General features: G+C 37.7%; 2 protein-coding genes across 5 annotated transcripts in view; both read left to right on the top strand.

Moving 5' to 3' along the window:
• The first annotated feature begins 35,508 nt into the window (after window positions 1-35,508).
• LOC114312456 (uncharacterized) lies at window positions 35,509-98,783 on the top strand. Of its 4 annotated transcripts, none has more exons than XM_082880384.1 (7): window positions 35,509-35,746; window positions 44,176-44,285; window positions 63,892-64,041; window positions 64,148-64,386; window positions 71,631-71,741; window positions 72,279-72,323; window positions 98,415-98,783. In XM_082880384.1, the coding sequence occupies exons 1-7, from the start codon at window positions 35,644-35,646 to the stop codon at window positions 98,524-98,526; spliced, it is 870 nt and encodes a 289-aa protein (XP_082736510.1). In that variant the 5' UTR covers window positions 35,509-35,643; the 3' UTR covers window positions 98,527-98,783. The 4 variants fall into 4 exon arrangements, with proteins under 4 accessions (XP_082736510.1, XP_082736509.1, XP_082736511.1 ...); XM_082880383.1 differs by having other exon boundaries at window positions 35,530-35,746; window positions 98,339-98,783; XM_082880385.1 differs by having other exon boundaries at window positions 35,562-35,746; window positions 98,392-98,783.
• A 2,436-nt stretch (window positions 98,784-101,219) lies between these two features.
• Window positions 101,220-102,627, top strand: part of LOC114312457 (protein FAR1-RELATED SEQUENCE 1) — a 10,385-nt gene continuing 8,977 nt past the window's right edge. Inside the window, exon 1 of the mRNA XM_028258686.2 lies at window positions 101,220-101,716. Within this exon, the coding sequence (XP_028114487.1) occupies window position 101,716 (1 nt within the window). The 5' untranslated portion in view covers window positions 101,220-101,715. The remainder of the gene's footprint in view (window positions 101,717-102,627) is intronic.

The raw sequence follows: 102,627 nt of genomic DNA, 5'->3' as shown, positions 1-102,627 counted from the left end.
AAGGTGACAAATAGACTATGCTACTGGGACTGCTACAATGAAGAAGGTCCATCCAGAATATAAGGAGACCAGGCTAATGTAGTCCATGTTGGGTTTTAAGGCCAACCCACCTGAACTATCAAAAATCAAACACACAATAATGGACACAAGATTTAAGTGGTTCAGCCTCAATGCCTATGTCCACGGAGAGAACTAGAGATTTCCACTAAAACAAATAGAGATTATACAAAGGAGGAGACACTCTCACTCAATTCACACACTCTCTATTGCCTTACACTCTTTGGTTTTTCTCTCACTCTCACAGAGATATAGACTCACTTATAAATCACTTGTGTTCTTCTTTTCTTGTACCTATTTCCTCTTGCAAGTTAACTCAAATATATGGAGGGAGTTAAAGACAACAACCCATACCTCCCCCATGTGAAGGTATGGCTTGACACCTCCCTATGACAACTTGTCTCCCTAGCTCCCCCCTCACCATTATCAACAATCGGTGGCTTCTCTACATTTATGCTAACCAATGTCAACAATGGTGGCTACCTCTATCCACATGGGTGAACTCAACAAATCACCCCATTCACCCATGTAGGGTGATCCATAATAACACGCCATGCCTGGAGTGCCCTGCACCCCTCACTGGGGTGTCATGTAAAGCTTACTTTGCAACTCTTTGTGATTGCATCTTTCTCTTCATGTAGTCTTGGAGAGATCGCAATATGTCTCTGATTTAGGAGCAAAAGAAACTCTTTCTCTTTGCTTTGAGCTTTCTTCAATATTGGTCGCAATGGCTCCGTTTTGTGCACCTTTAAACTGCCTCCATGCATTCCTGTACACTTTGGTTTCCATGCCTGCTGAGCCTTATGTCTTTTCGCCGCTTGTCTTGTACTTCTTGCTCGGTAAGTGACAATAACTCCTTCTGTCACAACCTCTTTAATAAGTCTGTACAGATTCCTCTCTAGTCGTCCATGCAGTATCACCATATCTCCATGGATAACTTTGATATTTCCTTTACTAGATGAGAAGTTGTAACCCTTCAAGTGCAGCATACGTAAGGAAATTAGATTCTTCTTCAGCCTTGGCGCGTATCGGACTCCATCCAACGTGAAAATTTTTTCATCTTCCATTCGAAGCCGTACTATTCCCATGCCAACAATCTTACTTATAGTGTTGTTAGCCACCCGAACAATACCTCCATCCTTCACTTGGTAGGTGGAAAAAAGTCTCTTATCCATGCATATATGGTATGTACTTCAGGAATCTAAAATCCAATCAGGTTTCGTCATACTTGACGAAACTGTAAATGCATACTCATCCTTAGCATTCACTGCAGCTACGACATTTAATGAGCTTGATTGTTCCTTGTTTTCCTTGTCCTCCTTAAGTTTTGCATAGTCTTTGATAAGGTAATCCTCCTGATCACAATAATAGCACTTTTTTGTATAGCCTGACCTTGATTGCAAACGCCCTCTTGATTTGGATCTACCCCGTCTCTTATTGGACCTACCTTTGCTTCGATCATTTTCTGATGCAACCATGGCATTTCCTTCTGGGTGTTTGTTGGTTTCCCTTTTCTTCATCGCTACATGAGAAATAAGTGTAGCAACTACCTCATCCAGTCCAAAAGTATCTTTCCCGTACATTGGAGTAGTCCTGAGATGCTCATATGATGGAGGTAAGGAGACCAGCAAGATAATAGCCTTATCTTCCTTCTCGGTCTTCACCCCAATAGTATCCAACTCTATTGTGAGCCTGTTGAACTCGTCCAAATGTTTTGTAAGGTTCGCTCCTTCTAACATTTGAAGCTTGTGCAACTGCTTCTTCAAAGATAACTTATTTGTCAAGGATTTTGACTTGTACCTCATTTCTAACTTTGCCCATAGCTCTGTTAGATCTTCTTCATTGATGACTCCTTGGAGTGTGTTGTTCCTAAGATATAACTGGATCGTGCTGTTCGTCAGTTCTCTCAACTCCTCCCATTTGTCATATTCCATGTCTGTCGGTTTATTAGACTTCTTGTTGAGAGCTTTCACCAAGCCCTCCCGTGTTAAAATGTTTTTCACCCTTTGCTGTCACAGGGTAAAGTCATTATTACCATTGAAAGGTCCTATCATGAAACTTGCACATTTTTTTGCCATTTTAATCTTCACAAAAAGAATCGTTCAGAATTTGACTATTCTAACCTCATGGTTGCAACGGGAACAACGTGCATGGCTAGGAACACACTTCCTTCCTCTTCAGGGGCCAAATTGAAAATAACCCCAAAAATCACCCGAGGCCAAACTGTAATTTCACAAATTACATGGACCAAAATGAAAATTTCCAAAAATTCAGTGACCAAATTGTAATTTCTAAAAACTTCAAAGACCAGATTACAATTTACCAAACTTCTAGGGGCCAATATGCAATTTCTAAAACTTTCTGCTAACGTAACAAATTCGCTGACGTGGCTGGGATACGTGGCGCTAACTGGCTGATGACAGCTATACCCAAAAAGAAATAAAATTCTTCAAATACTGGCTGTGGAACTTGAACTCCACACCAAGGAGTTAAGACCACAAGCCTTAACCACTAAACTAAACTCACCCTTCTGATATCATTTCCCTAGATAAATATTTAAAGTATTTGGATTGGCCACAAAATAGTCATCTTCAGTCTCTAGCCACGAGTGGGACTCTGGTTCAGAGTTGACTTTACGCGCCAAACTTTGACCGTCACGTGTGTGCCACCTCAACCTATGTTTTGCCTATTCTTTTTAGGTCTGGAATCCTCTCGTCGATACCTTCTTCCTGGTATGCTCAAAAGTGAATTTCGAATAACTTGATTTCTGGTAGTTTCGAAAAACCGAGTATCTGAGCCTTTGTTTTGCCTCTTTGCTCAACCTGTATCTGAGCCTTTGTTTTGCCTCTTTGCTCAACCTGAGCTCTGATACCAATTGTTGGGTTTTAAGGCCAATCCACCTGAACTATCAGAAATCAAAAACACAATAATGGACACAAGATTTACGTGGTTTGACCTCAATGCCTACGTCCATGGAGAGAACCGGAGATTTTCACTAAAACAAATTGAGATTACACAAAAGAGGAGACACTCTCACTCAACTCACACACACTCTACTGCCTTACACTCTCTGGTTTTTCTCTCTCTCAAAGAGATATACACTCTCTTGTAAATCACTTGTGTTCTTCCTTTCTTGTACCCATTTCCTATTGCAAGTTAACTCAAATATATAGAGGGAGTTGAAAACAACAGCCCATACCTCTCCCACGTGAAGGTATGTCTTGCCACCTCCCTATGACGGCTTGTCTTCCTAGCTCCTTTCTCACCATTATCAACAAACGGTAGCTTGTCTATATTTGTGTCAACTAGGGGTGCAACTTGGGTAGGCTCAACCCGAGCAACCCGAACCCAGCTTGAATTTTTTTAGAGCTTGGGCAAGATGTTTTCAAATTCGATACGGGCTTGGGCAAAAAATTCAGAAGCCTAAATTAAATTTGGACGAGCTTGGGCAAAAATGTCAAACAACCCGAACAACTCGAAACCCGAATTATACATATATAGATATATAAAAATATCAAATTTACATATAAATTATTAGTCATTACATGATATTAAAGTAATTTAGATTATTAAAGCATATTGAATATATATTATATATACAAATAACATAAAAAAAAAATTATTTTCACTCAAATTGTAAAAAAGACTACTATAACGGCATCTCTCTTACATTATATAAATTATTTGTTCTGATAGTATTAATGATTTTCTATATAAAAAAATATAAATAGAGTCAAATTTTAATAATTTAATAATGTAGCTAGAAAAAAAATTTGAAATTCATTTATAATTTGGACAACTTGGACAATTCGAGTTTAACTTGAATCGGGCTTTGACAGACAACCTCGGATTACTATTCAAGCCTGGGCAGGACTCAGCACAACTTGGGTTGGGCTTGGACAACCTCCCAACTCGACCGAACCCGCCCGAGTTACACCTCTAGTGCCAACCAATGTCAACAATGGTGGCTACCTCTATCCACATAGGTGAACTCAACAATCCACTTAACACCATCCATCCAAAGTATAAGGAGACCAGGCTATGGTTAACACCTTGAGGGTATGTTCCCTAGAAGGATGACTGTCCAGACTAGGTGACTTTTAGGCTTTTGCCTTGGAAATAGCATGAAGAGGATACAAAAGGATTACACGTCATCACAAGCCCCAGGTGTTGGATAAAATGAATAGGGAAGGATCTTGCATCACATGGTGGATGTGCCCAACAAATCAGTGGTCCCCTACTCAAGTATAATCATGTTCTGAGCATGAGGGCATGTGAGGTGGTTACTCCATGTGCACCTTGGATAGTAAGGCCTGCTAGCCTATAAAAAAGTAAGGGTTATATTAGGAATACCAATTTTCTACCAAATAAATGATCAAATGTCTCACATGAGGGTAAGGTCCACAAATAATGTAAATAAAGTTTTACTGCAAAGGAATCAAATTGTCCTCCAAAGAAAGACGAATGTTACTTTTTGAAAAATGTTATAGGCCCCAAATTTTCTACCAAATAAATGACAAAATGTTTCACATGGTCCAAAAAGTAACATTCGTCTTTCTTTGGAAGACAATTCGATCTCTCTACACTAAAACTTTCTTTACATTCTTTGCTCACTATTCCTTCTCGAATTCCTAACTTTAGCATTGGAGGGGCTTTTCTAACCAACCGCAATCAAGCAACACTTACGTTGGTCTTGCAAGTCCTAGTTCGTGGACAATCTCAATCATGGAGCTCCAATTCATACCCAGAACAAAATCCATCCTCTCACTTGATGAAATTGATGTGGGAATCATAGCTGATTTGTTGATTGAAATGGAATAGAATAAATGTAGAAAGGGATATTATTTTGGCATCCCCTCAAATGAAATATTGGTTCTACACAGCTATGCAACAGTTCATAATGGCTATTTTTAAATCCATTACAAAGTCATCTCTTGCCTAACAATCTACTTCTTCTGTCCGGCCTCCCTTGCATGAAGATGTAAAGTCATACATAACGAAAAACCTTTTTTTGTTGTTGTTGTTCTTGGAAATCCTTTTAAATATAGTGGAAAACAGTACAAACACACTCACTCACCACCACTTGTATTATTAAGGATGATCAAGTCAACACCACATGACTTTTGCCTATAAATTAGTACACATGTAAAATATAGTTTCCTTATTTTGTTGTATAGCTTGACTAAATGATATAATTGCAAGATCAGGTGGATCTGATGAGCATGATCATGGGGATATGATCAAGATTGCTTTGTATATATATTCGAGCATATGGGATGGAAATATTAATGAAGTCTTTTATGTCATCATTCTCATTTCTTTTCTTGGTATCAAAACAACAAAATTCTTAGTGACCAAAATTTGTCCATTCTAGCAAAACACACTTTCATGGCTCTTCCTTTGTTTGTTTCCATGGCAGACAAAGAAAGAAAACCTCCACCCAATTTTGAAATTCCCAACCACCATTTATATCTTCAGCATTCTGACCATCCAAGAGTGGTTTTAATATCTCAACCATTAATTGAAGACAATTACAGCACATGGAGTCGTGCTATGATAATGGCAATGACTCCAAAGAACAAAGTTAGTTTCATTAATGGTTCTATACCAAATTCGAGCAATTCCTCGGAGGTTGAATTGTAACAATGGAATCGTTGCAATGCTATGGTTAAGTCATGGATATTAAATTCCATCTCAAATGAGATATCTATAAGTGTGATTTATTGTGAGTTTGCTCAAGAAATTTGGAGCGAATTAAAGGAGCGTTTCTCTAAAGTGAGCAGCCCACATATATTTCAAATCGAGCGGGAAATTCACAATCTTGTTCAAGACACCATGTCTGTGGTAACATATTTTACTAAGCTGAAAGGATTTTGGGATGAATTATCAGCTCTTTGTCCTATACCTTCTTATTCTTGTGGTGCCATGAAGGAAGCTCTTCAATATCAACATAGACAGAGGGCTATGAAGTTCCTTATGGGTCTCAATGAATCGTATTCGGCAATTCATGGACAGATTCTATTAATGGATCCACTTCCCTTTGTTAAATAAGCATATTCATTGGTGCTTCAAAAGGAGCGTCAACGAAAAGTGTCTTCCTATAAATCTATTGGAAAAAATGGATTTTTGGTAACTTTAATGTGAAATTAAAGTAGGTCCTAACCATTGGTTAAGGTGGGATTAAATGAGTTTAGATTCTTTGTAACAAGGTCTTTATACCACAAAAAGAATGACCAAAAACCATTAAAAATTGAATGAGAAATTGTCTCATAAAGTTGACCTCATGAAGAGGTATTGGGAACTGTGTATAACTATCAATCCCACATTGATTATAGAGGAAGGTTTGACGGGTATTTAAATCTCAAGATTTTGATAAGGGCATGAACCCTTTGGGGCATCCAAATTTTTCGAAGGAAGGGAGTTATGGATGCTTCAAGGATGGGCTTGGGCCAAGACTATGGTCCGAGTTGGTTATGGAAAAACTGCAACATGCACGCGCCTGCTGGCCAGCCGCCGGAATCGAGCCGGGTCCAGGTCCGTAGAATGAGTTAGGTTTTGGGCTGGGCCAGATTGGTAGTCCACCAACCTAATCTTTTTGGGCCAGGTCTGCTGCAAATATGCAGATATATATATATATATATATATATATATATATATTATAGTGTGTGTAACTCACACATTAAATCCTCATCAATTGGTCCATTACTCAAGGAGTAATGAGCATTGATTGTTAGCCTTCATAGGCATTAGTTGACAGCCTTCATGGCTGGAAGGTTTCTTCTCTCTTCCTCATTGTATATAAAAGGAGACCTATCTCCTTGGGTTCAACACATAAATTTTTCTCTCAGATTATAGTCAAGTCAGTCTTCTTCTATAATTTTGTTCCTGTGTGTGAGAATGCTGGCATTATCAATTCGCCAAAGCTAACAGAAGGTGCTTTTGCGTTAGCCGGTCTAAACCGTCGTATCTTAGGAGACAGAAGTCAACGTACCCCCAGCACCCACGATGAGGTGGCTAATCTGTTTTAAGGATACTGTGGTATCACACAGGCTTCAATTTGTGTTTTCTTTGCCATGTTATTATATTATGTATTTCTGTGAAATATCATTGTAAATTCCAGCATGTTTTCTTAGTCTGTAATTCAATTTGATTAATCATGAATCTATTTATTTTAGTTAATTACATTAATTTGTACAACAATCTTAAAACAGATTATATATATTTTCTTGAAATTAACGAATAGATTCATGTGTAATAGCTACTACTAGGAGTCTTTGGGAAAAAATTATAGAACCTGGTTCATTATTGGAAAATTTGTAGCATACTTAAACCTGTTGTTTCCATGATTAGATGGCTTTTATCATATTTGATTTACTATTTTGTTTGATCCTCATAGAATAGAGCACTGTATTATATTAAATCAAATTGAAACTGTTTTCTAGACAAGAACAGTCCACTGTACAATTAAGGTATTTGCATGCTATGGTTTATAACTGCATATTCAATGACTTTATATGAATATGTTACTGGTTCAATTTATTTAAATTAATATATGCCTTATATACTTGCACATAGAAACATTTTCATATTTTCTTGCACAAGTTCATCCTTGTTAGTAAATTATCATATTTTGTGTGCCATCATAATAGTATCATAGCAATGTGTATTTTGTGTACAGAAAATGCATGCTTCTAGTTGTAGGATGTCACAATTATTTTATGCTATTTGTTTTAGTATAATTTTATTTTATGAGCTTGATTCATGATTTTTTACCATGCTTTGCATGTCTTATTATGTTATAATTTTATAATGTAATGTGCATGCTCATAAGTGTTTAAATTTATTTTCATGACATTCTAGTTTCTAATTTTCTAGTATATTTGCATGATTTTAATTGTTAGAATTATTTACATGTTTATTCTGAATTAAATTCTTATATAACTCATGGCAATTAATTTTAATTTAATTTGGAGTTATAAATTTTTTTTCTTTAACTTGGCTATATTTATTTACATGATTATTTTGTAACAATTTCCTATGACTCTTGTCAATTTATTTTTTAATTTAATTTTTAGAGTTATAAGTTTTGTAATTTATTTGGGAGTTGTAAGTTTAATTGTATAACTTGTCTAGCATTTTAATTTTACTGAATTTACTATTAAATTAATTTATTACTTTTACAGCTTCTTTCAACTAGTTATTTTGTATTATGTTGTGGTTTTCTACTAACTTTCTTTGTAGGAATACCTATGCGAAAGAGGATGGGAAAACATATACAAAACCAAATTAATAGAATTTGGAATTGGAAAAAATTTTGGACTACTAATCTTTTTTGTTGAACAGAAATGCCTAAGCATGGAAAGGATTTTTTTGGACGAAATAGAATCCTCAGTTGGATTGGTTTCATTTCTTATGATTTGAAGCAATTTTTTTGCTTTTGTTTAGTAGTGGTTAATTACCTAAGTTTTAAGCAAGTATGTTTGCTTGTAAGGTTGGAAACATTTTATATGCGTGTAATTGTTATAGCAATTTTTTTCATTGTTTGTAATTTGTTGCAATTTTTAATTGCTTGTGAAGTTTGGAACTTGGTTTGGTTTTCTATAATAGAAACTAAAGAGTTTAGCTTTGGCTAAAGAATATTTCTTATTTGTTCAGAAATGACAACTAAGACAGATTTGGTCTCAAACCTTTGGGGTTCGGGGAAGTCTTTGAATTTAATCATTTTATTACCAAAGTGTTGGAAAACCAAGTTTGGAGAAGATCTTTGGTTAAAATGTGATTATTTCCAAAGTGTTTTGGTTTTGAGAAAAAAAAAACCAAATTTTAGCATTAACTAAAATATTTTGCTGATTTTATTCAGAAATAATGGGCTCAGTTTCGAGAGTACCAGTTAACTTATATGAGTGGTGTAATTTTGATAGCAAATTTATTTTACTTGGGAATTGGTTTGTTTTAACCTGGTTTATCCCCTAGAAAATGTAATTCTAAATTTGTTTCTCATGGACTAAGAGTCAACATGCTCTTGAAAGTTTTGTCTAAGGTTTACTGGATCTTAAGTGGGACCAGTGTGACCCCTCTTGTTTTCTTGAAAACTTTCCTGACCATGTTCGATTCTAGGATAAGTAGTGAGATCAGTTTTGAATTAAATTTCAAATTTTGGATTTTCTAGGTGTCGTTTGGTAACACTTACATTTTCAGTTTTTAGTTTATATTTACAAAAATTTTAAAAACTCAAATAAAAACTTATTTGGTAAATTTTTGGTTATAAACCAGTGGTCTCAGTTTATAAATTTGGCCAAAAAATGTAAACTCAAAAAACGTGTTTCTGTTTTGAGTTTTGAATTTTTTTTTTTACCACCCAACACTAGCCACCACTCGCCACCATTTTCCACCACCGTCTTCCGCCACCACCACCCACCCCCCACAACCACCTGCCACCACCACTCACCACCCACCTGCCACCACCACCCACCTGCCACCCACTCGCCACCACCACCCACCCCCTGCCACCACCACTACCACCACCCGCCACCCACCTACCACCCACCCGCCACCACCTACCACCTGTCACTACCATCCATCCGCCCGCCACCACCACCCGTCACCTACCCGCCGCCACCACTCACCACTCACCTGCCACCACTACCCACCACCACCTACCAGCCACTTGCTACCCACCCGCCACCACTGCCCACCACCACCACCTACCACCTGCCACCCACCCGCCACCACCTATCACCAGCCACTACCATCCATCCGCCCGCCACCACCTACCCGCCACCTGCCACCAGCCACCACCATCCACGACCCACCACCACCAGCCACCACCATCACCACCCACCTGCCAACCACCCGCCACCACCATCCGCCATCCACCACCCACCTGCCACCACCATCCACCCACCCGTCACTGCTTTTCACTACCGTCTTCCGCCGTCACCACCCGCCACTTGCCACCACTTTCCACCACCGTCTTCTGCCACCATCACCCACCACCTGCTACCATTTTCTACCACCACCACCCGCCATCATTTTCCACCACCGACTTTTGCCGCCACCACTCGTCACCACCCACCACCCGCCTCTGCTTGCCATTTCTCACTCATTTTTGTATTTTTAAATTTTTTTAAACATTTTGTCTAAACCAAACGCGTTTGTAATTTATGTTCCTCTAAAAATAAACAAAAACTAGTTTATAAAATTTTTGTAAATATAAACTGAAAATGTAAACGTTACCAAACAGGCCCCTAGTGTTAAGTTCAGTGTTTAGAAAAACAGAATAGTGAAATTCTGTTGTGATTTTTAAGAAATGGCTTCAAGAGGTGACAATAAAAATGTTGTTCCACTTGCCAACCTTAAGCATTGCGAGGTTCTTAAAAGAAGATCTAGAAAGATCAAGTGTGATTAAAGGAAATCATAAGATTGCATGGTAATATCTCTAAATTAATCAGAGGCAATTAGTATGTTATTATTGTGTCAATTATAGCATATATGATTGCGATGTGACTTTGCTTAAAAGCAAAGATGAGACAACCCGTTAGGTTGAGTTAATATATTTTTGAATTTTTTAAATTTTGAATATATTCTTAAATTGGTGGCTTCTAGTGAGTACAAGATCATTGATCATAGAGATAGAAAATTGGTAGTTCCTAGGAGGTGTTAGACCATTGGCTACACAGTTATGAGATTGTGGTTCCTAGTAGTGAACAGATTACTGATCACATGTCAAGACATAATGGTTCCTAGTAGTGGAGCGGCTACTGATCATATGTCAAGACATGATGATTCCTAGTAATGAAAGAGTCTATTGATTCTATGTCAGGACGTTGTGATTTCTAGTAGTAAAGTGACTCCTGATCACAGGTTAAAACATTATGATTCCTAGTAGTAGAAAGTCTACTGACCACATGCTGAGAAATTAGTGATTCCTAGTGATAAGACTATTGGCCATGTTATAAATCTGAATAGTAGACTATTGAACACTGGATTTGTGTTTCCTAATAGTAAGACTATTGGCTTCAAAGTGATAGGTTGGACCAAATATATTTGGGTGCCTAATTCGGTTGATGACATTCTAGGAATGTATTTACGACGATATGATTTTGAGAGTTTCATAATCATTGTGACACAAGGAATTATTTAAAGACCCTAAATGAATTTTTGGAAAAGGCCAAAAGCCTTTGTATAAATTTTACAAATATGGGGGTGTCATGCAATAGGTGGTAATACCTAAACCCAGTAGGGTTAGGATAAGCCTAAAAACCCGTTGACTTTGTATTCAACGATTATGCACAATATAGCAGTGCATATTTATTTCTTATGTTTAAGTCTGCTATTCTAGATATACACAAGAATACTATCATGGAATCCAGAAATGCATCTTTCTTTAAAAATGTATTTCCTTGTCGTATCCAAGAAGGGGTTCCGAGTTCCATGAAAGAAATTGAAGATGACTATGATCACATAGATGATCACGTAGATGATCACACGGATGATTAAGCCGATGATCAAACTGAAGAAGTAAATAAGCCAATGAGGAGCAAGAGGGCTAGGACTTCAAAGTCCTTTGGTCCAGACTTCTTAACTTATATGTTAGAGGGAGAACCTCAAACTTTCCATGAAACTGTGACTACACCTGAAAGTCCTTTGTGGAAAGAAACAATTAAGAGTAAGATTGATTCCATGATACAAAACCATACTTGGGAGTTGGTTGATCTATCTCCAAGTGGTAAGGTCTTAGGGAGTAAGTGGATCTTTAGAAGAAAGGTGAGGACGGATGGAACAGTTGATAAGTATAAAGCTAGACTAGTTATCAAATGATACAAGTAGTGAGAAGACTTGGATTACTTTGATACGTATTCACCTGTGACAAGGATTACATCTATTCGCATGGTGATTGCGATAGCAGCTTTACGTGGTCTGGTGATATATCAGATGGAAGTAAAGACAGCTTTCTTAGATGGAAATTTAAGTTGAAGAAATCTACATAGAGTAACCCGATGGGTTTTCAGCTCTAGGACAATACAAAAAAGTTTGTAAACTTGTCAAATCATTGTATGGTTTGAAGCAAGCTCCTAAACAATGGCATGAGAAGTTTGACAAGGCTATATCGTCAAATGGGTTCAAAATCAATGAGTGTGACAAATACGTATATGTCAAAGACACTGAAAGAGGTTAGGTCATTTTGTGTCTATACGTTGATAACATACTCATTGTTGGTAGTAATGATGAGATAATTAGAACTACCAAGAGATTGTTAAACTCTAAGTTTGACATGAGAGATATGGGCCTTGTAGATGTCATTCTAGGTATTAAGATTACCAGAACATTTGGTGATATTGTACTTTCTCAGTCTCACTATGTTGAGAAGATACTTGAGAAATTTAAAAAATCAGATACAAGTATGTCTAAGACACCGGTAGACGTGAGTCTACACTTGACCAAGAATAATGGTGAGAATGCCTCTTAGCTAGAATATTCTCGGGTCATTGGAAGTTTGATGTATTTGATGAGTTGTACAGAGCCAGATATGGCCTACTCTGCTAGCAAGCTTAGTAGATACACGAGTAATCCAAATGTCACTCATTAGAGGGGCATTATGCGGGTGTTAGGTTATCTACGCTACACTTCGGATTATGGGCTGCATTATACCAGATACCTAGCATTACTAAAAAGATATAATGGCGCTAATTGGATATCTAATATAAAGGACTCCAAATCCACTAATGGTTATGTGTTTACTCTTAGAGGGGTAGCCATGTCATGGAAATCTTCCAAGCAAACATGTATATTGAGATCAATGATGGAATCTGAGTTCATTGCTTTAGATAAAGCAACTGAAGAAGATGAATGGCTTCGCCAGTTCATTGAGGATATTCCACGTTGGTCGAGGCCTGTGCTTGCTATCTGTATTCATTGTGATAGCCAATCGGCGATTGGATGGACACAGAATCATATGTATAATGGAAAGTCTAGACATATCCGTTGTAGACATAATTTCATACGACAACTACTCTCTAATGGAGTTATTTCTCTAGATTATGTAAAGTCTAAGGACAACATTGCGGATCCGCTAGCTAAAGGGTTAACTTGAGAGTTAATAGAAACGTCGTCAAGAGGAATAAGGTTAAAGCCTTTAGTAATGTTACCAAAACGGAAAACCCAACTTAGTTGACTGGAGATCCCAAGATCTAGGTTCAAAGGGACAACATAATTTCGTGTAACATGTGAGTCACTGAAGAGGTAAATCATCTTGCCCATTCCTTTGTACAGTGATACCCTGTAGGGGTGGTAGGTTAAGCTATTGCTTTTAATGACCTAAATGATATGAATGATCGACCGTGGTATAATGAGATACCTTATATAGGTCACCTATGTGAGTGCGAAGTTGTCACGACCCGAACCCACCCCCGTGGGTTAAGGACATAACCGACCAATAATCCTGAGATTACCTACGGCCTCAAATCAAATCAGACATAACGCATCAGAGTAAAGGGGCCAAACAGAAGCAAAATTTAAAACTTTGTCCATAGAGCTGTGATTACATGGCACGTCATAACAAACCATACATATACATGTTAATAACTCACATCAAAAAATACAGTAACATAAAGTTCTGTACAGATAGGATCATTCAAGTCTAGGTCAGCCAATCAAAACTATAAACAAACGTATCCAAAGTCCTCGCCAACATGACAAAATAAAACAGGATAGCAAAAGGGTGAAGACGAGTCTTGTGCGTGAGACTTAAGGGCTGACTCTTCAAAACCTTGGTTATTCTGCACAAACTTCACTGAGACTGGGTTTGGACCTCCCTTAGCTCACCTACAGACACATGAATAAGCGTAAGCGAAAGCCCAGCGAATAATATCAAATACGGAAAATACACGAACAGTATTCAGAACAATATACACCAAACAGCCTTGGGCCCAATTCATATTCCTATCAGGTATATATATATATGTATAGGTCAAGTGACTGCGAATCCAAACACATCAAACGGCCTTGGGCCCACTTCGTTCTTGTCCGACGGCCTTTGGCCCAATCATTTGTGTCATACGGCCTCTGGCCCATCCATTCATGTCATATGGCCTCTGGCCCATCCATTCTTTCACTCATGTCAAACTGGCCTTTGGCCCATTCATTCTTTCATTCGTGTCAAACTGGCCTTTGGCCCATTCATTCTATCATTCATGTCAAACTGGCCCTTGGCCCATTCATTCTTTTGGCATAGCAAACATTTGTCCACCATTCAAATTAACGAACTTATAAGACTTACATAGAAGTAAGCAATTGGACAAACAACAAACTTCAAATATCTCTATTAAGATATTACTCACAGTGATCGACTGGGTGATTTGCCCTAGAGCTTGACCCTACACATTACATAACACATATGGGTCACAAACGATTCAATCCGTTCCTTAATTCACATATTCCTCTTTAGGATTCTTTCTTATTCTTTTAATTCATTCATAATGCTCAATGCATGCCTAAGAGTACTTAGAAGTGAAAAAGAATGGAAAACGAGACACAAAACACATTTACAAAATTTCAGAAACAGGGGTCCCCCATTCAAGCGTGGACTTCCCCGCTTGAGCGAACCCATTAGTTCTGCAAAAGTACTGGTTGCCTCGTTTCTACACTCGAGTGTGAATTCGGGCGCCCGAGTTGAAGGTCATTCTACATGGCTCCCCGCTCGAGCGTAAACTTCCCCGCTCGAGCAGACATCTATGTCTGCAAAATATTCTGGGAGCTCGTATTTTACGCTTGAGCGGCGGTTCTCCCGCTCGAGCGGACGTCAAGAATTCTGGGTTTTCCAGAACTTGTTCTTGAGCTCAAACTTGCATTCAAATTAACATATCTTGCATATTATGGCTCAAACTTCACATATACATGTACTAACATGACCCAACACCAAATTCATTACATTATGAAGCTCAATTTCATGAATCAATTACATGCATGACTCAAATTATCCCAAACTCATCACCAATATACTAAATTCAAACATTCAAGACTCACACCTCCATGATTTGTACTTGCATGTGGGATATAGTCATTACTCTTAACTTAGTTGGTGAAGAGATGATCAAATACATGGACTTTAATCAAAATTCAACATGGATCACACTCATTATGCTCAAACATGGAAATTCATAGCAATATCTTTCATGCATGCATCTATTGACTTCAAATTCATCAAATACAACACAATCCTTGTTCTTAATCACCATTCAACTTTGAATTCACAAAATTACAATATTAAACTCATGAATTCATAATCAATTACTCACCTAGAAGCTCAATCTTCCTAATCTATAGCAAATTCTTGAGTAATCTTCAAAATTTCCAAGCCTCAAGATCAAACTTCAATTTTGAGCTCCTTCTTTCTCTATCCAGCCCTCACCCTCTCTTTCTAGAGTGATTTTCAGCTTTGAGTTCAAACAATCAAAATAAAAGTGTAGTGGAGTCCCTTATACAAGCCCTCTCTCAACACATTTTATTAATAATTAAATAATTGAGCACTAACCCATTAATTTAATCTAATTAATTTGATCCGAATCAATTTTCAATTAAATTTCACCGTAGGCTCTAAAAATTACGCCAATCACAGGGGCATAATCAATTTCGGGTTTTGTGGCCGATAAGGCCTTCAATTTAAATTCCAAAGCAGGTAATCAAACAAACATTCCTACGGTGAATAGATAGAAATTCAAAACCACATATTTTCACATAAATGGCACACAGAATCATATCAAACACATAATCATATTCATAATAAGGACCAATTAGCATAATACGGAACAGGGTTATCACAATCTTCCCCCCTTTAGGAAGTTTGGTCCTCCAAACTTAATTTACCTTCGTCGGGAAACAAATGTGGGTAGCGTAGTCGCATCTCATCCTCTTTTTCCCATGTGGCATCCGTCCCATAGTGTTCTTTCCATTCCACTTTCACCATTGGGATGGACTTGCTTCTCAATTGTTTTATTTGTTGGTCAACGATTCGTTCCGGCCATTCGGCGTACTCCATATTTTCGTCAAGAGCTACTCGGTGATAATCAATCACATGAAACAGGTCTCGAAGATAACCCCTCAGCATTGACACATGAAATACATTATGGATTTGTTCGAATCCCGGTGGCAAAGCGACTCGATAAGCAACTGGGCCAAGCTTTTCCAGAATCCGAAACGGCCTAATGTAACGGGGCGACAACTTACCCTTCTTTCCAAATCTGACTTGGCCTTTCATTGGAGTCACGCGAATAAACACATGGTCACCAACCTCATACTCAAGAGGTCTTCTTCGAACATCTGCATAATTCTTTTGTCGGTCCTGAGCCGTTTTGAGCCTCTGTTGAATGATTTTGATCTTCTCAGAAGTGTCTTGCACAATTTCAGGCCCAAGTAAAGCTCTATCCCCGACTCCTGTCCAACAAATCGGTGATCTGCACCTTCTACCATACAAAGCCTTGTATGGTGCCATACCGATGCTGGAGTGGAAGCTGTTATTGTATGCAAATTCTGCAAGTGGCAAATAGTCTTCCTAACTCCCCTGAAAATCCAAGGCACACATCCTTAGCATATCTTCTAACGTCTGTATGGTCCATTCTGATTGTCCATCTGTCTGCAGATGGAATGCAGTACTAAATCTCAGTTCTGTTCCCATGGCTTCCAGCAAACTCTTCCACAATCTAGATACAAATTTTGGATCTCTATCCGACACAATAAATACCGAAACTCTATGTAAACGGACAATCTCATCAACATATATTGTAGCCAGTCTATAAGCATTAAATGTAGTTCTAACTGGTAGAAAATGTGCAGTCTTAGTCAGTCTATCAACTACAACCCAAATAGAATCTATACCTCGAGGGGTCTGAGGTAGGCCAACAACAAAATCCATAGTCACATGCTCCCACTTCCATTCAGGAATAGGGTGAGGTTGAAGTAGACCGCCTAGTTTCTGATGTTCAGCTTTAACTTGCTGACATTAGAGACATTTGAACACATATTCTGCAATCTCTTTCTTCATTTTAGGCCACCAATAGCTTTGTTTCAGATCCTGATACATTTTATTGTTACCTGGATGCATAGCAAACACTGATTTGTGGGCTTTATCTAAAACCCTTTTCTTTAGTTCCGAAATATCTGGGATACACATTCGGTTTCAGAATCTCAACACGTCGCCTTCAATGCTGAATTCTGCTTTCGGACTTGTCTCAAATTCATCCTCTTTTTGTTTCTGTTTAATTTCATTAATGATTGCCGGTTCGGCTGAAATAACAGCTATCAATCCGCCATGTTCACGCATTACCACTTCAATTTCAGACTTCTCGAAATCTTGTAAGATCTCTTTTTGTTCAGTAAGCAAATAAGCCATACTCCCCGTTGATTTTCTGCTCAAGGCATTAGCAACTGTGTTAACTTTCCCGGAGTGATACTGAATCTCAAGATCATAGTCTTTTATCAGTTCGAGCCATCTCCTCTGTCACATGTTCAACTCCTTCTGTGTAAAGAAGTATTTCAGACTTTTGTGATCCATGTAGACTTCACACTTTGCCCCATACAGATAATGCCGCCAGATTTTCAAAGTAAAAACAACTACGGCCAATTCTAAATCATGTGTCAGGTAGTTTTTCTCATGTGGCCTCAACTGCTGAGAGGCATAAGCAATAACCTTTCCGTTCTACATTAATACACAACCCAAACCTTTATAAGATGCATCACTAAAAATTACAAAATTTTCCATACCTGTGGGCAATGTCAATACTGGCGCAGTGGTCAGTCTCGTTTTCAGTTCATGAAAGAAAGATTCTCTTTCGTCATTCCATTCAAACGGTTGCCCCTTGCATGTCAGTTGGGTAAGAGGTACAACTATCCTTGAAAAGTTTTTCACAAACCTCTTGTAATAACCGGCTAAGCCTATGAAGCTGCGGACTTCTGTCATATTCGTCGGTGTAGGCCAATTCACAATTGCCTCTATTTTCTGTGGGTCCACTGAAATTCCTTCCTTGTTGATCACATGCCCTAAGAAAACAACTTCATCCAACCAAAACTCACATTTCTTTAGTTTAGCAAATAATTTCCTTTCCCTAAGTATTTGCAGGACAGTTCTCAAATGATGTTCATGTTCAAGTCTATTCTTGGAGTCTATCAAAATGGCATCAATAAAAACCACAACAAATTCGTCAAGGTAGGTTTTGAAAATTCAGTTCATTAAGTCCATAAATGCTGCCAGAGCATTAGTCACTCCAAATGGCATAACAAGAAATTCAAAATGACCATATCTCGTCCTGAACGCTGTTTTCTCAACGTCCTCTGCCTTTACTTTCAACTGGTGGTACCCGGATCTCAAATCAATTTTGGAAAACACCTGTGATCCTTGCAACTAGTCAAATAAGTCATCAATATGGGGTAAAGGGTATTTATTCTTTATTGTCACCTTGTTTAGTTCTCGATAGTCAATACACAGGCGCAAGGTTCCATCTTTCTTTTTCACAAATAACACCGGTCCACCCTATGGTGAAGTACTAGGTCGGATAAACCCTTTGTGAAGTAGGTCTTGCAACTGCTCTTTCAGTTCTTTCATTTCAGCAGTAGCCATTCTTTAGGAAGTTTTGGAAATAGGCTGGATGCCTGGTATAATCTCAATTGTAAACTTTATCTCCCTGTCCACCAATTCCCCTGGTAATTCATTTGGAAACACATCTGGAAATTCTCTGACAATAGGGATATTATTTAATTCAATATCTACAGATTGTTCAGACAACACATAACACAAATAACCCTGGCACCCTTTCCTGACCAGTTTACATGCCTTCATTGTAGATATTAAATAAGGTGGAGGTACTATCCCGTTACCCAGAAACACAATTTCTTCCTGTTCTGGTGGTCTAAACACAACCCGTTTTGTCACATAATCAATGGTGGCACAATATTTAGTTAACCAATCCATGCCAAAAATTACATCAAAGTGCCTAAAGTTCAAGGGCAACAAATCCACATATAGAATGGCATTCCCAACACGCATGTCACAAAAACGATATACAGATTCACACAATACAGATTTCCCAGATGGAGCAGATACACATAGCAGATATGGCAGTAATTCTAGAGGTCTACTTAGTCTAGATGCAAATGCACATGTCACAAAAGAGTGTGTTGATCCGGAGTCAATTAACACAAAAGCATCCTGATTAAATATAGAAATAGTACCTGAGACAACTGCGTTGGCATTCCATGCATCGCCCGGAACAAGCGCAAAAAATCTCCCTTGTCTCACAGCATCCCCGGTAGTAGTAGATCTTATATTATTTCCCGGCTTCGGGATTGATGTAGTTGAGCTAGCAGCTAGCTTCCTACTGTTCTGATTACAATCTCGGGCCATGTACCCTTGTTTACTACATTTGAAACAGGCTCCTGACACACGGTAACAAACCTCACGATGCCTTTTACTACAAATATTGCACATAGGAGATGTATCTCGGGAAGAATTAGAAGTACTTGAGGAGCCCACATTTTGCTTTTTCAAAAATTTCTTCTTTGAAAAGAAGCCTTGCCTTTTGTTGCCTTTCCAGTCAGTTGTTGACTTAGCCTGTCTAGCTATGTTAGCTTCTGATATTATGGCCCGGTTTAGCACCCTAATATAGGTTTCTAGCTTCAAGACATTCACCCTCTCAAAAATATCGCTTCGAAGCCCACCTTCAAAATGCCTCGCTTTCTTATAATCAGTATCAATCACATGTGGTGCAAACCTGGCCAATTCAGTGAATTTGGCCTCATACTCAGCTACAATCATACTGTCTTGCCTAAGTTTCATGAACTCTGATACTTTCCTGTCCCGGACACATTGCGGGAAGTACTTATCATAGAAAATTTCCAGAAAGTTGGTCCAGTCAACATCCTTATGATTCTCACGCATTAACATCCACCATCTTCTTGCTTCGTCTTCTAGCATAAAGGTCACTAGAAGCACTTTCTGTGTCTCCGAATAAGGGAACACTTCATATAGCTTTTCAATGCCAAGAACCCATGCTTCGGCTTTCAACGAATTTAGTCCCCCATGGAACTGTGGTGGTTTCATTTTCTTAAACTTTTTGGTGAGAGCTATTATTCAATCATCATTCTGATTATCTGGCACGGGTGGTGCCGAAGGTGGAGGTGGAGGTGGAGGATGTGGTTGCTACCACTGTTGTTGCCACTCTTGTTGTTGCCTCAATGTTTCTGTCATTTCCTGAATCAATCTTTCCATCTTATCCATTCTGGCAGTAGAGGACTCCTCTATCTCATCACCTCTTGTTCTCACCATCTGATTAAACTTGCATTATACTTTATACAAAAGATTCACAAGTATGCATATACTAGAGAGCATACATATTCAAAAAGTTTACAATGCAAGCGAATCACAGACTTATAACACATAGTTGTTCATATCAAAACATTTAAGCATATTCTCGATGCTCCCAAATTCATACTTATCACATGAATTTATCCAAGATCGTTTCTACAGGCTCATTGCTCTTTTGGACAAGTGAGTGAGTTATTAACTCGTGCTCTGATACCACTCTGTCACTATCACGACCCAAACCCGCCCTTAAAAGTTTTGTCCATCACCAGCCTGTACATAGGCCTCAAAACAGAATTTAGAATAATATATAATTACATACGGGGCCTTAAGCGGAAACAATATCAATAAAAGACAACATCCATTAAGCTTGTGCATACATGATGGTTTAATTAGATTTAACAGTCACAGAATTTATATAGATCTCACACACACTTACAGAAGATTTAATAGTTTATAAGACTCCCAACACAAATTAAGGCCTCATCACAGAGGCGTACCCCAGGCGGCTCGGCAGACAGGTAGACCTCAATACAACTCTAGTGTTAATCTCCGATGGCTCACCTACATAAATATACACAAAACGGAGTGAGCAAGGCTCAGTGAATAATAGTACGTAAACAATTTAATGATTGACTTGCATTACAGTGTACATATATAAGTGTAGAGAACATATAGTTAACTTTATCTTGTAATTATTTCTAGAATGGCCGTAGGCCTAAACTTTAAACAGAGTGGCTTCAAGCCCTTGGGCAGAATGGCATTCAACCCTTATCAGAATGGCATTAAGCCCTTATCAGAACAGCATACAGCCCTTATCAGAACGGCATTAAGCCCTTATCAAAATGGCATTAAGCCCTTATTAGAACGGTATACAGCCCTTATCAGAATGGCATTAAGCCCTTATCAGAACGTATGAATTCAAAAGGTGTCTCGTACGGATTCTAGAGGTGACTCACACTGCAGCACTTAGTTCCGCACAGCACTTTGTTTCATACTAACAGATCATACAGAATGGCCATAGGCCCAGATGTCACAGATTGGCCATAGGCCTCATAGATATTACAAAACGGCTGTAAGCCTCATAACTTTCACAGATCAGCCATAGGCCTCATAACTTTCATAGAACGGCCATAGGCCTCATAATTTTCACATATGTATGGACTCAAGGGATGGCTTATACGGATTCTAGAGGTGGCTCGCAGTGCAGCACTTAGTTCCGTACAGCACTTTGTTCCATACTAGGAATCAATAGGTCTTAAAGAACGAACAATGCATATCATGTCATAACAGAAATAGAACGATTAAATAGAACAAAATAACTCCATGGGTTATTGCAGGTTAATCTAACTGGCTTACGTATAGCAGAACATTAATAATACTTACTGACGGAAAATACATATATCATTAGCCTCAGAGTGATACGGAGGCTTACAGATTCCTTTAATCATTCGCACGAGTTGAGTTAACATAGCTAGTTTGCATTTAACAGAGTGTTGATGATGACCATTAACAAATAGATACCGTAGTTTCATAATGTACACACATTCCATTATTCGTTATGAATCTGCCGGTGCAGAGTATCAATAATACTTATTTACGGGAGACGCATATATCATTACAATAGGGTCAATAGAGTCAGAATAGTTCATATCATAACGTGGGTCATATAACGATGGCAGAATTTTGTGTTTATATCATAGATTCTGAACGATCTCAGTTCATGTATAACACAACCGAATAATCTTAGATTCGCACAGACACCATCATTTTTGGATGAACATAAGTTCTATTTATTTATTAAGAAACGACGTAGTTTGCTTATAGATAACAGAAAGTTAATATTCACTATTGACAAAAAAAAATGGTTCCAAAGTCATACCCATGTATGCAAATCTTTCCACATTTACATAAGTTCATCATCTTTCCCAATCGACATAATGTTAGTGTAGTCACTTACAAGGAACAGAGCATTGGTATCCATAGTCATTAACGATAAGTAAAATGTACATTTACCATACTAATACTCACAGTGGTAGGTCTCTGATAGCGGTGAAATGATGTCCTCATCTTGACCTACAAACACAATGCACATAGTAGATTATGAGGATAAAATCAATCTCTTTCTTATTCCTTAATCAAAAGCCATTTTCGGATTGTCTAATTTTGCCCAGACCGCACGAGCGGCCATGGGCACCTCACGAGCAGCACATGAGAAAAACAGAGCATTGCATTCTTCTTAACCCACCACTTGAGCGGCCAAGTTCACCGCACGAGCGGCCAAAGTGGGCGCACGGGCGGCCACCCCTGTTTCAGCATGTACTAGGTAACTTTGAATAAGCACAACTTTTGCATCCGGACTTCGTTTTGAGTGATTCTTGAGCCTAAAATCAAGCCCCGGAAGTCTAGTTTCCATTGGTGTGGTCTCACTCCCAAATTCTAAATACAGAAATAGTTATGTCCAAATTAGTGACGACTGTTCACTTTCTGTCAACCAGTTTTGTACCATTTCTTCATCTGAACCATTTCCCTACCGATTCCTCTTATTTTCTGGGGCATGGATTATAACCTATGGAGGACTAATGAGTTTAGAACCACCATGGCTATTGATTAAGGAATAAGAAAGAGATTGATTTTATCCTCATAATCTGCTATGTGCATTGTGTTTGTAGGTCAAGACGAGGATATCGTTCCACCGCTATCAGAGACCTACCACTGTGAGTATTAGTATGGTAAATGTACATTTTACTTATCGTTAATGACTATGGATACCAATGCTCTGTTCCTTGTAAGTGACTACACTAACATTACGTCGATTGGGAAAGAGGATGAACTTATGTAAATGTGGAAAGATTTGCATACATGGGTATGACTTTGGAACCATTTTGTTCTGTTAATAGTAAATGTTAACTTTCTGTTATCTATAAGCAAACTATGTCGTTTCTTAATAAATAAATAGAACTTATGTTCATCTGAAAATGATGGTGTCTGTGCGAATCTAAGATTATTCGGTTGTGTTATACATGAACCTAAGATCGTTCAGAATCTATGATATGAACACAAAATTCTGCCATCGTTATATGACCCACGTTATGATATGAACTATTCTGACTCTATTGACCCTATTGTAATGATACATGTGTCTCCCGTTAATAAGTATTATTGATACTCTGCACCGACAGATTCATAACGAATAATGGAATGTGTGTACATTATGAAACTACGGTATCTATTTGTTAATGGTCATCATCAACACTCTGTTAAATGCAAACTAGCTATGTTAACTCAACTCGTGTGAATGATTAAAGGAATCTGTAAGCCTTCGTATCACTCTGAGGCTAATGATATATGTATTTTCCGTCAGTAAGTATTGTTAATGTTCTGCTATACGTAAGCCAGTTAGATCAACCTGCAATAACCCATGGAGTTATTATGTTCTGTCTAATCGTTCCATTTTTGTTATGACATGATATGCATTGTTCGGTCTTTAAGACTTATTGATTCCTAGTATGGAACAAAGTGCTGTACGGAACTAAGTGCTGCACTGCGAGCCACCTCTAGAATCTGTACGAGCCACCCCTTGAGTCCATACATATGTGAAAATTATGAGGCCTATGGCTGTTCTGTGAAAGTTATGAGGCCTATGGCCAATCTGTGAAAGTTATGAGGCTTATAGCCGTTCTGTAATATCTATGTGGCCTATGGCCAATCTGTGACATCTGGGCCTATGGCCATTCTGTATGATCTGTTAGTATGAAACAAAGTGCTGTGCAGAACTAAGTGCTGCAGTGCGAGTCACCTCTAGAATCCGTACGAGACACCTCTTGAATTCATACGTTCTGATAAGGGCTTAATGCCATTCTGATAAGGGCTGTATGCCGTTCTAATAAGGGCTTAATGCCATTTTGATAAGGGCTTAATGCCATTCTGATAAGGGCTATATGTTGTTTTGATAAGGGCTTAATGCCATTTTGATAAGGGCTTAATGTCGTTCTGATAAGGGCTGTATGCCGTTCTGATAAGGGCTTAATGCCATTCTGATAAGGGTTGAATGCCATTCTGTCCAAGAGCTTGAAGCCACTGTGTTTAAAGTTTAGGCCTAAGGCCATTCTGGAAATAATTACAAGATAAAGTTAACTATATGTTCTCTACACTTATATATGTACATTGTAATGCAAGTTAATCATTAAATATTTACGTACTATTATTCACTGAGCCTTGCTCACTCCGTTTTGTGTATATTTACGTAGGTGAGCCATCGGAGATTAACACTAGAGTGGTATTGAGGTCTACCTGTCTGCCGAGCCGCCTGGGGAACGCCTCTGTGATGAGGCCTTAATTTGTGTTGGGAGTCTTATAAACTATTAAATCTTCTGTAAGTGTATGTGAGATCTATATAAATTCTGTGACTGTATATGTATATTTGGAAATGTATTTTAACGCTTAAATCTAATTAAACCATCATGTATGCACAAGCTCAATGGATGTTGTCTTTTATTGATATTGTTTCCGCTTAAGGCCCCATATGTAATTATATATTATTCTAAATTCTGTTTTGAGGCCTATGTACAGGCCGGTCATGGACCAAACTTTTAGAGGCGGGTTTGGGTCGTGACAGTCACGACCCGCCCCCGCCCCCGTGGGTTAAGGACATAACCGGCCAATAATCTTGAGATTACCTACGGCGTCAAACCAAACCAGACATAACTCATCAGAGTAAAGGGGCCAAACGGAAGCAAAATTTAAAACTTTGTCCATAGAGCTGTGTTTACATGGCACGTCATAATTAATTTGATCCGAATCAATTTTCAATGAAATTTCACCGTAGGCTCTAAAAATTATGCTAATCACAAGGGCGTAATCAATTTCAGATTTTGTGGTCGATAAGGCCTTCAATTTAAATTCCAAAGCAGGTAATCAAACAGATATTCCTACGGTGAACAGATAGAAATTCAAAACCACATATTTTCACATAAATGACACACAGAATCATATCAAACACATAATCATATTCATAATAAGGACCAATTAACATAATACGGAACAGGGTTATCACAGAAGTGGGGCCACTTCTTTAAGAATTGATAAGGTCGAATTCTTTAAAAACACTCACTGCACGAGGCTAGTGTTCCAGGGCCATACCGGACACACCAGTGAGAACAAGAACAATGGTTGGACTAACTCTTGTGTGAAGTCTATTGTCTCGATTTACACAAATGACAGAACAGTTCAAGACATTACGTTCACTAGTCAGTTAGTAAATCCGATAGGCTTTCACTATGAAAGTTTCAAGGCCAACAGCTACCTTTTTTGGTGCATGGTTAGGATGTGTGCTCTCTCCTCGAGTCTTTGTTGTAAACGTTGTCCGTTTGCTTTATTCGGTCAATTTTATTCATGTGGGGGATTGTTGGGGAAAAAATGGGTTTTGGTAACTTTAATGTGAAATTAAAGTAGGTCTCAACCATTGGTTGAGGTGAGATTAAATGGGTTTAGATTCTTTGTAACAAGGGTTTTATACTACAAAAAAAATGATCAAAAACCATTAAGAATTGAATGAGAAATAGTCTCATAAAGTTAGCCTCATGAAGAGGTATTGAGGATTGTGTATAACTACCAATCCCACATTGATTGTAGAGGAAAGGTTTGATGGGTATTTAAACCTCAAAATTTTGATAAGGGCATGAGCCTTTTGGGGCATCCAAATTTTCTAAAGGAAAGGAGTTATGGATGCTTTAAGGATGGGCTTGGGCCATGACTATGGTCCAAGTTAGTTATGAAAAAATTGCCACATGCGCGCGCGCATGTCGCCTGCCAGCCCTTCCGAATAGGGCCGAGTCCAGGTCCGTGGTTCGTGATTCTTGGGTTGTGGATCGTAGATCTTAGGCTTGGGCTTGGGCTTGGGCTTGAGACTTGAGGGTTGAGGCTTGTTGGAATGAGTTAGGTTTGGGCTAAGTCGGATTAGTTGTCCACCAACCTACTCTTTTTGGGCTAGGTCTACTGCAGATATGCAGATATGTATATTATAGTGTGTACAACTCACACATTGAATCCCCATCAATTGGTCCATTACTCCAGGAGTAATGAGCATTGGTTGCTAGCCTTCATGGGCATTAGTTGTCTACCTTAATAGCTAGAAGGTTTCTTCTCTCTCTCCCATTGTATATAAAATGAGGCCTATCTCCCTTGGGTTCAACACAGAAATTTCACTCTCAGATTATAGTCAAGTCAGTCTTCTCTTATAATTTTCTTTCTGTGTGACAGAGTGCTACCATTATCGGTTCACCAAAGCTAACAGAAGGTGCTTCTGCATTAGCCGGTCTAAACCGTCGTATTCTAGAAGATAGAAGTCGACGTACCTCGAGCATCCACGATGAGGTGGCTAATATATTTTAAGGACACTGTGGTATCACACAGGCTTCGGTTTGTGTTTTCTTTACCATGTTATTATATTGTGTATTTCTGTGCAATATCATTATAAATTCCAACATATTTTCTTAGTCTGTAATTTTATTTGATTAATTATGAATCTATTTATTTTATTTAATTACATTAATATGTACAACAAAATCTCTAATCGTAGATGTTGCAGCCCTTTTGGTAAAAGGGAAGCCAAGTGCACAAGAACGGAAGGACAACAAAAACATAGGAAATAAGAAGGTTGGCCAAAACGAGCGCCCAAGATGCAATAATTGTGGCTAGGTAGGCCACATAATCGAGAATTGTTATCATATTATTGGTTTTCCTCCAAGCCATCGGTTTCATAAGGGAAATACCAATACAAATTCAAAGGCAAGGGCCAATCACATCACATTGCCTTCTATTGATAGCAAGGAATCATCAGATGGTATAAATATTACTCAAGAACAATGTCAACAACTCTTGACTCTCCTAAACAATGCTAGCAAGTCCCCTTCTATGGCACATCATGTAGGTAGTATATCTACAATGTCTCACTTGTCCGGTAAAGCACTTTGTCTCTCCTCTTCTCTTGAACATATTCCATTAGATAATGGAGCCACAGATCATATGGTTTGCTTGCCATCATACTTAACCACTTCAGTTCCAGTGCATGATCAAACTGTTAAATTGCCCAATGGCACATTAGCTCCCATTACACACATTGGTTCCACTAAATTGTCTTCTCATCTAATTTTGACCAATATTTTGTGTGTCCCTTCATTTCATTTCAATTTAATCTCAATCAGCAAACTTTCCAAAAATTCACATTGCTCAATAACATTTTTTTTTAATTCTTGTCTCATTCAGGACCAACACTCGAGGATGATGATGGTCTCTACTTTTTCTCTACATTAAAGGGAGTTAGTTGCCAATCTGTCACATCATATTCCTCACAACTTTGGCATCGTCGTTTAGGGCGTTTATCTAATAAACCTTTGCATCTACTTTCAAATAATGTTTTTGAAATTGAACCCTCAAATGGTGATATTTGTTTGATATGTCCTTTAGCAAAGCAAACAAGGCTTCAGTTTACTTTAAGTTCAACTTCATCTGTTACACCTTTTGAGTTAATACATGTTGACATTTGGGGTGGGTACCGTACACTTTCCATTTTTGGGGCTCGTTATTTCTTGACTATTGTGGATGACTACACTCATTGTACATGGGTTTATTTGATGCACCATAAGTTTGAAACACGCCATCACTTCATATCTTTTGTCCAACTAGTTGATACTCAATTTTCTTCAAAAGTCAAGACCATCCGTAGTGACAATGGCAAAGAATTTGACATGCCAATTTATTACTCAGAAAAGGGAATTGTCCACCAATCTAGTTGTCATTCCACTCCTCAACAAAATAGAGTCGCTGAGCGAAAACACCATTATCTTCTTAATGTAGCACGTGCCCTCCTCTTTCAAGCCCATTTACCTAAAAAGTTTTGGAGAGATGCCCTTCTAACGGCCACTTATTTAATCAATAGAACCCCTACACCCATTTTGTTTGGAAAATCACCATATGAAATGTTGTTTAAGGTCAAACCATCCTACACTCATTTGAGAGTCTTTGGATGCTTGTGTTTTGCATATACCCATGCACAAAAGCCATCCAAATTTGATGCCTGTGCCTTCTAGTGTATTTTTATTAGTTATCCTAATGGACAAAAAGGGTATCCCTTGTATGAACTTGGCAACCATAAATTTTTCACATCACGTGATGTACTTTTTCATGAAGATCACTTTCTTTTTTTAAGTTCTATTGAGCCTTGTAGCCACATGTCTTACCTTGTCCACTTGATGTCCTAGATGGGAATGTCTCACCCATTTCACCCCTCAATTCTCTTCCGGCTCAAACCCCTTCACACACCACACTTGATGCATCTAATGAACATGTCTCTTCTCCCTTAAATTCTCATGAATCCAACTCACCAATTGCATCACCACCAATCACCCATAAATCCACTCGACCTACCAAGCTTCTAAATTATTTGCGAGATTTTCATCTTGGATATGGCCTCCCATCTCGGTCTACTCAATCATCAGACTCAGCACTGGTAACTTCTTCTAGTACTCCCTATTCTTTGAGTAACCTCTTTCTTATGATCATTTGGCCACTTCTCATCATGCTTTCACGACCTCTATTTCTCTTGAAATAGAGCCAAATACTTTTTTGCAGGCCATTCAAGATCCTAAATGGAAAAATGCAATGCAAGCTGAGATCGCTACTCTTGAAGCCAATCAAACATTGACATTGGGGCCACTTCCACTTGGCAAGAAATCCATTGGTTGCAAATGGGTTTATAAAATCAAGTATAAACCAGATGGCTTAATGGAAAGATACAAAGCCTGCCTAGTTGCTAAAGGCTACAATCAAATCGAAGGTTTTGACTATAGAGAAACATTTGCCCCTATTGCCAAATTGGTGATCGTGCGTGTCTTGCTTGTACTTCCAGCCATTCAAGGATGGCACCTTTACCAACTTGATGTCAATAATGCATTTTTACATGGAGACCTTGAAGAGGAAGTTTACATGCATCTTCCTCCTACCTTCGGAGGAAAGGGGGAGACAAGAGTATGCACACTCAACAAATCAGTGTATGGTCTCAAACAAGCATCAACGTAGTGGTTCGTAAAGTTCTCAACAGTCATTCATGATGCGGGATACAATTAATGTAAGGCAGATTATTCATTATTTGTTCGCTTAAATGGAAGTAGTTTCACTGTTATTCTTGTCTATTATAGATGATGTCATCCTGATAGGAAATGATTTGGAGCAAATTCAAGAACTCAAGAAATTCTTAAATGATCGTTTCAAGCTGAAGGATCTTGGGAACTTGAAATATTTCTTGGGCATAGAGATTGCCCGTTCAACAAAAGGAATTTTCTTGTCACAAATGAAGTATGCATTTGAAATTCTCAAAGACACGAGATTTCTAAGTGCAAAACTATCTAAGTTTCCTATGGAACAAAATTTGACACTTAATGAGAATGACAGAGAGCTAATAACCAATCCTTCTTCATATCGCAGACTTGTTGGTCGTTAGATTTATTTGCCCATCACACGACCAAATCTAGTATATGCAGTACATATATTGAGTCAGTTCATGGACAAACCACGTGTACCTCATCTAGATGCAGCTCATCCAGTATTAAGATACATTAAGCAAATGCTAGGCCAAGGAATTCTCTTATCAGCCACTAGTTCAATTCAATTAGAGGCATTTTGTGATGCAGACTGGGCCCGGTGTAGAGATACTCAACGATCAATTACTGGATGTTGCATATTACTTAGTTAGTCACCTATATCTTGGAAAACAAAAAAAACAGACAACTGTTTCTCGCTCCTCAGCTAAAGCAGAATACAGCTCTATGGCTGCAACTTGTTGTGAGATAACTTGGTTGAAACAAGGGTTAGAAGATTTAAAGGTGAAACGCACAAACAACATAGAAATAAGTTGTTACTAGTTTGTGAAAAAGTCCAAGCTGGTGTTGTTCAAACAGCTCATGTGTCTACCACTCAACAACCAGCAGATCTCTTTACAAAGACTCTCAGTGCATCAAAGTTCCATTTTTTACTTGGCAAGTTGGGTGTCTTAAATATACACCACAACTTGAGGGGGGAGTATTAAGGACGATCAAGTCAACACCACATGATTTGTGCCTATAAATTAGTGCACATGTAAAATATAGTTTCCTTATTTTGTTGTACAACTTGACTAAATGATATAATTGCAAGATCAAGGGGATGTGATTAGCATGATCATGGAGATATGATCAAGATTGCTTTGTATATATATTCCAGCATATGGGATGAAAATATTAATAAAGTCTTTTATATCATCATTCTCATTTCTTTTCAATTACCAACGGTATAAATGCAACTTGCAAGCATATCAAACCTACATGTCTGCATTTATGAACCAAAATTAAGACGCATCAGATGATACATTTTCAAAATCAACACTCACTAATCTGAATGTAGAATCCAATAGCATATTCACATATATACCACCATTAACATATTAGCTAACTCAATGCATCAAATAATATTCTTGGAACTTGATGGTAGTTAAGATAAATGTACGTATGTCTCAAAAGGGAAGTTCATGTTGTGCAAAGATGAGGTTACCAAGGATCTCAAAATGATTTACCTGACTCCATCTACTCGTAATGGTCATGTAACACTTGGATGTTTTAATCTATTGGAAGGTGTATTTAATCCCTTTATTTTCTTTTATGAGTCTTTTAAGTTGTTGTATATTGGTTTTGGAAGAGTGTAATTCGATTTAAACTTGTTAGGGTTTGTTTGTTCGCACATGTTCTTGTCGAAAAGTTCGCTGGGAACTTAGAAATTCTGTTTTGGGGTTAACACTAGCCTTCCTAAGGGTCGACCCTTACCTGTTGTTGTGTTTTGGAAGAGTTATTGAAATTTAGTGTCGACACCAGCCTTAGTGGTGTCGACACTTGTCTATTATGGTTAGCCTCAGGGGTCGACACCAGTCTGGGAAGGGTCAACCCTTGTATACTGCAGAATTCGAGTATTAGTTGCTGAAATTTAGTGTCAACCGTTCTAGTTCAAGGGGTGACGCCTTGCCTGCTGCCAATATTGTCATTTCTTCCTGAAAGGTCGACACCACCACACTAGGGGTCGACCCCTGCGTGTTATTTCCAGAATTTTGGGCTCGTTTGGGTCCTACTTTTGGAGGGGTGTTGGACTTATTTTTTCAATGATCTTAGGGATACTTTTCTACTACTATAAATAAACCCAAACCACTTTTCTTTCATTATTTTCCTCTCCTTTTTCCTCTCAAACCGTGAGTCTCTCTTCTTTCACTCTAAGCTCAACTTTTCCTACTTGGATCTTTAGATCTACTCATTTAGAAACATCTTCTCACCTAGGTCCTTTGAGGAAGATTGTAGATCTTGTCAGGGGCTTTCTATTAATCCAGGAAGTTCATGGTTTCGTAGACTTTGGGTTTTTCGAGTTTTCCTCTTCACAACTTGAGGTAGGAGGACTTTTACCCTAGTATTTTTTTTTATTATTTTGAAGAGATTTCATGGTATTGTTGTGACTTATGAGCTAATTTGAGGATCTTGTTGGATTAAACTCATGTTTTACACAAATAAACCATTTTACTTGAAATTTCTTAATTCTTTTTTTAAAACACATGTATATAAATGTTGTTAAAACGTATATGTATGATGAAGGAGAAAAACTCCCAAATTTGGTAAAACCCTAAATTCTCAACTTGAGTAGAAAACACTAAATTGAATGGAATTTCCATTGATTCATGGAATATTGTGAATAATAAAGAGATAAAAGATGTAGATGTTGATATCGTAAAGAATTTGTGGCTTGGATGTTATTTTTCTTTGAATATTGTGTTGTATTCCGTTCCTTTGTAATGTGGATGCTTGTTGATGGAACAAAATGTGATTGAATTGTTTATTGTGCATGAGTCCAGGTAAGAGTTGGTTTTGAAAATGTGGTGTTGTGTCGGTACCCACGCGGGGAGTTTAAAAAGGTGCCCAAATTGCCTGTCTAGGCTTATTGCTGGATGAATGTGGGAAAAATATTTTTGGATGTCCACAAAGTCCTGTTGTATTGTAACCGGCAAAAGTGGAAAAACGGATGGTTTTCTTTAGGTGTCCACTTCCTGCCGTATAATAGCTGGCAAATGTGGAGACGGTTTTTAAAACAAAAGCAGAGGGTGTTTTGAATTGGACTCTTACAGATGGGCTCATGGCTTGCTTTCTATGATTGTGATTGTTTAATTACTGTGCTTAATGACATGAATTGTAGTTGTCACTGTTTGGTTATCATGAATCTATATGATTGATGAAGGTTACATGTGAAGACAAATTTCCTTGTAATGTTTTGCCACAAGGATACCATAATCTTATTCAAAGGATTAAATACTTAGTTAAATATATTCCTATTGGGCATATAGTTCAACCATATTTTATTTTTCAGAAGTTAATGAAATACCACCTCACTGATGGATTGAAACAAGCAATAGCTCCTTTTGGGAAAAGTTGACTCATGGGTGTTTTGTTATTTTGAATATGGGATTTTTGCAACAGGACTATCAAAAATTGAATTGTTTTGTTGTATTGTATGCCCTAAAGGCTTATATTTTGTAAGACTATCTAATTCATTGAACTGGGATACAAATCCCAAGTATTGTGGGAACATACATGGTGAATTGTAATCTCTTAACTCTTAGTTCAATGAGAAAGATGACTTTTTGGTTATATTATTGTGTCTGTCATGGCATGTTCTTGTGAGAAAATTGTAGGGTTTCATGGGTCATACCATATGGGCCTTACCTACACAATAGTCGTACCACACCATTTCCGAATATATAAATCAAATGAGGGATTTAGATATGCTGAAATCTTCGACAAGGCATTGCGAGACTATGAAATTTTGTGGCTTGGTGGCTAAAGACAAGAGCACTGCTCAATGTAACACCCCACAGGTGTCACCACCTTGGACTAGCTCTGATGTGTATGTATGTGTGAGATATATATATATATATATATATCACGCCATAGGACCTTCTGTACGACCTTGATAACAGTAGGTCCTAAAACATTGTAATTTTTCATGCCTCCACTACTCTTACTCCCTCTATTTCCCATTCCACTACCACTATCCTCTGTTGTAATGATGGAAAAGATGAAAGAAAAACAAGAAATGAGAGAGAAACAGACAATGAATGATATATGAAGTAGGTGGGTGAAAAGATAATGTGTGAGGTTAGAGATGAGATATGTTTGAAATTTGTCGATGTCACTTTTGGTACACAAGAAGACACATAATAAATATGTTGTCATCTCCATATTGATTGAACGCCTTTCAATTACTTCAACCATTTTTTCTCTAATCAACAGTAGTAACAAATAACTGTCATTGCTAAAATTTATTATTTATGGTAAAAATCTCTTTTACTAAGAGCATCTTAATAAACTCTTTAAATGAGACTTATTATAGCTATTATAGTTAGTATTATTGTATTTTAGTCACTCCAATGAACTAGCTATTAGAATAGCTATTTTAACACAATTCTTCAAGACTAGCTACATTTGAAGAGTCTTTTGAGACTCTTTAAACAATTTGTGTACATAAATAGGTAAAATAAAGAGTAGTTTTGGAGTACTATACGAGCACGAAATAATCCTTCTCGTATAATCTTGTTGATCAAGTTTACACTCATCTAAACGTCGTCATCTTATCACTTGAAAACACAAACGTGAGCTAGCTGGCTGGTGTATGCCGAAAACCCCTTTGATGCCTAAGTCAGCAAGTTGACAAAATACACTAAAGCTTTGTGAATTCGAGAATATGAATTGCCATACTTGGGAATAGGTTATGTTATGAGCTTTTATAGATTTCACGTGACACAATCCTAGTAGGACTCTAATTCTCCTTAGCAGAGTCCCATTCCTAAAGGATAATGCTTATCCCTGGAACACCCCCACTGCTAACCATGTAAGATGGACAAAACTCTTTGCTCGGCTATTGCTGCACTCAACCAAGCTATCTTGCTTTGTTCTACTTTCGAGCCGAGTAGTGTTAAATCTGAGCATAGAGTAGCGCTCTGTTGAGCTACAGCTAGCTCGGCCTTCTCCATTGAAGTTACCTCGGTCTACTTATTGACCGTGCATAAATAGTTAAGTCTATACCCTAACAACCATCTTTGACTCGTCTTTAACAGATTTAGCCCAATATTGGGCTATCTGAACCGTTATCACAGTTTGTTATTCGGTCTAACTCCCAAAAACCCTTTCACCTAGCTCGGTCCAATTTGTCTATACAAATTACCCTCTCAAGTACATAGTTAAAAAATGAATTAAGAAAAATAAAGAATTACATCTTTTTATATTTTAGCTTGTAAAAAATGAAGAGTATTGTTAAAGTTTCTCTTAACAATCTATGCAACTTTTAATTAGTTTTATAAGAATTTAATGCCCTTAAAGCAGATGTCAACATCTGATTAACCCTAGTTTCTCTTTAAATAGATAAGCATTATCCTTTTTGAAAACACGATCAACAATGCTTGATCTCACAAAACATATAATTATCTTGAATGCTTAAAAGCTATATTAATGAGTTGTCACTCTTAAACTTTATGAGACAGAATATTATTCATTATTCATTACCTTTCAAAAGCTCAATTTTGGTGAAAGAATCTATCTAGATTCTCGCTAAAGCTATTATCTTTTTCCATTACATATAGTGATCTATAGTAGAAACAGATATAACTTCTACCCAAACTTTTAGCTTATCATCTATCTTTGCTTGGCCTTTTTTGACCATTCCACTACTAAAATAGTATTACAGCTAAAAAAACACTAGTCATGCGTGAGATCATAATGTGAAAGAATTCTAAGCCTTTTTCAAGTCCAGAAGAGACTTCCAACTCAATCCGTAACATATCCTAAATATTCTTGATATATTTTGACATTTTAGGGCTACATTATGACCGACCTAAAATCATCTAAAACCACCGAGAAAGTTTAAGGCCCACTTTCCAAGCATATGATAGACTTGTCAACAACAAAATTAGATATAATAAAAAATTAAATTTTTTAAAAGGATTATAATGTAAAAAGTTAAATTTGTAGTGTAAAATAGATTGTGTAGAAGGGCATCTTTATAATAACAAGAAACCTAAGGGGTCCCCAAGTGTTTAAAACTTTTGCAAAATTGTACTACACCGAAAAAACAAAACAAATACGCGTAGTTGATGCCCATTTTTCTGGCGACTTTCATCTATGGAAACTGGAGAGTTGGAGGTGGCACTGAAGGTGCTCCAATCCTCTCTTTCTCGAGTCAAATGGCGACTTAAATCTAATTCAAGAAGTCGGATCCAGACAGGTTATTTCCTTTTACTTGACAATTTTTCTTAATATCCTGTTATCATCTTTCAGAAAATCTTTGCTTATCATTTGGGTTTTTGGACTTTTCTACTTATGGGGTTTTAATCGCTCTCTTTCTCATCCCATACATATATAACTGTGTTCATATATGCATATTAGTGGTCCACACTCGCGATGCCTAAAAAAATAATATCATATAAATCATAACAAGAAAAGTGCATATGCATATGTAGTATGTATGCAAGAGCTTCATTTATTAAACTCATGGTTATGGGTTCGAGGCTCTTTCCATAATTTTTACAAAAACACCAAATATAGGTGTATTTTGGAAAAACCTAAAATATGAGACGCGAAGCCTTTAGTAGACTATTTTAGTTTTTGATTATTTTAGTAGGCTAAAATATTTGTGTTTGAGAATATGATTGGATTTTTTTTTATAGTTGGATTAGATATTTGTGAGAAAAAGTGAAATGATTATGGGTTTGATATGATATTTTGTTTTATTGTTTATTTTAGCCTATTTTGTCTTTTTGTAGATTTTAGTCAAAAAAATCTCCCAAACCCAACTTGCCAAACACCGCCAAAATGTCAACACCACCAGGCCTGCTATTTATACCTACTTTATTTCTTTGGATCCTGTCTTTTATTTTTTTAAAATTATAATTTTGTCTCAAGATAAAATTTCATTTCTACACTCATCCCTAATCCTCTAACCATAATTTCCCACTTTCGACAACAACTAACTACCTTCCCTTTCACCCCCAACCACCGCCATCATCGCAGCCGCACCTATCTCTTCTTCTTCTGAAACCCTAACCCTAGCCACCCCCTTCCTCCTAACTATAATCTCCCTATCACCTCTCGCCGTCACGATCCAGCCATGTCGTCGCCCCTGCTCGCCTCTTGCCGTCACAACCCAACCATCTCGATCCAGATCTGGAGAGAAGAAAGGGACAGAGGAAATAGAAGAATCGGAGAGAGAAGCCATGGTTGTTCGTAGAGAAGTCCGCTGATGAGAAACATCGAGTACTCGCTTCGCCGATTGAGACTTGCAGTGGCAAAAAAATCTCCCAAACCCAACTTGCCAAACACCGCCAAAATGTCAACACCACCAGGCCTGCTATTTATACCTACTTTATTTCTAGGAAAAATTACCCATAAATCTTATATGGAGAAACATTGAACCATTTAGTCCTGGAAGTTTTTTTTGTACACCATTTAGTCCTAATTTTTTGGCAAGTTTTTTTTGTGTTGATTTGAATAGATTTGGTTTTACATCAATACCCTTTATGTGATTGATTCTCTAGATGATTGATTCCGTTTTTTATTGGATAAGGAAATGTTAACATGTGGGTTGGGATATTCATTGATTAACAGTGAACTCATTGTTTTGGGAGAGAGAATACGGGGATATTGCATGTGTTTGGTGACATTTTTTCCGGAGACCAACATTTGTCATCAGTCTACCTTTTGTGGTGTTGTTTTCTTGGGTTTGCACTGCTGTGGTTTACGCCATCGCAATAGGTCTCCGGTTGGCACATGCAAATACAACAGTGTCATAGCCACTCAAACCCACCAACGTCAATGTATTGCCAGAAGAGGGGTTGCGTAGATTTTAGGGTTTACAGGAAAAGAGAGTTGGTGTTGTACTCTCCCACTAACCAATAATTCCACGCTGCCAATTACGAGTCGTGATGTGCCCTACCCAACATTACGCCATTAACATCGGACAATACACACCTTTCCATCTACGTCTCTTCCATTTCGATCAGTTCGGAGGGAAAACAAAAACTAATACAGTAAGGGTTTGGGCATAGACGTAAATTCCACATTAGGAGGATTCCACATTTACCCTTACTACATGGTTCCACAAGTGGGGGAACATGGATTATTTGGTCATTAACACTCGATTGGGACCTATTGGATTATAAGATAAAAGTTAGGACTAACTGGATCATAAGATGGGAATTTGGGATTTATTGGTGCATCTCCCTTATTTCTTTTGATCCTGTCTTTTATTTTTTTTAAATTATAATTTTGTCTCAAGATAAAATTTCATTTATACACTCATCCCTAATCCTCTAACCATAATTTCCCAAACCCTAATTTCGCACTTTCAACAACGACTAACTACCTTCCCTTCACCCCCAACCACCGCCATCATCACAGTCGCACCTGTCTCTTCTTCTTCTTCTTTTGAAACCCTAACCCTAGCCACCCCCTTCCTCCTAACTATGATCTCCCTATCACCTCTCGCCATCACGATCCAGCCATGTCGTCGCCCCTGCTCGCCTCTTGCCGTCACGACCTAACCATCCCGATCCAAATCTGGAGAGAAGAAAGGGACAGAGGAAATAGAAGAATTGGAGAGAGAAGCCATGGTTGTTCGTAGAGAAGTCCGCTGATGAGAAACATCGGGTACTCGCTTCGCCGATAGAGACTTGCATTGGCAATCGCGATTGGACTTGAGAGGGATTAGGGCTTTCTTTTACCCTCACTACTTGTTCGATTTCAATCTGATTCACACCAATCAAATTGCTTTCGGGTTCAAATCCTTCTGCTTTGTTCATTGATTAGATTGTTGAGAAATGATACTCCATATTTGAATGAGATTTGGTGAATATAGGCCAACCTTGAATACATCGGTGTTGTCGGCTGTGATGGTAGCCGAAGTTGAGAGGAGTTAGGGCAATGGATTGGTCGTTGGAGATGGGAATGGTGAAGGAGGGTGTGGCCGGAGCTGGTAGTGGTTGTGTTGGAAGGGTGGATAGGGAGAGGGTATAGTTGGAATTAAGGTGGGGGTTTAAAGAAGTAGGGGGGCCCAAAGAAAAAAGGTAGGGGTAAATAACAACCCTCTTTTATATATTAGAATAGATAGATGTGCTTCGATATAATAAACCTGCTATGATGTTGTGAATGAGTATGTGTAATGATTGGACGCGTGTGTATTTTAATTTCAGTTCATTAATGCTGATGACATAGGAATTTTGGGTCTTAGTGATTTATCCTTCTCTCTTTTTTCTTTTCCTATGTGGCGGATGGGTGAGGTCCATTTGTGTGCCCCAATGGTAGGTCCCTTTCTATGGGTTAGGTTAAATCTGGTCAGTAACTGGTTACCCCTAGGCCAGGGCCCACAGATGCAATGATGTCCCCACGGGAGCGGCCTTTTTTATTAATCAAAAAAAAAAAAAAAAAAAAAGAAGTCATTACATCCTTTGGCCATACACAAAAGCCACATTACATACATGTATATAACATTGTCTCACAAGATATTACACTATATCTCATAATTAAACACACAATCTCCAAAAGGTATAGCACAACTTCATTCACATCTCTATATATATACATAAATGTACACAAAAGATGGAATCCACACCTCAAGCTTTGTCCTTTGAAATATGTAAATAAATGGGGTGTGCTACATCAGCTCAGTGAATAATAAGAATCTTGGAGCACACGTTACCATGAATACATTGTAATCAAAAGCATAAATGCTTAATTTAAATCAAAGGATAGTATAATTTTATATAACAAGAAACATAGCTCTTTGTCATAGTCATGTTGTACTCATCACGTTGGCCAACAAAATGGGCTAGCTCATCAAGATTCCCCATGTGGTGAAACGATAAGCTGATAACTTTTCAATCACATATAGCCAAGGCTCCCAAAATGCGTCTAGAACATAGCATTTGATATGAACAACAAGAATAATATTAGCATTGTACATAATAAAGCATTGAGTAAAAGTTGTATTAAAACCTTGCTCCGATAATTCCCATTACTCACCTCAGTTTCTTTGAAGTGTTCTTTGATGCTCTCAATTCAACAATCCTACATAACATATTGTGCACGTTGAAAAAAGGATACCTAATGTAACCTACTAATTTTCTTGTTTTCAACCTTCATGAGCCAATGACCAATGTAGGCCCATTCTATAGCTCTTAAATCCTCGTTAAAGTGTCCTTGGGCACTCTTAAGGTTGGTAATCGAATTGCACTTCAAAAATAGATCATTTTAGGCTAAACAGTGGTTGGGTGCTTGAGCCATATTAAATTCCAAAATTTCAAATTCTAGAGGCCAACGCTCGCTAAACGCCCAATAGGCTGTAGAGTGGCTGTGCCCAATTTCGAGTTTTTGGTTCTTTTCCAAGAGTTTAAGGTGCTTCACACTCCTACAAACCTTCTAAGGTCTGAAATTAAATATACAATGGTCTTGATAGGTGAGTGTTGCTGAGATGAGGATGCTAAGGTAGATGTGTGGCAAAACTAGATAAGACAGAATTAGGAAAGAGTGTATTCAGGAATAGGTAGGAGTAGCACTGATAGAAGATAAGTTGAGAGAAAATCGATTGAGATGGTTTGGTCATATTCAACGGAGACCAATAGAGGCAGTAGTGAAGAGATGCGATGCAGTAACGGTAGATGGAAGTGTTAGGGGACCGGGTAGGCCTAGATTAACGTTGCCTAACGTTGTAAATAGAGATATGAATCTACTTAATTTGACTAACGAAATGACCTTTGATAGAGCCGCGTGAAAGAGGATTCATGTAATTGACCCCATTTGATGGGACTTAAGGCTTGGTTTTATTTGGTTTAATGGTCTTGATCTTGAAGGTCTCAATTTGAAAGGGAGAATACCAAGTTCTTCTCTAATTCTTCATTCATGGTATCCAATCTATTTTCTTCTAACCTACACATGATAATCAAACTATTAACATATTAAAATGAAAGAAACAAATAGCAAATATGAATTCTTACTTTAATTAGCAAGCACAAGTAGAGTTTTGTTAATTTTCTCCCTTCTCCTTTCTTTTTCTTGATTTTTTCCCGTTATTGTCTTTCCTTTTCTCTTCTCTCAAACAAGACTACAACACAAGCTTTTCCCTAAGCTCTTCTCTTCCTTGTTTATTCAGCCATTATAGACATATGAAAGTGTATATGTATATATTAGCCACTTCTCCATCACCAAAAATAGGAAGAAATAATCAATTTGGAGGTGTCGTTCTCTCCTTAACCTGTCGTTCTCTCCTTAACCCATCAAATGAGCTATCCACTTAATTAATTAAGTTCATTAAAACTAATTAATCATGACTAGGGTAATTAATTACTCTTACTAAGGTTAATCATGCTTATGTTAATTAATTGGGACTACTCTAGTGATCCCGCTTATCCCTAATTAATCTTGATTAATTTTTATACAAAGCTCAAAAGATAGCAAAAATGAACATGAGACAATTGAGCATCTTGATTAAGAAATAAAAGATCATGAAGTCACTCAGATACACTCTACTTAGTGAAGCATGAGGAGAATTCTACTTTAATTTCATATTCTCGTAACATTGTCACAACTCTTTAAGAGTAATCCACAGGCATCTTCAAGATACTACCATAGCATGTTCAAGTCACTTAACACACAAGCATAGTATATGGCATTCTCACATAGGGAAAAATGATGGATGTGCGCATATGCCATGCAAAGATAAGAAGTATGGACACAGGCACGTGATACGACAACACGAACACGTTGGCACGTAAATTTTTAAAAAATGTAGGACATAACACATAGGAGATGTGCAAAATATATAAATTTATTATATGTCATAAATAAGGACTAGTGTATGCCCGTACCTGAAGGCACGGTGCAATTAATAATGAGATTAAAATATAAATCAAAATAAAATTATTAAAACATAATATTAAGATTTTCCTTTTCAATGGTGGTGGACAGTCACAGAGCGGAGGTGGCGATGAGTCCCTTAGTTCAACACCCATTTCAAAAACTTTTTCAAATTTTCTTAAGTTTTGTGAGAAAATTTTAATTTCTACTATAATGCTATTATATGTATTAAAAGTTCAGCTCATTAAATTTATTTAAATTTTTATTAAAAAATTATAAAATTAAATGTTAGTATTTTATGATGAAATGTTTTCAAATTATTCTAATATCAAAGTTAATATTTTTTATAAAAATTATTAATTTTATTGAATTTTTATTAAAAATAATACATGGTATAGCGGTTTGGTTTGATTTTATTTTTTAAATTATTTTTTGTTTTTTTTGAAAAAATAGAAATTAATTTGTATTTTACTTATTTTTTTTGTACTTTTTAAATGCACCTAATCTAAATATATATGAAAAGTAAAACAAATTTACTAAAATATTAAAAAATTCTAACAATAAAGAAAATTCAAACAAAAATCTGTGCATTTTTATTCGAATTTTTGTCTTTTTTAATGAATTTTTTTTCGTATTTTACTTTTTAAATGCATCTAATTTTGATATATCTAAAAAGTATAAAAAAAAATGACTAAAATATGGAGAGAAAAAAAAAAAGTTGAGTAATAACAAATGAAAACCAGTCTAAAAATAATTTCTAAAAAATTAAACCAAACAAATATGTTTTCAACACCAATTTCAAAAACTTTTTCAAAACCATAAAAAATCAACACTCATTTTCCATTAAGGAATTAAATCCATTTCATAAATCAAACTAAAATCAAAACCCATTTTATAAAGATCAAATATTATTTCATATCCAAAACTTTTTAAAAAATTAAATCCTAACCCTACAAAAAAAAATCTATATAAATAAAGAACAAACAAAACTTTAAAAAAAAATAAAAAAAATAATTAAAAAAAACCCAAACACATCTTAAGGTTAGAAACACAGAACCCAAAAGCCTTTGATGCCACTCATTCTCTCTCACCAAAAGCCATCATCATCAAAAAACCCCCAAATACATCTGCCTTGTCATCATCATTATCATCACCAAAAGCCTCTGATGCATTTTCTTCACGCTCCCCTTTGAAATTTTCAAATCTCAAAAAGTCTTAATAAGCAAGGTTTGAATAGAAATTCACAAAACCGCTAAAACATCTCAGCCACATAACTTGTATGCATAGATTTGCACTTTAGCCTTGTTTGGCATAACCTATTTTAATCCATCTTTTTATCTTTTTTGGGTCACATCAATCAACATCTCTCTACTTTTTCACATTTTTTATAAAAAAGTCAAAAAGTGCACTTATTTAGGACATCCCAAACCACCCCTTTGTCTCTCTCTAAAAAAAAAAGAAGGAAAAAAAAAAAAAAAAAAGCAAAACAAACCCAGGTCTTTAAATTGTCTAACCTTCATTAACAGTAATCACATGGACATAATTCCGCAACAACGCCACCAATCTCACCAACCACCACACAAAAGAAAAAAAAAAAGTACATAAATTTGAAAAAGAGAAACAAAATTAGAAGATTTGATTGATGCAGAGTAGTGGTAGGGGAAAGAGATTCCTTGCTCCTCCTCTATGCTTTAGGACGTCCCCCCTCCTGTGCCCAAACTGATGGATCTGCCGCCTGTGCTTTCGGATGAAGAAATCGTCAAATCGATGGTTTCTCCTCTCAATTGGATCAAACTGCAAATGTTGTAGAAGTGAAGTAAGGCTGAGAGAGAGAAAGATGTACCAGTGTTACGGTGGGAAATAAGGCTGAGAGAGAGAGAGAGAGAGAGAGAGAGAGAGAGGGTGGGTGTTTTGAAAGAAAGAGAGGAGAGTTTATAGGGAGAGTTCGATGAGCGTGGGTCTCTCCTTTGTAGAGAGTGGGTGGGTGGGTGGGTGTGGATGTTGGGCGGGAAGTTGTGGTAAGGTGAGAGAAAAGGTTATCATCTCAGCCGTCCATCTAAATACGTAAATGAATCATGACCATTAAAATGTCCTAGTAGAACAATTGTCTCTAGGATGAATTTAAAAACCCTGTCCCTTATTATATAGATAATTATTATAAGTCATATATTTGAATATTTAAAGTCTCAAGGAGAGGAATAGTTATAAATTTACATTATTTTTGTTTTGTCATTGGATTCCAAAATATTTTATTTAAACTTGTAATGTGTTTTGTGTGTGTCCAAATGTTGGGAAGTGTCTGACGAGTGTCGTGTCGTGTTGATGTCCGACAAATTGTCAGACACAACACGTTACCTTCTTAGAAGTGTCAGTGCTTCTTAGATGCAAAGTAATAACAAGATGGAAAATAAAATATGATGAAATTATGTGAGAAATTTTAGTTTTCGATATTGGTATTTTCAAAATTTTCATGATTTCTTATCAGTTCATAATTTTATTTATTTATTTATTTATTTTTAAATCTGACACATCTTAAAGTAGGAGGGAAATTGGAAGGAAAATAATTTATTTTCTTCTTCCTATGCCTTGGTCTTCCCTTCATTTTTTTTTTTTTTTCATTAGCCAAATGAATCATTTTAGTTTGTGAATTTTGCATTGGTTTGGTAAAATGTAAATTGATGTATGCTTCTTAAGTTGTTCTCTTGATGCATGTGTGTAAATAGACATCTTTAAGCAATAGAGATTCTATTGAACGTGATATGGTGTTAAGTTTTGATGCTTCAAAGTTAATGGAATACCTTTGGGCAGATATCTTGGCCTTGTGCTCAAGGATGAGGGCAGTTGTAATGGTAGACTACGGTGGAAAGATGCCTGAACTGCAAGAACGACTTTGTGAAGTTATCAAACATTGCCAAAAGGTTTACCCTAAACAAGCTCTGTATCTCAATTGGTTGAAGCTTTATTGCTTGCTACCATTTTAATATAATCCAGATAGATTTATCCTAGTTATTTACCATTGTTGTAGTCATTTTTTCCAATGCCATTACCAATTTTCTTTTTGATAATTTTTTGTCCAATTATGTGATATGTGATTTTCAATTGTAGCATGAAATTATTGCTTATTATATTATTTTGTCATATCTTATAAAAAAGAAGGTTTGTCATAAACTTATATCCCCTAGTTGAGTTCAGTTAAATGCCAAAATGGTATGCTTTCTTAAGATAGAGCATTTTGGAAAAAGTTAGTCTACGCTCCATATTGGGCCAAGGGCTACCCTTTCAAATATGAGCTAGGTAGTTATAGAGTGGAGGTAGGAATAAAGGCTGCGTTGAGGTTATGAAGTCACTCGAACTAAAAAGAAAGGGAGAGGGAGACTGAGGTTACGAAGTAAGGTCAGCTAGTTAAGGAAAGCTCTGCTAAAAAAAATGCTTAGCCAAGTAGTTCTTAAAAGCTAGCCAAGGGCTTTTAGTCTTGTCCTTGAGCGAAATATTCTCATCAGACTTTTTTCTATTTGATTTCTATCTTATCTTGTCTTTAATTGTCGATCTTCCTTAATCCCAAAGGGTTAGCTTGGTGGCAAGGCCTTAGGTCTTGGGAGTGTACTCCCTCGAAGGTTCAGGGATTGAAACCTCTTAGGTGTTAACAATTCCTTGAGGCCATCGGACTGAGAGAAAACTCTTGAATTAACCATGATGCACTTGCAGGAAACTCCTTGCCAAGGGCCTGTGCACCCTTGGGGATTAGTCGGACTTTGATCCGGACACTCCAATGCCATCTTCCTTGAATGTGAGCCAAAATAAATCATACATACCGAGCCTTCTCCTTCGGAAACTCACTCGCTCAATTGCAAAGAATGCAAGAAAATCTAGACTTCTCTACCCCGCAATGGGTTAACTTAACTAGAGGAAAGGCAACATAAATGTTTAGAAGCCTAGTTTCAATTTCTTTGATCTGGGAGGTTTGCGTTCTTCGTTCATCCTTTCAATCTATCAGGTGGATGCTTGATCGAATTGTGTCACCTTTACTATATTTTGGGAAATTTGGTTGGAAAGGAATGCAAGAACCTTTGAAGATAAATTTGAGGATATAGAGTGAATATGGGATTCATTTTGTCATATATTATCATTTTGGGCTTTGGTTTCTTCCCCTTTTAAGGGGAGTCCGTTTTTTTTTATTAATAGGGATTAGAGAGCTATGTGTTATGTAATATCTTATCTCCTTTTTTATGGACTCCTTGTTCTCCTCTTGTATGTTTGTATGTTTTTTAATGTTATTTTTAAATAAAATTTCTTTGTTTGAAATAAAAATGCATGACCAACATAAAGTAAAATATGCAATGATAACTTCTAACATATGTAAAATATAACGATATAGACTAAGATAAAAAAATAAAAAATAAAAAAGATATGCAATAAGAAACCAAGCATAAAAGTATGCATTACATATATTATATTTATGAAGCTTTATCTTCCACAAATTGCATTTTCAAGTGTGTATATATATATATATCCTAGTGTTTGACCCTTATAACAAGTTAAATCCTGGGGTTTTAGTTTCTGCAATTTAAACCCCAATTTGTTTATTTAGTTTCAATCTCAATCATATGTTTATTTCTGTTAAGTAAAACTAACAAAAAATGGGCATTTTTGACATTAAACCAATCTTTTTACAAAAATATTTATAATAACTTTATATGTTGAACAAAATTATCATTAAAACCTTACTATTTTCAAAGATCAAACCCGCCTACTTCTCTTTATTCACTGCCGGCAATCCCCATCACCCATCAATTGGCACCCGTGCACAACCTACCTCTTGCCCTACCCCACCACCCATCCCTTAGATCTACCCCCACGCCGCCCTATCTGGTCACCCCCTCCTCCAAAACCTTCTTCTCCCATGACCATCTTCTCTAGATCCATCCCCAAACCCTTTAGTGTCACCAACACCCCCCACTTCCCTCATTCCTTTCCTTGCCACATCGTCACTACTGGCCTCCCCTTATACAAGCACCACAATCTCCTCATTCCCTTCCCCAGCTACATTGCACCACTGGACGCCACTTTTCTAGGCAACCCCACCCTCTCATAGAGCCCCCTCGCTGTCTAGTGCCACCCCTTGCCTCATTGATCTACAGGTAATGGTCATCAATCAATGACAAATCGTTGGACAACAACGATGGTGAATTGAAATTGTTGGATGACAATGGGGACGAGGTGATATCTATTGACGAATCACTGTAAAGAAAAGGGGCTGGAAAGAGGACAGTGGCTGCATGAGAGATATTTAAGGAATGGGGATTTGATATCATGTGCACAGGTTCATTGTAGGCTCACAATGTGTGGTATGGTGGTTGTGGTCTAGTATAATTAAGGATTAATAGTAATTCAGAAGGACAAATGAACGAGTGCCACACGTAATATTTTTTTTCTCTCGTTAGATAAGTTAGCAGATATGGACAGATGACTAAGATTGATATTTAATTCAAAACTTAGGGTTTAAATAGAAGAAATTAAAACCCCAGAATTTGATTTGTTACAAAGGGTCAAACCCTAGGTAGTTTTTTTTTCTTCTTTTTTTTTTTTGTTGTAATTTTCCCTAAATAATATCTTAGATTACATATTTTGATTATATAACATGCATAAAAGAGACATAAATATATTGATTGTTGTCGTGTCTAGGCAAAATTGGGGTTGGGCGCTCAACCCACATTAAATTTCATATAAAAGAACTCAAAATTTATGTAAATTACATATGAAAGACATTAAATGTAATGCATTAGACTTGAAGAGGAATAAGGACTAGGGTTTAACCATAGATGTTGAACTACTGATAGATAAAGTTCTCTCAAAGGAAGTTGACAGTTTTGGAACCGGCCAATATAGCGTAGAACCTTATTTCACTTATTCCATGTAGGGCTTGCTGCACTCATTATATAAGTGGTTTTTTCCTTCCAAAATGTTTTTACAAGACCAACTGGATATGGTCTTTAACCATTTTATTCTTTTCGATGTTCAAGTCCATCCAATTCTGCTAATAAAAATAATACTATCTCGTGGGAGAAGCTGAATACCATTCTTGAGAACTTTTTATTGCATTCTTTTCATCATACATTGAGTTCTAGTATGTGGTTTGCATTGGTGTCCAACCCAGAACTAAACAGATTGACTTAGTTCTCAAAAAGTTGGATTCGATAATCAAACCATAAGATGAGAAAACTGAACGAACCCCAACCTATTAAATTTGATTCAGTTTGGTTTGAAACCGTGCATTAAAAACAATTAATTTAAAGAGCTAAACAAAATAATGGCTCAAAAACAATTAGTTTGAAGAGAAATAAAATAATAGACTAACATTTGTTGTTTTTTTTGCTCGTGAGATGTTTTTATGTTGCTAAGCTCATCTTTTCAGTCATGTATATTTCTAACCGGGCAATCCTCCCAATGTCCTAGCAGATAATGAACCATGTATTAAGTACAGTCTAATCATTTCATACATCTCAACCAGAAATCAAACTGGTAGATAACCAAACAGTAAAAACAACAAACTCTCCTAAAAAAGAAGCAATTCAGTTTGGAAACATAGATTATTAAATTCTGGAAGGGACCCATTACCGCGGCACGAAATCCAGAGCATCTGAGCACATAATATTTACATGCACACATATAAGTATTATGCATATGCATTTGTGTGTATGTACATTTGTGTGAGATGGTGGTTGTTGTGGGACAGTTACTTACCTGAAGATTCAGTAAGAGAGGGGATGAAAAATTTTCAATTCTTTCCTCATCCAATACCTTTTTTGTTTTCATCACTTCCTCTGTTTAAAAATAAAGGCAAACAATTTTTATAAGTCATCTTCTTCCAGCAAAATAACCAAAAAAGAAATGTGAAATATCACCCCTATGTCCTTTCCCGCTATGTTTCATTTTCAAATTTGGAAAGCTATTTGAAATGGTGGTTTTTCCTAGAACTGAATTTCCTTTCCAACCTTCTGGACCTCCAATAGGACTTAAAGTACACAGACATGAGGTTCAATGAAACATCATTGAGAAGATTCTCCGATAACAGGAAACAGTTGCTCAGTTCCCTCTTCTTGTCTCTTATTTACAATTGCTTATTCAAATGCTGTCCTCTCTGTGCTCTCTACTTTTGCAACTTAAGCCTTAGGCCTCATTTGGGGAGTAACTATTTTAGCCAAAAAGTCAAAAAGTTACTATAAGTTATCACATCACTCTTTCTACTCTTCTGCACATCTTTTTGTAAAAAGGCAAAAAGTTACTAAAATAGTTTGTTTCCAAACGATGCATTAGTCTCGGAGTATGTTGGAGAAGTGAATGCACTTAAATTACTACTTGGTGGTGTATCAACAGGAAAATTTGGTCCGTGTAATTCAGCACCATGATTAGTTCTTCACTGCTACAAATCCTTTCTTGATTTTTCTTCACCCTTTAAAATGGTCTCAGCTCGTGCAACATTTCAACTTTTAACCCAATGTTAGCTACAAAATTCTAATCAGACTTCTTTGGCATTGAGCAAAGATGGTTGGGTTATGATTTTATTCCATTATTTGGATAGTTTTTTCCTTAAATGTTTATACATCATTATACTATCATTTTCTTTCTTGTGTAGAGACCTCAATCAAGTTGTGGTGTTATTTATTTATTTGTTATTTTTTAATTCTCCACATAATTTAGTTCGGTGGATATTGTTGGAGGTACTGTGTCAGCACTGTATCTACTACATTTTCTTTATGTCCCTGCTATTTGTTGGGAGTTTAATTTTAGGAATTAATATAACATTTTTTAGACCTTTTATAGATGATTGATTCTTCTTCTTATTAACTGAGGGAAAACATACAAAATATAGAGTACAAAGGACACTAATTTAGGGAACTAATTTTACATGAAATTAGGAAACAATCGCTAAAAATCAGGGCCTAACTGTAAATATTTATGTATTATTGATTGATATATATTGTTGTGTTGTATTACAATTACAAGGATTCCTATTATATAGGAGTGTGTTTGGGAGTAGGTGGAGAGTAGGTGAAGTGGAGGTGGTAGTGGTGTAGTGGGTTAGGTTTAGTGGAGTAGGTGAGGTTGTAGTGGTGGTAGGTGATGGTAAATTCTAACAGCCCCCCGCAAACTCAAGGAGGATAGAAACTAACTAACTTGAGTTTGGAGAAAGTAACAAAACAAGAAAATACATAAAAATAAAAGAGGATAAGAGACACTGTATGGTCGTGTCAGACCATTAGTGAAGACACTGGATGGTGGTGTCATAACGTTGTAGAGGACACTGTATGGGGGTGTCATAACGTTGTAGAGGACACTGTATGGGGGTGTCATAACGTTGTAGAGGACACTGGATGGCGGTGTCAGACTGATGTAGAAGACAGTTTATGGGGTCATGTCGGACCGTTGTAGCAGACAATGTTGTGACAGTTGTTGTGACAGTTTACGGAGTCTTGCTGGACCCTTGTAGAAACTAACCGGAATCAATGTCGGGACAGTTTACAGAGTCTTGTCGGACCCTTGTAGAAACTAACCGGAATCTATGTCGGGACAGTTTACAGAGTCTTGTCGGACCCTTGTAGAAACTAACCGGAATCAATGTCGGGACAGTTTACAGAGTCTTGTCGGACCCTTGTAGAAACTAACCGGAATCAATGTCGGGACAGTTTACAGAGTCTTGTCGGACCCTTGAAAAAGCTAACCGGTATCAAATGTCGGGACAGTTTATGGGGTCATGTCGGACCGTTGTAAAAGTTGCACCCTCAAAAGGTGTGCCCAATTTTGTCAAAAGACGTGCCATCAAAAGGCGTGCCCATTTTATCAAAAGGTGTACCAGACATGATGGCGAGGCGCGTGACTTGGCTTGCGCGCCCAGGTTGTCGTCTAGCGCCGAGCGGCGCATGATACGCGTGGCTGCCTTGGCTATATAACCAAGACGAAGGCAGAGGCTGAGGCAGAGAAAAACTGAGAGAAACCTCTGAAAAATCCTATGTGTTGCTGAGAAAGAGAGTTCCTTGTGCTGAGAGAGATAGTCTGTAACACTTTGTTGCCCAGAAAATGGCCTCGTCTTCCCGTGGACTGCTCACCCTCTTTCCCGACCTCAACGAGTCAACAAGAGAGAGAACTGGAGCGGTGGCACTGGAACCTCAACCGAGTGCCCCGGAGTTTACTCCGCTGAACTTTCCGATGCGGTCTGTGGAGCAAAGAATGGCAGTGCAGTCGGATGTGGAAGCCAATCAGTATACATTAAAGTCATGTGTGGAAACCATGACTGCGGTTACAAACTTGTCGAACCGGCTGCAGAGTAGGGCAAATGAGGTGCAGCAGTTAAACGCCCAGCTGGCTCTGCTCCAACGCATGTATAAGGATGCGCGAGCAGAGATAAGCGTGCTAAGGGCAGAAAACAAGGAGCTGAAGCGGAAGGCCACCGTGATGTTCCGATTTGGAGGTACGCCATATGCTGCAGTGGAGGAGCAGGGAGTAGTGATCTTGCCCAGTGGAGTGGGAAACACGGAGGCAACACCGGCAAAGGTCGCCCAGGACGGAGGCAAGAAGAAGAGACCGGCGGCAGAGTAGAGAAGGGATGTCGGGGTGTGGCCGTCTGCAGGAAAGAAAACAAAGCCGTTGTGGTTTGTTGTTGTTGTTGTTGGTTTTTTTTTTTTTTTTTTTTTTTTTTTTTTTTTTGTGTAAAATTATGATCGGGGTTGATCCTCGGCATGAAAGAAATGACAAGTTTGTGGAATGTTTTGTTTTGTTTTGTTTGTTTGTTTGTTTTTTTTTTTTTTTTTTTTTTTTTTGGTGGTGATGGGTTGTTTTGTTTAATAATAATAATAAGAATAAAAAAATAGATAAAGAAAAGAGAGAATATTTTTGAGTGGAGGATGTTGGGAGCGATGGTGGAATGTGCAAAAAGAAAAGATAAAAAAATAAAATAATAATTTAAAAAAAACAGTGAAGCTGTGAGTGGGTTGATATAAAAAATAAAAGAAGGATTTGAAATACCATGCCATTGTCTCCACACATGACATGTTTATGTATAATATATATATAAAACTCACATGGTTTGACCTTAGATGACAGCCTGCCCACCATTACAACAAACCAAGCCGACAAAATCCTTAGAAAATCCCGCACCACGTGATGGACCACAGCCATACCTGCACTAGCCAGCTGGCCAGAACATGGGTGAGTGGTGATGATCTTCTGAGGGGTTTGAGACTTTTCCATAGCCTCACCATTCCCTTTCTTTTCTGCCTCTCCTCTGTTTCTTTTCTTTTCTTTTCTCTCTCATGATGGAGCCTTCTTCCACCAACTCTGTGAATGGCTTCCACTCCATTCCAATACCCCGTTGAATCTCCTCCTTGTTCTTTACCTTGCTCAATATCTGATGTGCTAGAGACTTGTTTCAGATCTTCAAATGGAAATAGAAGCCTCCCACCACTAGTCTCTTGCATCCCAAGCCCATCTAGAGAGAAATTAAGGGTAGGTTTGAATTCCTGCAGAGAAAACGCAGATGAGAAAATTGTGTTCTGATCCGACATCGGCATCGGCATCGGCATCGGCACAAAGGAAGAATTCAACCCCCTTGAACAACTAATCCCAGTCAGAGGCTCCATAGCTTGATGAACTAGGCTGTGGTGGTGGGACCAGATCAGGAAGTTTCTTTGATGATGATGATGATGAAGATGGTGATGAAGGAGAGAGCGGGAAGTCGACCTTGATGTGGTTGTGGTGGTCCCCAGAATCGTCTTCTCCGACATCACTCAGCAAATCGCCGATGCACAGTAGCGGCCCTCGAAGATGTGCGTGGTGAAACTATCTTCAGAACCAAAAACAATCATTCCCAAAATTCCAGCAACACATAATCTCATTCGGAGACTGCAATCTGTGACTAATCTTTGCAACTTGAGTTCTCAGAATCGAAATCTCACACTCAACCCTCAAGAACTCTTGGGTTGTGACATTAAAATTTTGTGATGATCTGATTGTGCATGATGCAGTGGAGTGAAGGCTTGTGTAGAGGTCCGGCGGGCGGCCAAGGCGAGACTGCCGCCCGCCGGTGAAGCAGAATGACTAGGTTGTTAACCTTGCTCTGATACCATGTAAATATTTATGTATTATTGATTGATATATATTGTTGTGTTGTATTACAATTACAAGGATTCCTATTATATAGGAGTGTGTTTGGGAGTAGGTGGAGAGTAGGTGAAGTGGAGGTGGTAGTGGTGTAGTGGGTTAGGTTTAGTGGAGTAGGTGAGGTTGTAGTGGTGGTAGGTGATGGTAAATTCTAACACTAACTAATAGCAGTTATAATAGGAAACAAATATAAAGTATACAGGTTGTACAATCTTAGTTTTAAAGGGATGTAAATTCCTTGTTCAGCAAGTCAACTAAATCCATAAAGATTCGCCAAACTCCCCCTCAAGCTGGTGAATAAATGTTGTCCATTCCTAGCTTGCTCATAATATGTTGAAATAAGCGACTCCGTCGTCCTTTGGTGAAGATGTCTGCAAGTTGCCCATTCGTTGAGACATAGGGAGTACAAATTAAGCCACTATCCAGTTTTTCCTTGATGAATTGTCGATCTACTTCCACATGTTTCGTGCGATCATGTTGTACTGGATTATGAGCTATATTGATTGCAGACTTTTTGTCGCGGTACAACTTTATGCTTCCTTCCCACTTGACTCCCAAGTCTTCCAAGATAATCTTTAGCCACAAGAGTTCACAAATTCCATGTATCATAGCTTTGAATTCTACTTCATCACTTGATCTAGCCACCGCAGCTTTTTTGCTTCTCCAAGTCACCAAATTTCCTCCGAAGAAGGTACAATAACCAGATGTTGACCTGCGGTCCACTACTGATCCAGCCCAATCTGCATCTGTGTAGGCTTCTAGACTTAGTTCCTTATTATTCTTGAACAGGACACCTTTCCCAGGGGTAGATTTCAAGTATTGCAGAATTCGGTGAATAGCTTCCAAGTGGGAATCCTTCGGAGAGTGCATGAACTGGCTGACTACACTCACGGCATAGGCAATGCTGGGTCTTTTATGGGACAAGTAAATGAGTTTCCCAACTAACCTTTGATATCTCCCTATGTCTAGCATCACATTGCCTACTGCTGGAAATTTGTGTTAATGTATATAATAAGATAGTGGCATGTATATAATATGATAGTGGTGTTGGTGGTAGATAGTGGCATGTATAGAATATGATAGTGGTGTTGGTGGCAATGTATATAATATGATAGTGGTAATATATAATATGTAAGTGGCATATAATGGGTTATAATGATGTTTGTAATATCTCCTATATAAGGAGTGTCATTTGGTCTTGTAAGATAAGAAGTTTTGAATATAACAGAAATATATTCCTTCTTCCTCATATTTTCGGAGTTCTTCTTCCTCATATTTTCTAAGTTGGTATCAGAGCAACAAAAAACACAGCAGCCCTAAAACCGTCATAGCCATGTCGGAAGTCACGTCCGAAACCACTTCAACCCCTGCCGCTACCATTCCGGTGAAAACGTCCAACTCTCACTCTGTCCAAATCACCACCATCCGCCTAAATGGTGATAATTTTCTCCGCTGGTCACAATCTGTCCGGATGTATATCCGTGGGCAAGGAAAGATCGGTTACATCACTGGTGACAAGAAGGCTCCTGCTGTTAATGATCCGCTGTTCGACAGTTGGGACGCTGAAAACTCCATGGTTATGACATGGTTGGTCAATTCCATGGAGGAGGATATAAGCTCTAATTACATGTGCTATACTACTGCACAAGAATTGTGGGATAATGTCAGTCAGATGTATTCTAACCTAGGAAATCAATCTCAAGTTTTCGAATTAACTTTGAAGTTGGGAGAGATTCGTCAAGGAGATGATTCCGTCACCAAATATTTCAATTCGTTGAAAAGGTTGTGGCAAGATCTTGACATCTTCAACACATACGAATGGAAATCGGTTGACGACTGCAACCACCACAAGAAAACTGTGGAAGACAGCCGTATTTACAAGTTTCTTGCCGGCCTCAACATTGAGTTCGATGAAGTGCGAGGAAGAATTATTGGCAGACCTCCTCTCCCATCCATTGGCGAAGTATTTGCCGAAGTCAGAAGGGAAGAGAGCCGAAGGAGCGTCATGCTTAAGAAAAAAGGTACTGGTGAATCAATTGAAATTTCTGCTTTAATTAGCGATGCTGCGGCCAACAAGGCTGCAAATTACCAGCGCAGGTTTGATGATAAGCCACGGGTCTGGTGTGATTTTTGCAACAAGCCTCGCTATACACGCGAAACGTGTTGGAAGATCCATGGCAAACCTGTCAACTGGAAAAGTAGCAAACAAGGAGAGAAGAATCGTGGCTTTCCTACCGCTAATGAAGCCGATTCAGGTCCCTTCAACAAAGAGCAGATTGATCAACTCTTAAAGCTGATAAAATCCAACTCCTCATCCGGTACTCCTAGTGTTTTGTTGGCACAAACAGGTAGAAATCCTAAAGCCTTCTCTTGCCTAAACTTCTCTCCGTGGATCATAGATTCCGGTGCCTCCGATCACATGACTAGTTTTTTCCATTTATTTAGTACCTATTTCCCTTGTTCTGGTCATGACAAAATCAGAATAGCCGATGGTAGTTTTTCACCTATTGCAGGAAAAGGATTTATTAAACTAACTGAGAAAATTAATCTCAATGCTGTTCTTCACGTCCCCAACTTAGCCTGTAACTTTTGTCTGTCAGTAAACTATCTAAGGATTCTAATTGTCGTGTTACATTTTTTGAATCCCATTGTGAATTTCAGGACCAGAACTCGGGGATGATGATTGGGCGTGCTAGGATGCTTGAAGGTCTTTACTACTTTGATGAAGTACCTGTTAGTAATAAAAAAGCTCAGAGCTTTAATAGTACTAGTTCAATCTCTGTTCGAGAAAAAATAATGCTATGGCACAATAGGCTAGGACATCCTAGTTTTCTTTATCTGAAACATTTATTTCCAGAATTATTTAAAGGGATTGATTGTTCTTCTTTTCATTGTGAAAGTTGCATTTTTGCAAAATTTCATCGCTCTACTTATTTGCCAAAACCTTACCAGGCTTCCAAACCTTTTTATTTGATTCATAGTGATATTTGGGGCCCTTCTAAAATCACTACTCTTTCTGGTAAAAGATGGTTTGTTACATTTATTGATGACCATACCCGCTTATGTTGGTTTTATTTGATGAATAAAAAATCTGACGTGAAAAATTTATTCACAAATTTTTACAATATGATTGAAAACCAATTTCAAACCAAAATTGGTATTTTACATTCTGATAATGGAACAGAATATTTCAATGAGCAGTTGGGTGAGTTTTTGGAAAAAAAGGGGATTTTTCATCAATCTACATGTCGGGATACCCCTCAACAAAATGGCATTGTAGAACGAAAAAATAAACATCTACTTGAAGTAGCACGTGCTATAATGTTTTACATGCATGTTCCTAAATATTTATGGGGTGAAGCAATTTTAACAGCCTCTTATTTGATAAACAGGATGCCTACAAAGGTGTTAACATACAAAACACCTTTTGATTGTCTCAAAACTTTTTTTCCTGACACGAGGTTGTTTTCTGATTTACCCGCCAAAGTTTTTGGATGTACTGCCTATGTTCATGTTCCCAGTCAATTTCGTTCAAAACTTGACCCCCGTGCTATAAAATGTGTTTTTTTGGGTTATTCCTCAAACCAAAAGGGGTATAAGTGTTTCGATCCTCAAACCAAGAAATTTCATGTGAGTATGAATGTGTCATTTGTGGAAACAAAATCCTATTTCCCCAACACTTCTCTTCAGGGGGAGACAAGTGGAGTAGAAGATCGTTTTTGGGATATTTCTATCCCGCTCCCCAATGTCATTTATCCTACACAAAAACCACATCTGTCTGATAATGATCAATTAGGAGAACCAAGTTCTATGGTGCCTAGTCAAGAAGATTCTTGTTTAGGGGGAGAAGTACTACAAAATGATCTAAATCCTGAGCTTCAGGTTGAGGAATAATGACCCGAATGTCCACCCGAGTTCTGGCATCGAAATTTTAGGTAATCCTATTTCTTCTATTTCTAACCTTGATGTTCCTATAGCAATTAGGAAAGGTGTCCGAAATTGCATTAAACATCCTATTGCAAATTACCTCTCCTATCAAAGACTGTCTAAAAACCATAGAGCTTTCACATCTAGGATTTCACACTTGTTTGTTCCAAGGAATATACAGGAAGCATTGGATGATCCGAATTGGAAATTAGCAGTCATGGAGGAGATGAATGCTTTAAGGAGAAGTGGTACTTGGGAGATAGTTGATCTACCCAAAGACAAGAAAACAGTTGGGTGTAAATGGGTGTTTACGATAAAATGTAACGCAGATGGAAGCGTTGAGAGATACAAGGCGAGACTGGTGGCTAAAGGCTTCACTCAAACTTATGGGATCGACTATCAGGAGACGTTTGCTCCTGTTGCTAAAATAAATTCCATCAGAGTATTGTTATCTCTTGCAGTAAATTCAGATTGGCCTCTACATCAACTTGACATTAAAAATGCATTTCTCAATGGTGATCTTGAAGAGGAGGTGTTCATGAGCCTACCGCCGGGATTTGAGCAGAGACTTGGAAGCGACAGAGTATGCAGATTGAACAAGTCATTATACGGACTCAAACAATCACCAAGAGCGTGGTTTGAACGCTTTGGGAAGGCAGTTATCAGTTGTGGCTTCTCGCAGAGTCAAGCAGATCACACAATATTTTATAAACATTCAAAAAACAGTAAAATTGCAATTTTGATTGTTTATGTTGATGACATCATTTTAACTGGTAATGATGAAGCAGAGTTAGCAGCCCTCAAAGAGAAACTCGCAAAAGAATTTCACATTAAGGATCTGGGAGCCCTCAAGTATTTCCTCGGAATGGAATTTGCAAGATCCAAGGAAGGTATATTCGTTAATCAAAGAAAATATGTTCTTGATCTCCTTGAAGAAACAGGTATGCTTGGTTGTAAGATGGTGGAGACTCCGATCGAGCCTAACTTGAAGTTACAAGCTGCTAAGGCTGAAGAAGTGAAAGAGAGGGAACAATATCAGCGACTTGTAGGGAAATTGATTTACTTGTCTCATACGCGGCCTGATATTGCCTTTGCAGTCAGCATGGTAAGTCAGTTCATGCACTCACCAGGGGCAGAGCACTTTGAGGCCGTTTATAAGATCTTAAGATATTTGAAAGGAACTCCAGGGAGAGGCTTACTGGTCAAGAAACATGGACATCTTCAAGTTGAAGTATACACAGATGCAGACTGGGCAGGAAGTGTTACAGACAGGAGATCAACATCCGCATATTGCTCCTTTGTAGGTGGGAACCTAGTTACATGGCGGAGTAAAAAACAGAATGTGGTAGCTAGAAGTAGTGCAGAAGCTGAGTTCAGAGCTGTTGCCCATGGAATCTGTAAAGTAATGTGGATTAAAAGAATTCTTGAAGAATTAAAGCTTTCTCACCCGACACCTATGAAGGTCTATTGTGACAACAAAGCAGCTATATCTATAGCTCATAATCCAGTTCTACATGATCGCACAAAACATATAGAAGTGGATAAACATTTCATCAAGGAGAAAATCAATACTGGCATAATCTGTATGACCTACCTTCCAACAGGTGAACAATTAGCTGATGTGCTAACGAAGGGACTACACAAGAAGCAATTTGATAAGCTGACTAGCAAGCTGGCTATGGAAGATATCTTCAAACCAGCTTGAGGGGGAGTGCTGGAAATTTGTGTTAATGTATATAATAAGATAGTGGCATGTATATAATATGATAGTGGTGTTGGTGGTAGATAGTGGCATGTATATAATATGATAGTGGTGTTGGTGGTAGATAGTGGCATGTATATAATATGATAGTGGTGTTGGTGGCAATGTATATAATATGATAGTGGTAATATATAATATGTAAGTGGCATATAATGGGTTATAATGATGTTTGTAATATCTCCTATATAAGGAGTGTCATTTGGTCTTGTAAGATAAGAAGTTTTGAATATAACAGAAATATATTCCTTCTTCCTCATATTTTCGGAGTTCTTCTTCCTCATATTTTCTAAGTCCTACAGTTTCTCCTAGCTTGTGATTCTGCTCAATAGGAGTGTTTGAGGGCTTGTAACCGAGAATACCTGTCTCCTTAAGGAGATCAAGTATATATTTCCGTTGGGAAATAAAGATGCCATTTCTAGAGTATGCTACTTCAATTCCCAAGAAATATTTCAGTTTTTCCAATTCTTTTATTTCAAATTCTTTGGCCAACTGCTTCCTAATTTTCTCAATTTCTTCAAGGTTATCTCCTGTTACAATAATGTCATCAACATAAACAATCAAGACTGTAACTTTTCCAATTTTCGATCGTTTGATGACGAGTGTGTGGTCACCTAGGCTTTGCTTGAAACCCATGTTCTTCATTGCACTGGTAAATCTCCCAAGCCATGCTCTAGGGGACTGTTTTAACCCGTATAGTGCTTTTTTCAACCTGCAAACACTATTGTCTCTAAAGTTTTCGGTGAAACCCGAAGGTGCCTCCATGTAGACTTCTTCCTCTAAATCACCATGCAAAAATGCATTCTTAACACCAAAATGCTGCAAGGACCATCCAAGATTAGCTGCTAAAGATAATAGTACTCTAACAGTGTTCATTTTTGCAATTGGGGCAGATGTCTCTTAATAGTCTACTCTATATGTCTGAGTGTAGCCTTTGGCCACAAGCCTAGCTTCATATCTCTCCAAGATTCCATCAGCTCTATACTTCACAGTGAACACCCATTTACACCCTACCAGTTTCTTTCTTTTGGCAACTCAGCTATTTTCCATATATCATTTTTTTCTAGTGCTCTCATTTCCTCACTCCTGGCTTTTTTCCATTTCTCATCCCTAAATGCCTCTTGGACTGTTTGTGGAATTTTAATGGTGTGCAAATCTGTGAGAAATGCTCTATGCAGTGGAGAGAGTTTGTCAAAGGAGATAAAGTTTGCTCTGGAGTGTTGAGTGCATTTCCGTGGTTCTTTCCTAAGGGCAATTGGTATATCAAGGTCTATAAACTCAGGTTGTGAAGCAAGAGGATTTTCAATACCTGTTATGTGTTCGGATTCTTGGACTTGCATCGGTTCAGGTTCAAACTTTTTCCTTCTTGAATACACTTGTAATGGCAAGGAAGTACCGTGATTACCTGTTTTCTCATTAGGAGTTTTTTCAATTTTGTCTGGAGACAAGGATGATGTTTCTACTGGAGAAAGAGAACTGGCAAGAGGAGAACCAGCAGGAGAAGTGAGTGTTTTAGGAGCTGAAATATCGATATTATCAAAACCGAGACTGAAATTAAACTTATCTTCCAATAAATGCTCCCCCTGAAGATAAGTTTCACCAAAAAAGGACTTGTTCTCAGCAAAGGTAACATCTTTAGAGATAAAGGATTTTTATGAATTGGGATGATAGCATTTATAACCCTTTTTAGTGGAGGAATAACCAAAGAAGACACACTTAAGGGCTCTAGGATCCAATTTACCCGATTGTGAGCATGAATGTGAATATAGGAAACACAACCAAATATTCTTGGTGCTAATTGGGTAGACTTATTGAATTCAGGATAGAATTGTGAAAGGGCACTGATTGGAGTTTTATTGGCCAACACTCTTGAAGGAAGTCGGTTGATGAGATGAGTTGCAATCAACACGGCTTTCCCCCAATAGGATTTAGGCACTTGTTTTGCAAATTAAAGGGCTTGGGTTGTTTCAAGAAGATGACGGTTTTTTCGTTCAGCAATCCCATTCTGTTGTGGAGTATCTATACATGAAGATTGGTGTATTATCCCTTCCCGTTGGAAACATGGTGAAAGAATATGGTTAAAGTATTCTTTCACATCGTCTAATCTAATATTTTTAATCTGAACACCAAACTGATTTTGAATCATTTTAAAAAACATAGGGAAAACAGAACTAAAGTCAGATTTGTTTTTCATGAGAAACAACCAAGTAACACGAGTACAATCATCAATGAAGGAAATAAACCAACGAGTGCCAGTAATATTTGGAATCTTAGATGGCCCCCACACATCAGTATAAATCAAAGAGAAAGGATATAAAGATTTATTATCACTCAATGGAAATGAGACACGATGATGTTTGGCAAACTGACGTACTTCACAATGAAAAATTTTATCATCCAATTTATGAAATAATTTAGGAAACATAGTCTTTAATACAGAGAAAGAAGGGTGCCCTAGACGAAAGTGTTGAAGCCAAATTTGTGCTTTATTTGGTGAGAATTTTTCTGAGAAATGAGATAAAGGTAGACAGCCACTGTCCTTGCCACCACAGGTATCTAGAAAATAGAGTCCTTCCTTCTTTTTAGCAAGCCCAATCATCTTCCCCATAACCGGTTCCTGAAAGACACAATGATTGGGAAAGAATGTCACTGTACAGTGTGGGTACTTGTATCAAGCTCAATATGTGGTAAGCCCTACAGGTGCCACATCACCAAAACCCCACCCACGTGGCAGACCAATAAGGCACCACGTCGGGCATGTTGTATGTTTGCTACATGGCGAGCCCTATGGGCGTCATGTGTCAAGGCAGCCAAGACTATATGCTTAGCCTAAGCGGGAGCATACATATAAGCCCAAATATATCTAGATATGAAGAGCCCTGCAACAGGCAGCACCATGGCCCCAGGGCCCATGGTCCTTCATACCTCGCTCCAAGGACAAACAACAATACAATCAGCCCCCGGCTCACTTGGACTTGGATTGATAAACAATGGCTCTCCTAAACATTGAGATAGGCCTGCGGCCCAACCTCCTACTTGGTCCCTCAGAAGCGAGCCCCTCTCTTAAACATCGAGATAAGCCTGCGGCCCATTCTCCTACTTGGTCGCTTGGAGGCGAGCCCCTGGCTCTCTTAGACACTAAGGTGGGCCCTGGCCCATTTATTTACTTGGATGCCTAGGTTGGGAGCAGGACCCAGGGACTACTGCTCGGGATCATCAGAGGATACTGGACTGGCGGCTGAGGTCATGGGATCGTCGAGATGTTTGTCTTCTTGCTAAGACAACTCCATCTCGACCAGGCTTGGAGAAAAGGCAACAATGACCTTACATTCATGTCATCCGATGCATATACGAAACGTTACCTTCTGCCTGCCATGAAACGTTGCTCTCCGCCTGCCGTCAAGCCACAGACGGCAGAAGGGCTTATATCACTTCTGGCAGAGTTGAGGAGAACGAGCCACCTGTCCAACAGTTTGCTTGGGCTCCAATACTCCTGCGGCCTATATAACGTATCGTATATGCAGCGAGACACAATAACAACAATACAACCAAGTTTCATACTTAAACACCCTCTCTCACTTTGCATTAATATTCAAGGTCTATCACTGCCAACTTCTCCCTCTCCAAGCTTGCCTTGACCTCCTCCTCTCCACCTCCGATGATCTCAGGCCATTGAAGTGCCCGCCATCTTCCCGGACTACCTCTAACCACACCTCTCACCCACATACAGTTTAGATCTTCTGTAATCTGATGTATAGACAAAAGATTTACAGAAAGTTTAGGCACATGAAGAACGGATTTCAAAGCAAGAGAAGGTGTAAGATTTATGGTTCCCTTTCCTGCCATGGATGCAAGGGTTTCATCAGCAACTTGGAATTTTTTGTTTCCAGGGCGTGGGGTGTATGTTGTGAAATGGTGTGAAGAGTTGGTCATGTGGTCTGTGGCACCTGAGTCTATTACTCAGGTTCTATGCGAATTACAGTCCTTTGAGACACTAAGGGCTTGAGATGAGGAATACTTACCTGAGTGTGCCAATGAACATGAGCCAACCGGTTTGTCAATTGAAGTAAGGAAGCTCCAAAGTTTCTCAATTTCCTCCTATAATATACCGATTTCAGGGCTGCTACTAGTTGAGTCTTGGCCAGGTTTATCATCAACAAGGGCAATATTTGCTTGGTTGCCTCATAGAGCATACCGTTGTTGAGTAGTGTTGTTTTTGCCAAAAGGTATTTTTCCCTTCAATTTCCAGCATATCTCCCTATTATGCCTTGGTTTCTTGCAATGGCTGCACCAAAGGTCCTCTTTATTGATTGGTGGTCTATACATCTCTCCTTTGTTTGAGTTCGGGCCACTGAATTTGTTTGGAGATGGTGCTTTAACCACGGCCAGGGCAGATGCTTCTTCAGTAGGAGAGTCTAACATCACAGTCCTCCTTCCTCTTCAGTGTGTATGACTGAAAATACCTCATTCAAAGAAGGTAAAGCTTCTTTTCCAAGCACTTGCACCCGAATTTGATCAAGTTCCACATTGAGTCCAGCCAAGAACTCATAAATTCTTTCACTTTCCACAAATTTTAATATCATAGCGGCATCATCACTGCGCTTCATCTTAATGTTTTGATAGTAATCGAGTTCAAGCCACAAACCTTTCAAAGTGTTATAGTACTCAGTAGCAAATTTTGTACCTTGCTTTGTTGAGTGAATCTTGGTTTTAGTTTCATAAACCAAGGCTGCATCCTTAACTCTGGATTAGGTCTGCTTCACAGTGTCCCATGTCTTTGGCAGTTGTCAAAAACATGCAGGTTCCACTTATCTTTGGTTGCATTGAATTCCAGAGCCATGACATAATTGAGGAGTCTTTCACGTCCCAGGCTTCAAACTTTGGATCTTCTTCACTCGGCACAGGACCAATCAGGTGGCTGAGTTTTCCCTTACCCTTTAGAAACGTCCTTACCCATTGAGACCACACCAGATAATTTATTCCATTGAATCAATATGATGACTGTAGGTTCTGATATTCACCATGTGAGGTTTAGACAGGTTGGTTTGACTCGGTATTGGTTTGAGCAGAGGTTTTGGATGTAACAGACCTTGTGGGATTTTTCTGGGTAAAGTTTGAAGGGTTTGAAGGCAATAAAAGGCCAGGGATTAACGGCAATAAAAGGCCAGGGATTAACGGCAATGAAGGCCAAGAGATATTCTGCAATCAGCAATGAAGGCTGTGCAGAAAGATTCCAGGGCTAGAAAAAGAAACAAGAGCAGAAAAAAAACCTAGAGTTCTGATACCCATATATATGAATAATTCTTCTTACTAACTGAGGGAAAATGTACAAAATATATAGAGTACGAAGGACACTAATTTAGGGAACTAATTTACATGAAATCAGGAAAGAATCGCTAAAAGTTAGGGCCTAACTAACCGCAGTTATAATAAGAAACAAATATAAAGTATACAGGCTGTACAATCTTAGTTTTAAAGGGATGTAAATTCCCTGTTCAGCAAGGCAACTAAATCCATAAAGATTTGTCAACACCTTTCATGCTTGAAATGTTCATTTACTAATATTTGTGTATTCTAATTGAAATTTTCTATGGTGTTTAAGTCAACACCTTTCATGCTTGAAATGTTCATTTACTAATATTTGTGTATTCTAATTGAAATTTTCTATGGTGTTTAACTTCCAGGAGTCCTCCATATTTCAGCATCTGAGAGTCATGGTTATAGAAGACATGATATATTTGATACATGTTCAAGAGCTTGCAGAGTTTGTTTGGTCAAGCTTAAACTCAGAAACCGAATTGCTTTTTGTGGACCTTGAACGAGATCCTCCAAAGGTTCTTCCCTTTAAGGGGTTTAATCTTTTAAATCTTATTTTTTATAATTAAACATATTTCTCTTCCTTTTTTCTCTAACAAGAAGTCATATTTCATCGTTTTCCAGATGATTACACAAACTGAAAAAAGCTTGGTAGCAATGCAACTTGTATCAGTTCAGAAGTTGTTTTCTTTAGTCTTTCCTGTTGATGGAATGAACAGTGAACTCTTGCCATGTCACAGGACAGACTCAACACGCAATGACAAATCCACCATTGATGAGCTGGGAATTTCAGAGTGTCCTGAATTTATTGACCTCAGTAGCTGCATGCAAGAAACACAAGTAACTGTGCCAACTCTGAATGGGTAACTCCTTGTTTTCACCCACATATGCACCTGCATTATTCCTGGGTGGTTATTTTTTATTTTTATGATGTAGCTTGTGATTTCTTATGATTTGCTCTTTCTAGCTTCCAGGAAGTTAGAAGCAGATAATTCTACAGTAGTTTTATTCCCCCCCCCCCCCCCCCCCCCCGGGTCTCCCTGTCAGCAGAAGCAGCAAACACAATGAAATTTGACATGATTGCATCTATGATCTCTTCAATTAACCTTCTGGAACTACATCATCGTCCTCAACTCTACTACCGATACTAACATCTACTGCAACAACTTCGACTGCTTGCATTCTTGTTAGGGTTTTGATCAGATACCTTACAGGCTTCGATCTTTGATTTTAGGGTTTCAATCTCTGTTTCTTCCACTTTTATTCATCCTCTTTCACCCTGTCTCTTCTCGTTTTGTTTCGTTTTCCTCTTGTTCTTGTTTAGGGTTTAAGTTTAGGACGCCCCTACGAGCTTATCAACTCAAGTTAAAAAGGTTACGAATCCAAACTAGTCACTCTTTTATGTTGCACAAACTTGCACCGTTCCACACGAACTCTCGATACTTAGTGAGGCAAGATGCTCAATTACTGAGTGAAAAGCGTCGAAGGGCAAAAAAATATTTACTTTCTTTCTTTCTTTCTTTCTTTCTTTCTTTTATGCAATCAAGCTAAGGTCACTCAGTCTATGGATCATCTAATTTATCAAAGATTATCACCAACATGCATATTAGCTTCAAGTCTTAGCCCCACAGCACTGTGCTAATATGTTCAAAGTGATTTTCGAGGTAAACTAATGATAAACTCTCTATTTAGCCAAAGTAGAACGGACAAATGTAACATGGCCTATCCTATGAAAAGTGGTCAACAATTTGACTCTATCAATGATATTAATTGACTTCTGCAATCATTCAATACTCAACATCAACTACACAGATTAGGCACTCATTCTACTTGAAAATCAAAAGCAATGCATCTATCTCAAGGTGAAGAACTTTGAAATTTTTACAATTTAAATACAATACCATTCCTCCCCCGGAACTTAAATGTCATATTGTTCTCAATGGGCACACCCAAATAAACAATAAATTAAATAAACCGTGTAAATGGAGTGAAAGATAGCACCTTGAGACGTAGTCAAGCACACAAATATGAAGGAAAGAGAGACTCCCCCCAACCTAACACTAAATGCACCAACAAAAGATTAGTAATTATGTACCAAAATAGAACAAAATAAACGTGTTAGTATCTAAAAAATAAAACACCAAAGCTTTTTTTTTTTTTTTTTTTTTTTTGTCTTTTCTGAACAAGTTCTGCCCGAGCACCAAGGTGGCTCTACTTGAGCAGTTGTTAATATAAGAATATGAATATTAAATGACTACATGTACTAAGTATCTATATGAAAAATTAAATCCTAAGTAGGAAACATGAAAATCAAACATATACTAAACTACCCTCATATAAAAAATAAGATTACAACTCACACCCTCTCAAACTCATGATGCAAACTTAGAGAACATCAAGAGTTTTTCCAACAAGAAACAAAAACAAGCAGAAGTGAGTTTTGGTAAAGAAGTCAACAAGTTACAAAGAAGAGGAGACAAAAGGAAGAGCAATGGTCCCTAATTGAAAATATTGACGAACAAAGTGACATTCAATTTCAATGTGTTTAGTACGCTCATGGAAACCAGAATTGTGCGCAATATGGATATCACTTTTATTACCACAGTAGAGATTGTAGGAGCTAAGATAGAGATACCTAGATCTGAAAGAAGCTAACGAAATCAGAATAGCTCAACAGTAGCATGAACCATAGCAGTTGAGCGAGCCACAACAAATTGTTTCTTACTACTCCAGGAGGAAAGAGAATCACTGAAAAAAACACATAAACATGAGATAAGACTTGCAATCAGAAACATCACCAGCCCATTGAATATCAGCGCAAGTGCGAAGAGTCTGTGGAGAAGAAGACAAAAACAAACTTTGAAAGATAGTGCCACGGATGTAGTGAAGAATATGAAGCAAAGTAGACTAGTGAGTAGAACAAGGAGCAGAAACAAATTGGTTAACGATATAATCACATAGGCAATATCAAGTCGTGTCTATTTTATATATGAGGGTAGTTTATATACGTCCCCAATCAGTTTCAGGCCGGGGACGGGGATAAGTGTTTTAGCCCCGTCCCCGGCCCCGTTTATCCCCAAAATGAAATTACTATTTTACCCCTCTATATATATATATATAAACCAAACCCTCATATCCCTTCTCCCTGCCTCAGACCACGTCTCTCATCTCTCTCTCCCTCACTCAGATTTCTAGTGCTCACTTCTCATCATCATCATCATCTAGAATAGATCTGAACAGTTCCGCCGATCCTCTACAACCACCGCCTCCGCCACCATGGCTTCCTCTTCGACTCCCCAACGTCGTCGCCTCACTCTTACATCCGCTGAAATAGTGTCTGCAACACACTGCTCGTCCTCTGCCGCAGATTTCGACATCACTCATCGCCTTCTCCATCGCAACACCGCCTTTGTTCGGCCTCCGCTGTAGCTCAAGTGGATGATTTGGATTTCGATTTGACCCAGACGATGCGCCAGTTGATCTATGAGAATAACTCAGATCTATATATGTGTAATGATGATTGTTGATGATTATGATAGATACATATATGTGTTTGTGTGTGTGTAATGAACAATTTTAGATCTCTTTCTTCTTTTTTTTTAAAGTTGTTGTTGATGATGATGATAGATACACATATATGTGTGTGTGTGTGTGTGTGTAATGAACAATTTCAGATTTTTTTTTTTTTTTTTTTTTTTTTTTTTTTTTTTTTTTTTTCAGTTGTTGATGATGATGATGCTGAAATATACTGAAAACAACAGATTAAATTGTTTTTTGTTGTTGTTGTTTTTGTGTTGAACAAAATTATTAAAAAAAAAAAACAAACAAACAAACAGATCGGGGATTTTCGGGATCGGGGAAACCCAATCCCCGTTAGGGGGCAGAGGGGGGGGTGATGGCATCCACGTCGAGGATCGAGGGCGGGGACGGAGATTTTTTTGCCTTCGAGGATCGAGGACGGAGGACGGGGAGTGTAATCCCCGGCCCCGGCCCGGCCCGTTGCCATTCCTAGTCCCTGGTATGCACGCCACAAGTGTTGCCGAGTGAGTACGCTAGGGGTGAGGGAGGGTGTAAAACGAAGACCCACATCGCCTAGGTAGTATATAAGCGTGAGGACACCCTCACCTCAATAGTTAACTTTTGGGGGTTGAGTTCTACCAAGACTATGTAATAGTTAAAAGGGAAAAAGGAAAAGGAAACAAATAAAAGACAAGGCATGACACAAAAGACCCCAACAGCTACACAATACAGCTAAAGTTTGGGTTTCCTCCCAAATAGAACCAAGTTTTAAGCTTTTTAGCTAGACACAATGAAGCTCATTTGTCCAATTCCTCCATTCATATCGGGGTCCAATCCCCATATCTAGTTCACTATTGGCCAACCTATAACCTGTTCATGCTTTTTGATGCATGTTCACAAGATGACTCTTAGCAGCCCTAAGAAAGTTGACTCGAATTTCACCGAAAGTGGTTCCAACTCTTGTTTGGGTGGAGACTTAATAAAAGGAAGGGTGGTTGCACTGGAAGCAATAGGAAAGTCTGTAAGAGGTGGAAAAGCTTCTACCAAATTTGTTGTTCCATCCACTAAGAAACACTCTTCCTCCACTAGAGGTCAATTAGAAACATTGAAAACATTTAGCCTAACCTTTATATTCTCAAAAGATACATCCATCACCCTAGTCCTACAATTGATCACATATTAGCCCTAGCTAAGAAAGAATAGTTATTTCTTGGGATTGTGCACAGGTTCTTTGTCAAGGGCAAGAAAGTCCACCAGAAAGTTGATCTTCTCTACCTGGACTAAGATATCTCTACCAACCCACATGCTATGAAGCATGGGTACTTCGAAAATGTTGTCATACTTGTACCGGATACTTACCGGGTATTGGTACCCATACCAATAGGGCTGCATGTGTACTAGGTACTCGAAATACGTACCAGATACTTTTTATATGTTCTTTGGCACTTGGGTACTCCATGGGTACATCAGGAGTACACCAAGCTATGAGACATTGGTGGAGATATGTTTAATTTATTAGAGAGTTTTGATTTACTTGAAATTGCAAATCCTTTACTTGATGTGTCAGAGAAGAAAGATGTATTATTCAATAATAAAGTTGATAGAAGCGAAAACTGAAGTTTCAAGTTTTCAAATTTTGCTTAGTTTGCTTTTGGAATGAAATTTTGTTTTGTAATTTGTCCTATTTTATAGCATTGAAATAGCTTATAGACTTTGCTTTGGTATTGGTATTGTTGAATTGTGATTTTTTTTTTTTGGTTTTGTAATTTCTCTTCTTAGTTTTGGTATTGAACTTTTATTTGTAGATTGAATCTCAAACTATAAATTATAAAAAATAAAAAATTTATTGACGTACTCTAGCCGTACCCGTATCCTATTTTTCTAGGTCTTGTCGTATCGGTATACTTGTATCTTACACCAGTATCCATACCCACACCCGTGCTTCATAGGCCACATGGTATCTTAATAGATTTGTTTGTTAATTGCACAAATGTCATCGTGGGTTTTAGCTCTCCAAACCCAAGTTGCTCATACACCTGGTAGAGAAAATGATTAATACTCACTCCTAAATCCAAAAGTTATCGATCTATGGAATTGTTACCTATAACACAGGAGATGGTGGGAGTGTTAGATAGCTTGATATACATTGTTGGACTCTTTTCTTAATAGCTTAGGCTTTTGGGAAAATTGGTAACTTAACATGGTATTAGAACTTTAGTTGAGAGAGAGGTCTTGGGTTTAAGTCTCTTCATCGGCATTTGGCATTATATCCCTGTTTGGTTTCTTTCTCTTTGTTTGGCTGTTTGCTTCTCATTCTGTTTGGTTCTCTATTTGTCTCTCCACTTGCAAGACGGGGTTGCACGTGAGAAAGGATGTTAGATAGCTTGCTATACATTCTTGGGTTCATTTTCTAATAGCTTAGGCTTATAGGAAAGGGAGCACCAGGAGCACTCCCGAGTCCAAAATTATATTATCATTGTTTGGAAACCTAATCCCAAAACTAAGTACTTGGCTTGAGTTTCATCTAAACCCTAAGAGAAGAATCTAGCCGCTTATGGTGGAGGAGGAATAGCTGTCTTCAATGAAATCTCCATGAAAGAACCTTGGAATCTCTTTCCTCTAGCCTTGAGAGCCTCCTTTCAATGTTCCAACACCTCGATTTTTGTCCCTAAGTCTGTTTTTTGTACTTCCAAACAAATTAAGATTGAAAAGAGCCAAAACCATGTTAAAATTCTGTATTTTGTGTCGACCGTCGATCGAGAGGACAACTGCTGCAGCTAGAGTCTTGAACTCTGATTTTTTTTTTTTTTAGAGAGTATCCCAGTGTTCAAGCAGTGGAGAGCCACGAGCTTTCCATTGTCCCATTATCTTTGCAGCCCATTCTAGTTGCATTCCGGTCACTTCGTTGAGCCTTTAAGCCTCCAATTTAAAGCCAAGTGCCATGCAAACGCCTCTTATGACCTGCAATCATGCAAACGAAGGAAACTACATCAAGTAACAATGGCAAAGGTCATAACAAGTGCATATTAGAGGGGCTTAAGTGTACCCATTACAATACCAATCAACACCCTAAGGGAAGAGTTTAGTTGCCCATGGAGGAGGAGAATGACTTATGTGTGGAGAACGCCATCCTTTGAACCTTGGATTGTCTCCTTTTGCCTCTTTTGCCGTCTTTCGATATGTGAAGAACTCTCTTTTCGTAGCTAAGTTTCCCTTTTATTTTGTTTTTTTGATAAATGGCTAAGTTTCCCTTTTATAGTCCTCGAAAAGGACTTCGATTGCCTAAAAAGCATTGAAAAACCAGACTTCCACAACCTCCACCGCCTGGGCAAAGCTCAAGCTTGCATGGGCAAATCCTGAAATCACCCAAACAGGAAACTGCTGTGAACCGGAAACTTCTGCAGGAACCACTGCCCCAGCGGTGGCCTTGGGCACCTGGCGAGAAAATACTGGACTTCCTTTCTTTCTTTTTGTTTTTTTTGCTGCTTCGTTCTTCTATCTAATCAGGTTGCGTCGATAATACTTCTTGCCAACTCTCTCCTAAGCATTGTACAATCTGAAATCGCGGAAACACAAGTAAAAGCAACAAGTAAACACCAATAAAAAGTCCTAGCAAGTTTACTTTGAAGACCTAAATGCATAACATTTCAGCTCCAATAAAAAAGCCACAAAACAAAACAAAAGAAACCCTAAATCTCTATTCTCAATTCAATATCATAGTTTAAATAAACCTATTACAGTAAAGGCTTACTTATAGGTATCAAAGATAACCTTAACTAAACCTATTATATTTAAATCTTATTTAAGGTTCTAATATTGATATAATTTCTAAAAATCCAACTTTCGAAAAGTCTTCTGTTCTTTCTTCATCTATCACCTTTTCTGTCCCTATCACCAGTTTTGGAGAGAGATATCTCCATAGAAAATATCCTCTAAGTCAAGAAAAAGATACTCTAAACCTTGTCATACTTCAGAAGCGCACTCCACCACCTTTGCGGCCCCCAACGCCTTTGAGGGTTTTGACAATTGCTGGGCCACAAAGAAGAGGCCACTTGTCCCCTTATATCCACTCAAGCACGTGACACTATGCTCTCAAGTGAACTAGCTGTCAAGACCCAACCCTCCTATAAATAGGAGGCCTCCACCTTTTGGCTTGCAAGAAGCAATCCTTCTCCTCCATGGCCACTCTCTCTCTTCTCCTAAAACTGCCTCTGCTCTCATTACGTCCACCTCTAGTAGTCTCACACCATCTGAGTGTCTACCATACTTGTCACAAAAATGGCTTCATAACCAGCTTACTCAATGTTAGCCATCCACAAAAAGTATTTAGTTTATTGAGATTGCGCAGGTGTACCAAAAATTATATCATAAGCAATTAGAGTTGCTCAAGACTTAATTAAAACCCATCTAAAAAGGTGGTTTTCGCATTAACCTGTTCAGGTTGAGTAGTTACCCAGCAACACTTACAAATCGAGTTGTGAAATTTTTTCAAAGAATAGCCATTTACTTATTTTCAACATAACACCTTCAATATTAGTAGTTAGAAATGTTTTGTTTTAGTGAAGTAAATCTGGGTGCTTTGCTGCAGATGGCTTCTTGGTTATCCAGTTGTGTACTTGTTTGGCAAGGAGCATATTGCAGATGCTATATACAATCTTTCCACCAAGTCTCTTCACCTCTTCAAAGTTTTAGTCCACAGGTATGTTGTCTGTGATTCTTACCCTAGGGTTTACTCAGAATTTAGATACAATTTAGTTGGTTTGTCTGGCGTTCATTTCTTTGGAATTATCGCAAGTTCTGCTGTAATGGTTTGTGACAGTTTCATTTTTCCTAATAAAAAAAGGGCAACCAAGTGCATGAAGCTTCCACTAAAGCGGGGTTTGGGGAGGGCAAAAAGAATATTTTAGTCAAAAGTTAATTGTTCTGTAATAGAAGCATTTCAGATGTAGGAAGTGAGCATAAAAGAAGTATCTAAACAAATAAAAGTACTCTGTAGTGTCTTCACGTGAAGAAAATTGGTGAAGATGCAATCAAATGATGAGGATATATGTTTCTTGCTATGTCTAAGACAACTATTTTGAAATTTTCAGAACATATGGTTGTTGGTTGCTTGGCATATTATGTATTTCTGTTCCAATAGTTTTCATCGTTTCAAGTGCATCCTATTGAAGTAGCTTTTTATTTATTTATTTATATAAGCTTAATGACATTGATTGAGAATATTGTACTTTTGTAGGAATGGTACCTCCAGTAAGGGAAACCAGGAAGAGGAACTGATGAGGTGAGACTCTTCATTACGTAATTTAGTCATATCTTTCTAGTGATCTGTGAGGTGATTTTATGTGGGAGTTTTAACATATATTGAAGGGGAGAAAAAAGAAGACTAATAACTGCTATCTATCTTTGTTTAATAGGCAAATTACAAATAAAGGTTTGCTTAAAATACAAATTGCCCCCTGTGGTTTTAGAAATTACATCCTACCCTTTCAAGTTTCTAATCACATAACAAATGATCCCTTTTATTGATAAATCATCAAGTCGATTAACAGTTTTTAATTATGTTAGAAATATATTCCAATTAACAATTTAAGTAATGTTATTGTTGTATAGGAGAACAGTTTGGAATTTCATTTTTTCTACTAATTCTGTTAAATAAAAAATTATGACAAAGGGATATTTGTAATTTTCAAAACAACAGGGAGCAATCTGTATTTTAAGCAAATTTCAAGGGATATATTTATAATTTACCCTTATTTAATTGTTTTGTTTTGGCATGTTTTGATGCAACGAATCACTAAGTTGAATAAGTGACCTAATGATCCAGCCACTGACTTGGCTGATGTCCAGTTTGGGTGTGATGACTGTGTATGTGTGTTTATATCATCATTCAATAAGCTGTACTTCTGTCAATGTGTGTAGAAGTGGTTTACTTCTCTAGTCTTCTGGGTAGTAATCTCATCGTGTTATATAAGACAAAGGATAAGACAATATGTGTCATGACCGATGATCCCTTCCAATAGAGAAGGCCTAATCACTTTCTTTGTCCTAAATGGTGCGTGATGTGCAAGAGTTCAGAATGACGGATCGTTTATTTCTCCATTGTCAGGTGGCTCATTTATTATGGTAGTGTCTTTTCGCTTTGTGTGATGATCAATGGGTTGCTCCACGGGAGTGCGCACACATGCTTATGTTGTAAAAATTGTGTATTTAAATAAAAAAATTAACAGATTCATATTTAATTGAATTGAACTAAATCATACAACTTAATGAACAGAAATACATAGAACAAAAATAAGGAAAAGAAAGCAAACCGAAGCCTGTATCATACCACAGTCACCTTAAAACAGATTTGTCGTCTCATCGTGGGTGCTAGAGATATGTCGACATCTGTCTCCCAGGATACGACGGTTAGAACCCGCTACACAGAAGCACCTTCTGTTTAGTTTCGGTGAACTAACAATGGCAACACTCTCTCACAGGAAAAATATTATAGGAGCAAACTGACTATAATATAAGAGCAAATGATTTTTGTACTCCAACCAAAGAGGATGGTATTGTTTTATACACAATGGGGAAAAGAGGATGATAGAACTTAGGCCATGTGTCCCTCATGGTTAGGCCATGTGTGTCTCATGGTCTAAGACACTATTAAGGCCATGTGTTCCTCATGGTCTAAGATACTATTAGGGCCATGTGTTCCTCATGGTTAAGCCATGTGTCTCTCATGGTTAGATTGTGTAAAATGTTCAATCATCATTCTCAATCTCTCATGCATGAGGCCAACTTTATGAGACAATTTCTCATTCAATTCTCAATAGTTTTTGGTCATTCTTTTTTTGGTATGAAGTGATGATTTTAGAGAATACCAAGATTAGGGAATGATATCATTCCCTTTTTATATTAATAAAGATTAATAATTTCAAGGGAACCCCAAGATATAGAATAATTACAATGGAATAAAAAACCCAACTAATAATATACTATTTTAACACTCCCATTCAAGCTAGTGTGAAGATATCTCTCATGCACAGCTTGTCTAGGATGTCATGCAATGGATTACTCCCAACTCCCTTGGTAAGGATGCCAGCGAGTTGTTCACCAGACTACACAAATGGAGTACATATTGTGCAATTAGTTTTTCCTTAATAAAGTGGCGATCAATCTCAACATGCTTTGTCATGTCATGTTGAACCAAATTGTGAGCAATATTGATGACGGCCTTATTATTACAGTATAACCGCATGGAGTCCATCTGATCAATATCTAGATCATCCAACAATAACTTGATCCATAAGAGCTCACACACTCCTTGTGTGATAGCTTTAAACTTAGCTTTTGCACTTGACCTAGCAACACATTATGTTTCTTACTTCTCCAAGTAACTAGGTTGCCTCCAACAACAGTGCAATACCCTGAAATCGATCTCCTATCAGTTATTGATCCAGCGTAGTTAGCATCTGTATAGGCTTCCACACGAAGATCATCATGTTTTGAAAAGTAAAGATCCTTACCAGAATCAAACTTCATGTATCGCAAAATTCTTATGACAGCCTCGAAGTGAATCTGATGAGGAGCATGCATAAACTGGCTAACCACACTGACAACAATAGCAATATCAGGACGGGAGTGAGATAGATAGATGAGCTTACCCACTAAACGCTAATAACTTCCTTTATCAATAGCTGCTCCTCTTTCATCATCCGCCAGTTTCTGATTGGGTTCCAATGGAGTGTCACCGGCCTTGCAACCAAGCATCCCAGTTTCCTTCAATAGGTCAAGCACATACTTTCGTTGTGAGATAAATATCCCATCCTTAGAGCAAGCAACTTTAATTCCCAAAAAATACTTCAAGCTCCCCAAGTCCAAGTCTTTGATTTCAAACTCGCTAAATATTTCTTCAATAAAGGTATTTCCTCACTATCATCACCTGTAAAAACTATGTCATCCACGTAAATAATGAGCAATGTAGTCTTACCATGTGAGGAATGTTTCACAAACAAGGTGTGATTTGCTTGACTCTATTTGAAGTCATATTTAAGCATAGCTTGAGTGAATCTCTCAAACCAAGTCCTTGGAGACTATTTGAGACCATATAACGACTTTCTAAGCCGACATACTTTACCCTCTGTTTGATGATCCTCAAAATCAGGAGGAATGTCTACCTCTTCTTCAAGGTCACCATGGAGAAAGGCATTCTTTACATCAAACTGATGAAGTGGTCAATCTAGATTAGTTGCTAGAGAGAGAAGTATTCTGACTGAATTCATCTTAGCCACAGGTGCAAAGGTCTCCTAATAGTGAACGCCATGTTTGAGTGAACCCTTTTGCCAATAGAACCATCCGCTTTGTGTTTCACAATATACACCTATTTGTATCCCACAAATCGTTTGCCCTTAGGTAACTTAGTCAATTCCCAATTGTCATTCTTCCTAAATACTTTCATTTCCTCAATCATAGCAAGTTTCCACTTAGAGGTAGCAAGAGCATCCTAAAAATAATTAGGAATGCTAATAAAGAAAATATTTGACACAAAAGCTCTATACGAGGATGACAAATGAGAGTAGGACACAAAATTTGAGATAGGATGTTGAGTACAAGTTCTCACACCTTTCTCTTGGCAATAGGAACATTAAGATCAATAGGAGTATCAAGATCAGTGAACTCAAGAGATTCAAAGTTATTTGGATTCTCATCAGAAGCTGGAGATGGCAGTGGCTGAGCAAAAGTGGTTTCTTATATCCAGTTAACTTTCTGTCTGTCTTTGTCTCTTGACATAAACTTGCCCTTCCCTATCATTGGTGTCATTGGGTTTTGTAGTCCTAGTAAGAGTTAGTGGAACAACTGGTTTCACTATAGGAATCACAGGAATCACTTCTCACCAAGGCTCCCCCTGAAGGGAGGACTGTGACACCGAAGAGGACAAGAAATAGGACGGGGACTCAAAAAAGCTCATATCCATGGACACAAACCACTTACGAGAAGAAGGGTGATAACACTTATACTCCTTTTGAGTAGGAGAGTACCTAAAGAAAACACATTTGAGAGAGCGAGGGTCCAACTTACCACGAGTAGGAGAGAGATTGTGGACAAAACAGACACAACCAAATATTTTTAGAGGATTAAAAAATAAGGATTCGAAACCTATGAGGACTTGAAAGGGAGAATGAGCAAGCTTGTCTGGTTGATCCAGGAAGTAGAGACCATTTTCTGCACTATCACTGCCCATCGTCCTCCTCCTCATGACAAGGTCTTGAAAAAGACAATGATCAAGAAAAAAAGTCACACTACAATTCAAATCCTTTGTAATACGACTCAAGAATAACAGGTTAGCTAAAAAATTGGGAACATGGAGAACAGAAGATAGAGGTATGGTAGGAGTGACATGAACTAAACCTTTCTCAGAAATGGAAGAAATAATACCATCTGCAATCCTAACTTTGTCTTGACCTGAAGGGGGCTTATAGGTAGAAAAAAGGTTAGAGAATCTAGACATATGATCTGAGGCACTAGAATCAATAATCCAAGACAAAGACTTATGAGAAAGGAAAACACGAGGAGAAGAGGCTATGTTACCTGAGCAGGCAAACGACGAGGAAGATGTACTGAGAGCAGTAGAAGACTGACGGTCCAACAAGTGATGCAAAACATCCTCAAGCTCATGAGTAGTCATCTAGAGAGACCATCAGAAGCCTGGCCAACGTAAGCGGAAGTAGAATCAAGTGTATCAACGGCACTAGACTGATGAGCCCATTGATGGGAGCAACGTCCTCTAGATTGGCTTGACCGACCTCCTCTAGAACTAGACCGATCACCTCGACCCCGGATAAAGTCCCATGAAGCTTCCAACACGTCTCACGAGTATGTCGCAGCTTGCGATAGTAATCACAGAAGACAGACTCCTTGGCGGCAAACGAAACGATGGGAGTCAGACTGAGGCCATTTCTAGGGGTAAACAGTAACGCTAAGTGGTCAGTAGAGACAGGTGACATCATAGCAGACTGGCGACTCTCCTCATTCTGTACATAGGCGAATGCTTCCTGAAATGAAGGAAGAGTGTCCATATCCAGAACTCGACTTCGAATCGAATCATACTCCATATGAAGACCGGTCAAAAACTTGAAGACCCTTTCCTGTGCAATGAACTTCCTATACCCAACTAATTCAGTAGTGCAAACAATTTTATTGTCTTGCAGGTGATCAAGGCGGTTCCAGCTATTGGTGAGAAAGGTAAAGTACTGAAGAATAGTCTGTTCCCCCTGAACAGAGCTCTCAATAGAGCGGCGCAATTCAAATACCTGTGAGAAATTCCCTTTGCAGGAATAAGTAGTAGCCTCTGCCTCTCAAATATCCTGTGCAGTGTCCATAGATAGATAGTCCTTTCCAATCTCCGGGGCCATAGAATATATCAACCAACCCATAATTAGGGAGTTGGTGATCTCCTATTGATTATAACCCTGGTCCGTGGTGCTAGGTGCCTGTATCCTGCCATCAACGTACCCCATCTTCCCTTTGCTCTTTAAAAAAATAGTCAAACTCTGCGACAACGCTAGATAGTTTTGACCATTGAATAGAGATGTGGTGATTTTAAGACTAGGGTTGGGGTTATCAGTCGTAGTAAGAGGTATAATGGAACTCTCACTCTTAGGTGTCTGAGAAGTAGTGGACCCACTGGTGGAATCTGCCATGGATACTATACTACTTAACCCTCAACAAAAACTAGTGCCAATCACACCAGAAGATGGTGAAGGAATAGTAAGTACGAAGACCACTAAGAATATTAAAGAATTAAACACTCATAATTTTTTTTTTTTCAGAGAAGAAAGAAGAAAAACATAAATTGAGGTCAATACCTCATCACAGATAGCGACAGAAGGTCAAACAAATAGGGAGACGACACAAAGGGAGACAAAGGAAGCCAGAGAATGCCTTGGGGCTGTCGGCTAGGTCTGAGAGACTGCCAGTGGTAGTCAGCAAGGCAAGACGACACAACCACAGTGGTCGACTTAGGCCAGAAGGGCTATCGGCAGGGACCAACATGTGATTGGGAACCTGCGCCAGTGATCGAAGGGTTCGACTAGGCAAGATGGCGTGTCGACTGAAACCACAGTGGTCGACATAGGCCAGAAGGCCTGTCGATAGGGACCAGCCAATGACTGGGCACCTGCGACAGTGGTTGACTTAGGGCTGACTCTGGCAGGTTCAATCAAACCTGGATGGGAGCTTTGTAGTGGCTGTGTGGTGTATGGGTTTAGGGTTTAGGGTTTAGGGTTTAGGGTTGTGGCTCTGATACCATGATGATTTTAGAGAATACCAAGATTAGGGAATGATACTGATATCATCCTTTTTTTATGTTAATAAAGATTAATAATTACAAGAGAGCCCTAAGGCATAGAATAATTACAATTGAATAAAAAACCAAGTAATAATATACTAATAATATACTATTCTAACATAAAGATCTTGTTACAAAGAATCTAGAACCAAAGTTACCAGAAACTCATTTTTTCTAACAATCCCCTACATGAATAAAAATTGACCGAATAAAAAATAACGAGTAACGTTTAACAACAAAGACTCGGAGAGAGAGCATATAGAATAACCTTGCATCAAAAAAGGTAGTTGTTGGTCTTGAACCTTTCGTAATGAAAGCCTATTGGATTTACTGGCTGACCAGTGAACGTGATGTCTTGAATTATTCTGCCATTTCTGTAAACCAAGACAATAGACCTCACACAGGAGTTACTCCAACCATTGTTCTTGTTCCCATTGGCATGTCCGGTATGGCCCTGGAACACTAGACTGGTTCAGTGAGTGTTTTTAAAGAATTTGGCCTTGTCAATTCTTAAGGAAGCGGCCCCGCTTTGCACTGACATAGGTGACCTACATAAGGTATCTCATTATACCATGGTTGATTATTCACATCACTTAGGTCATTAAAAGCATTAGCTTAACCTTCTACCCCCACAAGGTATCACTGAATAAAGGAGTGGGTAAGAGGATTTTCCTCTTCAGTGATTCACCCGTTACACGCAATTAGGTTGTTCCTTTGAACCTAGATTTTGGGATCTCCAGTCAACTAGGTTGGGTTTTCTATTCCGGTAACATTAACTAAAGGGCTTAACTCCATTCCTCTTAATGACGTTTCTACTAACTCTCGAGTTAACCCTTTGGTTAACGGATCTGCAATGTTGTCCTTAGACTTTACATAGTCTAGAGAGATAATTCTATTAAAGAGTAGTTGTCGTATAGAATTATGTCTACAACAGATATATCTAGATTTTCCATTATACATATTATTTGTGCCCATCCAATCGCTGATTGGCTATCACAATGAATACAGATAGCAGGCACATGTTTTGGCCAACGTGGAATATCTTCGACAAATTGACGAAATCATTTGTAAAAATTTAATGTATAAAGAGAAATAGAGAGAGAATAAATTGTATGTATATTGATTGATTTCAATTTGTATACAATGACTCTCCTATATATAGAAGAGAAAAAACATATTCACCTACCACACTCAACTCTCACCTAACACACTTACATCTACCTACCACACTCAACTCTCACCTAACACACTCAACTCTACCAACCACACTTATAGCCCCCCTCAAACTCAAGGGGGATAGGAACTAACCAACTTGAGTTTGGAGAGAGTAACAAAACAAGAAAATACATAAAAATAAAAGAGGATAGGAGACACTGTATGGTCGTGTCAGACCATTGGTGAAGACACTGGATGGTGGTGTCATAACGTTGTAGAGGACACTGTATGGGGGTGTCATAACGTTGTAGAGGACACTATGGTTATGGCAGACCGATGTAGAAGACAGTTTATGGGGTCATGTCGGACCGTTGTAGCAGACAATGTTGTGACAGTTGTTGTGACAGTTTACAAAGTCTTGCTGGACCCTTGTAGAAACTAACCGGAATCAATGTCGGGACAGTTTACAGAGTCTTGTCGGACCCCTAAAAAGTCGCACCCTCAAAAGGTGTGCTCAATTTTTCAAAAGGCGTGCCATCAAAAGGCGTGCCCAATCCATAAAAAGGCGTGCCATCAAAAGGCGAGCCCAAGTCATAAAAAGATGTGCCGGACATGATGGCGAGGCACGTCACCACATTGGCTTGCGTGCCTGTTTTGTCGTCTGGCGCCAAGTGGCGCGCGATGCGCGTGTCTGCCTCTTCGTCAGGGTCTTTATAAACTGAGGCGGAGGCTGTGCTTGAGACAGAAGCGAAGACAAAAAAAACTTTGTGAAAAAACTTCTGAAAAAACTCTTCATTTTCTGAGAGAGATATTCGTTTTCTGAGAGATTGTCTCTAAGAGCTGCAAATCTTGAAACACTCTGTAATACTCGGTTGCCCAAAAAATGGCCTCTTCGTCTCGTAGTCTGCTCACTCTCTTTCCAGACCTCAACGAGTCAACAAGAGAGATAACTGGTGCGGTGGCCCGTGAACCTCAACCAAACACCTCTGATTTTGCTCCGTTGAACTTTCCGATGTGGTCTGTGGAGCAAAAAATGGCGGTGCAAACTGATATTGAGGCCAATCAGTATACTTTGAAGTCATGTGTGGAGACCATGACGGCGGTCACAAACTTGTCGCACCGGCTGCAAAGTAGAACAAATGAGGTGCAGCAGCTAAACGCCCAACTGGCTCTGCTCCAACGCATGTATAAGGATGCGCGAGCAGAGATAAGTGTGCTAAAGGCAGAAAACAAGGAGCTGAAGCGGAAGGCCACCGTGATGTTCCGATTTGGAGGTCCACCATATGCTGCAGTGGAGGAGCAGGGAGGAGTGAACGTGCTCGGTGGATTAGGAAACACGGAGGCAGCACCGTCAAGGGCTGTTCAGGACGGAGGCAAGAAGAAGAGACCGGCGAAATAGGCGAAGAAGTGAGGTCGTTTGGTGGCCGGCTGCAGAAAAGAAAACAAAGCTTTTGGTGTTGTGTGGTAGTTTGTTGTTGTTGTTGTTTTTTTTTTTTTTTTTGTGTAAAATTGTGATCGGGGTTGATCCCTGAGATGAATAAAATATGGTTTGGTGTGCAAAGCTATATGGTATGAATGGAATTGGAAAAAGATTAAAAATAATGTGAAAGAAAAATAAAGGAAGAAATAATAAAAATATATGTGAAATCAAAAAATGAAAGATTGGGGAAATAAGGAAAGTGGTTTGGAGAAAACAAATAAAAATAATGGAGTTTGAAATCAAACGGAGAAGAGATGATGATGTTTTTTTTTTTTTTTTTTTTTTTTTAATATAATATAATAAAAAGAGATAGATATATATATATATAAAATAAAGAAAGTGGGGAACAAGAGTGTAATGAAAAGAAAAAGTATAGGTTGGAGAATCTGAGCATCGTGGGTCACATGGGTGAGTGGTGGTAAAGGAAGTAAAAGAAAAAAATAAAGAAATGAGTGGGTTCATCTAGCAATAGTAAGCTTGGGTTAATTAGCATTTCTTGGCCTATACTCACCCTTTAGTAAGCTTGGGTTAATTAGCATTTCTTGGCCTATACTCACCCTTTTCTTCTCCCCGCCTGATATCCCTCTAAACAGTGGCCCTTCTATCATGCTGTTCCGGCACCGAGTTAATCCCAACTCGGTGATAACTCGCTCTACATGCTGAACTTTCTCATCCTTTGCCAAGCTAGAGGGTAGCCTTAGCAGTGCAGTGAATAGGAGAGTTTCAGCTACAGTGAGATGAGGGTATAAGACATCGTATTGTGCAACAAATCCTGTTCTCCTTTTGATGGAACCACAAAAAGGCTGGCCATTATATGTGATCTTTCCGGATAGCTTACCAGTAAGACGACCTCCGAGGGCAGTAAGGAGTGTGGTTTTTCCACTGCCTGATGGGCCAAGCATCGCTAGTATTTCTCCTTTTGATGGAACCACAAAAAGGCTGGCCATTATATGTGATCTTTCCGGATAGCTTACCAGTAAGACGACCTCCGAGGGCAGTAAGGAGTGTGGTTTTTCCACTGCCTGATGGGCCAAGCATCGCTAGTATTTCTCCTGGACAAACCATACCTGTCAACCCGTTTAGTATGGTCTTCTCCACGGAGCTCGATGTTGCATCACAGCACGATCCTTTCTGCTCCAATCTAACCTTGTAAACCACCTCTTCAAACTTTAAAGTTATGGGGAATAAGGTCAGTTGTAGAAAGGATTGTGAATTGATCTGTACAGGGTAAGCGATGACAGCTGCATGACGGGGTTCCAGTACAGTACCGTTTTCTGGCACATTTGACAGACCTGCCATGGCTTCACTGCTTCAAATTTCTGGTTTTGACACTGTACGGTGGAGGGGTGTAACCAACTTAAAATGATGTTGATGCTGTTTTTCGGTTGTGATTTGGGGTGGGGATGGAATGGGAAGCCAAGTTAAAGGACTCCGTCGACTTTTTCAGGGATATCGTCTCCGGTCCCTTGGAGAAGTTCACACAGGTGACTAAGATGGAATTTGTTAGAAACTACGCTGGCTCACGGCAAAGCACCACTGATGGGAAGGTATGCGTAGAAAATAAGCGGAATAGGTTGAGGTCCGGCGGACGGCTAAGGTGAGGTTGCCGCCCGCCGGTGAAGCGAAAATACTAGGTTCTAAACCTGCTCTGATACCATGTAAAAATTTAATGTATAAAGAGAAATAGAGAGAGAATAAATTGTATGTATTATTGATTGATTTCAATTTGTATACAATGACTCTCCTATATATAGAAGAGAAAAAACATATTCACCTACCACACTCAACTCTCACCTAACACACTTACATCTACCTACCACACTCAACTCTCACCTAACACACTCAACTCTACCAACCACACTTATATCATTCAACTTCACCAGTTGTTTTATCTAAAGCAATAAACTTAGATTCCATCATTGATCTCGATGTACACATCTGCTTGGAAGATTTTCAAGACATAACTGTCCCTCCAAGAGTAAAAACATAAACATTAATGGATTTGGAGTTCTTTATATCAGATATCCAATTAGCGTCATTATACCCTTTTAGTACACCACTGGGTATCTGGTATAATGCAGCCCATAATCCAGGGTGTAGCGGAGATAATCCAACACCCGCATAATGCCCTTCCAATGAGTAGCATTAGGATTACTCGTGTATCTACTAAACCCGCTAACAGAGTAGGCTATATCTGGCCTTGTACAGTTTATCAAATACATTAAACTTCCAATAACCCGAGAATATTCTAACTGAGAAATACTTTCACCATTATTCTTGGTCAAATGTTTACTCAAGTCTACCGGTGTCCTAGACACACTTGTATCTGAATTTTCAAATTTCTCAACATAGTGAGATTGAGAAAGTACAATACCACAAGATGTTCTGATAATAATCTCTTGGTAATTCTAATCATTTTATCATTACTGCTAACAATGAGTATGTCATCGACTTATAGATACAAAATGACATAATCTTTATCAGTGTCTTTGACATATACACATTTGTCACACTCATTGATTCTAAACCCATTTGACAACATAGTGTTGTCAAACTTCTCATATCATTGTTTAGAAGCTTGCTTTAAACCATACAATGACTTGACAAGCTTACAGACTTTTTTATTTTGAGCTGAAAATCCTTCGAGTTGCTCCATGTAGATTTTTTCATCTAAATTTTCATTTAAAAAAGTTGTCTTTACATCTATCTGATGTATCTCCAAATCACGTAAAGTTGCTATCATAATCACCATGCGAATGAATGTAATCCTTGTTATAGGTGAATACATATCAAAGTAATTCAGGCCCTCTTGATGTCTGTATCCTTTAATAACTATCCTAGCTTTATACTTATCAATTGACCCATCAGCCTTCATCTTTTCTCTAAAGATTCACTTACTCCTCAAGGTCTAACTGTCTGGGGGTAGATCAACCAACTCCCAGGCATGGCTCTGTAAGATGGAATCAATTTCACTTTTAATCGTTTCTTTCCGCAAAAGACTTTCAGGTGAAGTCACGGCTTCATAAAAAGTTTGAAGTTCTCCTTCTAACATATAAGTCAAGAAGTTTGGATCAAAAAACTTGGAAGTCCTAGCCCTTTTACTCCTTCTTGGCTCATTTACTTCCTCATCTTGATCACTATCACTACGATCATCTTCAAGTTCCTTTTCAGAACTTTGATCCTCACCTCGAGTTCGGCAAGGAAACACGTCCTCGAAGGACGCATTCCTTGACTCCATAATGGTATTCTTGTGTATAGCTGAAATATCAAACCTGGGCACAAGAAACTTATATATACTACTATTCTGTGCATAACCAATTAATATGTAATTCACGATTTTCGAACCTATCCTAACTCGCTTGGGTGTAGGTACCGCCACTTTTGCTAGACACCACATTTGTAGGAAATTATTGGAAGACTTGCGGCCTTTCCATAGTTCATACGGAGTCTTGTCTACTTTCTTCCAAGGTATTCTGTTAAGCCTGTAATTCGCGGAGAGAATTGCTTCCCCCCACAAGTTCTATAGCAACCCAGAACTTGTCAACATCGCATTCATCATTTCTTTTAGCGTCTTATTTTTCCTTTCAGCAACACCATTTGACTGAGGGGAATAAGGGGTTGTAGTTTAGTGGATAATTCCTAATTGAGCACAAATATCAATAAATGGCGATTCATATTCTCCACCACAATCACTTCTCAAAGCCTTGATCTTTCGGTTTAGTTAATTCTCAACTTCATTCTTAAAAAAAAATAAATTTATCAATCACCTCGTCTTTGCTTTTTAGCAAGTACACATAACAGAATTTAATGCAATCATCAACAAAAGTGATGAAGTACTTGTTGCCACCACGTAATTGTACGACTTTCAAGTTACATAGATCACTGTGTACTAAATCTAAAGACTTGGTACTTCTTTCAATAGAATGAAATGAAGTCCTAGCCAATTTTGCTTCTACACAAGTTTCACACTTGTAATTTGGATTAATCTTGAAAGATGGTATGCGATCTAACTTGATTAATCTACGCAAAGAGTCAAAATTCACATGCCCAATCTACCATGCCACAATTCAGGGGACTCAAGCATATAAGTGGAATAGGAAGATTTCTCATTCATTTTTGGGATAATAGTATTACATTGAGCTCAAACATACAGCCCAATATATTCCCCTTACCCACATAGATTCCGTTCTTGATCAGGATGACCTTATTAGACTCAAACACCATGCGGAAGCTATGCTTGCTTAAGAGAGATCCCGAGACAAAGGTTCTTACGAATGTCTGACATAAACAGGACATCGTTCAGAGTCAGTTCTTTTCCTGAAGCCAAGGCACCAAAACATGTTTAGTCCAAACAAGTCACTTTGAAGTCAATAGTCTTACTATTAGGAAACACAAATCTAGTGTTCAATAGTCTATTATTCGGAACTTCATAACATGGCCAGTAGTCTTATCACTAGGAATTTCTAATTTCTTAGCATGTGGTCAGTAGACTTTTCACTACTAGGAATCACAATATCTTGGCATGTGATCAGTACTCACTCCACTACTAGGAATCACAACGTCTTGACATAGGATCAATAGACTCCTTTCATTACTAGGAATTATCATGTCTTGACAAATGATCAGTAGTCACTCCACTACTAGGAATCATCATGTCTTAACATGTAATCAGTAATCTGTTCACTGCTAAGAACCACAATTTCATAACTGTGTAGCCAGTGGTCTAACATCTTCTAAGAACCACCAGTTTTCTATCTCTATGATCAGTGATCTTGCACTCACTGGGAGCCACCAATTCAATAATATATTTAGAATTATAAAAATTAAAAAAAAAATACATTCACCTACCCTAACAGGTTGTCTTATCTTTGCTCTGAAGCAAAGTCACATAGCAATCATACATGTTAACCCAAGGATAACATACTAATTGCCTCTAATTAATTCAGAGATATTATCATGCAATCTTATGATTTCTTTTAATCACATTTGATCTCTCAAGATCTTCCTTTAAGAACCTCGCAAGGCTTAAGGTTATCAGGTCGAACAACATTTTCTATTGTCACCTCTTGAAGCCATTTCTGAAAAAGCACAACAGAATTTCACTATTCTGTTTTTTCAGAAACTAAAATTAACACTAGAAAATCCCGAAGTCTGAAATTTAATTCAAAACTGATCTCACTACTTATCCTAGAATCGAACATGGTCAGAAAAATTTTCAAAAAGACTGGAGGGGTCACACCGATCCCACTTAATACCCATTTAACCTTAGACAAAACTTTCAAGAGCATGTTGACTCCTAATATATGGGAAACAAATTTAGAATTAAATTTTTTAGGGGATAAACTAGGTTAAAACAAACCAAATTTACAAAACTTACAAACAATTAAAAATTACTATCAGAATTACACCACTCATAAAGGTTAACTGGTATGCCCAGAACTGAGTTCATTATTTCCGAATAAAAATAAAAAATATTGTAGTTAATGATAAAATTTGGTTTATTTTTTTTCAAAACAGAATACTTTGAAAATAATCAAATGATAATCAAAGACGTTACCAAAACTTGGTTTTCTATTACTTTGGGAATGAATGGATTAAATCCAGAGACTTCCTTTAACAACAAAGGTTTGAAACCAAATCCATCTTAGTTGTCATGCCTGAATATAAATCAAAGATACTCTTTAGCCAAGGCTAAACTTTGGTTTCTATTACATAAATACCAGGTCCGACATGACCCCATAAATTGTCGTTTACATCGGTCTGCCATAACCATACAGTCTTCAACAACAATCTAACACGACCATACAGTGTCTCCTATCCTATTTTATTTTATTTTATTTTATTTTTCTACTCTCTCCAAACTCAAGTTGGTAGGTTCCTATCGTCCTTGAGTTTGAGGGGGGCTGTTAGAATATAATATGTAAAATGTTGCTTTAATAATTAGGTTAGTATAATAATTAGTATGCTTTAATAATGTACCTTTAATAATGTTGTTTGGTTTGTGCTTCTACTTTCGGTTTGTAATTGTTTTCCCTCTCCTCTATAAAGGAGAGAGCTCAACATAACATTCAAAACATCAATCAATAATACAATCAATATCTATACAATTCTCTATTTCTCTTTATACATTAAATTTAACATGGTATCAGAGCAAGGTTAACAACCTAGTCATTCTGCTTCACCGGCGGGCGGCAGTCTCGCCTTGGCCGCCCGCCGGACCTCTACACAAATTCCATCCGCTGCCACAAATTCCATAACTGAACTCTTGTCTCTCTTCTTCCTTTTCAACAACAACTTCATCTTTAGGAGCTTCAATCACCGGCTCGGGTGCCTTGACAGACTCTGTAGTTTCTTTAACTCTGCCACCACCTCAGCTACTTCTTCCACAACTTTCTCCTCCTTGGCCTCAACTTCAGCGACCAGGGCTTCGGGTTCTGGAGCAGCTGGTTCCTCTGGTGCGGCGGCTGTTTCTGTTACCTTCTCTTCTTCTGCTGGTGGCTCAGCCGCTGTTGGTGGTGGTGGAGCCACTGCCTCTTCTGTGGTTGTTGTCTCTTCAGCCTTGGTTGGCTCCTCTTTAGTGATCTCCTCTGAGAGTGCTGATGCAGCTAACACAACCTCAACTGTGGCCATTTTCACCTGAAGGGAATAGTGTAGTTTGAAGCACAAAAAAATAAAAATAAAAAAACACTAACAAGGAAGCAAAACCCATGTGATCCACTCAACCAATTTCTTGATTTGAGAGTTCACCAGCCCTCTTGTTCATGTCGACATCAGCTTTCTTGCAGACGATGTTGGTGAAACGACGGCCGATACCTTTGATGGATGTCATTGCAAACATGATCTTCTGTTTCCCATCCACGTTCGTGTTCTGCACTCGCAGAATGTGCTGGAACTCTTCATTCGCTACCAGCGACATGGCTAGGGCTTTGAGGCTTTGTCTGTTCAGTCGAAGTTGCAAGCCGTCGCAGCGAGTAAAGAAAGAGCTTTCGCAGAGCCCGATCTGAAAAAAAAAAAACAACTCCGGTGAAAACACAGTTGTTTGAGTGTCCCACCTTTTCCACCACACATTGTTTTCATTATCTTCCTCCCACTCTCTCATAAAATAATTCTTCTTATCATTTAAATAATCTATATCCTGTGCCCACCTAGACAATAATCTATCATCTTATCATTTACTTTATTATTGGTAGGACAACCATTCTTCTTTTCTTTTTTCTTTTATTTATTTATTTATACCAAAAAGAATTGAACCCTCCTCGGGCCACCCAATTCCCTTTTCTTATTATTATTATATACACTTTTCCATTCTAAAATATTCTCCACCCAAAACCATCATCACATTTTCCACCGCCCAAACATTCTTTATCTTATATATATATATATATATATTTTTTTTTTTTTCTTTTTCTTCTTTCCACCGCCCAACTTTTCCTTGAACCTCAACCTTTTATCTTTTCTTTTTTTTTTAAAAAAAAAAACCCTTCTATTCATTCCATCTAATTTTTCTGCTCAGTCTTGTACCTTCAAGCCATTCGGATTTGCACAATAAACTCATTTTATTCATATCGGGACTTCGCCCTGATCACCATTTTACATAAAAAAAAAAAAAAAAAAAACCAATTTACAAATTTGCACAACACCCATATTTTATTCATCTCCGGGATCAACCCCGATCACCAATTTACACCACTACCAAAAAAAAAAAAAAAAAAATACACAAACAACCACATCCACCGGCGGGATTTTTCTTCTCTACTCTGCCGCCGGTCTCTTCTTCTTGCCTTCGTCCTGGGCGGCCCTTGACAGTGTTGCCTCCGTGTTTCCCACTCCACTGGGCACGATCACTCCACCCTGCTCCTCCACTACAGCATATGGCGGACCTCCAAATCGGAACATAACGGTGGCCTTCCGCTTCAGCTCCTTATTTTCCGCCTTTAGCACACTTATCTCTGCTCGCGCATCCTTATACATGCGTTGGAGCAGAGCCAGCTGGGCGTTTAACTGCTGCACCTCATTTGTCCTACTCTGCAGCCGGTGCGACAGGTTTGTGACCGCCGTCATGGTCTCCACACATGACTTCAAAGTATACTGATTGGCCTCAATATCAGTTTGCACCGCCATTTTTTGCTCCACCGACCGCATCGGAAAGTTCAACGGAGCAAAACCAGAGGCGCTTGGTTGAGGTTCACTGGCCACCGCACCAGTTATCTCTCTTGTTGACTCGTTGAGGTCGGGAAAGAGAGTGAGCAGACCACGGGACGAAGAGGCCATATTCTGGGTAGCTGAACGGGAAGACGAGGCCATGTTATGGGTTGCTGAGTGTTTCAGAAAAGCGTTGGTTACAGAGTGTTTACAGAGTGTTTCAAGATTTGCAGCTCTTAGCGACAAGCTCTCAGAGAACGAAGAGGTTTCAACTGGTTTGTTATGCTTCCAAGCCTCAGCCTCCACTTCGGTTTATAAAGACCATGATGCAGAGGCAGACATGCGCATCATGCGCCTCTCGGTGCTCGCCGACAACTTGGGCGTGCCTTTTGATGGCACGCCTTTTTATGGATTGGGCACGCCTTTTGATGGCACGCCTTTTGAAAGATTGGGCACACCTTTTGAGGGTGCGACTTTTTAAGGGTCCGACAAGACTCTGTAAACTGTCCCGACATTGATTCCGGTTAGCTCCTTCGTGGGTCCGACAAGACTCTGTAAACTGTCCCGACATTGATTCCGGTTAGTTTCTACAAGGGTCCAGCAAGACTCCGTAAACTGTCACAACATTGTCTGCTACAACGGTCCGACATGACCCCATAAACTGTCGTCTACATCGGTCTGCCATAACCATACAGTCTTCAACAACAATCTGACACGACCATACAGTGTCTCCTATCCTATTTTATTTTATTTTATTTTTCTACTCTCTCTAAACTCAAGTTGGTAGGTTCCTATCCTCCTTGAGTTTTAGGGGGGCTGTTAGAATATAATATGTAAAATGTTGCTTTAATAATACTTAGAAAATATGAGGAAGAAGAACTCCGAAAATATGAGGAAGAAGGAATATATTTCTGTTATATTCAAAACTTCTTATCTTACAAGACCAAATGACACTTCTTATATAGGAGATATTACAAACATCATTATAACCCATTATATGCCACTTACATATTATATATTACCACTATCTACCACTATCATATTATATACATGCCACTATCTACCACCAACACCACTATCATATTCTATACATGCCACTATCCTTCACCAACACCACTATCATATTATATACATGTCACTATCTACCACCAACACCACTATCATATTCTATACATGCCACTATCCTTCACCAACACCACTATCATATTATATACATTAACACAAATTTCCAGCACTCCCCCTCAAGCTGGTTTGAAGATATCTTCCATAGCCAGCTTGCTAGTCAGCTTATCAAATTGCTTCTTGTGTAGTCCCTTCGTTAGCACATCAGCTAATTGTTTACCTGTTGGAAGGTAGGTCATACAGATTATGCCAGCATTGATTTTCTCCTTGATGAAATGTTTATCCACTTCTATATGTTTTGTGCGATCATGTAGAACTGGATTATGAGCTATAGATATAGCTGCTTTGTTGTCACAATAGACCTTCATAGGTGTCGGGTGAGAAAGCTTTAATTCTTCAAGAATTCTTTTAATCCACATTACTTCACAGATTCCATGGGCAACAGCTCTGAACTCTGCTTCTGCACTACTTCTAGCTATCACATTCTGTTTTTTACTCCGCCATGTAACTAGGTTCCCACCTACAAAGGAGCAGTATCCGGATGTTGATCTCCTGTCTGTAACACTTCCTGCCCAGTCTGCATCTGTGTATACTTCAACTTGAAGATGCCCATGTTTCTTGAACAGTAAGCCTCTCCCTGGAGTTCCTTTCAAATATCTTAAGATCATATAAACGGCCTCAAAGTGCTCTGCCCCTGGTGAGTGCATGAACTGACTTACCATGCTGACTGCAAAGGCAATATCAGGCCGCGTATGAGACAAGTAAATCAATTTCCCTACAAGTCGCTGATATTGTTCCCTCTCTTTGACTTCTTCAGCCTTAGCAGCTTGTAACTTCAAGTTAGGCTCGATCGGAGTCTCCACCATCTTACAACCAAGCATACCTGTTTCTCCAAGGAGATCAAGAACATATTTTCTCTGATTAACGAATATACCTTCCTTGGATCTTGCAAATTCCATTCCGAGGAAATACTTGAGGGCTCCCAGATCCTTAATGTGAAATTCTTTTGCGAGTTTCTCTTTGAGGGCTGCTAACTCTGCTTCATCATTACCAGTTAAAATGATGTCATCAACATAAACAATCAAAATTGCAATTTTACTGTTTTTTGAATGTTTATAAAATATTGTGTGATCTGCTTGACTCTGCGAGAAGCCACAACTGATAACTGCCTTCCCAAAGCGTTCAAACCACGCTCTTGGTGATTGTTTGAGTCCGTATAATGACTTGTTCAATCTGCATACTCTGTCGCTTCCAAGTCTCTGCTCAAATCCCGGCGGTAGGCTCATGAACACCTCCTCTTCAAGATCACCATTGAGAAATGCATTTTTAATGTTAAGTTGATGTAGAGGCCAATCTGAATTTACTGCAAGAGATAACAGTATTCTGATGGAATTTATTTTAGCAACAGGAGCAAACGTCTCCTGATAGTCGATCCCATAAGTTTGAGTGAAGCCTTTAGCCACCAGTCTCGCCTTGTATCTCTCAACGCTTCCATCTGCGTTACATTTTATCGTAAACACCCATTTACACCCAACTGTTTTCTTGTCTGTGGGTAGATCAACTATCTCCCAAGTACCACTTCTCCTTAAAGCATTCATCTCCTCCATGACTGCTAATTTCCAATTCGGATCATCCAATGCTTCCTGTATATTCCTTGGAACAAATAAGTGTGAAATCCTAGATGTGAAAGCTCTATGGTTTTTAGACAGTCTTTGATAGGAGAGGTAATTTGCAATAGGATGTTTAATGCAATTTCGGACACCTTTCCTAATTGCTATAGGAACATCAAGGTCGGAAATAGAAGGAATAGGATTACCTAAAATTTCGATGCCAGAACTCGGGTGGACATTCGGGTCATTAGGATGGACATTCGGGTCATTATTCCTCAGATGAAATCGCTTCCTAGTATAAACCTGAAGCTCAGGATTTAGATCATTTTGTAGTACTTCTCCCCCTAAACAAGAATCTTCTTGACTAGGCACCATAGAACTTGGTTCTCTTAAGTGATCATTATCAGACAGATGTGGTTTTTGTGTAGGATAAATGACATTGGGGAGCGGGATAGAAATATCCCAAAAACGGTCTTCTACTCCACTTGTCTCCCCCTGAAGAGAAGTGTTGGGGAAATAGGATTTTGTTTCCACAAATGACACATCCATACTCACATGAAATTTCTTGGTTTGAGGATTGAAACACTTATACCCCTTTTTGTTTGAGGAATAACCCAAAAAAACACATTTTATAGCACGGGGGTCAAGTTTTGAACGAAATTGACTGGGAACATGAACATAGGCAGTACATCCAAAAACTTTGGCGGGTAAATCAGAAAACAACCTCGTGTCAGGAAAAAAAGTTTTGAGACAATCAAAAGGTGTTTTGTATGTTAACACCTTTGTAGGCATCCTGTTTATCAAATAAGAGGCTGTTAAAATTGCTTCACCCCATAAATATTTAGGAACATGCATGTAAAACATTATAGCACGTGCTACTTCAAGTAGATGTTTATTTTTTCGTTCTGCAATGCCATTTTGTTGAGGGGTATCCCGACATGTAGATTGATGAAAAATCCCCTTTTTTTCCAAAAACTCACCCAACTGCTCATTGAAATATTCTGGTCCATTATCAGAATGTAAAATACCAATTTTGGTTTGAAATTGGTTTTCAATCATATTGTAAAAATTTGTGAATAAATTTTTCACGTCAGATTTTTTATTCATCAAATAAATCCAACATAAGCGGGTATGGTCATCAATAAATGTAACAAACCATTTTTTACCAGAAAGAGTAGTGATTTTAGAAGGGCCCCAAACATCACTATGAATCAAATAAAAAGGTTTGGAAGCCTGGTAAGGTTTTGGCAAATAAGTAGAGCGATGAAATTTTGCAAAAATGCAACTTTCACAATGAAAAGAAGAACAATCAATCCCTTTAAATAATTCTGGAAATAAATGTTTCAGATAAAGAAAACTAGGATGTCCTAGCCTATAGTGCCATAGCATTATTTTTTCTTGAACAGAGATTGAACTAGTACTATTAAAGCTCTGAGCTTTTTTATTACTAATAGGTACTTCATCAAAGTAGTAAAGACCTTCAAGCATCCTAGCACGCCCAATCATCATCCCCGAGTTCTGGTCCTGAAATTCACAATGGGATTCAAAAAATGTAGCACGACAATTAGAATCCTTAGATAGTTTACTGACAGACAAAAGGTTACAGGCTAAGTTGGGGACGTGAAGAACAGCATTGAGATTAATTTTCTCAGTTAGTTTAATAAATCCTTTTCCTGCAATAGGTGAAAAACTACCATCGGCTATTCTGATTTTGTCATGACCAGAACAAGGGAAATAGGTACTAAATAAATGGGAAAAACTAGTCATGTGATCGGAGGCACCGGAATCTATGATCCACGGAGAGAAGTTTAGGCAAGAGAAGGCTTTAGGATTTCTACCTGTTTGTGCCAACAAAACACTAGGAGTACCGAATGAGGAGTTGGATTTTATCAGCTTTAAGAGTTGATCAATCTGCTCTTTGTTGAAGGGACCTGAATTGGCTTCATTAGCGGTAGGAAAGCCATGATTTTTCTCTCCTTGTTTGCTGCTTTTCCAGTTGACAGGTTTGCCATGGATCTTCCAACACGTTTCGCGTGTATGGCGAGGCTTGTTGCAAAAATCACACCAGACCCGTGGCTTATCATCAAACCTGCGCTGGTAATTTGCAGCCTTGTTGGCCGCAGCATCGCTAATTAAAGCAGAAATTTCAATTGATTCACCAGTACCTTTTTTCTTAAGCATGACGCTCCTTCGGCTCTCTTCCCTTCTGACTTCGGCAAATACTTCGCCAATGGATGGGAGAGGAGGTCTGCCAATAATTCTTCCTCGCACTTCATCGAACTCAATGTTGAGGCCGGCAAGAAACTTGTAAATACGGCTGTCTTCCACAGTTTTCTTGTGGTGGTTGCAGTCGGCAACCGATTTCCATTCGTATGTGTTGAAGATGTCAAGATCCTGCCACAACCTTTTCAACGAATTGAAATATTTGGTGACGGAATCATCTCCTTGACGAATCTCTCCCAACTTCAAAGTTAATTCGTAAACTTGAGATTGATTTCCTAGGTCAGAATACATCTGACTAACATTATCCCACAATTCTTGTGCAGTAGTATAGCACATGTAATTAGAGCTTATATCCTCCTCCATGGAATTGACCAACCATGTCATAACCATGGAGTTTTCAGCGTCCCAACTGTCGAACAGCGGATCATTAACAGCAGGAGCCTTCTTGTCACCAGTGATGTAACCGATCTTTCCTTGCCCACGGATATACATCCAGACAGATTGTGACCAGCGGAGAAAATTATCACCATTTAGGCGGATGGTGGTGATTTGGACAGAGTGAGAGTTGGACGTTTTCACCGGAATGGCAGCGGCAGGGGTTGAAGTGGTTTCGGACGTGACTTCCGACATGGCTATGACGGTTTTAGGGCTGCTGTGTTTTTTGTTGCTCTGATACCAACTTAGAAAATATGAGGAAGAAGAACTCCGAAAATATGAGGAAGAAGGAATATATTTCTGTTATATTCAAAACTTCTTATCTTACAAGACCAAATGACACTCCTTATATAGGAGATATTACAAACATCATTATAACCCATTATATGCCACTTACATATTATATATTACCACTATCTACCACTATCATATTATATACATGCCACTATCTACCACCAACACCACTATCATATTCTATACATGCCACTATCCTTCACCAACACCACTATCATATTATATACATGCCACTATCTACCACCAACACCACTATCATATTCTATACATGCCACTATCCTTCACCAACACCACTATCATATTATATACATTAACACAAATTTCCTGCAATAATTAGGTTAGTATAATAATTAGTATAATAATTAGTATGCTTTAATAATGTACCTTTAATAATGTTGTTTGGTTTGTGCTTCTACTTTCGGTTTGTAATTGTTTTCCCTCTCCTCTATAAAGGAGAAAGCTCAACATAACATTCAAAACATCAATCAATAATACAATCAATATCTATACAATTCTCTATTTCTCTTTATACATTAAATTTAACAAAACCAAACCACTTTGAGAATAACAAAATTGATTTCAAAGATTTTCTCTAAACCCGAAGGTTTATAATTTCTTTCGTTCCCTCTTTCCTTTTACTATGGTGAAATTATTACAAAGTAGAAATCAAACTACTACTAAAACTCAAGCAAAAAATTGCTTTAACTATAAAGAATAACAACCCAATCCAATTAAGGATTCTATTTGGTCTAAAAATTTCTTTCCATGTTTGGGTATTTATGTTCAACAAAAAGGTTAATAGTCCAAAACTTTTGTTGTAATTCCGAATTCTATTCATTTGGATTTGTATTTATTTATTTTTTTCATTCCCTTTCGCATAGGTATTCCTGCAAAAAAAGTTAGTAGAAAAACACAACAAAATATAAAATAAATAATTGAAAGAAATTGTAAAAGTAATAAATTAATTTACACCTTCTAGCAATATATTTAATAGCAAACTTAACTAAAGAATTAAAATACTATACAAGTTACACAATAAGCTTACAAAAACTTATAACTCTAAAAATTAAATTAAAATTAATTTAATTGGCAAGAGTTATATGCAATTACTACACAATAAACATGTAAATACTCCTAGCAATAAAATCATGCAAAAATTCTTGGAATTGGAAAGAAATTAGCATGCAAATTACACTAAAAATTAGATAGCAATTAGTATGCAAATTACATTACAAATCTAGAACCTAATAAGCATGTAATATAAACTAAAATTTAGAACATGCATATTATACTAGAAAAGTAGAACATAATTAGCATGTCAATTCTCACTAAATTTAAATACTCATGAGCGTGCAAATTATATTATAACATCATAAAATAAAGAAGCATGCAAATCATGGTAGAAAATTAAAAATGATGCCCATAAAATTAAATTATACTAGAAAGCAATATGAGGACCAAACACCATAGGGTAATTATTTAATTACTTAAATAAATTGAATTCTCACCAAGAAGTTGGAAACAGTAGACTACTTTATAAAATACATTGAACTCCTAATCATGAATTTCGTAACAGTTTCAGTATTTTTTTTTTTCTTTCATTGCAAATCACTAGCAAACACCAATTGATGAGCATGCAATGAATCAGACTTGCTTTCATGTAAGTGGAGATCAGGAAAATCAAAGCAGTACAATTCCTCAGAAAATAGTAACATGTAATTTCTTGGTGTTGAATAATTAACAATTATTAACAGAAGCCGAAAACTGTCTAGGGAAACATAAACAATTACATATGAATCTATTTATCTAATATCATGAAGAACATAGAATCTATTTTAAGATTGTTGTACAAATTGCGTATTTAAATAAAAAAATAAATAGATTCTTATTTAATTAAATTGATTTACAAAAATAAGAAATCATTGGACTAAATCATACAACTTAATGAATAGAAATACATATAACAAAGATAAGGAAAAGAAAGAAAATTGAAGCTTGTATCATACCATAGTCTCCTTAAAATAGATTTGCCGTCTCACCGTGGATGCTGGAAGTATGTCGGTGTCTATCTCCTTGGATATGACGGTTAAAACCCGCCAACACAGAAGCACTTTCTGTTTAGTTCTGGCGAACTGACAATGGCAGCACTCTCTCACACAGGAAGAATATTACAGGAGCAAACTTATTATAATATGAGAGCAAAGGAGTTCTGTATTTCAACCAAAGAGGATGGTCTTCTTTTATACACAATGGGGAAAAGAGGAGGAGAGAACTTAGTCTATTTTATGATAATATTCGCAATGTTGAGCATGCCTTTATATTGGCATCTTCGGCAAGACATATGGCAAGGCCATGTGTCTCTCATGATTAGGCCATGTGTGTCTCATGGTCTAAGATACTATTAAGGCCATATGTCCCTCATGGTCTAAGACACTATTAGGCCCATGTGTTCCTCATGGTTAGACCATGTGTAAAATGCTCAATCGTCATTCTCAATCTCTCATACATGAGGCCAACTTTATGACACAATTTCTCATTCAATCTTCAATGGTTTTTGGTCATTCTTTTTTGTGGTATAAAAATCTTATTACAAAGAATCTAGAACCAAAGTCACCAAAAACCCATTTTTTCGAATAGTTTCTTATTAGGTTTGAAGGGTTTGGTGGCAATAAGAGAGCCAAATCTTTATGGTCTTTTTTAGCTATCTTTTGGTCTATTTGGCTGGAGAGAAATGTAGGGATCTTTGATGGCAAGGAGTCAGATGCAGAATCTCTATGGGATAAGGCGGGATAGTTGGCTTTGCTCTAGGTTTGTGTCTCGTCCTTCTAAAGGAGTTTCATTTTTCTTGATTTATTGAGATTGGGCTGCTGTTTATCATTCTTAATGATTGGGTTTTTCTTGTTTATTTTCGGTTTTCTTGCTTATGCTTTATAAAATTCTTCGTTGCTTTTTGAAAAAAACAAAAAGACAATTATCAGAATGCCTCTGCTTCTCATAACAATGGCAAAGTTCCTGTACATGTCAAGTTGTGACACATTATGGTTGGTTGTGAATGAATCGACACATGTGGACATTCATCGTCAAATATGCTGAACAGTTATAGAATTAGATACCACAATGATGTGTAGAATCATTCAATCAGGTCAATCTCGGGAACTTCCATGTGACCTGCAAATCCTAGCTACCCCTCTTCGGTGTCACCATACTTCCCATTTTGTTTTGCCAATCCTTTTCTCAGTGCAAAATAAGGTTGCTGGCATAAAATTACTCAGTCACAAACATGCCTTGTGCCTACATGGACAACGTTTTTGAAAGTGGGAGATGTAAGGCTGAACATCTTGACGATATAATTAATTACGTTGTTTGTATTTAACATAAAATTCATAGATTTCATTTGACATAACCCTGTAAATTTGTGAAAAGTAATTATAATAATTAGTATGGTACTATTGTGATGATGATAGATATGAATACTAGTTACTTGCATCAAAATGCTTGAACAGTTTTTCAGTGCCTTACGATTTGAGCCTGGAAGGGAGCAGTGAACCATGGGCAGTGGCATTTCTTGCTCGTGTGCAGGCAAAGTGGGAAAGATGCAAGCAAGTCTGGGGTTCTCTGCACATGGAGGTTAATGGTTGTTATCCACAAGCAATTGTATTGTAGTACTGGCCTACAAAAACAGGGAAGATAGATGTGGTCGTGTTACAGAAAATTAATAGATGTTTCCTTTCAATTGATGTCATAATTGTCTGACCAGATTTTGGGTCCTCAAACAAGCTTGGGCAAGAATATGAGAGTATTTATATATAGATAGCAACAATTGTAAACCAAGTAGTATGTTGTTCAACGGTGAGTCCATCCATTTGAATGATTCCTCATCACAAAGAGTCTGTTCTCTTCTCTGGTATGTTCTGCTTTTTCATTTAAATGGATCATTTTGTTACCGCATTGTCATAGCCCAAATTGAGCGAAAATAATTGGAAAAGGAAAGTAAGAGATAAATAAACTTATAAACTTTTACTTCTACTTCATAAATAAATAAATAAATCTCTCTACTAGTCCAAATAAATAAAGAGAAAAATAAAGACCATTGGCAGACATTCAAGTCTTTTTATTACTCTTTAAGTTGTGTTTGGTTTGAGAATTTGATGAGGGAAATATAGAGGGAAAAGAAAATGTAATTTTATTTTTTGTTTGGTTATAATAAAAAATACTGCGAAAAAGAAAGTAATAAGGAAATGTAATTTCACTTTTTCTCTTTTTGATTAACTTCATTTTTCTTATCATTCATCAACTCAACTAAAAATAGTTTGGAATTATAATTTTATCAATTCTTTCTTTCTTTCTTTTTTCTATTTTTTTTTTCCATTTTTATCATCAAATTTTCTAACTATACACCATCTTAATAATTTTGTTATAGTGAAAATGAACGTTTCAAACCAAAGTTGAAGTAGAGTTATATTTTCACTATTCTTTAAATAAATAATAAATAAATAATCAAGAATTTTATAGAAATCTATAACAATTTTCTTTAGGTCTTGCATTTAACTTCATAAAAATTTCTCTAAATTTTTTTCCACTTTCGTGGTGGCTCCGATACCAAATTAACAAGCAAACTAGTATTAAATTACAATAACAAGTTAAAGATAAATAAATAAATAAAAAGGAAAAAAATATTTTAACTATCAAAAATAAACTTTGAAAAAAAATTAAATGTATAAAATTTCTAGAAATAGAATTAAAAAAAATAAATCCTAATCTCTTAAATAATTTGAGAACTTATTGGTATGGGACTAAAATGAGGTTGAAGACTAATTTAAATATAAAAAGATAAAATAAATTAAAAAATTAATAAGATAAAATGTCACATTCAAATTAAAATTATTTTATTTTTCTTTCACAAAAAAATTTAAAAAATCAAAAAGACCAATCCAAACAAATTTTTGACTAAAATATTAAAAAAACTAACTCATTTTCCAAACAAAAGGTTAAAGTATTTTTCCAATATGTTTTTAAGTTATTAACAAGGGTAAATTACACTAACACCCTGAGATTTATGTTTATTACAGTTCTTCCCTCACCTTTTAGAAATTACATCTCTCTCCCTGAGATTTAACGTTTCATTACAGATTCTCCCATTAGCAATTTAATTTTTTTAAATACCAATTTTGCCCTCAATGGGAAATTACATTAACACCCCTCACATTTTAGAAATTACAATCCCTCCTAAGGTTTAAAGTAGTATTATCAATTGCCCTCTTGGTTACTATTAGTTGGAAAAAAAATTCATTGAAAAAAAAAATTAATTGGAAAAAAATTATTTAAAAAAAAATTTAATTGAAACAAAATTTTGTTAGTAAAATTTTTAAATTTCTGTTTAAAAACCAATGTAAACTCATTTTATAAATTTATATTTTTTCCTCAAATTTACACACTGAGACAACAATTTATAAACCAAAAAAATTATCAAACGAGTTTTTATGACAATTTTTAAAATTTTTGTAAATATAAATTAAAAACTAAAAATGAAATAGTTACTAAACAGGCTTCAGATGGTAAAAATGTCGTAAAATTAACAAATAATTAAATAAGTTACCAACGTAATAAATGACTTATCAAAAGATTCTTAGGGTATATATGGTTTAATTTTTAGAAAAAAAAATTTAAAAATTAAAAATTAATTTGGTTAAGAAATAAAAAATAAAAAATAATTATCATTTAAGGGTAAAAAATAATTATCATTTTAACTTTTGGACAGGTTATATATATACGTATGAATGTTTCAATTTAATTTGTAAAAAATTATTTCTAGCCGCTCGAAAGATAAAAATTATATAAAAATGATAACTATTTTTTATTTCTTAACCAAATTAATTTTTATTTTTTTTTTAAATTCTAAAAATCAAACCATACATAATCTAAGAATTTTCTGATAAGTCATTTCTTACGTTGATAATTTATTTAATTATTTGTTAATTTTACGATATTTTTACCATCTGAAGGCTGTTTGGTAACCATTTCGTTTTCAGTTTTCAATTTATATTTACAAAAAATTAAAAAACTGTCATAAAAACTTGTTTGATAATTTTTTAGTTTATAAATTGTTGTCTCAATTAAAAAATGAGTTTACGTTGGTTTTTAAATAAAAATTTAAAAATTTTACTAATAAATTTTTTTTTAATTAATTTTTTTTTCAACTAATAGTAATCAAGGGGGCAATTAGTAATGCGACAATGCTAGGTAGCTCAAATTTTTGTGGCTCAAATGGCTCAAATCTGTCAAAACGACGTCGTTTTGACAGATTTTGAGTGTAAAACAACGTCGTTTTGACAGATTTGAGCCATTTGAGCCACAAAAATTTGAGCTACCAAACATTTTCCTTAGTAATGTCACTTTAAACCTTGGGGAGAGAATTATAATTTTTAAAATGTAAGGCACGTCAATGTAATATATCCAGTAAGGATAAAATTGATATTTAAAAAATTAAATTATTAAGAGAAAATTCTATAATAAAATTTAAACTTTAAAGCGAAAATGAGAAGAATGGTGATAAACACAAACATCGGTGTCCGTGTAATTTGCCCTATGAACAATACAATTTTATGGAACACGCCACGCGGGTGAACTCGTTTCAGGGCTACAATCACCTACGTTCATGTTTAGTAGATTAACCACGTGTCATGAAAACATGGTTCAAGAGCGAATCAGTTGACTTTTGTGTTGCGAGCTGACCTATCACCTCTTGACATTTCACGGCCCATATAATCGGCGAGTTGGACCCGCACGTCTCGTTCGTCTCGTTCTCACAATCCCTTCCTCTGTGTCTCTCTCTGTTCTTGGTGATCTTCAGAAGTGGTCGTCCAAATTACTACCAATTTTGAGTAAGTTTCAGTCATTTTTTTTTCCTTTTTTTTATCACTCTTCATTGTAAAGTTGCAGTCCATTTTTTCTTTTTTGAAATTTAAGGTCTGTTTGTTTCGGCGGAAATATTTTCCTGGAAATTTTCCACCATGTTATGATTATTTCTTTTGGAAAAATTTAGAGAATATTTTCCCTCCAAACAAACATAGCAGTGGATTTATTTATTTATTTCTATACAGATTTTTTTTTTTTTGAGGTGCACATACAGAACAAATTTTGAAAATTTATTTTTCTGATAGATTGAAACCCTAGAGTTGGTGAATTATGTGTTAAAGCTATGCTGATTGTTTGGGCGATTTATGTAAAATTTGTTATTTGACTTGGTAATTGCTTTATGAGACTTATATATTATGAGGCTAAGGCTGTTTAGATGAGACTATCCTTTGTGTTTCAGTTAGCAATATCTCATGTGATAATGCTTGAGCGTCTTATGATTTTCTCTTTTCTCCCAGATGCTAGGCCTTTTTGTTCAATCATTTTTTCTCAGTTGTTGCCTTGTTGGAAATTCCTGGGATTTTAATGTATTTTCTTTGGCTAGTTGGTAGGAGAACATATAGAAATGAAAAAGAAAAGTTTTCCCACAAACTTAATAATACTTGGTGGAGTAAGGTTTATCTGAGTTGAATTTTCAATTTTGGGAAAGAAAATGCAAGCAATATAGGACCCCAATTTTTTATTGTATGTTCTATTCTTCTTTTTCCTTTGCATTCTCATTGTCTGGAATTATTTGTTCAATTTAGTAAGTGGAGTTTGATGGAAAGCAGTCAAAGTTTTTTTTTTTTTTTTTTTGAAACAACAACGAAATTTATTTTATTAAAGAAGAAAGAAAGGAGGACGAGAAATCCTCATACAAAGAAAAGAAACATGATGA

This window comes from Camellia sinensis, chromosome 7, assembly GCF_055761805.1.
Source record: "Camellia sinensis isolate YWXY chromosome 7, ASM5576180v1, whole genome shotgun sequence".
Lineage (NCBI taxonomy): Eukaryota > Viridiplantae > Streptophyta > Magnoliopsida > Ericales > Theaceae > Camellia > Camellia sinensis.
Note: the sequence above shows the minus strand (reverse complement) of the source record. Positions and strands in the feature narration are given on the sequence as shown.

Coding starts and splice junctions, on each gene's coding strand:
- LOC114312456 (XM_082880383.1), top strand. CDS start 35,644: ATGGAAACTGGAGAGTTGGAGGTGGCACTGAAGGTGCTCCAATCCTCT. Junction 64,387..71,630: donor ACTGTGCCAACTCTGAATGG/GTAACTCCTTGT, acceptor GCTTTGCTGCAG/ATGGCTTCTTGGTTATCCAG. Junction 71,742..72,278: donor TTCAAAGTTTTAGTCCACAG/GTATGTTGTCTG, acceptor GTACTTTTGTAG/GAATGGTACCTCCAGTAAGG.